The sequence below is a fragment of the Amia ocellicauda genome, chromosome 9 (genome assembly GCF_036373705.1).
Source record: "Amia ocellicauda isolate fAmiCal2 chromosome 9, fAmiCal2.hap1, whole genome shotgun sequence".
NCBI classification, from domain to species: domain Eukaryota; kingdom Metazoa; phylum Chordata; class Actinopteri; order Amiiformes; family Amiidae; genus Amia; species Amia ocellicauda.
The window spans coordinates 11,132,222-11,276,400 of record NC_089858.1 but is presented as its reverse complement, the minus strand read 5'-3'; the positions used below and the strand labels follow the sequence as shown (position 1 = coordinate 11,276,400).

Below are 144,179 nucleotides of genomic sequence, written 5' to 3'. Positions count from 1 at the left end.
AGCATATTGTTCAGTTTTCAAATGAGAGCCATAAATAAAATATTAACAAAAACCTACACAGAGGGAAGTATATGGGCAATTTAAAATGTTGCTTGAATTACATAATAGTAAGATGTACACCAGCATAAATGACCTATAAAAATGGCATTGATATGATAGCCAGATTAACTTGCAGGTCAGGTACTACCAGGTTAATGACACTCTGTTAATATACTTCAGGTAATAAATAATTCATAAATTCGAATGCCCTGGAAGCTTACTTAAAAATAAATAAAACATAAATTAGGCACATTAATCATCAGTTTATATCATGATGATCTTTCAATTACTAAAAAAAAAAAGCTAATGAAAAGCATCACAGCAAGCCACTAAGGAAGTAAATGAGAGTATCAAAATTAAATGTGCCTGGGATAGTGGTGATGAAGGAATGGGTTTATAAATTGTTTAACCTTGCCAGTGAAAGAGTAAGCAATTAGTCGGTATAGGTAAAGTATGAAAGTGATCAAAGTTTCTAAGCGTACAGATCGAAATGCTGTAAATAATGGTGACAGACCAAAAGCAGTCTGCTGAAGAGATACAAAAAAACCAAAAACGCAAGCACAATAACATCTGCACCCATCTAATCCATGGTTTTCTCCTCTCCGGCTATAATTTAATTAACGGCGTGCTGATTGATATATGGCGGCATTTAAATGAAAACAATACACATGCAATTTAGTTATTGCTATCCCTTTCATTATGGAGATGCAATTACAACTTGTAAGTACCTGCAGCGGAAGGCAAATAAACCCGTCGGTGCGTCTCAATCGTTTTTCTCTCTTCCTGGCTTCTGCTTTTGATTTCTCAGTCGCATTGCCAGGAAATCTTGTTATTGCTCCTATCAGTTGCTAAGAGAGATATTTATAAGAATACACCAGACTTCCACACCTCATTTATTTTTCATACTTTTCAACAATATGTTTCCTGTGCCAAGACAGGTGTCACCGTTGATGTCTTCATTCCAGATTGCTACAACAACAACAACAATAGTAAAGAAAAAAAAAACAGTTGAGTATATATGATGCATATTTGATTTTCGAGGTAAATGATTTATCTTGGGAGCGAGGTAGGAGAGAGGTTGCATGAAATCTCTTCTAAGACAGGCACAGTGACAGGAATTCTGTAGCCACATTTGTGTTGGATTTTAAGAGCTTCGAGCTGCATGCCAAAATGTATTCAAGCACTACGCATTGGGGATGCTTCCACATTGCATTTCCTGCTAACCTCACGACCTCTGGTGTATGTTCTGCCGTGGGTTCCCTTGGCAACCAAATATTTAAACCTGTGTTGGAAAAAGCTATTTGCTGCCCACTGGAGCGCCGTTTTATGAGTTTGGACGAGTTTGGAGTCAAACAAAGACACAAATCTGTGGTGTCTTTAAAGGAGAACTCCCTGTCTGTAATGTAAGAAGGTGTGCTTAGACAGATAACAGATTTAATAACGACCGGAGAGATTGACAGCCAGCACTGAGGATTACCGAAGTGCAAGGCCTTAGAAAAATTATTTTAAATCTTTGCAGTGTGTTGACATGACTGATAAGTGAGCATTATAACCTCCTCAAATATAAAGGCAAAATAAATTAAAATCTGTCCCAGACTTGCCTAAAACGTAGGTGCATACTCACACATAGGCAGCATGTCTTTATGTCCCTTGTGCCTCATATAAATTATCCAAATTATTATTTATTCTTTCTTTTCATTGATAAGGCACCATTAGGTAGTAAACAGATTATTAATTTACATGTTTCCGAACCCTCCAGAAGCAATGCCTTTGAAATTAATATTGTATTTTTTGGACAGGGATCAAGGTGGACCGTCTGTCAAGAATGATTGGTAAAGGATGTAGGACCCCAAGACCAGGTCTGTACTCCGCCAGTCGTTCAGTGAGGAGACATGAAAGTTCTCTCTTTGGTGAATTGAGAAGTCCCACTGCTTACGCTCCTGTACTGTCAGTAGCATCTCTGCCTTTAAAGATCAAAATTTAAGATCAGTATCAGGCTGTTACAGATATAAAGGAACAGCATGTCAAGGCACGGCTCTATCTTAAGCAGACACATAATGGATTATGAAGTAAGGGTTTGTATGCAAACACGTTGTGTGTTCAGAGTTACCCCCACGTCAGTAGCATAGCTCCAAGCACAGGTGAGTAGTTTAAAAGGGCTTATATTCTATGATTTCGATGATGGGGGGCAGCCTCATCTGGAGATTTATTGATGACTCTGAAACCCTGAGGGCTACCTTTAATTATGAGACATGATGAAAGGAAACTGAGCTCTATTTCCTTAGTCATATTTTCCGCTGTGCTACAAACTCAGGTCAAGACAGCTATTAAAAGTCCCTTATTTCTTAACAGGATTCACAAAGAAGAACATTTTCGAAGGAAAAATACATTATAACAGGACTGATTTGTATGAATCAGTACTTTCTGGTATGTGTTGTACAGTGGTAAATATAATCTAATACAGTAAATAATACATTTTAACATGGTACAAAGAAAGATTTCACTTTTTTTCCGCGTCATTTGATATTACTTTCCTTGCTTTCAGAAAACTTTGTTTGGGAAGTATCCTGTGTTTATATATTTCAGTCATTAAGTATTTGCTAAGTAGGTGACTCTTCCCCTGGAAGAAAACCACTCAATTATAACACATTTTAAAAGACCACAAATGCAAGGCTTGGAGAACAGGTGTACACCTGAAATGTTGACTCCTCTTTGTTTACTTAGCTTGGTGAATCGAGAGAGAAGTGTTGGGTGAGTGTGTGAACATGGATGTGTGTGTGTGTGTGTGTGTGTGTTTGTGTATTTTCTTTTGTGTGTCTTGGGGGTGGCGGTGGTGATGGGGGGGCTATTCTTCATACTGCAAATATTCAGATGATAAAAATAACAATATTGATACTACATTTTATAATAAAGAAGGAAATTATTTATGAAACCATGTTGTGATCGTTCTTCTCCCCAAAAAAGAGAGGTACAAAGTTATTTATTTGGAAAAATTGCCATCTGGCATGACAGATTGCTACATGCCTGCACTGCGGCCCATATACCTGCACTGAATTCTAAACAGCAGACAAACTGAGCCAAATCCAACAGTGATAACGATCTGTAGAATACAATCTTTTCTGGGTTGCTGTGTTATCAGATGCTACAGTCCACATCATTTAAAAAATATGTATCTTTGAGTTTATGCTTATTGTTATAAAGGATTAGAGACACCAGTGCTACCTCTTCTGGCGTAGGTATTTCAGTTTTACCTCATCACCAGGTGTAACAGACTCAGAATTGCTCATCGTAGGGTTTTTATTGTTGTATTTCAAAGATCACTTCTGAATGTAAAAATTCTGTCAAAGCTCACTTTGTTTCTGTCTGTCAGGAGGACTTCTGAGATGACTTTCAAACAAACATATTTGTTTACGTGTCACCTCTTGATAGCATCCTGGGAAAAAATAACCAAGCTGAGTGAAGTCATATGTGATGGAGGTTACAACAGGATATTAAGGGAACTTGTGAACCCAGGCTTGGAGACTGGTCAGAAAACCGTGCTGTTACTTTGACCCGTGTCTCAGAATGCGGATTGTTGTCCATTGTTCTCACCTGGACAATAATTCTACATTATGCACAATGCACAAATGCCCTTACCCTCATCAAGAAAACCTCAGAATAATAATCAGACAGCCTTAATCAACTCTACAATTATACTTACTTATTACAGATAAATTATGTATACAGATAGTGATAGTCGTTTGAAGGATAACAAGAGTGTCTATGTTTCAAAACTTGTCTTAACCTTCACACTGCAGCTTTATTCTGTTCCTCGCTGAAATGCATTAAATGTCCGTACCACTTTCCTCCCCCATCTTTCCTGAGCAGCTTCGGTATTGTCAGTAACAGTAGTTGCAGCTTATGCAGTTAATATTAGTCAGTGCTACACAGTGCAGTGTTTGCCATTCAGTTGATTTCAACTAGGCGATAAAAAATAAGACTTTCTGGTACGACGTGTAAACCTGGACCCAACCTGACCACCAACTGCAAATTCCAGATCTAATACTTGATGACTGCAATGCACAGAAAAGATGCCCAAAGCCTCTGGCACACAGAAAGAGCCCATCAAGTGATGCGTTTGGAATTTCCTATTGGCAGGTGGGCTGCAGCTTCGATTTAATCTGGGCTCTGGTCTACTGCCAGTTTATACAATTGTTGAACTCTTCCTGCGTTCTTGCATTCTCCATCAGAAAGCACTGATGCCTACCCCCCCCCCCCCCACACACACACACACACACACACACACATACACACATTCCCACACATACATAAACGCACATACTCTTCGAGACAGGAGCACAATTCAAAAGTGAGAAAACTCCCCTCTGTGACAAGATGAAACCCCACCAACTGGAGCTGCAGAGCGCACTGGGAGCAGCAGGCATTGGATTATGGATCCGTCACTCATGGTTAGAGGTGTCGACATGAGCCCACCATGAAGTATAATAACAGATGGTTTGCTTTTTCCTTTGAAATAAAAGGAAGGCCCTCTGATTACACACAGTTAGCAAGAGAGATGCTTTTGCGTGGGTCTGCTGACAATCACACATTGATAAGACAATTTGCAACCGAAGAAAGCAGATCTGTTTTTGGAAGACAGTGAAAATAATATATTTTATTTAATATATGAAATACTAAATATATGGGATGATTAAAATGCAATGTGTCTACTAGTGTTTAAACTTATTTCAGAAATGAAAGATTTAACATATGGTAGATGTTAATTTGCCTTGAATGTAACCACAGCTTTCAACCTAGCTCCACTAATGTTAGTTAACAGGAAGAAGATCTCAATTTATACCAAACACAAAAATGGAACCCATAGGCAGTTCTTTTCAGATGCACAGCAAATGCAAATTTGAAGATTTTGCAGGCAAAATATGTTGTAAGATCCAATGAGAGATCCCTTAGTGAGGGCACAGAAAAATAGCAACAATTATTGTACTCTTTTAGAAACATGTAAGGATGTAAATGTGTAATATCCAGCAAGATTTCTGCAAATATTATGCAGGATTTAAACCTATATATTTCTGTAGCTTACCATGATTAATTCGACTGTCTGCTAAACTATAATGATATTGCCCAAGCACAGAGTATAATTACAGATCAAACACAGATGCTGACTGCACACTTTCCTAATTAGCCAAAAGCTGTCTGTACACATGTCAGACCGGGAAAATTGTGACCTCTTTTTCTTTGACGACAAAAAAGATTTGCTATTGATCACAGCACCGATGGCCGTGTGTGTGTTGGTGCGCTGTGCTCTATTGAACTGTGAATGGAAAAGCCACTTCCCTTTCCACAGCTGAGATCAAGCTGCCAATTCTCATGTTGGACAGGACACGATTTTCTGCTCTGACCTGGCCTGTATTGAGGATGTGTCTGAATTTGAGGCTGTGACCTTCAGAGACGCCGGTTTGGCACTGTGCTTTTGTGTGACCACCTTTGCATTGAGCTCTAGGCTTCCCGACAAGCCTATGGAGGAGGATACTTGACAATGACTGGCTCCCCACCCAAAACCAAAGCCACCTTCTCCAGTCAATGATTTGGCTCGGATTGCTCTTCTACTGAAGGTCTATTTTAGGCTTGGATCATGACCCTTCTGTACTAGAGCAGCTGAGGGGAGTTAAACCTGTGCTCTAGACAATATCTGTCTCAGTGTTCACCAGGACCTCCTTTACAGATTCCTTTAGAGTCGGCATACAGGTCTTACTGAAGGGATGGGATCTCTCGGCATGCACTGCTAAAAAAAAAAAGGTACTTTTTCCTTGTCTTTTTTTTGTCTTAACACATTGCGAACTCTTGTGCTGCCTGATTGCTCTGAAACTCAATCCAGACCAATTCTTCAAAGATCTACTTATACTTGATTTATCTTGCTGCTTTTAATAGATATTATAGTCATGTTGCCAAGGTTTTGTATTGTAAAACAGTAGGGCAGATTTCTCTACAGGAAAATGTAGTGAGCAAAGAGTTTTCCATAAAACTCTGTTGTCTAAGAATTTGATTTGTGCTTTCTGGTAGTCGCTCTGTAAACCATAATGAAATCTGTGAGTGAAGAAAAGGGTACTGGCAGAATAGTTTATTTACGGTCTGCATGGTTGTATTTCTTATTTTATCTGTGCTGTTTCACTAGGCTCTGTATTTATTTTTTCATTAGCTTTATAGGAGGGAGGAAATGTCCAATTGTAAATTATGGAATAAAAAAACTAAGTGAAGCAATTAATGCTTTCACTGAACTGAAGGTTTTATGATTTACCCAGATTAGAATAATAATAAATAGATTTTATTCTGCATTGAGTCTGTCTCTTTATGAAGTTGTAGGGATCTACACTGAATCCAAACAGCAGAATTGGTTAGACTGTTTTCCCCAGGGGATGTATTGATCCAACACCAATATTATGGTTTACGTGCAGTAAGGCAGTATACAGCTAGGAAGAGCTCATACCCGTGAATATGCTATTCAGTAAATCGAAAGTCAATAACTCAGAGGCACTGACATGAAATCACAGAGTTTTAGATTTTCCATTTACTCACAGCACGGTTATAATCGCAAGTGAATTAATGTTCGTTACAGGCTACGTGACCGCCGGTTCATGGAGAGTTTAGTGCCGGGATTATTTATGTTGTCGATTCAGACTCTTTGTTAATCTGTCTGGCAATCAGACTTGAACGATTTTACAGAAAAATCAGTTAAAGCGTGAGCCTCGTTTGGAGTAATGGTGTATGGATCGTGCGGTGCTCACTCGTAATGGGCGATGACACGGTGGCATGCTGAGATATCTGCAGAGCGCGGCTGAATGGCATGTCGGAAAATGGAAACTTCACATTACAGAAAACGGTATAAGCCTCACATGAGCCCCTCATAAAGATTCAAGGCACACAGAGCTATAATATTGAATCTCGTATGAACATGTCGGGAAAATAAAGATCTATGGCAAAAAGAGGGGCTGAAAGCCAGTGTTCTTATCAATTTGATTTAATCAGGTCCATTTCAGCATCCTGTGAGTGAACAGAGACCTGAAGCAGATTCCCAAGTATTCAACTGAGAAGCAGTTTATTTTTTATGAGAATAATACTGACTTGCTATACGGATATATATCTATATATTTCCTAGGGAACACATTTCCACTTAACGTTAATATTGGAAAGACAGTACAGTGTTTAAATAAGTAATCTCATCTGTTTTTTTGTTATTTTTACTTATAGAGATTGACTTAACTTGTTTGTTGGGAATTGCTTTTCTCTGTGTTATGCTATTTGGGTAATAAAATAAAACATATTTAACCATCCTTATCAGGGAGTTTCTCATCTAGATGTCTTAGAAAGGAAAGGGAAGAAGAGAGGAATGAGCAGCACGCTTATTTTGGGCCCTGGTGAATTGTAAGTGGACACAGTTGCTCCACCTGATCTTGTTCTGACTGACGTCGGGGTTGGGGTTAAGGGGAACAAATTCCATGCTAACAGGTGGGACCTCAGGGCCGTTATCCAGCACTCTTGGGAACAGAAAGAGGCCTGTGACCTCTTGCTTGGTGGCCAGTCAAAGGATGATCAGGGGCACCACCCAGGGGGGCATCCTCATTGTCTTCACCTCCCTGTATGACAACTGCATCCTGCAGGAGGAAAATAGAGCTTCCTGCTGCAGGTCAGGTACCCAGCTGCCCCTCAGATCCTCGTCTTCCCAGTAATTCCAATGAAAGTATTTTTGATTCAAAACTACTGAGTTTGAAAGTCTGCAGTAAAATAGGAAAAAAAAAACAAATTCGCAAGCATTCCAACTCATGCCTAGATTTGTAGATATGAACCTTGATGTATAAGTGATTGTTCTTACATAAGCCAAGGTCTCCAGCCCTCGAGGGCCACAAGTTCTCATGGTGCCCATTTTTTGCTCAGTTAGTCAAGACTATCTTTAGATCACCTTCAAAAGAGTCTGGGCTCTCAAGAGACAACACAGTCCTCAAAGTCTATACAGTTACACAGCTTTGTCTTGAAAAGATCCTTATCTTATTTAACAGACCTAATTAAATTGTGTAGGAGGTTCTTGAAAACAAATTCCTGCAGTCTTACTGAATGAAAACAATTGTATAAAATCAGACTTGGAATGATATGAAGATGTAGTGTCTAAAGCACTGGGCGCAAAATGATGCGTTGATGATGGCAAAAGCATGGTAAAGTAGGATCCATGTCAGGCATGGAATTACTTGATATTTCCATTCTTTATACATATTGAATGGAAGCCGTGTAGATCCTTAGCCATACAACTGCTAAACCAATCAAAAGCATTAAAAAGTATTAACCTATCCCAAAGAAATGACATTGAGAAAATATAGCCCTGCAACGATTTTACAGCCTCTTTGCTGAACTGTCTGACCCGGTTACGGGAATGTTAACCCCAATAGCCATCTGCCGTCTGCCTGGCAGATCTTCAGAAGACAGAGCTGCCTTCACTATTACCATATTGAGGAGCTGTAAAATATGATGCATATCTTGACGATTGAATACAACACGTCTTTATCTCTCACTCATGGCTAATTAACTTTAAAATTAGGCAATTCCACATTTCTAAAATGGGATATTAGTGGAAGGAAAGTCAATGAGAGAGAGAGACTGTTTATTAATGCAGTCATTTGAATCACTAGCGACCTGTTGGATGCCACAGCCCTGATATATATAAAGTTGACCTTATAAAGTTATACATTATAGCATTTAACATGGATTTGCTGTTGGTTTTACACAAGTTTTAATGCGGTTTCAGCATGTCTTCCCTGTGATTTATTATTATTATTATTATTATTATTATTATTATTATTATTATTATTAATTGTATTATTTTTATTTATTAGCAGATGCCCTTGTCCAGGGCGACTTACAAAATATTACACAGGTCTATGAGTAGACCTATTGTCCAGTAGTAAAGCATAATGGAAGTGTGTTAAACTCAGACAAACCCATGGTATTGTATGGTAAAACAGAGCTCCATGTAGTGTGCTTGAAGGTTGCGATGGATCCCTCCCTGTCTGTGGTGGAAAGAACATCATCAGATCCCTTCATGGGAAAAACAGCTTCCTTCTGGAGATATGAATGTCTGTTGTATAAGCCATTTGTGAATCACTCAGCGAGGGGGATGACCACAGGAAAAATATAAATGTATGGGACATAAGTCAACAGAGGAAAACTCTTCAAAACACGATGCAGCTTGTGATATATATACTGTTTAACATGGAAGAGTCATAGGGTCAAACTGTCTCAAGGATTTCAGACTAAATAGGATAACAGAGTGAATTAAGTTTTTCACTACAGAAATCGTCATCCTGTGTTTGACAGGACATTAGAAATGAATTAAAAACTGCAGCTGGAACATGTTTTTGAAAATCTGCTTTAAGCCTTTTCTTTTCTCTTATTTTTTTTAGTCTGATTTGTCATTTTAATGTTTTGTTTTGCCTTCCCACGATTACGATGAAGAAATTCACCGGCATGTTTCTTTTTTAGTGCATGTTTAAACACAGGAGAGCAGTTAACACAGTATGTTTGGTCTTTTCTTTGTATGTTTCTGGACGACCAAGGCTTAGGGAACATGTACCGAATATGAGAAAAGGGATCCAGAAAACAATATGAGGGGTTTCCCAAAATCCTGGGTCATTTTCCCATGCATTAGAGAGGCTTCCTACATAAGCAATTAACTAAAAAGATGAGCTAAAGCGTGTTGCGGAAATAGCAGGAATTCATGAATATATACCTAATGGTTTGTTGTATGTATTCATTCCTCCAAATATTGATTTGGGGCTGCCCTTTTCCTTTCTCGAATTCTTACAATACAGCAAAAGTTGGCTGTTCTGCCGCCCTTAGAGAGATGCTGCTTTTGCCTGGTTAGCTTTCGTTTTCAGCCATCAAAGGTCATTGTTAAAGGCTTCTATTAGACCTCTGTGCACAGAATGTACACTATTGCATTTCTGTATTTAAACAGACAAGCATCTGAACAGCTGGTTTTCCATCAAGCAGCCTGAGTTCAGAAATGCATGAAGAAGGGGTCATTTTAAATTAGTTTCTAGTTTAATAACCCCCCCAGAATGGTAACAGTTTAGAATTCAGGATCACATGGCATTGTCTCTCCATGGAAATCCACCACACACGTTTATTACTGAGCACTCAGTAGCCATGGAGACTGTAACTCCTGTGAAACCCCACAGAGTACTGAGGCACCAACTGAATACTGAAGCCTTCAAATGAATCTGAAACTCCAGGACCCTTAATAATCGGCTTTTGACCCTCGTTAGTTCAAGTTACTGTAACCTTTGACCGTTTCTATCTCGTCTAGAACCATTTTTTGGTTTTTCTCCTATTATTTTCTTAGGGATGCAAAGAGCAAATGTGATTGCTTTTTATTTCAGGTCAAGTTATTCTGTGACTAATCATAACTGCGATTTGAATGCAGCTGATTGTCCAGTAGGCATAACTCAGAAACATCTCTGTGTGTGATCAAAATAAATACATCATATGGTTTTAAACAACAGTGCAAACTTCGATAAAACCAATTGAGAAAGAATAAAATAGCTGTAAAGTTTCAGACAGCATTGTGACATTCCATGGCCTACATGTTGCCTTAAATAACTATGTGAGAATGTTTGGTTCTTTTATTCTTTTATTCTTCTAGTCCATAAATGCTAAGTTGCTCAGCAAAGAGCAAAAATGAGTAAGTGTTTAAAGAATGTACCGCAGACCGCCTATTTAAATATCTGAGGGAAATGGTATAGTTGCCATAGAAACTTTAATTGTTTTTGGTTGGTTTTGGTTAGTGATTGTAATAGAAGTGTTTCAGCAAATTGTCAGGAAAGGCTTTGTTGAAACCTTTATAAATGTATTCATGATACTTTAATGTGTGAGACATTTAATCTAAGGCCATATTTTCCTCAAATATGAATAAGTTGTAAGATCATAAGAGAAAATAACAGCATGAACAAAAATAATAATAACTGAAATTCTGTAAGCAAGCAAACAAACATGCTTCAAAAGAATTATCACTGTCTCTTATTACAAAAATGGCCCTCTAATTAATCATATATGAATAAAGCCATTATTCTGATGACAAAACATGGCTGGTTAAAGGTTAATTATCATTTCATTTTTCTGGACACAGCAGATTTAATAACCTTGTCCAGATGATTATTTCTTACAGTCAAGTTTTGGCAATTCCTCTCCAGTTCCCTTTACACTCATCCCTTCTTGGTGAAGGAGATTAATCCGGTACGATAGATGAGGGTGCATCCACAGTGCATGGTGCTGTTTGAAAACAGGGTAAGAGATGATTCAGGGGAGAAACTGCAGATGACATAATGGAGGAAATCTGTTAGCGTGAAGTAGACAGACATTCAAGCATCATTACTGTCAAACCAGAAGTAAGGGGCAAATGGAGGAGGTCATCTTTCTCTTGCAGCCCCAGCAACCAGATTTCGTGAAGATTTAGGGTTTCTTTTAATTTGTAATGAGCTGCACATGAATATCCAAGGATGAGGCTGGTTGGAATGCACCAAGAAAGCTTTGAAATACTTCCAGCCCAAGACAACATGGCGAACAATGTGTCTCTGAGTGCTCCTGGGGGGAGGCATTCTCTCAGGGGAGCGTCTTTACAGGACTGTGATGGCAGAGTTACACTGTAACGCCTGTGGGCTACACTGCGCAGACAGAGATGGGGGGGGAGAGCTTATCAGGGTTTGACTCTCAGTGTGGTGTCATGAGTGGAGCGGAGTGGCCTGTCTGGGAGCACAATATCCAACAAAAAAATAGCATTCGATTGTGTTTATGTGATTGTTTTTAGTAATTTATTAATGGATGTGTATGGGAATGTTTATGTCTGCGTCATTGCCTACGTTTGAAAGATATACCCTTATTATGACTTTCACAGTTGCACAATTTTAAAACTGATTTGCTTTAAATGAAAGGTAAAATAAAGGAAAATGGCACTGTGGGTAAGATCCCTTGCCAGGTCTACCTTAACTAGCTTAATTTCTTAAAGAGCTTGTTTACCTAATCCTGTTAGTGTTTGAAGACACATTATGGTAAGAGCAGAAATTATGACTTGTCTTTTATATATTTAATTATTCTTTTTTTATACTGACATAATTCTTTAGAAGTCAGTTTGATCACAGTGTTACAGAAACTCAGCAGCATAGACTTGAAATCCCCCAGTCACATTGGCTCTGTGATAGCACCTGAAAATGACAAAATGCCATAGAATAGGACCCGACCATCGATGTGTCAACTGACTAGTCTTGTAATATGAAGCCAAATTTGGACTGCCTGAATACAATGATCTTCATCAGTATATATATTTAACAGCAGACACATATGTTATCAAGGGATGTCAGTTACATATGTGTTTGTTTTGTAAAGGCACTGTGAGTCAAATCACTGTGCTTATGTTTTTTTTAAGTGCAAACTACAATACCAGTTTATATATATATATATATATTTCTAAAAGCAGACTGATCCATTAAAATGCTGTGGTAGAACATTGAAAGAAGAATTGCCTCCATTATAAATGTGACCTTTTTCAAGAACAGGTGAAAAGAGAATGAAAAAATAATGTTTCCATGGAAATCAGTGAAGGAAAGATTTAATAGCGTGTGGTAGACCAGAAAAGTATAGACTGAATAAGGCTTCAGTAATAATGAACATCCATTAAGTTGTTAAAACCACAGAAGGTTAATGTAGCATTCTTTCTTGTCAAGTCAAGTCTGACTCTGGTGGAAGACTGGGTGCTTGTATTTAAAATTGTCTCAAAATCCAACAGTAAGAAAGAAAATCACAGTAGAACATTTCTGTTAATTTATTAATCAATGTCAGAAAAAAAACTACTGGGAAGAAAAATGATCTCATTTAGAACATGCTTCACCATCATCGGAAATTGTTTGTCTTCCTGCATGACAACTGATTTTCGTTGACTGTTTCTGAAAACATTTTGGCTTGTTCTGAAGGTGGTCAGCAATTTTCTTGTCACTTGCTATGCACATTCCATGCAAATGGGGCCATCTTTTACTTTAGCTATGTGTTTATTGATTCAATCTGGGAATGTGCATTGTGTTTGTGAAAATGTTGTCTGGAAAACTACTAGCATGTGAAGTCCTTTGTCTCACCACAGAAGAGATACAGAGTGGGCCACCGCAGTCAGTAGTGCCTGCAAGTCTCAGAATTACCCTGAAGCCGAAAACCAGTTAGGATATGTGAACAGTGTAATTGCATCTCCATGACCACAATGGCTTGGCACATTTTCTTGATAACCCAAAGGCTGAGATTAACAAAAAAAAAGCACTTTCTCGGAGTATATGGCAATGCACTATAAGGTTGCCTCAATACCTTTTAGAATTACCTTATTGATATTAGAGAACACTTAATGAGGATAATAAGGTAAATCATTTCATCCATGTAATGACTTGGTCTACCCGTACCTAGAGTGTGCAGGCTGATTTTCTACAGATCAGAATGAGACTTACTATTGGTGGTTCCTTTTAAACTAAAAGCTTAAAATTAGACCTAAAGATAGGAAATGAGAGAATCACTGGAGAGAGGAAAATCTTTTCAAAATTCTATTCATTAGCTTGCTGTTGGTTGGGTGTTTTGGACCTCGGTATGGAGTTAGAGTTAGGGTTAGAACATTCAAAAAGTTTATTGACTGACTTGTTGGAGCATTCGGACAGAAAGATGTCTGTGTTTTATTGAAGAAAGACAAACGCCTGGTCTTTTTTTGCCTGCCATGTAAATGTCTATCTTGTGTAATCTTACACTAATGGACAGACCCAATCCTGGTGTCAAGGGATCAATGGTTGCGGAAAGAGAAAGATTGAGAGAACACATTTGCTGACTGAATACCATAGCGCAAAACTTCACAGCTCCCCCACCCATCCAAAAAAAGAAAAGCATGGTTAAATGGTTCTGTTCCGCTCGTCTGTCCCTAGAGGTCACAGGTTAGCATTTGAGCTGGAGAAAAACAGTCAAGCCTACTGATTGAAGAGGTCAAGGTCAAGAATCAGTGACTCCAAATGCCATAAACCCAGTCCTGAATAAACCCATAGGTTATACATTAGCACATCTTTCCAAACTATATTTACAATGGACAAGAGAGATAAATGAGTCCTCTTTCTCATTTGGCTTTGGCCTTAACAGGATAATACATTCCTCAGTGCGGCCAGTTAAACTAAACTGCCGCTCCTTCAACAAGATTAACTAGACTGTTTTGCTTCACTCACCCAACCCAGCACATTCACCAAAAAATAAAAAGTTAAATTATACTTCTGTATACAACACATATAAGTAAGCCTTTCTTATCCTGTCATTTTCTAGTTATTTGAGACTTATAAACAGTTTAACAATATATATGATTTTAAAAATACAGGGTATTGTCGACCCTTATCTGTTCAATTTAAAATTGTATAACGTGGACCAATTGGATGGTTTTACACGTATGTTTATTGATAGTGCATTGGAAACATAACTGAATGTATATATTTTAAACCACACTATCTAACTCCAATCATATTTAAGGTTTATTTTATTGTTTCTGCTTTGGGAAGAGTAATAGAAAAAGGCATTCTGTATCTAAAAAATGCCTCTTTTGCTGTCGTTTTTACAAATCTCAAAGGGAGTTGCATGTCTTGTTTTCCCTTTGCCAGCTTGTTTGTGGACAAGGGGCATCAAAAAACAACCACTTGTTATGTTCAACACTGAGATTGTGTTCGTGCCAGGGTGTTTAAATCTGCCCTCTGGAAGATGTGAGGGTGTGTTTGCACTTTTTAAATGGTTTCCATTGAGTTTTCAGGGGGGCAGGAAAGTCTTATTTCAAAGGGGTGGAAGTCCGTCAGGAGGAGAGCAGGATCTTTGACTGCAGTGTGAAGACTTGACATTGATATGTCCAGATGGAAAAGCGTTTAATCGGAAACACACTTGAGGTGCATCAAATCGGATAGTCCTTGGTGGCATCCTAGTGAAAAGCTGGCCTCAGACCTTTACTGAGCTGTGTGTGGGTGAAGGAGCACGCATATGGGACTCAAAGAAATTCAAAGTGCAACAAGCAGAAGTAAGTTGTGTTGAAGATGATGCCTGCCTCTTTGCTGCAAAATGTGTTTCCCATCTTTGTAAACTTTGTTCAGAGGCTTGCTTGTTGGCACGTTGACCTATAGCTGACCAGATTTAGGCTGGATCCATCAGTGCAAAACTCTGGCAGTTTTCAGTAATATGTAAGCCTCTGTTTTTCCTTGTAGCTTCTGGTTTTATTTATTTAGGTTTAATTATAAAATTCCCTCAAAACATATTATAAAAATAAACAAGAAATAAAGTGCAACCTTTAAATCAGTCTTATCGTTTTCATTTTACATTACATCACATCGCATTATATCACTTACAGAAAACAATGCATTGGTATCAGGGTGTGTATATTTATTTATTTATGTATTTTCTCTTATTGACTCATGCTGTCTATGCTCAGGCACATTAGTAGATGTTTTTTCTAGTTTGTTGAACAGGCAAGTCAGGCACTTCCCAAGGTAAACCTTCTCATCTTATTGGTGAATGCGTTTGAAATGAGAAAACTTTACATTTGTTTTTGTCTATTTTGTTTTTTAAATACCTAGTTAAGCTATATGCAAATTGTTTATAAGAACACAGTTTTAGAATATTCTAATTAAATCAGTTGTTTAAGACTTTCTTATGACATGTAAACAAACAAAACTGTTGTGGGTGTATATGAAAACACTATGTGGGTACACGAGTCTTACAATTTACCACATGTACTGCTCTGTCTGAGCTACTGGGAATCCAATGTAAAAGTAAACACAAATGAATTGCTTGTTTATGATCATTCTTAGCAAAAAATGTTTATTCACTGTGAGCACACAGCAATGAATGTGAAACCTGAACTCTTTTCAAAACCCTTGTTATGAAATCAAGTGAAAAGATGTACTTTGAATTTAAGGGCTCCACTTTGATTAAATTGGTCTGAATTGTTTTTGTTATGCAGAGAACTTTGTGTGTGCTTATAGAGATTTAGACCTGTAAGCACTTGTATAGATGGATGGTAAAAACAGATTGGTTGCTTCCCTGAAATGTACAATATGTTCCTTTGAAAGATGAATCTACCTTGGCTTGCCCTTTCAATTGTGTAATTTCTGATGTTAACCTCTTTCGACTTAAGGAGGGAAAGAGAGTGAAAAGGCAAAACAAAGGAGTGTAACTACAGTATTTGTATGGCAATAATACATCTTTACTGGTTGCTCTGAATACTAATTTGCTCAATACCCAATAACTGCCAATGTTGCATTCATGTCTGTTTTCCCACTATGAGCTGGCAGTGGCTTAACCCCCTTGGCAGAGAATTCCTCTAGACTGAACAAAATACCCTCTCATAGAAAAGGCCCCAAATGGCAACAGTCAAGACCTCTTGGCAGAGTAATAATGGGGAGAGAGAAAAAAAACACCTTGCGCAGCATTTTCCTGTAACGCTGGTTCCCCATGTACAATTAGAGAACTGTATTATAGCTAACAGCTACAAGCTTTACGAACACTCAATTAATCTCCATTTTTAATCATCTGATATCTTTATGATCTCTGGGCTGCTTTCTTTCCCCTTCCTCTGTGTTTCAGTATACTAAGAAAATTATCGGAGACTTTCACAGGAACACTGTGCCACTGGGTTTGCTGTGTGTGCGTCTGTGCATGTGTGTGTGTGAGAGAGATAGAGAGAGAGTGTGTCTGTGTGAGAGAGAGAGTGTGTGTCTGTGTGTAATAGTGTCAGCTTCTTTTCAACCTGCGGAACGAATGTCACTATTCAGGGCTACTATTAAGCTCAAGAAAGATGCTCTCGACCAGGCATATAGCTCAACACAAAATGCAAATGATTTCAGTGTAATTCATTAGAAAGCACTGGGATTTCTATGGAATTTATTCATTTCAGTTTTGAACGATTGTTTTATGTAATCTTGGTTCCTTTGTTCTTTTATATGCTGTGCTTTCAATACTACCATTTTAAGAAGCATATTTTCTTGCTGCCTTCTTTTTCTTGTATTCAACTTTTGCTTATTTCCATGCTCACAGTCTCTGTGACCATCTGCCTTTTGTCCTCTGTATGTTGTGTAAAATATTGTTCCACAATGAGGGAAATGGGAAGGATTTGGACCTTGTCTTAGCATTATGAAACAGAGACCGTACCGTGTTTGCTTCTTATATTGTCCAAATTTGATAACTTGCAGGTGGCAAAGTACGCACAGAATTTATTTCATTTTTTGTTGTTTTCTCTCGTTGTAAAGTGTCAAGGATTGCAGCTACTGCCACAATTATGGGACCAAGGCCTGGAATTATAGCACTTTCAGGAAGTGTTAATTGGTATTGATTGGCCTGTACAACATGCATAAAAAGCAGAGCCAGTGTGTTAAAGAAGTATTTTGTTTAAAGTGATAGCAGGACTAGTTTCAGCATGCATACTGGTTACTGCACTAGAGGTGCACCAGCAGACCAGATGTCCCGGGTTTAGGTCCCTTTTACAATATAAAATCTTGATTTGGATGTTTCGTAAGTCAAAGCGTCGATGTGGACACATGTTTTGGCTTTAGAAATGTTGTTATCCCTAAAAATGCCTCTTTAGAAATCAAAAACAGGGGCATTACTCTCACAATGGAATCATCTATGCATTGGAACAATGAAAATGCCTTGGCAAATGCTTTGAAATATAATCATGAAGTTAATTCCGGTTTCAAAGCGAAACAGGAATTTAATTCTAATTATGTAGAAAACTGCAGCTTCCCCAGGATAGTTTTGGCTAAACGAACTGGTGAAATCACCTTGGAAGTATTTTGTTTTGAGTAGGTTATTCTGTACACCATGGCACTGACCAGAGTAGCACAGCTGAGTCTACAGTCAGTAAATCTCTTCTTGAGCCTCTTTGGGAAGATTCAAATCCTTAAACTGTACTGTCAATGTGGAAAAAAAGGTGTCTATTCTAAATACAATCAGACAGTCTCTTTGAATAGTAAATCATTTTTTAAATTATAAGTTTGAAATGTGGAATGTCTTACAGTTACAACAGAGTTTATACTTGGTTTCAGTGATGGAAAAAAGATATGTCCTCTGTTCTTTATGGCACACCCCACTTTTTCATTTTAATGCTACTTGTCAAATGAAGTATTTGACAGTGTTCAAATTGAAAGCAATTTAGGCATGCAATAGCGAATCTGTTTGTGGCAAAGAGAAGAAAAACCCTTCAGGGTGTCCCGGACGACACACATTGAATACCTTTCTGGAGGTGTTTTGCAGTAAATTAGGAGTTTTGTTTCAGATTTAGTATAGCTGACTTAATCCTGATATGCTTATAGGTTTTCACTTAAGGTAGACTAGTCAAAATGTGAGAGAATGGATACATTTTCTTTTAAGGAAGTGCTGTTACTTGCCAGCTGTTCGTCGTAGTCAAGGTTTCAAAACACAGGAAAAAATATACTGGGGAACACCAACTTTGCTTGTTGTTGGAAAAACAATCTCAATTAAATATTTACACTCGACACATCATTTTCTTTACTCAGAGGAACGTGTGATAGATGTTTACGTCATTGCTTTTCAATAAATCTTCATTGGTATGTGTATAAAACTGAAGTGTAATAATGTGGTTACTAATGTGAAAAGGTCATATATATTCAATTTTTCTTCAAACTTGTCATTCTTGTCTTCTTAATCAGAAGAGTTACGTAATGGTGACTTCTCTCAAGATGCTTTCTTGGGTCGGTTAATTGTTTAATTTGCTATGAAGTGCTGCCCTCGTGTTGCTTTATCAAACTCGAGCAAGTGTGTTCTTATTCTGCATATTTTGTCATGTTTTGTGTTATGTTTTTAAAGAACAAAAGTATTCAGAAACAGCATTAAGGTTTATGCAGATTAAGGTTGTTGTTTTTTTTCCAAATCTTTATTTGACAATGATTTACTTACAGCTTTATTACAAGTTTAGATATGTCTAATGTACAGCTCCTGACATATATTCTATATTTTGATATTCAGCACAATTATGAAATAGACTTTGTTTATACGGTGTTAGAAGGATTTCCCTTTTGTAAATTCTGACTTACATCACTGAATATAAATGTATCCGCTGCATAAACATTGCTACAATGTGGGTTACTTAGGAACATACACTCACCTAAAGGATTATTAGGAACACCATACTAATACTGTGTTTGACCCCCTTTCACCTTCAGAACTGCCTTAATTCTACGTGGCATTGATTCAACAAGGTGCTGAAAGCATTCTTTAGAAATGTTGGCCCATATTGATAGGATAGCATCTTGCAGTTGATGGAGATTTGTGGGATGCACATCCAGGGCATGAAGCTCCCGTTCCACCACATCCCAAAGATGCTCTATTGGGTTGAGATCTGGTGACTGTGGGGGCCAGTTTAGTACAGTGAACTCATTGTCATGTTCAAGAAACCAATTTGAAATGATTCGACCTTTGTGACATGGTGCATTATCCTGCTGGAAGTAGCCATCAGAGGATGGGTACATGGTGGTCATAAAGGGATGGACATGGTCAGAAACAATGCTCAGGTAGGCCGTGGCATTTAAACGATGCCCAATTGGCACTAAGGGGCCTAAAGTGTGCCAAGAAAACATCCCCCACACCATTACACCACCACCACCAGCCTGCACAGTGGTAACAAGGCATGATGGATCCATGTTCTCATTCTGTTTACGCCAAATTCTGACTCTACCATCTGAATGTCTCAACAGAAATCGAGACTCATCAAACCAGGCAACATTTTTCCAGTCTTCAACTGTCCAATTTTGGTGAGCTTGTGCAAATTGTAGCCTCTTTTTCCTATTTGTAGTGGAGATGAGTGGTACCCGGTGGGGTCTTCTGCTGTTGTAGCCCATCCGCCTCAAGGTTGTACGTGTTGTGGCTTCACAAATGCTTTGCTGCATACCTCGGTTGTAACGAGTGGTTATTTCAGTCAAAGTTGCTCTTCTATCAGCTTGAATCAGTCGGCCCATTCTCCTCTGACCTCTAGCATCAACAAGGCATTTTCGCCCACAGGACTGCCGCATACTGGATGTTTTTCCCTTTTCACACCATTCTTTGTAAACCCTAGAAATGGTTGTGCGTGAAAATCCCAGTAACTGAGCAGATTGTGAAATACTCAGACCGGCCCGTCTGGCACCAACAACCATGCCACGCTCAAAATTGCTTAAATCACCTTTCTTTCCCATTCAGACATTCAGTTTGGAGTTCAGGAGATTGTCTTGACCAGGACCACACCCCTAAATGCATTGAAGCAACTGCCATGTGATTGGTTGGTTAGATAAAGCATTAATGAGAAATTGAACAGGTGTTCCTAATAATCCTTTAGGTGAGTGTAATGTCAAATGTTAAATGCTATAACACTGTGGAATTAGCCATTTCCATATTATAAAGCATGTATATATTGCCTTAACTGTATGCAACTACTGTAAATGTTCCAGTTGTGACTTTGAACTTTAAAAGTGACAAGTCATGCAGTTTTGTTTGTACCATATCAACACACTGTAATATGGCTGAGATTATGTGACCGTACTATGTTACTTGTTTGTTTCATATTTTGTGGATTTCAGTAAGCTTATTCCCCATGGGTGGTGCGTGATTGGCCCATGTAAAACAATGTCAGTATGCATTATCAATCTAACAGTGTTACTATGAAAATACTGAAAAAGCAGATGGTGTTTGTTTTCACTTAATGCATTTCACTGCTCAGCGGTATGTATAAAGTGGAGTGATATTTTGTGAACTGTTTTAAGAATGCCTAACTATAAAAGACCAGATTTATTTTGCGTTATAAGCATACATACTCATTGTAGAATCTTTTTCGGACATTTTTAACAGCAGCTAAAGGGAAAACAAATTATATCTTGAAGCTTTATGGATGCGAATTGCTGTAAAAACATTTCAAATGGTGTTTTTAGAGTACCTGGAGGAAGTAGAAACACTGTTTAAGGATTCCAGTGTGACAGAAAGAAGATCTTGAAGAAATGTGATGCCACCACTGTGTCCCTGCCCTTCCTGTAGCATTTTGTTGTCATTAGCCTAATTTTAATTTAGCCAAAAATACTACAGAGTTCCTGTAAATATGCTGCAGATATGAGAATTCAGCTTCGGGAATTCCATAGTGAAGATTCTGCAGGATGCCTTTCACAGGAATAATACAGGATTCCCGAAGGACTCCTATAGTAAACTGTGCAGGAATGCGTGAAAGATGTTGGGCACAAAGTACTTGTAGCATTCATGTCTGTCTTCCCGAGCAGTGTGTTGATGTGTATAGCACCAGACTTTTGTTGTGTGGGCTGAAAAATAAGTAAAAAAATATGAATCACCCAGAAAATGTTCAACTCAAGCATTTATAATGGCTTATCTGGGATGAAGAATAAAGTACAACAATAAGATGGAAGCATGATGAATTGTAGGAAAAGGTCATTATTGTTACATTTGTTTAATTTGTTTCAGTCCTCTTTTTTTCCACACAGAGATTAGGCCACCATTATTGCATCACATTTCACCCATGTGATTGTTTTCAGTGTTGGAAGGTTTGAGGGCATAGATTAAAATGATTGTGTTTTTTAGGTTTGGTTTTGTTTTGTATTTGTCAAACACAGATGCCTGCAATGGAGGTGCAACAGAGACCTTTAAATATCCCCCATCTTTAAATATTTAAGCTGCCAGACCACTGTGATAATTACAATCGACTACATAAACTGCCAGGAGCTGTTCAATATGCTAAGGTTGCAGTGTTTATGGTAAGAATAAGCTGTAACTCTGTCTTTATTTAATGGTAAGCCTCAAGGAGGTATTTAGTCATGCATCTCTTCTGGACACTAAATGCCATTGTCAGAAGCGGCAATTAAGAAACAGGCCGACATCGATTTACATTTTTTCCTCATTTTTGGGAGTTATTGTGCCATATGAATTTAATGTATTTTATTACATAGCATCAGGTGAAAGACCTTCTGCGATTTATCTATGTGTTTTATCCGAGCACCTTTGAACTGGACACATCTGCAAAGTCAGAGGAATCCGCAATGGAATAAAAATGAAAACCAGTTCCATTTACACCCCCGGCTACTGCTTTAATAATGACCGTGGACTAATGGCACCATCTGTTCCGAGAGAGGGGTACTTATTAAAAAATGTACCGTATTACTAGGTATTAGGGCTTAATTATCTAAATCTATCTGAATGTTGAAAGTACTGCTAATATTAAATTGTGTGCTAGTCCCAGTAGTGTTTTTTTTTCTTCTCCTTTTTTGCCTGTAGGTAATTGTTTGTTCCTGTACAAAAGTGCATACAGGGTTGTGTAACAGCTGTGCAGTAAGTGTAAAAGGTATATGTAATTGTACCTTCATTTAGACCTAGGTGGGCATGGTTTATATTGTGACCTTCTACCCAGTAATGCAGAGATCAGTGAAAAAAACACTTTTAATTTTTTTTTTGTCCATTAATAAGGTGGGCTTCTGCAATGATAAAATGGAAGTCTGTGGAATGTCCATCGAGCTGTAATGATTATGTAGAGTTTCAGAGATCAAGTGATTTCCCCCTGACTTTAACAAGGAGGTTTTTTGTTCTTCTTTGGTAATTGCAATTATTGTCTTTTACACTTTTTTTGTACATACAAACTTGTTCTTAATCAACCAGGCTCAGCCCTCATACCCCAGTTATGGCTCAGTAATGACATAGCCTAGATTCCAACCTACAATCTTTGGTCTGTGTTTCAAAGCAGAGGCTTTCTGTAATTATGCCAATTGGGATTCCCCCTCAAGACGGGCTTTATAACCTGCAGGTGGGGCCCAGAGAGGAGTGGTGTGGTTATTTTTGGAAATGGGAACACAACAAAACAAAACACACAGGAAACCACTGTCCTAAATTAACTACAGTAAAATACCATGGTCATGGATCAAGCTGCACACAAGACAGGTGTGCTTAGATTGAACAGTAACTTTGCAGTTGCACTACAAGACTCCTCCTGCAGCCCCCCCACCCCTATACACACACCCATCCATGACTCAGACCAGGTAGTCATGATGTAGATAGTGTATTGTATAGTGTATCGTTTATGCAAGCCAGTCCAATTTTATAAACAGAGCGTTTGTAAGACAGGGATAGTTCAAAACTAGGGTATCACAGGAAAAGGCCACGGAATGAAAGAAGTCAGTCTTGATTCTGGCAATGGAAGAAACCTCTCAGTTCCAGGATCTCTCTCACCCTCGCCTAAACTCTTGGTGTTTTCCATCAACACATCTGAAAATGATACCACCTCGTTCTGTTGCCATGCTGGCTGTACTTGATCTGTCACTGCGCCAGTGAAAACACAATGCAGCCGTTTAACTGCAACCGGTGTAGCAGAGTGATGAATCTGATGATACAAACTGAAGTACAGTTCCTGTTAGCAGCACACTTCAGTGTCATGATGTAAGGGATTGAATTAATCATTGAGTCCATGTCCTGTGAGATCTTTAAAAACAAAATAAGTCCCAAACAAAAGTGGAAAAGAAGTATAACAAACAGCCTAATTGTGTCCCTAAGAGGATAATGCCTTTGACTGAGGAGCAATTCCTTAATTATGAGAAATACCTTTTCATATCCATTATGCAAAAAAAAAAAAAAAAAAAAATAATAAAAAAAAAAAAAAAATATATATATATATATATATATATATATATATATATATATATATATATATATATATATATATATATATATATATAAATACCATCAGTTCTGCAAAGACATGGTTGTCCAGAATTTTACACTGCATACAGATGGTAAGGTACCTTTCTTGAAAACAAACCAGTAAGTACTATAGTGTATATGTGAGTCTATATATATACACTCTCTATATATATATTTATATATACAAAAGATTCCAAGTTTATTTGATTTCCGTTGGAAAAATTGTTGCACAGTTTGCTACTGATTTACAGCTATAGCCAGAGGCAAGCAATAATCCAGTGTATTCACAGTGGTGCATATTACAAGCAGGGAGTATATTGCAGCCATATGTTCAACTCAAGGAGCTTAAAACATAAATATGTTTCAGGTGGAGTGAGGTCGGGAGGGGCGGGTCTGGGGGGGATTACAAGCTTTCACTCCATTCACTTTTCTTGTCCGTTTTATAAACGGTGGATAAACAGTAAAGGGGGGTGGAATACGATATTTTAAATTTGGGATTTACTCCAGTTTGCTGCCTCATTATACAAATAGGTAATTGGCCCTGGTGATTATTTGACACAGGACGCCGAAAGACATCCTCTACATTAGTGGTCATCTAAGACTAGGATGAACCTCGGCACATCGTTTCTTCCATGACTCCAGAGTTTCTAAATCAAGACTCATTTCCATACATGGGATACAGTTCCTCGTGGCAGTTTGTAGCTCTTACACCACAATAGAAACCTGCTGTTTTGGAGTTGGTTCAGGAACCTAGTTTTGAATTTCAAGAGAAATTCCTTCCATTGAGTATAATAGTAGGAGCACTTTTTTTTTTTGTTCTTTCAGGTTATTCAAATTATGTTTTTTTTGTAGCAGGTTAGAATGACACTGACCACAGTGATTCAAATTTTAAAACTGCTGCAAAATATGTATAAGTTACCAATGCAGAACTCCTTTTTAATTAAAGAATAGATTGCACTTCACTGCATACTTCACACTGCATACATCTAAATTAGAGCAAAAGCTAAGGTGCTAAAGGTTCAGGGCTCATGTATGTTTGTGCTTGTGTTTTGTGCTTCTAGCTGTGGACACTGAGCCCTTTGTGCTGCTCCAACGGGGTGGTATAGCGTGGAAGCAGGACGGCGGAAATTAAAACAAGAAGACCACCGTCCCCATTCATTCGTACAGGATACCCTCTCTGCATTTCAATGTAAACCTTTTCAGGAGGTTTTATTTCCCTTTCCTAATTAGCTTTGCAGACGTCTTAAGTTCCCTCAGTCTGCTGGGGGGCTGCGTGGTGGTCGCAGGGCCTGCACAGTCCTGGAAAGTTTGAGTCAGAGGAGCTGTTTTCTGACCAGATCTTTCCAGCTGTTCACACATTTACGTATGGATAAAATGCTGACATTCTTTAAAATAAAAGCCATAAACTACTAATAACCGAGGTTTCCACAGTCATAACATGACTTAGTGTGTATCTTATGTTATGCTACAGTTGGTTCAGATCTGATGACTGTGTGTTTGAAGTGATGGAAAGATTACAGTGGTAAATGAGTAGGACCGTTTCATACAGTTGCTGTGCTTTTCCGGTACATTTATGGTTCTACTGTACTTCTGCAGTGCATTACTACACTCAATTGCAATACCATGACTAAAATGTTTTGGGATAAATCATGGTATAATTGAAGTCTAGTATAGTAGATGATGGTAAAAGAATGATGCAGGCATGTTTAAAGTGCAGAATATTACATAGGGATTTAACATGCTAAACGTTTATAAATTAAGAACTTGGGCTAATCGTGAATTGATCTGAATTTAGTTTTGTTTTAAATGTAGCCGGAAAGCTTTGGGCGTAGCTGGTAGTCTCATCCTCTCGCTCTCTGGCAGGCTTTTGGTAAAGCAAAGATTGCTGGCTTCCTCTCAGTGCCTTGGGACTGCAAAAAGAGGGAACTCATATTTCTTAAATACAAAAGAGATCATTTTAAAAGTGATTGATTGGCATGCTCGCAACAAGAAGAAAAGAAAAAAAGAAGTGTGTGTCAAACCCAGCCCTTGGGCTCTTGCCAGGCTGACAAGATTGCCGATTTTACACATAGCTTTGGGGTAGTGACAGCTGTAATGCTTCTATACTGCTGTGTTGAGAATTCACATCAGCACTGATTTCGGTGCCATAAATCGTCTTCTCCAATATTGCAACCACTGTTATCAACCCCAGAAGGCTTTGTGCAATATTCAGGATTTGTTGCGGCTGTAATGTTGGAACGTGGGCATCCTTCTGTTCGTCTCAGGCTTGCTCTTCATTCTCTAGTGTCATGTGTTTTTTTTATTGCTTCATTCATTATTTTTACAATGTGTATATTGCAATGTTCATAGATGTACTTCATGCTCATTCTACTATGAAAATAAACTACATTTTAGTGTTAAAAAGAGTCTGGTTTGTTTTAGGTTTTTATTGTTTGCTTAGACTAGCGTTTCATTTATTACTTTTTTGACATTGGAGAATTTCCATTTGCTCTGTGTTCAATGTAATTTATTTTCTGGGTAGATACATATTCGACCAATTTAGAGATTACTGACACATACATTTTGGATATAACTACTGTTTGCTCTTAGTGGCACTGCCAGTTTGATAACGTATGACCCAATGGCACACAATTTGATTATTAACAAATTGTTTACTTCCTAGAGATGCTGTTTCTCTGATTTCCAAGTTTTCCTTTTTTTCTCATCCCAATGTACAATATTAAAAAGTTATCTATAAACCATTTGGCTTGTGCTATTACACAATACTTAAGTTACAGTACAAAACAGCCTGAACAATCATTTACTATTTTCATCTCTCCATTACCATTCAACTAGTAACTACAACAAAATAACTACATTAGATCCAGAAAAACCTTCTGTGATAGCATCATTCCTGCCTTGCAACTACATGCTTAGTGTGATGTGAAATGATACAGTCTTTGCTGACATTACTCAACCATGTAGAAAGCGGCAGATTTTGAAACAGACCTTTGTGTTGTGTGTTTGTTTAATTGGTTTTGGCTTTAGTGAAAAGATTCACACTGCTTTTATAGTTTTGTAACTGCTCGGCTGAGAAGAGCGAGGCCTGCGCTGCATGGAGGGGGCTGGCTTTAATGGGTTTGGCATCAAGAGGAAGCACATAGGAGGGGATTGCTCTTTAGATCCTGGGATTTCTTGGTCACTCCAGTGAGTTTTCCATCCATTTGACTGATGGCTATAATTTGCTGAGCTCTGTTAATACAGGCCAGTTGCTTTAGTTTTTTGATCGTCAGCCATTTATTGTGTGGGAAAACGTCTTGGTATTGTGCAGCCCACTAAACAACTAGGTTAGGCTCACTGAAGACCTCCACATGCTGTGTGATGTTGTGTTTATTTTTTAATCCTCAAAACCTGTAAATCCCAACTATAGTTGAAATGCTGTGGTAAGATAAACAGGGGATGTCAGAAACACATTTGTAGTTAAACATTGAAAGTAGTAATTGTATTTTGATAGGCAAAAGTTTCGAGAAGTCCATAAACCACATACCGTTATATGTATTTACCATCACCATCAGCCCATATCTTTCCTCTGCTGGGTGAATGTTTCCACTTGCTTCCCTTTTTCACATCATTCCTGTAAAGTTTATGATTTCATCTTCCCATCTTGAGTGTTATTGTCTTCTAGTGTCAAGCCCATTGCCATTTTAACATTTTCACTTGGATCCATTAATTTATTTGTGTGTCTGTGTGGTCTGTGCGTATGTTTTTTAGTGTGATTGTTTCACAACTGTTGCTTGTACATTTGTAGATTCTGCAGTTTCATCACACTTCTATCCTGTCAAAGAAAGCAAGGGAAGGCAAACATACACAGAAGAAAGAAAGCACCTCTGAGTTAAGGAACAAATGACTAAATACATTCAAAGATTACGGTAATGTAAAACATTTTTTTTTTTTTTACTGCAACCAATCAATCTAATCCTGATTATGTTCACACTGGAAATCCTACTAGACCTAAACTCCTGTGTATCGTTTCAGTGAGATTATGTGGTTTGCAGTGGGTTTGGGCGCAAACTAGATGGCGGTGTTCGGGTTTGCACAAGATATTTAGTGAAGTGTGCCTGACTCATGAAAAAGAAACATAAAGTTAGAGAGCTAAATGATGAAGCTCTGTTTTCACATTAACAAGAAGCATATTTAACACAATTGTAATTTCCTGGTTATTTTTCTTGAGTTTTTTTGTACAAAATATGACACTTTGTCCTCTTAGTTTTTGTCTTGGTGAATTGGTTCCTGGATGTATCCCTTATTTGCCTTCTCTATTTGTAAGAAATTCACAATTAACTGGTTATTGTTATTCCAACACTCTTGATGTCTCATGGAAATCTTGGCTGACAACTAGTAGAAACCAGATGAACCAATAGATGTTTAATTCCTACCCATGGTTCTCTAGTTTGGACTAAAGGCTTGAAAAATGTACACATGTTTTGCACACTAGTTTCATTACAGTTTTCGACAAACAATTAACAAATGTTACAAGCTTGGCTAAGCTTGAGAAGAAGAAATTGGCATGGCAGGGCCAGGTTCTCTGTGGCTCACTTTCCAGCTCCAGACAGTGTTTATTGTTGATGCTGCTCTGCTCCTTTAATTACCTGGCAGACTTTAATCCGAACTCTTGACGGCCTGTCAAGGTCTCTGCCTCCTTTGACGAGAACTGAGAAGTCTGCAGCCACAAGAGGGGCATGTAGCAGTGTCAATGTGCACCGGACTGATTGCACTAAGCTGCCCAGTGACTCCTTGATCCCAGTCCTCTTCTAGGAGGGACTGACTGCTGCTTCAAAGACTTGTGGTCTTAAACTTTAACTGGCCCTTCACTGTTGTTATATGACAATAAAGAAACACCGTGAGGCCTTTGCTAGGAGTTTGTTCTCCTTTTAAGTATTATATTGACTGCATGGACATTTCGTCCATAACCTGGAGCTGAATTTACAGATGTAAGGAGGGTAGGGGAAGGGAGGTTCCTCTGTTGGGGGAAATACCATCATTCCCAGCACACATCTTATCATTGTTAATCTGAAGGTCACTAATTTTGTACAATTATATAGCATTGGTCATTGTTTTTTTATTTTTGTATTTTGCTTCAGTGGATAAGTAAGGTCTAACATGATTTGCAATCTCTAATTTACCTAGATTTTGAAGAGCCTCCACAAAGCAGCACCATAAAACTATACGCCGTTATTTACAAGCCAGACTGGTTGATCTGTGAGGAAACGCCTTGCAGAGACTAAATTGGTGCGTGCTAGCGGTGTCACACATGATGTGTTTGTGCTGCCATGGAAACTGTGTGTGTCCCATACAGGAAACCAGAAGCCTTTATCTGAATTAAATGTCTGAGTTATGCTGTAAATCAAGTTGAGCCATTGCTCTACTATGCAAGACATTCAAAGGGATTTGTTTATTTGAGTAAGGCTATTACTTATTTTGATTTAGTTTTGAGTCTTGAAGATATCTATTTTGTCCCTGAATGACTCTCTTATAGGGATTAAAAGAAAAAAGAAAAGGAAAAAAAAACGTTGTACTGACAGTAATTGTGTGTCAATACATACAATTTAGACAAATATTTTTCTAAGAAAGTTTCCATCTATCTTGGTTTATAATAGCTATAATTTCCCATTACTGGTATGTCAGCACAATGCATCTGAAACTAGTTTGAACTGTTTGGAATGTTTACATGGCTTTACCCTACTTGAAAACTTATCAACACAACTGAAATATATCAAATATACTTTTCATTAATTTGCTTCTGCATGGACTTATATGGGAATATGGCTCTACATTTATGGGAAAGAGTTGCACATAAAGCAGGCTGAACTAACACACGGGCTGAATTTCAAAGAGCAAAAAAGCTAGAGATATAAAACTATACTTTATCTAGGTCACCAGAAGGAAGACAGGATGGAATATTATATCGACAAGCCAGAAGCACTGAAACAAAGATATAAATTAGAGTTATTTACAAGGAGGAAAGGGATGTGTGGGTTCAAGATGAATGAACAGGCTGGTGGAATGAAAAAGGATACAAAGTTCACTGAGGCCGTCAGAGATTAATGTAGTGAAGAGTGTGAGTGGTGTACACACAAAAGTAAGAAACAAACATGGCTGCCTGTAACACACTGAGCAAAGGTGGCTCATTGTGTTGATCTCTTCACTAGTTCTGATATTCTGCCAACCGATATGAGAGTTGTAGGTGATGGTGTATTTACTGTAGATCTCAGTTCATCACAGTTATTGTATGCTGGGGTGGAGCAGTGACACTGAGATGACCATTTATTGCTAGGGATTAGTCTGCACGCTGTGTCAGGGTGGGAGTGACCAAGAGAGAGTATTAAACTGTCTTTGATATTTCAGTTTCTGTGCCTGTTGTGTGTTGATGTGTTGAAAATGATAAAGGAAAGAGCTTCCAACAACTGCAGGGCAATACAACATTTCGTTAGGGGATGACAGTGTTATTAATTTTATACGGAGAATTGTATTTTTTTCTAAGTCTAGCGCTTCTTCACTGGTAATTGACCCTGCATGTAACAAAAAACTGAAATAGCAGAATAAAAGAGGTTTTCTTTTCATTATCCTGTCTGATCCTGTTGTCATTTTATTGGCCCGATATAAGCTCATTTTAAAATCTTTGTCAGTGTTCTGGTCCTACTGTAATTGTTCAGCAGAGGTTCTTAGCTATGGCCGTACAGTATTTCATCAGATAGGCCGTCTGCAATATATATATAAAAAAAAAAAAGTTATAGTAGGATTGAATTGAGGATGAATGTCATAAACACCCATGAGGGGATTATATATTGCTGCATAACTGAACACAGATACCAGCTCCTGAAGCTTTTGAAATAAGCTAGTCAACTGACAAATATGCTGTCATGTTGCCGTTTTTCCTGGGCCACAAAGAAAGTTTCTCATTTAATCCTCAGGGGAGTAAAGACAGTAATTATGTCGATTCATAACCTCCCTAAAAATCCCTCTCCCATGCCTGGTTGAGACTGGTGAAAAGCTCATCCCCATGACAATCGATCACAGGGGGATGCACAGCAACAACAAAAAAAACAACTAACAACCAAGAAAACAACTGGCAGGCCTAATCTCACCCTCACTTCGGGAAGACAAGGGATAAATTGTCATTTGACCTTCGTGGGTAAACAGCATTCTCTGAGATCAGCTTGTTCTATAAATATCAGGGACTGTTTCTGTGTTGTATGGCCATATTGTATCCATAACAATAGTAGCAACATACATTTTTTTGCCTTCATACTGATTTATGAATATTTAGACATAAAACATATTGTAGATGGTTCTTCCATTAGGGCACAGCTTAGTATGATGTTTTTTTTTAATACATGTGTGATCCTCATTTGTTATATTTTCTGAGTGATGTTGAATTGTATTATATATTTTGTTAAACCCATTTTTCTGTACGGAAGGTCTACTTTATGTCAACTACTGATTTGTAATCATTTGACTAAGATGGCTATAAACCTCTGATTCTGTTTAATGTACTAATAACATTAATTGATAACAAGGATTTCTTCAGCCACACTTCCCAGATATGCTTTCCTTAGTGAAATCCTACTGAACGTAGGTCTAAAGGTGTTTTGTCATCTTTATTCAGTTGATCATGGAAACTGTACTTCCATGTTTTTAATGACTTAAAACTAAAGGGAGTTTAATCCTTAGGGCTCTCTAACCATCAAGGAAGCTGTTGGATTTGACCAGTATGAATGAAGTCCCTGAGCTGGGGCCCACTGGGGATTCTGGCACAAGTGGGAATAAGTCTTGTTCTAAAATCCCCAGTTGGTTCTGTGACTGATGGCAGACTTAATTGTTGCAGGAGGTAGCTATATATTAACTGGTGGACGGACTTTGGTGGCCATAAATTGTCCATTTCCCAGGCAGGATTATAACCTCTTTCCACCTTCAATGGCCTTCAGGGGATTGGGCCACATGCTGCTGATGTGTTTGTGTTGCGTGTCCGGAGTCTGAAGGCTATTATAGGGTGTGTGCTCTGAAATATTTAAGAGCTGGAGAAACACTAAACTTCTGTATCAACATGGGATCTCAAACACACCAGGACGGTTTTGGCATCATTCATTAAACCCTGCTAGAGCTCTTAAAGTGACCCACCCCCAGACTGAAGGACCTATTCTTTATGAGTTCAGCACTCTGATGCCTTTGCACAATTGTGTTTACATACTTATTTTTCTAAAGAAGTATTTTTAAATTTTGTATTAACGGCTTTCAGTATGTGAAATAAAAAACTACTCAGTTAATTACAGGATTTGTATGTATTTATTTGTCACTCAGCAGCACGTGCAATTCACAACTTTGCTGCTTCCTTTCTGAGAGCACACACTTAAAAACGCCAGTTCTCAAGAAACACCAAGAAACCCTTTATCCCCTGAGAGTACATTTAGAAAAATGGCAACTCCATTCATGAGGGAAACCTGACAGTTCAAATCAAAGCATAAGTGCCTTTTTATGCAAGAAAATGTGGCCAGTGAACTCTGTGCAAAAAGCCCTAGGGTTTTCTGGGAGGTATGTTTATAGTCCATGCTTATCCAGAGCAATGCATAGACTCAAGGCCAGGACTTAAAGCTGGTTCTTTAATCAGAGGGCCCAGTCTAAGGGATGAACTTTTATGTGTTAAGGGACAAGACACTGAACACAAAGTTTAGGAAATGGTTCAGACACTGACTGTCATCCATATGGGAAGGGCATATATTTTCAATGCGATTTCTGTAATTTTTTTCGGTGCCTTTTATTCAAAGAATAGATGTCGTGTGAAAATAACTGAGAGGAAGACCATTTTTCTTCGCCTATTGTAAATTCACGGATATTCCCCCCACGGACTAGATATAGATGGCAGAATGGGTGGAGAGGCCGGGCAAGGTCTTCATTTTCAGTGATCTGCTCAGACAGAAATAAATACACAGAAATACATCTCCAGAAGTAATAGAGAAAATAAAGAAGGAGAACACAGAAGACAGATTAAGAGCAAAAAGGAAACGGAAGCAGAGAAAGCCGAGTTGGACACAATCCATTTTTTTTTGTAAGTTTTTTTTCTAAGACTTTATTTGCGGGACATAAAAGATCAATAAACAATTGAAGTGTGTATTCAATTATTTCTCTTCACGAAAAGACGGCAATTATAAACCTTCCTCGTATCCCATCTTTTACAGTTGTACTAGACAGTACAGTTTATCCTTTGTTAGTGTATAATTGAAAAAGCATCTTAAAGAGGCAACTAGGAACGTCTGATGATTTATCTTCTTTCCTTTCTGTTTTGTAATTAAATGTTGCTTAGGGGGTAGATAATATATACTGATTTTAATTAGTGGCTCGTTTGATTTGCTAATGACCTCCTTGGTGAGTTGCATGCTCTCTATATTTTTTCATTAGGACAAATGTCTGATTTCTTGTGGAAAAAACACACAGAAAAACAAAAAACACATAAAATAGATTGTTTTCTGCCATATATGTTTAACTGCTGCAGCCCTTAAACCCAGAGAAGATTACAACTTTTAAGAATACAACTGGATTGTCACCATTGATTAACTCCAAATATGAAACGCCAATACGGGATTGCAAAACAGCAGGTTAAATAAAGTCTACAAGAGAGATAAATTAGCTAACATAACCAATTCAAAATATTTCTGGTACCTCGTAATTACTTTGCAATCAAATATCTTTTGTTGTCTTTCCTTTTCTTCTCTGACCTGCTAAGCCCTTTTAACAGATATTGTATTACATCTGCCATGTGAGCACTTAGGGTTTCTGTGATTTAAAATACAAGTAGACTATTGCTTAGCCGGACGCTTTTGTTTTCTCCTAAAGCAGATGTTGCTTTTGCAGATGTAATGCAGCTGCAAAAGGCTTTAGTGGCACACGGCGTTGGAAAATTTAATTTCTTTGTTAAAAAAAAAACATTCTAAGAAAATCTTTGTATTTCCATGCAGTGGTTTTCTATCAGCCAACCATACTGGGAGGGTGGCATAGTCATCAAAATTCCCTACCTTTCAATGCCTGGAGTCCTGCCTGGGAACATTGCACAAGGATCCGCAGTGAAAGAGCCGCTGAGTGTCGGTTAGCTCAGAGTGTAGAACTGCCCACATCCACAACCAGCCATGAATTGGAACAGGTTTCCTTTGGCAGAGAACCAGGTGTGTGTGGCAGAGGATTTTGGGTCAGGATTTAAAATGACACATTAACAGTAGAAGTGGTGAAGTGGGAGGGAAGCTGTGTTTCTCCTGTCGAATGCATAACAATGTCATTTTGCCTTGCTTTATATACACTGGCACAAGCTCTGATGCAGGGCCAGGCTACCTCAAGTCTTCAGTTGCGATCTGTTACATTGTAAGTCTGTCTTCCAACTAATCCTTAATTATACATAACAATCCTCAATAACGAGACATTTTGGTCAACAGTTTAAGTGCGCTCCACTGCCACGTGCTTCTGTTTACATTCCTACACTTTTTGATGAAAAATCAGTATGAATTTGTCACGGCGCACACACTCATACGATACATATATGTGTAAATTCATTTGTTTGTTTGTATCACCATAAGATCCATTTTAATAGTAAGTAGTAGAGCTAAGAATTAAGAAAGTGGAACTTGTGATTTGATCTTCCATATTGGGTGCTGTGGAGTTTACTGGTGATTAAAAGCTCTGTCTAATTTCACCACCCAGTTCTGCAGCTATAGATAAGATGGAGGAGTAGCCCCTTCTCCCAGTATAACTCTGTTATTTTATTTACTACAGCTTTACTGTTACCTATGTAAAAAAACAAACAACAACACAAAAATAACACCCCTCCTAATGTATTAGTCTATTTAAAAATACACACATAGTATGGCACTTAGTGTCCCCTCACAGAAATGAACCATTTAGTGAAAGCGTTTATGCTTTATCGATGACAGGCAGGAACTCAATATAATGCACATGTGCGCTGTGTGAAGGATTATGAAAATATTGAAAACACAGGGCAAAGGGAACACAGAAAGCCTATTACTTTAATAGATAAAATACTGAAATATTCCGGAAAGAACTGTCTGGGAAGTAATTTGTTTCCTCAATTTGGTACAGGCTGTCGCTTCTAGTGAGTGCCCCGAGAATGTATTTACATGTAATGATTGGTTGATTTCATCCTTTTTTAATCTGGAGTCTGGAAAATTTAAACGGGTCCTTCTGAGTCGAGCATTCAGGATGTAAATCAGTGATTACAGAACAGAGGGTATAAACCTGTTTTTTCATGTTTTTGTTCATTTTGGCTTCCTTTGGGTCTTTCCGGCATTACTTCATAAAGGCTTGTTTGAAATGACTGAGGTAATATATGATGTGAAGAACAACAATAACTACCACATTTAAAGATGTAAGTGCTACTTTGATTTCACTCTCATATATCAAAATAAAGGCTGTTCAACCCATTCATAATATTTGAAAGACATTTTATATTTCACAATAAACTAAATCATAAACATACTAAACCAATTAGGCTAAATTATAATTGCATATATAGTATATGTTATATAGTATAGGTATGTGTTAATGCATCTACTGGACAATCCATTCAAGCTATACAGTATGTGGTTGAGTTAAATAATTGATCATAGTGTGCTGGCAATACTGTTTAATATGCTCACTTAGTATACATTTCATGGATCAAAGTGGATACTTCAAAAACTTCATTTTCTGCTATGGAGAAGGGATTCCCTCTCAAATTATCTAACATCTCTCCGTTTTCCATACATGGTGCCAGAAAATAGTCATGTTTGGAAGATTGCAAAGATATACAAGAATTAAAATGTCAAGAAACCTAATAATCACCTAAATATTTACTGCAGGAGCTCCACATTACCCAGCTGTTATGTCTGGATAGCACTAGTGTCTTGCTGTCAGAGATATCAAGAAATGAAGGAAAACCTATCAAGACAAATTGCAGTAATGTGGTTACCATTATAGCCTATTTAGCCCTTATGTAATAAAAACAAACAAACCAAATAACTTTAAACAATTACAAAAGCTGTACTTTTATAATTATCAATAACTGTCTATTTATCCTTAACAGTAGTACAATATACTTATCTTTAAAGTTGTATATTGTACACAGTAATTTTTAAATGGTGGTCAGACACAGTCCAAACAGGAGTAGCTGTGACTCATGTAAAGATTAGACCTATATATTTTCATTATTAATATTGGCCATTACATCAAATGTGCTGATCTGTACACTTGCTGAGAAGTGCCAAAGCAAGACTTTATTTAATCTACCAAAAAAATAATAACAAAATAACATGTCTCCGATAGGGAACTGTATTTTACTGTACTGTCGGGAACACAGTTTAACTGATCTCTTATGGCAGTAGCCACATGTTATGTGTGTGTTATCCTATGTGTATCTGGGAACCAAATAAAATCAAAATAAAATATAACACATTTATTTTATCAATGGGCATATGTGTATTTTATATTTATCATCTATATGAATCTTACATATACAGCTCTAAATCTCTGTACTGAGATTGTAATTGGATTCATTACTGAAACTACTGAAAGCTCTGAACGCTGGAAATGACTCAGCCCATGTACTTAAAGCACTGTATTGTCTATCGTCTGTTATAGATTTAAAATTTCCGTCACTTTTGTAGTGCTTGGCCAGTGAGTCTTGGTGAGGAATTGCTGAGTTATATTTGAATGTAATAATATATTCGTATTTGTAATTAATGACCACTTAGAAGGGATTGTAACCAAGCGGAGTGCTGTATTCGTTGCTGACCTCGGCACAAAGTAATTTTTTCCAGTTACAAACCAGAATCTTCAGATCTGAAAAAACGCAGGCCAATTTTAAAGGCTTCCATATGGGGGGCTTTTTTTTCAAGTGTTTGCTTTCCAGATTTATTTACTTAAAACTCCTTTGCATATTTTTTCATGGGCAGTTTTTGTCTGTACATTTCAAGATAAAATATGCACAGCATAGATTCAAAATATATTTTTTTAATACATGGTTTATGTAAAAAGAATGACACAATGCTTCCTGAGACAGACAAGACCTCTTTAAAGCTTGAAGCAGGCCTCTGCTGAAAACAAAACTTCAATAGCCTTTTATTTTAAGGAAAGGTGCAGGTATGGTTCTGTTATTCTTGGAAGTAGTTTGACTTTCCTTTTAGTGAAGCCAGGAGTTTAGCTAAACCTTACAGGAACTAAAACTAGCTGACAAGCAGTCTGTGGAGAGCAGGGTGATAAAAATAAAATAAAGGATGAGCCCATCTGAAACCCAAACCCACGAGACACCAACGGGATTTATGAATACGCTAACTGGAATTCCTCTGCTGCTCATCCAATTGGCCAGTGCATTTTGAGAGGGTTGAGAATGGATTCAGTACTTAGTATCTGTTGACAAAATCCATTTACCAAACACACGTTTTTTTTTTTTTTCATCTTAGAAAGGTAGACCAATTGATAAGGATATCACATCCAAGCACAGAAAATATAAACTGAAAGCAGAATTCGATAAGGGAGGTTTATAATCTTCATTGATGTCACAAACTAGCCTTTATGTTTATGAATCGCTCCCCCAATATAAATCAGTTCTGATGCTGCAAAGACCGTTCTTTTCATATCACAATTGCTCATAAACATATGGTTGATCTAAAGTGCTTTTATCTGATGTCATGTTTTAAATGAGATTTTCTGGGTCAGGGTGCCGTCTTTTTCTCTTTTTTTTTCTTTGTGGTTGTTTCTGCCTGTAGGGGGGAGAACCAATCGCAAAGCAATCAACAACTGGAATGGCACCAATCTGAGGATACAGACAGCATGGTAACAGTGCGGTGCCTGAGGTCAGAGTGTCCATATGGACAGAATCAGGTCTTCACTATGGAGGCTTTTACTCCAAAGCCAAGGGATCCAGATCCTTGTTACTCAAGAGAACTGGAATGCATTACCAAAAGAAGATCAGAAAATTGTGTTTGTGAGGAATTTGGCCACTGCTTACTCAGTTGTCAGGAGTCTGTGTTGTATCATTGAAAAGAACCATGCTACTCTGAGACCGCAGACAGCGGAGATAGAATCTTTTTCATCTTTTATTTTCATGTATTTATAAGTAGATGCTTTGATTTATTTTTTAGTATTGAGTTTAGAAACCTGATTTGTGGGCATTGAAGGTTTTGAATACAAATAATAATACAAAAAGGTTTACTCCTAATGTTTGATCTGGTTTCCCTGGGGCACATAACCTCTGGCTTCCACACTACATTTATTTGGGGGAGAACGGTATATGAAAAAATAAATTAAATTATGGGGGTTGCCTAGTTTTTGTTCTACATAAAGCAGAGGTTTGCCGCTTTTTGGTGGGACCTGCCGCCACCTGACCTTTGACATGCGTGCCTCACACCACTTCTTTATGATTGATGTGCCAACTCATATCATAGACAGTGAGGTGATTTATTGGAGCCCATGGCTGCTGTTAAATGGTGAATGCTAAACATTTTTTACTCAAATTCCTCCTTTATGCTGTTTCAGACTTTATTGGCTTCTGCCACCTTTAACTCCAGGGGCCATGTACAGTACAAGCAACAGGGTCTCTCACCCATCACAGCAGGGTGTGGAGAGGTACACTATCAGAGTATTGATTGGCCGTGGTGCAGAGTCTTTTGCCTTTATGCTTGAACTTAGAAGAGAACTTGGCTAATGATGTGCTTTGAGGAGTGGGGCAAGTAGGCATGGGTAAATGGTGGTGTCAATTCCATACTAACAGGACAGCTAGCCTAGGGTAAAGAAGACTGATAGGCTGCTATTAGAAGGAATAAGCAACCAAAAGCTCCTGTCATCCTTGCAAAATTTGTAAGAGGCAGCTTATAAATGTCACTGACAGACCATTAATTATTTTATTTTTTTTCATGTATGAGTTTTGTACTTGAAATGTTATTTTCCACTAGTAGAGAAGGTGAAAGCTGTAATCATAAAGATATGAGGGAAGCATGAGGAATTGAGAAGGTTAGGATGTTGGGGTTGAGAGCCACCAAGATTTGGTGAGCTATATCCATGGATGGGGTAAGTGTGTGTGCGTGAGAGTGCTTAGTGAAAAGGCAGTTTCACATACCTCATATCAGCTTTGTTGAAAATCGCAGCAATGAAGAAAGGGAATAGTGTTGTGGGCCATGGCGCTTTGCCTCATGCTGCTGTTGTTGTTGAGGTTAGAGTGCCGACCTGGTCTGGAATTTCTCATGACAGTCCTACATAAAGGAGACAGCTGGCCTGCAGATAAGGTGATCCATTACACACAGATCCCCAGAGGTCCTTCCCCCCAAAATCAATTTCCGATCAATAGGGGGGTCTTCTTTCACCTCTCGTCTGTTGCCGCATCCAGGTAGCTCCTATGACATAAGGAAGGCATGATGGGCTGTGTGGCCAGTTGTTCAGCCCAGCTCTGTTCTTCTCCTTAAGTTACTTTGTTTTGATGGAAATGACTGTGACTGTAAATCTCCTTTGTAAAGTGAATTGTGATTGCTTTCCCATTGTGTGTTAAAAAAACGAAATCAAAATCCCCAATACACCGATATACTGTGTCCTGGCATCCCCATCTGGATAAAACCAGGAATATAGAGTGGTTTTGTTTCAGCCATTTGACTGAAACCTGCTGGCTGAAAACAGCTTGCTCCTGTTTGGATTCCCTTTTATATAAAGTGCTCTGGGATGCTGAGCGTAAAGGACACTCCATTAGTGTTAAATTGTTTTGTGTTGCGTTGTACTCGGGTTGTGCTGCCAATCTCTAAATGGTCTTCCTTGTAGCAAATCGACGGGATCATTTAGTCAGGCTGAGGTAAGGAGAAGTGAGGAATGAAAGCTGTTTAGATGTGGTAAGAGCTGGTAGCCTTGCATTTCTGCTGAAGGTGTATCTACATTGCCAAGTGCAGTCTCACTCTTCAGGATTGCAGTGGACCACTCAAGTAGCCCCTTGCGAAACTTGCAAAAAAAAGAAATGAAGTGGCAGCTGCACTAACCCCAGCTCATGATTCAGGCTTTCCTGAATTGCATCTAATGAATCATCCTTCCAGAGTAGGAGAGAATCCCAGTTCACCCACATGTGAGTGAAAGTGATTTGCCCTATATCTGAAACATGGCCAGTTTATACAGTGCAATAATTTTTACATGTTTTATTTTTTATTTTTTAATGATTCTATTTTTAAATCTCATTCTAAACCATGTGTTTGTGTGTTAATTATCGAAAGTTACATTTGAATTCATATTAAAAAATTGAAGCATTGCTTTAGTTTAGTATTTAGATTCATAATCTGAATTTGTGACAGAATGTATACTATATATTTTGGACTTTTATGTTTTTCCCTTTATTTACGTCCTTTTTTTATAATACCTACCAGCATTCCTTGCCAATTATGATGATGAATGGGCTGCAAATAAATTAGCATCTTAATAGGATGTGAATTTTTGAGGTAGACAGACTGCACTGAAGTCAAGTTGAAGTTCCAATATTACCACTGAGAGAAAACCTATAGAAAATGCCCATTAAAGCACTTGCGCTTTCATTTCTATCGCTCAGCCGCATAATAATTCTAGCGCTGCTACTAGTAATGCTAGTAATAATAATAGAAATCACAATAATTATAATAATTGCCACACATGTTTGCCTCATTCTAGGTCTTAAATGTGGTAATGTATCTTCATCCCAGCAACAGTGGAGACTGCATCCAATTATTTCAAACGCACAGTTTAATCCAATTAAAGCTGAATTATAAATGTGCTGCTTTTCCCACTTTAAAGATTAAGCGGCGTGCTGGAGAATTGCTTCCAGAGTCGCTGTTTGATTTTTCCATAATGAATGCGGAGGGGAGACCTTGTTTGGGGCTATTTTGGATCTCAATTAAGCAAAGCTTAGCAGTCTGATTTCCTCTGACTGGGGTCAGGGCTCAGTGTAGGCTTTCTCTTCTATAGCAGGTGGTCCATTCCAGCTCTGAGAGCTTATTAAAAGCGTCTCAAGACCTATTTGCATGAATCCTTGGCAAGTTCCTCAGATTGTACTCTAGACCAATTATCTCCATCATTATTTTTCGGCTCCCTGCACTGCTGCTTTTTCAATGTACATACAAATAAAGGTGAACGAATGTAGTCTTGATGACGTATACCTGGATTTAAGGGGGGGGTGAGGGATGAAGGCAGACAGTCCTTAAGATATTGCTAGAATACAACCAAATACCATACAATCATTCACTCCTTTCAGTTGTGTCCCAAACAATCACTTAAAACAAAACCCCACCCAATCCTGAAGAATTTGCACCAGCTTCAGCTCCCTCCTATTTTGCCCAAGAGAAATGCAACCCTGACCCTTACGAAAGTCTACATGTAATGGGAATGCTAACCCTAAACCTAACCATACCAAAAAATTCATATAAAAATTCTTCCAAATATGACTCAGATATAACCTAAATATAATTGTTTGCTGTGAGGTAAGGGAAAGGTATTTGTTCACAATATTCAGTGTGCTAAATCTGCACAAATTCCTACATGACGTACACTTAAAACACTTAGTATGTTGAATACTACAGTAAGGTTTAGCAAGTTAGTATGTTTAATACACACACCATACTATAAATTGATATATCAATTCATACTCTACACATTTAGCCCTGTGTGCTTTTCGTCCTGTAGTATACGGTCCTGTTTGTTAAAATAATGCCCTCAAGGTCTGTCATTCCTGTTGAGTTTCATAACATCAGCCGCCCTCTGTCTCTCTCTTTCAGCCTTGTAAAGGGCAGCACACTGGTATTCACAGGTATTCATTTTTGAACATTGCTGCCGATCGCAATCCCATATTTGTACATGTTTGTGTTCTGAATGACAGAGTGCTCTGTGCAATGTCTGCTTCCCAGCATCCCCAGCGCAGAGGCATGCATGAGCCATTACTTACCATTGCTTATATTCCTCCAAGGATGTTGATTTCTTTTTGTCCGTTTTTTAGTTTACATACCATTCCTCACGGTGCGTATTCTTCCTAGCTCTTTTTCTCTTTCTACCCTCCTGGAAGCAGAGTTCTTCTGGCTAACACTGTCAACTCTCTCATCTTCCCTCTTCCTATCCTTTTGGTCACCAGAGGGTCACCAAAGTTGAGTGAAGTCAAATATATTCCACATAACGCAGTTGTTGTTGACAAAGAGCCGGTACGATGGCTTAGGTAATATTTTAAACAATTATTTGAATAACTGGTAGAACCTTTATTAAGGCTAAGCAAGTGGAGGTTTACACTTGACAATGAACCCATTTGTTGTGTATAGGTTGCATAATATGTTGCTGTGGCACGTGTTAGATGAAAATGTGCACGTTTTTGTAAAATTTAAATAGATAAAAACGTTCCGAGATTAAATAGTCACTGTCATCAAGGTGCATTTACTTTTGTAGGCTATCAGATTTTTTTTTCTTTCTTTAAGTGGGTGGGTTCTTTTTTAACTGGCATTGATTCTAGTTAACTTTACAACCGCAATACCACAGCTCTGAAGCCTGTTATCAAGGTACTTTTAATACGTCTTGATAGGTCTTTCCTTAAAGCAAGGTCACGGCTCAAACTGCTTTTTAATTAGCTCAGTATGCTACCTCTGCCTCTGACAGCCAGAAGAGATTACCACGATCTGGAGTGATGTGTCAGGTACAGTGCTGTAGCTTCGCAAAGGGAGGCTGGACTGTTATTTGCATGTGTAAAGATGCACTGTGAGTGTTGGCATTAAGGCATGGAAAACGAAGGCGGGGGTAATGTCTCCCTTTTGGGAAGAGGAGCTGACAGAGTGTCTGGCAGGCCTCTCAAACCTGTGCAATCCGCCATCCTCCGCAGCGAGCGTGGCGGATTACTGATGCAGCCGCTGTGGAATTATGGATGAAAGGCAAACATGATAAGAGAGCACGGTATAAATGATAAGGCGGTCTGCTTGGGAGGAAATGACAGCGTTTCAGGGAGTAATAAATGAAAATTAAGCTATAAAAAGTATTACAAAATAAATATAAAGTTGGTCGATCCAAGTAGTACTATAAAGGATTTCAATCTTTTAAAAGGTGAGGGGCTGTCTCAGTTCTCTGATTATAACCTGTCTGGGTTTCAAACTGCAGGATTCTTCCGGGTTTCAGCACTACAGCCGGCACTGCTTGAGGACCGTTGATTGCTGCTTGGGTTTGAACAGTACCTTTTGGTTTTGACTTGCTCTGTGCCACCATTCCCTGGACTTCAGTATAGATGTGCTGCCTTTGCGTTGAAAGTGGAATATGTTCTGACTTTCTATGCACATGTGAAAAAAGCCAAGCATAATACACACTTTCATGATTAAAGGTTAAATTCCAGTTCAAGTGTTTTTCCTGCATTTATTGACCAAATACTTATATTGATATTATTATAAAAACATACAAAAAATTGCTGGTGTCAAACTACACTTTTGTTTTTTATGATGATTTAAAGGTAGACGGAATGTGAGACGTAATTGTGTTGCAAATCTACTGATTTATGGCGTTACGGAGACTCGGCATCAAAGCTATGGATAACTTTCCCTAGAGTCATGCTGTGTTCACCTTTGACACCATGCCTTCATCAACAAGGCTGTGCTACACCTAGCTATGAATGCGGGGGTGTGTTGCGGGTGTAGGTAAGTCACCGGGGGAAACTCAGGAATGAATACTTCTGCTGTCCTAATTTGTATTATTATCATTTTTTTACACGCCGCATTTCCTATTCAATACCAGTTTCCAAACTAAAGCCAGATTGCTTCTGAATGGACCCCTGATCTCTCTTTTGTTCTCGCACTGCTCTTTCATTGATCCCCTCCCATCCTCCAAGACTCTTCTGAAGAATAGAGCAGAACAAAGACTAAGAGAGAAGGAGCCAGGCTCAGCCTCAAACACTTCGGATGCACTGGGAGGGGGTGAGCGTAAAGTCGAAAAGCTGTTTTCTTAACATTTCTTTGTAAGATATCCCTGGATTTGCAGCCCATTCCTGTCCCTGACATGCATTCTAAGCCACTGAATGTGATTCATTATCAGAATATTCCTCTGTAATCTTTATTTCGTTTATTTTTGCAACCACCCTTCTACAATTGAGCAAAATAGGGTTTAATTTATGTATTTATTCTTTCTTCACATTGCACGAAATTGATGACAAACCATCGAGTATCCTGAACAGAGACTTTTGAATTTCTCTTCACAGCTGTCATCAGTTGCTTAGGTACTTTCCTAATTCAATTGGTCTTCATGTTTATGACTATGGGAGCTAGGCCATTAACAATTAACCAGTTGCATTTTCAAATTAAACAATTGCTATGACTTTGCAACATAAAAGACAGCTTTAAAACAAAAACAAAACCAAAACAATCAAAGCTAAAGCTCAGTTATGAAGCACCTATGATTTGTTTAGCCTTTTCTCTATTTCATCTGAGATGACTGATTGATCAGCTACAGAAAAACACATTCCTCAAATTATCCTTCCCATCAATCAGTCTGTCACACACAAGCCATTGCACAATACAGGGGGCTGAGCACTCCTACTAAAACTGCTCTATTGAACAAAGGTACATGGAATATATCTACATTTGTTACATAATTTAACATGGATATTTGATAAACATCTTATTTGAACACTGTGAGTAAAGATAAAGTGAAAAAATCAACATGGTCTACATTTATTTACATATTGCATATTTTTTCAAACAAAAAATAAACTATGAAAATAACTTTTTGTCCTTTAACATTCGGTCTTGGACTCTGTTATATCACATTTTCAGATTTACTTTACTACTAGATTTGTAAAACCTTTGCTTAGAGGATATCATAAGATAGGGAGTTGTCTCCCCCTTATTGGTTCAAACTCACCCTGTCCAGGATATCGCAGTATGTATATAACATCATGTAAGCTCTATGATTTTAGGGAAGTAAGGCCAGAGACCTGCGTGTCTGTGCATTACTTTTCTCCAAGCAGCTTGAATAAAGACTCTGTTTGATTCAATCTACTCTATAGTCTGATTTCTGAAAGCAGTTAAAAAGGGGATTCTTCACATATTAAAATAGATTTTTTAAATAGTGTATATTAAGATGCATGAAAAGCACTAATTCAAAGCACTTCCAAAAATGGCTTATTGGTTTATTGGACTATTTGTCCTCTATTGTGTGTGTTTGATGTTCTTTCTTTGTGCTTTCCAGGCTCTCTGTAAAATAGCTCAGATGTATTTGTACATTAGCGGAGGAAATGACTGTGCAATGACACTACTGAACTGTGTTTCACACCCTGACACTACTCCTCTTTTCAGTTTCATGAATGGCATTGTGTTGAACCTCGTATGTAGCTTATTTAACATTTTAGGTATGCAGGAAAACTCCAGATGCATTTAAAATGCACACAAATAAAACCTGCATAGTACTCCTTCGCTCTACCTGTGCCAGATAAATAAATCATAGGTCTGGCCATAAAAGAGCTGTATGGCTAATAACCTTGCCCCAAATGTGTCTCAACAGAGATTAAAGTCGGGGGAAAGCAAAATCTTAATGAGCTATATCTGCCAGTCACACTAAGACCAGCATGTAAATGCTTTTAATGTTTAAATTTTTAATTTTATTATGAATCTCTAACAATATGCTGTTCGTTTAAATTCACTTAAAATAACATTAAAAGTTGAAGGAGGCTTTTCTTTTACTAGTTAACAACACTCAGGAGCCCTGGTTTATGTAGATTTTTGAATCCCTCAGTATGACTACAGTGCAATGCAATTCATTCCTGAGGATTATTGTAGGTTACAGTTATGCATTGACACTCTTGTTCATTTAGTTATTTTAGATAATTTTGTTTTTTACACTCCTGTTGCTGTTTTTCTATTATTGTAATGCTGTAGTCAAAGCAATCCTACCATGGTCTGACCAGATTGTTTTTGTTTAGTTTTTTTACTAAATTTAAACAAGTGAAACATACTACAGCGAGGACTCTGAGCAGTAGTTGCAACATTAATCTCCCCTTCCCTGGTGTGTGGATGAACACAACACTTATTTTCTTGGATCGGAACGATTTGGCAGCCCTGAAGACTTGAGCTTGCTTCTGCTTAAATTACACACTCCTCCGCTTTCCCTCAAAAACAGATTACTTGAATGCAGGGTCCCAATGCATTCTAGCTATCCTGTGGTATAAACACACGGGGTGACATCATTGGCTCTGACTTGGAGCAGCCATGAGAGAATCCAGAATGGAATTGTCTGAGCTCCGTAAGTCTCTGTCTCCGATGGCTGAGCAGCCGTTGTCATAGTGGTGTGGTAATGGTGGCTATAATTCTTCCTAACATTCTTTAATATTGGTGTAATCTTAGAGCAAGGCTGATAAACCACAGGTCTCAACTGATGTGTCATAAAGTTGTTTTGTGAAACCTGTTAACTATCTGATATATGTGATTGCTTCACTGTTTTTTGCTTTTTTCTTGTCCTCATAAGAGATGTGACAGTGTGGTTTTCAGATGGAATGACACCGCTTAATGTTGAAAAAAATGGTACATTGAAACAAATTGCTGTCTTGCTCTACAATGTACACAATTTATAAAGCATTAGGAGCCAGCGTAACTGGAATAGGATCCTTCTTGCATAATAGATTCTATCTGTTTTAAATTGTTTGAAATTGTCATGGGAAATACATACATCCAGAGAGCAGGTTCATAGAAAGCATGCAACTTTATCCTGTCTATGAAGCTTTTAATTAAAGGTCTGTAGTATAGTGGGAAACGCATTTAATTAGAGTCTGCCTGCTTAGCTTTCTTGTTCTAATTAACACATTTCAGCAGCTTTCCTATAAAATATAAATGAGAACCAATTGAATTTCAACACCTCTCAAGAATCCACACTCGTTACCACGTCACAGTACAAAAATACAGGTACATTAGGCAACGGCCAGAAAACAGTTTGCTTTGAAGGTAATCTGATTTGCAGAGGATGGGATGGTATCTATAGTACAGGACAGCTCTCTGAGACACAGTGCTGGCAGTAGAGATCATAACCGAACCACATGCAGTGTGATTCATTGTAGTCATGTATGCAACAGTTGGGGGTTTGTCTCCATACATCTGAACAACCTGGTTTAGTTCTGACACTTTTGGCATGGTGACTAAGTTCTCCACAGTCAATGGCATTTTTAGGATAAGCGATGTTACAGGGTGGGTCTTTCTTCCTTTGGCGCAAACCTCCTTGGTATCCTTTCCACACACGATTCTGCGGTTCTGAGATACAGAGAGCTGTACAGTTACTCCCTTCTTTGTGACTCTTATTGAATCAAGTAATACATTAAGGATGACAATTTCAGTCCCTCACTTCATACTCCTGCTGCAGTGGACCATTCCCAGCTCAGGAGGGGTCACTTGCTCTGACTGAGCTATGTAACCCCAGTTAATTGAAACTACCCTTATCTACCAGAATAGCAATTGCTCTGGAGACGGAGCTCCCCAGATGTATCTCACAAGACACTGGTTTAGTATGCTATGACACTGAACAAGACTGGTTTAACTTGAATAGCTGTGTCTGTTCTCTGATTCAGTAAAAATAAATAATATAAAACTATGAAGAGAAGAGAGACATGTTTTTCAGGTTGTGGTTGAAGAGCTGAATCCTGTGAGGTACATTGATAATCCATCACATGGATGAACCATCTCCTTGATGCTCGTGTTGTTTCTCTGTTTGTGTGTGTATGTGTCTAAGAAAGAGAGAGAAAGATCAAATAAACTATCCACTTTCTCCTGAATCTGGTAAAAAAGGAAAAAAAAACATATATCGTCAATCTTCAGGTTTTATTAGTGGAATGATCCATCACTGAAATAAAGTTTCTTATGCCATCCTCCTCTTAACTTGTCTAACCTTTTCTGTCCACATGCCCAGATAATAAATACTAACATATTGCTCTTTTAGAATGCCTTTCTCCCCCACACATATATTATGTTGTTTTCGTAAAATTACGGATTGCTAGAGGGATTCTATGTCCGAAAAAAATTATCTCCGTCATAAAACAATAAAAAAATAAAACCAAAGTAAATTATAAATAAGGGCCAGCCCATTTTGGAGTTTGACAAGAAATAGCTTTCCGATTTGCTAATTTGTTGAATCCTCTGCTTGGACACAAAGTTTGTACAATGCTAATACAAATGTTGGCTGATAATGAATGTTTTTCCTCTCTCATCCATTATCAGACCGAGGTGTTCTAGGCATATTTAGGCAGCTTGTTTAAGTCTACTGTATGTTTCTCTTGCTTCAGCTTTCCTGTCGTACTTTATCATTTTATTCTTGGTTTGGCACTGTGATCTTTTAATCGCTGCAGGAATTCATCACACTGTCTTAGACATTGGTAAATACGTATTAGAACAAGAATGCAACTTTTATTAATCATAAATAGATATTTTGTAACAGGGATGAAAGCTTGTTTTAGAATAAGATAATTACGCAAGACATTGTATGACAGACTGAACAATAATCAATTGCAAATCTGTAAAAGTACTGTTATGGCTGAACACAGGGGACTTTCAGCCAGCGCTCTGTTTATAATAGACAAATGTTTGCCCCAGAAAAAATTACCAGAAGCTGTAAAACATCAGAGGGAAGGCACTAATATTTAAATGGTGGCTTTAGTTTTCCAGTGGGGGAATGTGGTATAGGAAATACAATGACGTACTCCTGTTTTTTAGTTGTTGTTTTTTTTAAGTAAGCTGTATGGGTGCAAGGCCCATAGTAAACCTGCAAGTGAAATCTGTGGTTTATAATGGTTTTCACATACTACTAATACCACATATGACTGAACGAAATCACTGTTTTTAAAAAGTGGTCAACCATGCATCTACTACTCTGTGCTATTCCTTGGTCTACATTACCCCTTACACTACTACTGCATATTCTCCTCCATGAAAATGTATTTATTAATATACCAGATGTTAAAATCTTTGAGTGGGGGGATATGCCAATGATGGGAACTTCCTAATTATATTATTCCAGGGTAGCATAGTCTGTGCAGCTTTCAATAGTATTTCCCACACAAAATCCACTGCTTGTAGACCAAGGCTGAAAAACACACAAAATCAGATTTTCATACAAAGGTGGCGCCATTTATTTCTGCACGAATCTACCCAAGACTGCCGAATTTGTTGGCTCAGTGCTCTATTGTCTCTTCAGCCAAGATTAAAAGCTTCAAGAGCCCTTTCATTTCTTCAGCAGATAGCCAAGACCACACCCAGGGTAAAGATAAATGCTTTGCTTTGTCTGGAAAATTAGAAGGGCCCTACTTGAAAGAGCCACCCGTCAAAACACCTGTATTTCTTAAGGAGACCCAAGGCTTTACAACAGGCTTGGCTGGGATTTTATTTTAGTTTGTTTTTTCTTTTCTTTTTTTTTTCCACAGTTGCCATCTGTTTGGCAGATTGCACCAACAAATTGCACACCCTCTTTCTTCTTTAGCTCAAATCATTACTCTCACTACTTCTAAGCACACATGTGTGTTCACCTACACGCCCCTACCACACTCTTGTTTTTGTTTGTTGATTTATAATTACTGATACAGAACGCATTGGATATGTATTTGGCTCAATCAGTTTACTATTCACAGTTAGGCTGAGGTCTACAACCACCCCCTTTTCTGTGGAACATTATAATAAAATATTGTAAAAATGCAGCCAGCTGAAGCTAAGATTAATGGTTGGGAATTACCCTACTATAAAAGAGTGGTAGATGAATGGGAAAAGCAAAAGGGATACTGAAGTGGTATATGGTTGCAAAACTGTATTATGGAAAGTTAAAAAGTGTCGCTTTTAATTTTTTCAAAACAGCCCATTTAGTCAGGGCATTTAGTCAGTTTGTTTAGTCTCAGCTGGCAGGAAATGTCACCCCAGGATCTATGTTTTATTGTAATTTTTCTGGGTCCATATCCAGTAGCCTTGGATACATAGCAAACAGAGCCATGCTGAGTGTGATTATTAATTGGAAGGCATTTTAAGGTTATTATTTTGTAAATCATTATTATTTTGTATAATGTTGTTCAGCATTCACTATAAAAAAAATTGTGAATTTGCTTCTCAAAAAAAGAGCTTACAACGGGATCCCCACTTTTGGTTCTGAAACTTATTTAAGTTTTGAGAGCTTTAGATTTTATACATTGGACTACATCTATCCAGGCTTTTGGGCCATCTCTATGACCCGCCAGTTATCCCTGGCTTCGGTTTGCAGCCCAGTTGGCAAGAACGTATTTTCATCAATAAATCACCAGAATTTGTGGAAATCACTGGGTACTGAGAGTAGACAGGCACTAAAGAAGCACATAAAACAGGAAGTAAATAAAAACCTGTGAAGCCAGCTGCTTATTGAAGTGCAAGAGAACATACCAATGGCATGTCTGAGCCCCAGAGCTTCCTAAGTCTTTTCTTTCATGTGACAGAGACACACCTATCCCATTGAACACTTTCTCATTTGCCAGTGGAATATCTCACCGCAACAGCCAGGTAACTCAATGATGTCACCCCATGTTCCCCAGCGGTTAAAGGAAACTCGTGTGGCTCTGTGCCCGTGTGCAGGGAGCCCGATCCAGTCCGACTGGCCTCTTTGAAAGCTTTGAATCAACGTGATTATTTCAACAGCCGGTTCACTGGAAAGACCCCCTTGAACCACAGTGGATGTTGTGACTCAAGAAGAAATCATTTATTTGACTTTGTATGTTTCATTAAGCACTGTTTGTTTATGGTCAGCAGTTGACATGCATACAGGATACAAAACACAGCATAAATATTTATGCAGTCATGTTTGAAATACTGGTTTAGTGCAACATGATGTAACGGTAAAGGAGAGATATCCTTTCGTGGCTATCTCACATATAAGCAAAGGAGATCTTTTGGCCTTGTGTAATTGGAATATATAGCAACAGAAAACAACAACTTCTCGTCTTGTTATTGGTTACTTAAAACAATACTTCTAGTCATATTGTGGTCGGCTACTGTGACAGCTTTTCAAGCAATTTGTTTTGGCTTCAGAAATCGCTACAGTTGGGCTCTTTTTATTCAAACTCATTCAAATCACATGTCCTAGTAGTCCAAAATATGGTGTAGACATCTTATTAGAAATGGATGAGGTAATTTGCAAAGGCTTTTGGTCAGGTGGTTTTATTGCCCTTAGAAAAAAAAGTACAAACAAAAAATTCAGCTGTGCTTAATTTTTGTATTAGTCAGCCGGAATCCACATTTGGTGGTAATTTGTAGCACACAAAGATCAAAGACAGGACTTAAGGTTTATGTATTTTTTATTTTTTAAACTCAAAACTTAACATCTGAATCATAATTTATTTTACAGTAGGTGATGTAGGTGTGTGATTAACCTCTCTCTGACAGACAAGGTCAATGAAGTGTACTGGATTAGGAGGAAACTGAAAACAATGAAGATTTTATTTAGCATTTTGTATACATATTTCCTTTCTTTCTTTCTCTTTCATTTCTAGCCTGCCCAGCACGAAATAAACTTGAAACTTTTAAAACATCACCTGGTTGATATGCCTATATCGCATAGAGTGTAGGAGAATGGTGTACACTGATGGACTGATTTGTCTTTTCTCCAAGTAAAACATTTGCGATGGTCTTCAGTTAAATATCTCCAACAGCCCTGGCGTGGAAGCACAAGCAGCAGCAAAGAGATTGCAGTAGTGAGAACTCGGCACATGTGGCCTTTCCCTGGAATTTCACCGTAAAAATGGCAAGTGCCGTCTTTGTGTTGGTGAACCACAGGCTTTCTCACGTCATCTGCTCTGAACAAAATGCACTGAATGTGTGTGTGGTCTGGGGTGCTCTCTTCTTGGACACAAGCCATCCTTGTATTCACCTCAACTTTGCAGGTTCTGATCTACAGCACCAGTCGATTTTGTTTATAGTAGGCAAAAGTTGCTTATTTTTAAAACACCTTATAAAAAGCAATTTATAACTCACTGATGGGCTGTGTGCATACAAAACAAATAAAGAAGGGACCATGACACAGATTGAATTTTTTATGTGGCTTATGGCATCATGAAAGCAAGTGTACTCTATTTTTTAATTAACAAATTTCTCATTTATTGGAATTCATTTTTGTTTTTCATTCTAAACTGTTCACAGATGTCTTATGGCTAATGAATATTTCTATATATTTCCAATTTTATTTTCACAGTATTACCTTTTCTCCCTTAATGGGCTACTTAAAGCATCTTTACCTACAGTTTACAGTACAGCCAATCTTTGATCTCAGCAGGGCTTTATACATTACAAAGCCTCACAATGAGTAATACTGAGGTGTTCAAAGAAGTGTTCAGCACTGCAAAAGACATGCTGTCAAAAAGTGTGCATCTACTCAATGTGATTCTTTGAACTTGTATTTATTCACTGTAGCCTAACGTTACTGAATCACATTTGCATATTAATGAAGTGCAGAGACCAGGATTTTAATAGGTACAGTTTGTATGTTTATGAATATTTAATTGATAAGATTACAGTAGATAAGGTCTAAGGTCTGTACTGATTGAACTTTCTTGGAATTTATTAAATAATTTTAAAAAGCATTCAAAGTAACATAATAGACATGTTGAGCCAGTTCTGTAAGTTGATTTTGAATGCTGTGATGGGTTATGATTGGTGAGTTATATCTGCTGAAACAATCTCAGAATCCTTTCTGGCAAATGCAGTTTAAGTGTAGGTGTTTCAAAGCTTTGTGGCTTCCGGTCATCTCTGTAAAAGTCCTCCTTGTAACTGATCAGCCAAGACTAGTTATAAAAAATTATAATAAATAAATAAATAAATAAAACAATCATTGCATTCTTATCAGATGAACTGAGTATGTGTTGTAGAATTAGATTGTTTTCAGTTATAACGTTATGGAAAATGTTATGAAGTTATTTCTCTCCGGGTGTGGTAGAAAAGGGAGGTGGAGAATACAAAAGAGTTTATGTGAGCTGATGTAAAAAAAAAAAAAAAGGGATATCTGACAGGAGAAAATTCTGTGGTGCAGGTGATGCCTGTCTCTACTTGAGAAGACAAACTCAGTCGTTAAGTCTTCATCTCTCCCGGCCTCACCCTGCCCAGCCCATGCCTTTGTCATCCTCAGTTCAGACGCTTGCTGCTCAACACTGTTTGGCAGTTCTGAGGAGTGTCGCGATTTGGGCTTTCCGATGGAGAGCAGCTCCTTTATTTGTTTTAAATGCAAAAGAAATGAAACCAAATACAAATACAAAAAGGTCCTGTGTTAAAGGCTTCTTCAGGTAACAGGGTTCGTCCTGTATTTTTGACTGGAAGGATACTTATCCGTTGTGCCACATATGTATTCAGCAGTAGCAGCTTTCAGAAGGCAAGTATGTTAGGTCTATTAGAATATGATATGAATTACTCTACGTGCTCGGCAGGATACTCTCATTTTTTGATTGGGGGGGGAGATGTGCATAAAACATGCAGGTTTTTGGACGCCCAACTGTTAACTGCTTTCTCATGCATATCCTGACAGAACCCTTCCCCTGCTCATAACTATAACCACACTGAGCAGATTTGTTTTACATGCACTGTGAGGTAGTTTTAATAGACAGTAATTTTCTTTTCTTTTTTCATAGATTGCTGCTATAGGCAAATTGGCAATGGCACACTTTGTCTGCAAACTGAGGCATAATTAACCCACCCTACCCCCCCCCCCCCAACCCACATCCCCTTTTTAACTTTCTATCAAATTGTTAATTTCTCAATTCATTAATCGGAGCCATGACTGGGGGGCATGCTGCGCTGAGCCGAGAGTGAGGGAGACCGAGAGGAAGACGGGGGGGCTGGGCACCTTGCTCTTGCCCTGCAGTGGTTATTATCTCAGCCCGGAACGCTCTCCTCTCAGCTGCTCCACATCGCTGGCTGCTCGATCCACGTTCTCTTCCAGATGAAGTCTCCGTTGCAACGGGGCTTTCTCCTGCATAATGCATGGTGGGGTGCACAAATCTGTGGCAGAGAGCAAAGCCTGCCGTTATTACCTGTTCATTTATTTTTAATGAGGTAAACACACTTTAAGGTCACTTTCTTCCTCCCTGCCTGTCAGAGGCCTTTCTCCCAGGCTCCTGTTGTGTCTGTTTTGGGGGAGAAGTTTGCTGCCGGGCCCTCGCACAGTTAATTACCTAGCTCTCTGTCACTGAGAGTCGAGGCTGAGCTAGTGTGACTAGTCTCTCTCTCTGTCTCTCTCTTATTCTCTGCCTTCCTCTATGGCTTTTTCTCTCACTCTGCCTTCAGTTATTGTTTTTTCTTTGTGTGTCTCTGTTTTAACTCCCTTTACCTCTCTCTCTCTCTCTCTCTCTCTCTCTCTCTCTCTCTCTCTGCCTCACATCTCTGACTGTGCTGTAATTGTGTTGCTTTAATTACAAAGCCCATCGAGTCATGCAGATGAAAAAGTCCGATAAAATATTTCCGAACAGCTCCGTCGCCACAACCTCAAGTATCTGAGCACGGTAACCAAATGTTGACATTTATTATTTCCTTACAAATACCACTGGCACCAGCTTCATTTTTAGATAACAGATGCAAACCACTCCTGTAATTGCTTTGTGGTTGTTGCACAGTCCAAGAATGAGCAACTGAAAATATTAACTGATTGATTATGTTAATGAATACTAATAAGCAAATGAAACCATGATCACGATGTAGATTCAGCCCATCTGTGTCGTATTAGCCTCTTCTCCAGTTACTGGATGTTTTACTGATGTGTAAAAAGGATGGATTACCAATGTCTTTTTCGGTTTCTTTTTCATTTCTTTTACCTGAGAGTCTTGGAACTGAATGCATTATTTTCTAATTTAACAAGCTATATAATTAGCAGAAAATAACCTGAAAATACAGAGAGCACTGTCTTGGGTATGTTTAATTTGATAACCATTCTTCTTCCCTCCATTATCCCTCAAAAGGTTGCAACAGTTTTCCTTCGTGGCACTGGAATTAGCTGTCACTCAATATGGCTCAGTGTTGTAGATCCTATAATGGGAAGGTTCCTCTGAGAGCGTTTTGCTCCAGTGGTATGAAATCACGGGCGAGACTGGGAAGGATGTGCAAGCTGCTGTAAGTAGAGAAATCAAACCCGCTCAAGGCATTATTCTTGAATTTGCGGGCCTGTCAAGTGACAAAACTCGGAGGGATAAGTCAAAACTAATATCCAGCAAGCTCATTTCCCAAGAAGCTCGTTGGTAGTTGGAGCTAGGGCTTGAATTGGTGGAGAAAAAGGAAGGGATATCAGAACACAGGAGGAATTCACTGGATTAGATGAATCACCAGGAAAGCGGTGTTATTACATGTCGTCTAAAGGCATTCTGTTCTTCTATTTGTACGAATGTCATTAAGGAGTCCCATGCGTGTTTGGACGTAGGTATCCATATATTTTAAATGTTTTTACAATCCACGGTGCTATCGGATTTCATCAGGTGCGAAAAAAAAAAAACAGAACAAAACAAACAAACAAGAAACGATCAGCTCCTTGAATGTGAACTCACACAGTGGAAAATGTTAATTCAATTCCTCCCCCTCACAGCTGAAGTGGTTCTCACAAGTTTTTTTCTTTTTTTTTCTTGACATCAATGGAAGTCTCTGATTGCTTCCAGGAAATAAAAAGTAGATAGGGCAAAGCATGTACCAGAGCACACAGTATTCAAAATGGTATTGAAACTGCCTGCCATTTAGAAGCCATACGATACAACCATGTGTCAAATCTACCCCCCTTCATTTTAGCCTTAATGCTATTCCTGTTATTTTAGTTTGAAGATTTTTTCCCCCCTCCAGGATGTACCTATAATCATTCATCTTATTTGCAGAAGTATAATGTAATAGATCAGCAAAATGACTCCATTAAATATAGCCATGATGCGCGTTCATATGGGTTTTTAAGACACTGCCTAGTGATTCACTCCACAAACCAATCTATCTTTGCTGCTTGACTGGTCTTTGTCTTAAAAACATTGAAGGAATCATTTTTTTCCATCTAGACAGCTCCACTCAGACTGGCACAGTGTCCCCACATGCTCCATATATCAACTGTGATTGTTTATTAAACTAGGTTAACGCAAGACTAATGTGATTCGTGCTCGGTTCCCACACGCCATCTGAAGCATGTTTTTCATTTCGGAAGGAACTCTTGGAATTCTTGTGTGACAGAGATGGTCCCTTGGTCCTCACTGTATGCAACAGAAATGTGGTTTTATTTACATTTACATCTACTTTTGCTTTGTTGAGGTGACAGAACTGATGGTCATTCGCAGTGGCAACTGTCTTATGCTTTTGAAGTGAAAAATCTCTCAAAAACAAACAATTTTGGGGGGAAATCTGCAATCTCTCTGCTCCATGAATTTAAAATCTACCAGATCCCAGACCCCAAGGATAGCAGACTCTTCTTAAACAACATACATGGGGTATACATTTGTGTTGGTTCAATGTAGAAGCAAAACATCCATTCTATTGCCATTGTAACGCGTTTCACAAAATAAGCATTCTAGTAAAACTATCTATAGTGGAAAGAAAGGCAGACTACTTTGATTTGCATAAAGACAATTAACACAGAGATGCTTTTTTTTTTTTTTTTTTTTTTTTTAATACCTCCAGGCAGTATTTCATGAATGTTATTAAAGACAGAAAATTAACAGAGTAAATCTGATTGTCTGGCTGATCTCAGGGTTAAATGCCGGAACAACCAGTCAATGATGTTTAAATAAGTGAATCAGGTTTCAGCTGTTGGACCCTTGGACTTTTGAGAGGGGAGGGGGGAGAGCGAGAGAGAGAGCGAGAGAGAGGTGGGGGTGGAAAAGGTAAAGGCAGTGATAGTGACAAAATATAATAATGTAGGCTGATGGACACATTTCATCAAGTATTACAACTGGTTCAGGAAATGTGATTTTTAAAGCATGATATGGGAAATGGTTTGTGTAAAATATTTTGCATATGAATTAAAAGATTACCTAATTGAAGCTTTTCACATAATGTTGCCACCTCGGTCTTAATTTGTCGCATTCAAAACATTGTGCAATGTGTGTCTGTATAGGCAAATCAAAACAAAACTCAAACAGGTAGAAGCAGGAGAAAGGAAAAATTGAGGGGGTCTCCTCTGTTTCCTCCAGGCCAGATCACATCTTCCACTACACTCTGCTATTCATCCTCAGCCTTAAATGGTATGTCAATGCTTTTCTTTTTTTTTTTAATTCTTCTCTTCCTCCTCTCAAAGTCGGCTCCACCGAGTGGCTGCTGGATTCATACACCAGTGAATTGTGAGCTACTCAGCCCAAAGGCATCCCATTTCAAGGAGCCAGCCAAACTACAGCACACAGTCAGGAGGGCTCTATATAAAAGCAGTAGGTAGGAGTGGGGTTTGACCACAGTGTGTCTTCTGTCAAAGAGAAGGGAATTCTCACTCTCTCCCTCTCTCTCTCTCTCTCTCTCTCTCTCTCCTTCCCACCTCCTCTCCTCTCCAGCGTTTGCAGCAGCATCACAATCCCTTGCCTGCCTGCCAGCCTGTCTGGGTTGGATGGAATAGGAAGATCAAGAAAAAAATATTTATATCAAAAGAACAGAATATAAAAATCTATAACTCTATAAAGCAGTGAGACAAAAGTCAGAACAATCAGAACGGTTTACTTTTTTTTTCTCTAATTCTTTTTTTAAACCATAAAAGCTGCTTGTTTCAACTTGCAACTGAAGGATTCGTCAATTAAGAAAACTTCAGATTCCTACTTCATAAGGTAAGTTTAAGTGGAAAAATTACTTTACCTGCTTCATAAGTCCTAGTACTATATATATATATATATATATATATATATATATATATATATATATATATAATTTTCCTGTTGTAAATTAAATTAATCCAATTGTACATTGCTAATTTTTTGTGTGCCTGTTTTGTGAATTTTCAGGTGTTTTCATTTTTTGGTTTCTTTTAAACATCAACTTTGTGTGTGCTTTTTTTCAATCTTATCCTTAAGCAAAGTGTAAAAAAATCCTGCCATGGCTGGGGGCTTTCAAAAAGTGAGGGTGCATTTAATTATCACCAGAAAATAAGGTTTTGAATGGAATTCACTGAAAACACTTTTCATATTTTATTGATTTATCTATTATTTTATGTAGTAATAGTTGCTATAGTGTAATTAAATATATATAGTTTGCAAACCATAATATAATTGATAACATGTTTCCAATGATTTGCTTTACTGATTGAATCAGGAGACTTGGGTATATTAGTCTATATATTCCCAGGAATGACTTTCTTTGTTCTTGCATCTGTTGTGTTTATGAGATCTATGTCTCAGACTTGCATATAGAATTTGCAGGGGTTGCTACAGGGTACCTATTATAGTTTACAAAGGAAGTTGTTAACATATTTTTTCGTGTGCTTGCAAAGATTTGGGTTCCAGGAGAATGTAGGTTGAGTGAGTTTTAACAGTTGCCTAGGAGAAAACAAAATGCTGTGTAATTACGAGCTGTGTTGATTTTTTCAAACAAACCCATTCCCTTGGAGGTGCAGATAAGCACTTTGCACACCTGGGAAGTTACACCAGTATTTGAAACACGCCACAGAATTCCTGGCTGCTCTCAATCAGGGGTCTACTACCCGCGGCCATGTACGCTTTACAGCTGTTCCACGTTACAGCCACACGATCACTTCTCTCCAGTTCTCTTTGCTCACGTTGAGCTGCCAGTTATAGTGTCTCGATGTGTGAAGTGCTGTTCTTCAAATCTCTTCCAGCATGTGTGTGGAACGCTGGGTCTCCCTCCCGCGGAACGGGGCTGTAAGGAAAACTGGAGCTTATTTTAGACTGTTATAGATAGCATCAGACAAAGAAACTACACCCACACATGAAAGGGAGAGAGAGAGAGGGAGATAGTGCAAGAGAGAGAGAGATGCAGGGATGTGTGTGAGTACGGAAGGGTTTGACCTCACTGTTGGATGTGTGGTCATGAAGAGGGCTGCAGACAAATGCAATTAGGGCTTTTCTTTCCTCCCATATTGAAAAAATAAAATGTAAAACACAGGAGGCACAGAACAAGTTTTGGCTTTGATGCTTTATTGCCTCCAGTTCCGTATCAAATTAAGATTGTTTTCTTCCTCTCAGGACTCACTAAAGCCGTTCATTCCAAATGTACATACTCGCAAAAATATTATTTGAATTGATTTTGTTCCTTTTTTTTTAATCCAAGTGTCTTTTGTGTGAAATGAATCTGAACTGGGACATATCCTAGCTATCAATTAGATACCTTCAAGACAGACAGGGGGAATTAAACATACATGGTGGCAGTGAACCATATGTCCAATTAATTGAAAATTGGACATAGTTTCCTTTCCCACCCCCAATTAGAGTAACCTCTGTACATCCTTATTAAGAGCTAGTACAAATGGGTCTGGGGTCTCTTTTTTCCCTCAATGATCTACTCATACAAATGAATAGGATTATTATACACTGTGTATATTCACTGTGAATTTACCACGTAGACTTTGCACAGCGTTTCTTTTTCTTATATGCTGGCTTTGCTCGTGCTTATTGTGGCTTTCATCTTAATTTTATTGCTTTACAGACCACTGCTTTTTCATGTGTAGCTCAGTGGAAAGAGGAGTAGGAAGTTGGGCTCTGTTTGGACAGCTGTTTTTTCCATCATCTTTAGGTTTCATGGTGACAATGCACTTGCATGGAAATACCCCCCACCCCCCCATTTATAATCCTTCTGGTAAAAGCTCAGAAAAATACAGAAATCCTTGCAATGTGTGTGTCAGAAAGGAGAAAGAAAGTTCAGAACTCTTTAACAGACATGCTGTTAATGATGCTGGGAAATGAGATGAACTCAGACATTAGTGAAGAGTGTTTTATCTCCACGGTACAGCCTCCAGCACAATCTTGCAACAGCAGCGCTCTGCTTATGGCTTATGGCTTTCCAGGAGGTCTGTGCAGAGCAGTTCAGTTCGAAAGGTCTACATGTTGACACGACATTGATTACAGTTCTAATTATCAAGTTCACTCTCCAGTGCTTTGGTAACAGCAATTGGTATTGAACTTCTTGCCTCATGTTGGCAGTTGCAGCTATTGACTCTGTACAGCACTTCTCTGTGTGAAGGTGAGCTGGCTCTGTGTGTGGACGAGACTGGAGTGATGCTGTAGTGGCATCGTGCTAGGAGACATGAAGGTAGCTGTGAAGCTTAGTGTTTGCAGGTATAAACTGTTCATAAGATATCATACATTAGCAGATGGTTAAGCGTATTATCTGAATAAGTTCCATGCATACCAATACAAATCGGGTCTTATTATTTTGGAAAGAGATTTTAAAGTAGAATTTCTGTCTTATTAGGTTATACACACATATAGCCAGTATCCAGATTTGGACTAATCATTTTAAAGGTTTAAAATAAACCTTGGGTTTTGCAAGTGTAATTTTTTCCACGTCATACTGGAAGGCAAATGCAGATCGCTCGCAAAGGAATTCCATCAGGTTTTGATCATGCTTACAAGCGCAGTGCCAATACAGGAGTGATGAAAAGTGATGAAAAGCTTCCAACTTCCTGCAATATTTATCTGTGTAGAAAAAATCCTGAAAGACACGACTCTGTCTCAAAGTAAGCGCTCTAATACTTGCATCCTCATTACTGACAATTGTACAAGGATGTGGCATTAACTTGTCACACTGTGATTAATGATCTGATCCTCCTGTTTTAAATGGTGAGAGTTAAAGGAAAAAGACTTTTACAGACTTAAAAGAGATGATAAACACAGCTATGAACATTCTGCCAGAGGCTTTGTGTATCCAACTGACATAGCTGAAAAGAGGGCTGATTTGGGAGAAGCACTATTTTATTCTGGTTATGTACAAACAAAGAAGGAACAAGCAGGGACACTCCCAGGGCCCTGCTGAAAATCCAAGGTGATTAATCGCTACCCCACTATTCTGCATCACTGCGGCAGCCAGATGCTTGCATTTAAATAATCTGATCATGTTACCCATTAATGTAAAATAAGTAAACACACACATAAGCAACACACAGCCAACCCATGTCTCTCCTATGGAATAATCAAAAATGACATATTGCTGTTCCCAAGTGCATAATTTGTATTTACCATATGGAACCCATTCATCTGTTGTATACGCCATACATCCCTCTTAGATGTGTCAACTGGCAGTACATGTTTAAATCCTCTTATCATAGTATAACTTCAGTAGGTTTGAACTGAGCCACTGATGTTTAATCTTAATTATCTGATATGCAGTAGGATATTCAGCTGACACTGCGTATGATGCTGATGAACAACCCAAGTGAGACTGTCAAGTATCAGCCAGGTGACCTTCATTAGATCAGGGTTTACCATCCTAGACCCCAGGAACCCAGTGTCTTCTGGCTTTTGTCTAAAATGATCTCTCAGTTGCTTAAGGGGACCCTTAAAATGCCTTTAACTAGACCTTTTAAATACTTGTATCTTACAATAAACCCGGAGATGTGAACTCTGAGTATTTAAGAGGCCAGTTAACTGTTCTAGAGGTCGATTACAAATGTTCAATTTACTAACTTACTAGTTTGGTTAATAGATCAATTATATGACAGAGAGCTCTGCCAGTTAACAGACCAGAAGACTCAGGGGATCAGAAGGTTAAGAATTGTGAAGCTTTGACCTAATGGTTGGTGGTATTGCATTATGGGTTTGAAGATGCAATTTTATAGTTTAATGAATTCCTTTCTGCTGTCCAACAAGGTTTTTGTTGTACCCTACATAGAATTGTTTTTTAAGGGCAGGGATGATGCAAAAATGACCCAAAAACCCAGCATGTATATTTCCCTAGCAGCTCAGGAAGTCATAAAGCCGCTCCAAAATGCAGCTGATTTTAAATTGGAAGAAGGAAGCAGTTTCCACAAAAGTTTCTTTTCATGTGTTTAGAAATGGCTTTTCTATGTTAATGAGGAGGAGACATGAATTTTCCAAGTGCTGTGTTAGGGAGAGCGGGGTCTTTGTGAGCTGCTGTCGTTATTGGTAGTGATCCCAGCTGAGTGGATGCAGCAGACACTGCAGTGACATTCTCAACAGATGACCCCAAATGGAGGATATTAAAGTGCTATAATACAGTGAGGAAAAGAAAGCCCTCTTAGGGCTGCAGACAATGTAAATGCACAATTAGAGCTATAAAGATCTGTCTCTTGTGTAGGGTAATTTAGCTCACACAAATGTCGAAATGGAGGACTTTCCAATGTGGATGCATGACACAGTGAGCTTTAAATACGGACTAGGTTAACAGATGTACAGACACTGGGGCCAATATTCCTTGTCCTGCCTCCAGAGCAGTCCTTGTCCTTTTCTACCTCTCTTTCGGGTTTGCATGTGGGAAAATTTCCCGGCCTCCTGCCAGGAAGAAAGATGGAAATTAATATTGTTCTGGAGAACTACTCTGAGATATTTTTGTTATTAAGTACAGTCCGTTGCTGAACTGTCATCAAATACGGATTAATTATATGCCGGTATTGTGAAAAGATATCTTTTTACTCTGATTTTGTTTGTATTGCCCGTACTACTCCAACCTTGACCGTGCGTCTTTAATCTCAGACGTTCTTTCACTGACTGACATTGACATACAATAACAAATCAGTGCAAAGATTCTTCTGGCAGCTACAATAAAACCGCCTGGCATCGTTCTGTTATACTCATCTCGGGCTCCTGCCCAACAGCAGCATTTGAGCGTACAGTGTTTGTTGTTTTGGGGTTTCCTTTCCTCCCTGGTGTTCAGTTTCTCCTGCATTCCTGCGTTCTGCCATTCACGGCAGCGTAGCTTGAAAGAGCAGAATTAGGACCAAGGACAGAGAAATTCCTTCAGTTCCTGGACGTACTCCCACAGTGCAAGACACAGCCAGGGATCAGCCAGCGAGAACAACTCCCTAGACTGCCGGCACGCTCTCCTGCAGAGTGCAGTTGTCCCCCCAGCTCTAACAGCAGCTTGTCCGTGCTGTGAGAAGGAGATGACAGTTAGAAAACTGCAAAGCAGGCAAGATACTCATCAGAGCAATTCATTTAGCGTATTCCTGCTCCCACAGCCGAGCTCCCCCATGCTGTTAGAAAGTATGCGTTTCCCCACGAAGACAAAACACTACAATTTTAAGGCGGATCAGGCTTGCACTTTGCGTTGTGACAAATGATAGTTTGAATAACAGAAATTCCCATTCTATTTGACAGTAGGGGAAGCAGGTATGAGCTGAATTTTCTTCGCTTCCTGTTCCAGGGGAATTTCTAAGGCCAGGGTAAGACTTCCGATGACTAGGGATGGGGAGGGATCCGGCTGGCATATTTGATACAAAAAAATGCAAAATCAGCAGTGCAAAACCCATCCCTGAGTGTCCTCACATGTCCAGTTTGGAGACCAGTGGACTGTGGTCAGTGAGACATCAGGAAGTCATTTATAGCTAGTTCTGTGAGTTACCCTTCCTGCAGCCCCTCTGACTGCTTTGAGTGACTGTTTGTGCTTTCTCAACACACATGTGGAAAATCTGTCACAGAGAAGCCGCTTTTATTTTATTGCAACAGAGCCTGCACTTTTAGGCGAAGGAAGTAGAAACAAAGAACAAGAGGAGAGATGGAGGGGAGCTGATGGTGGTGGTGGATGAGAGAGAGAGAGAGGGAGAGGGGGTGGGGTGGTAGGGGGGGGTTAAGAGTACATTTAATGGAAGCCCAGGAGGGCATTTTTCAAGCATGGAATGACAGCATAGGGAGAGACAAAGGTTAAACTAATAGAATAGGAGGTCACCAGAATAGCTGTGATAATGTGGATCTGATGCCTGCCGATGTATAATGAGCAACAAATGTGGCTCCCTTCCTGCATTTATGTTTTTAATTTGCAATTGGGGTCTTGACAGCTAGAGGTAAATAAATACAATTGCCTGTTAAGAATATTTATTGAAGCTTTTGTGTTTTAGCCCGACTTTTGCATCTTAATAAAGACCACCCCTCTCTCTCTCCCTCTCTGTCAGTGCTGTGCAAAATAGGTTCTGATTTTGTGAAAACCCTCTCTCTTCTCCCCAATCTCCTCTGGTTTTTCCACTGAGAAGGTTTCCATACTCAGGCCCTGCACTCCCTCAGAGCTTCGACAAACCCGATACCATTCACCTTTGCCAATGACAGTGTGTAGGAGTGCATATAAATATCATATATCCACGTATATCAATAACCATTTGCACTCAGGCCATGTTATCGGGCAGGCACACACAAGCCTGTCATAGACACAAGATCCCCAGATTCATTAAATGCTATTAAGATAGTTTTATATTCATCAAAATTGGCTTGTTAGAGCAGTGGAAAAAATGCTTAATGCAAGGATTGACATCCATCCTTTCGGGTTATGCATTACAGTGTGCCGGGCCCCTGTAGCTATAAATCCCATTCCAGATTCTGAAACTCTACCCCAGTGATGAAAAATCTGAATATTTTAAATCATTACGTCTTTTCTGTCTGTCCCTGTTTTCCTGCAATAGGATATCCCATTCTTAAAATTCTTGAAATTTGATTTTCAATTTTCAATTTGTGCCTCTTTCTTGGTTTTCCCTCTGTCTTGCTTTTGGTTATGAACTTGAATCCCCAAGAGAACCAAGGGACATTAATTAAAAAAATGTAAATGCCCTGTATTCTGAGATCCTGGGTTCCACTTCCCCGACACACAAACACATTTATTATTACTGGAGAAAAGGATGTTGGAGACAGGTCACTGAGCCCAGGCCCAGCCACACACCACTGCTTGGAAGTGTGCTTACCCAGACGAGAATGGGAAAGAGGAAGGCCACTGACACCAGAACACAGTGGGGACTTGAGTACAGCCAGCGGACTGTGTACGGACATGTGCCACTTCGTTTGCAGGCAGGATATTAAATCATCTATCCCGCTGTGTCTTTGTGTGTAAGGTTTGATGGTACAATTAACCATGTGCTGTTTCTTGGACTCTTGACAGAAAGAGACTTGAACTAGCGGTTGATTGATACATTTTCACTATTTAATTATTAGTCAATTTTAATGATTGTACCATTTTATTGTAATATTATCAGAGACTGTGAAGCAAAGTCTGAAGGACAAAGGAGCTAGGAGATGCTGGATTTCATGGAAAACATGCCACAGAATTGCCCGACCATGTGCCGAGCATACCGTGAGCATTCCCAGAACCAAGTACGGCAGTACAAAGTGTTTCTGCGCCGAGTGGAGATGTGTGTTACCGCCACCGCATGAACATTAGAACCATGTAGCAATAACTTACAAAATCCATTTCTGCGCACGATCATTTGAACAGGTCCAGAGCTTGCTGTGAATCGATTCCATATCATGCAGGCAACCAGCTCATAAGGCAGCCGGGAAATACATTTCTGTGTTTCATGATTATAAAGCATAGTGCTAGCCTCAGCAGGTCTTCACAGCTCAGATTCTGACCTTGGTGATGTGCAGATCAATAGGAAACAGCATGGAACTGGAGGAAATTAGAAGATACCTCCTTGCCTGACTGGTGGTTGATGGTGATTTATATATATATAAATGTGTATCTATATATACATTTCTATACCATACGTTGTAATTTGCACCACAGCGGGGGGTTTTAAATGCCTAAGGTTCACCTTGATGGATGTCACAGCAGGAGTAAAGGCTATTTTTTCCGTTATCGTTTTTTTTTTCTTTTCGTTTTTTTTGCAGACACAGGAAAATGTTTTAATTGAGCCCATTCTTTTTAACTTCAAATCTCAGAAATGGTAGTTCTGCTCCTCCTATACTCCTACCCAGACAATACAGAAATGCATATGTTTAGAACCCTCTAAGGTGACAGTGTCCCCAGACGTTTCTATTCTGCACTCAAGGGCGACCCAGATTTCATAGTATGGCACAGTGGCAACCACTTTTTCAGGAGTGACCTACAAAACTAGGCAAGCTTGATAATTCCTGTGAAGAGAGAGACAGTGCTATCGTCGTGCCTTTTAACATCCAAGCCAGGGTGACATGTTTTTGTCACTGGAGATTTTCTGCAGTTACTCATCTCACAGAGTAGTATGCATTCTCAGGTATGTTTTTCTTACCCTTCCTCTCTCTCTCTCTCTCTCTCTCACACATATCCTTCAGAACTCCCTGCTTTCCCCTTCTACTCTATTTCGATAAAGATATTGATGGTAATTCCAAGCAAAAGAAAACCCTCATTTAAGAAAAACAAAACAACAGCAGAAAAGCTTGAACTCTCTGGCTCTTGACTCCTCACTCCTTCTGAGTTTTGTGCTACCAAAAGGTTGTCATTCACTGTACAACGCTCATTTATCAGCAGTCACAAGCAATTTCTTCCTGCACATTTTCTGTTAATGGCTAGTATTAAAGGTAATCAGTTACACACTGAAGGACAGACCACAAAAGAACAGACCCCCTTTTTTAGGTCGATATATTTTATATATTAGTTCATTTACTGGGGCTGCAGTAAACCGTGGAGATGCGAATAATGGATCACACACAACTCGGGTTCAAGATTAATAAGGCCCCTGTTTTGATGGCAGCCTATTTTTCTCTTTCTGCTTTCCTGTGCTTTGTGAGGGCCCCGGCGGTCTGCGCCCCCTGCCCCAGTGCCGCTGCTCTTACCGAGGTTCACTGCTGTGGCTTCTCCCAGCACAGTGCCTTTCATATACCGCCACGTCTGGGGTTCGCACATAAATATGAACTACACTGAAAGAAGAAAAAAAAAGGCTAGTCATCAATCATGCAGGGACCCTGTAGATGCAATTAAAAATAAACTTCTGTGCACAATATGGGTCGTACAGAATCGCAAGTCTGCAAAAGCCATTGTGGTGCACAGGGCTATAATTCTGCTGTGACCAATGAAATTGTAGATTTTGATTTGAAGCCATATTGCAGAGCCAGGAGGTTCTGAACTGGGCCGCACTCACTGTGGGCTGATAATGCCGTATATTGTTTATTATACAGTTACTCCTTTCTTATTTACATTCCTGCTCATACGTTGTAGGATAAGCCATTCCCCTGCACAGATTAGAGAGTGTGCTCCTCAGAAATTGGCAGCGGTATACTAAACTTTACACAGTCCAGTGCATTAAGAGTTTACATAGTTTAAGATAACAAGGGGAGGCTGCTTGGCCTGACCTCAGAATATAAACACTAAAATCTTTTATCTCCGTTTCACCATCCATTATTGACAGAAATATTAAGCAGATTTCAGTGGGGGTTTTTTAACACCTGTTTTTATTTTAATAATTGTGGTCTTCTGTCTATTGATCTGTGGTTCTTTGTTCATTTGGGCTGGCATACCTAAACAACTTCCTTTCCCCCTAATTAAGTATTAAGGCAAGAGAGCCTCAGCTTGTTCTTTGCCTAATTAGGTCTGGCAAAGCTATTGGATTGGGCTCTTTGTCAAGTCATCGTCAGTGCTAGAGTCCCATTGTGACACTACACATAGACATTTCAAACAGTGAACTTGTGCATTTGTGTGTCCTGTGGTTTCTGTGTACTCTCCTGCTCCCTGTGTGAATGTGAAATTCAATATACTTTCAAATGTAGTGGAATACAATACAATTAAGTTTGTAAGTATTCAAAGCACCTTTCTAAATACCGCCCATGCTTAGAAGTAAAAGCAATTGAACAGCTGTAGTGGGAGCTGTAGCTGAAGGAGAGCATGGGCGTGTGATGATTTTACTGTGGACTAATTTTAGTATTTAGAGAGAATGAAATATTAGTAGCTTATGTGCCTGGATTTGCAAACAAAGACATTGCAGTGGAAAATATAATATATGTGTATGAGCAAGTGTCTGATTCATAGGAAAAAGATGTAATTAGTGGTAATCTCCGGCTATATTAGTAGGTACTGTCATATACCATGAAAATAAATGGCTGGGTTGATCCATGTCTTACAAGAAGTGCCTCTAATGAGGTAAACAGTAAAGGAGCTTTGGAACTGGAGAACTCATCATTAAAAGTTAATTGTCATTCAATATGTGCTGCAAACTATTGGGTACCAATTGGTAGGATCCAATTAAGACTGAGTAAACCTGTTTTATAGCCCAGGAAAGACTTTTGAGTGACCTCACAGCAGCACACTCCCAGTCAACTCAATACGACACACACGGCTGGATTCAGAGTGAATTAGCGCTTCACAATCATAAAAGAGTCACCTCACATATCAAAGGCATGTCATGTTTTTCATTTTCTGTCACATCCCACATAACTGAAATTAGAAAACAAAAACAGATGAGCAGCTCCAGCCAGTACTAACTCAACTCAGCAGTGATTTTAATAACGCAATTTATAATGATTATGAAATATTATTTTTGTGTGTGCTTATGAATATGTACTTAATCTTAGTATTAATAACAAAAGTGGTATCAGGCAATGCTCCTGAAAAACATTTGAACCAGTATCTTAGTATTTTTCTAAATTATTTCTTGAATATGAATATGAATATGGTTTAGTACTACATATAATACTAAGAAACAGATTGGGTTTACTAGTAAAAAATCTGCATTATATTGCGTATCTTTTTTGCAGTACCGTAATTCAATTTACATTTAATATGCAGCAATTTTCACATTTAAATAAGATATATTTTATTGTAGCACACCATAGTGATAACACAGTGAAGCATAGTAGAGTACAATGAAATCATGGTGAAGTATGATGTGGTAGGGTTGATTAAATTACGTTTCTAACAATAAGCATTTGAAGAGCTGGGTCTTTTTTCAGAATTTCCCTGACTTCTACAGAATAAAGGTTCTTTTAAGCTGAGATGTCTAAAAAGAGCCCGGTTGCTCTCATTATAGCCAAGGCACACTTTCTTTTGCCTTTTGTGATTAAGTAGGGACATTTCATGGAAAAAAAAACTGAGAGGAAGAGAGAGCCTTCTGTTTTACAGTAAGTGTATCTAGTGTGTTAAGTATAGGGAAGCATCCAGCTTCTGAAAAGTGCAGCTTGGAAAGAGAAAGGCTGCCCATTGCCTTCACTTCCTGGGGCATACTAAGGCTTTTAGATTATCCTAATTAGAACATGGCGGAAAGGGAATATTTATTACTCGGATGCACAGCCCAGTCCAATGCATCTCGCAGTGTGATGGTCGGAAGCTCGGGAGATTGAGGACACTACAGCTTGTTTAGTCTTTGTTGCCTCCTTCCTGTAACTCACCAGCCCCATGCCTGTGACACGCAGTCCTGAGAGAGGGCGAAAATAAAAGCAGAAATCTGTGTACTCAGAGTCAGTGATGTCACTCTTTTGTAGCAGTACAAAAAAACACCTTTAAGGATTGCATTTTTTTTTTGTAGTGGCACAACGAGTCCCTACAGTCTCAGATTTACTATTACGAGAAACTTTTGCTTCTGTCTTTCTCTTTTTAAAGTTGATGTTGTTTGTCGTGAAAACAAGCTGTTGTCAGATGTTAAACTTACGATAAAAGTAATAATAATACAAATAGTAATAATAGTATTAATCTTATACTATTGTCTGTGATAGTGATGACTGTCACACACCATTCCCTGTGTGGCTTTTGGTGACAGCAGTGGATTTATTGAACAATAAACTGGCAAACATTAGGTTTTATTTAGAGTTTACCCAAACCTCAGGGTCTGTTTGTTTTTGTGGGTAGAGGGAAGGCTTATGAGAAAATTGTTTACCACTCTACAATGGGCTTTAAGGCCCCAAGGAGGGTAAAGTAAGCTCTTATAGAATATTCAGGAAATAATTTAATCTGGAGAAGAAACAAAAAAACATCCTGTCATGTTTTCTGTGAGAAGAATTTGCAAAATAAAAATGGTAATAACTGGTTTTAATGGTGAAAGCTAAAGAGGGAGTGATGGAGACCTGGTCAGAGCCAGTGCAGACAGGACAGTGGATGCCTCCATGTCAAGCAGGGAAGGAGCGTTTTCTTCTCATTTGACAGTCGTGTGCCAAACTCTCTTTGTTGTGGGCTCTGAAACTGGCGTTTGGGGGAAAAGAAGAAGAAGGAAAAAAATGCTTTAAAAAAGCAATCCGTCTAATTCAAATTCGGTCTGGTATCTTCCTGGGACAGACGGCATTAGCATTTTATCCTGGCTTCAGAAGCGCATTTATTGAATTCATTTGGAGGAAAAAATAAATGTGTTTTTCCCACGCCGAAGATAAAGTCCCCATTTTAACAAAGTACCTTTAATTGATGGTTGTTTTTTTATGGGTCAAGCACTTTCTGTTCTCTTCCTCCTGTTCTCTTCAGTATTAATATACTGTGCGTTTATATCTCTGTGTAGTTAATCTACATAACTTGTCTGCACAGGCCCGTGTGAGAATTGATATGCATGAGTGTTTATTAGATATGGTTTCCTCTTATTGTATTTGTACCCCTAGACTGCCCGTGTCATACTGTGCCCTTTCTATGACTGCCTGAAGCACAGAGGGGGGAAAGAAATCCACACAAAGAATGCCCTGGCTGCTTCATAGTGTATCTTTTGAGTTTCTGATGGAGAAAAGCCAGCCATAAATGAAATATCCGCTCACCCATCCAGAACTAAATCAGAGCAGCACTGCCAAGCAATTTTCCAGCTATTTTGTGGATTTAATTCCTTGGCTTACAAGCGTCTGACACGAGGGGAAGGCTGAGGTGATTTTGCTCTGCACACCCTGGGGCTAGGACCCCAGCTCTTCCATCAGCAACTGCTTTGTCGGTCTGGGCCGCGTCCCTCATGGATGGATACCTTAATGCCCCCTCTTAGCTGAGCTGCTGACTGTAGGCTACAGATTCTTTTCACCGATACTTGTGCCTGATAAGAACACTTGTCATCCCCTTAATAATGCTTGAGCTCAGGGTCAGAGGACTGAGACACTTTTTGGAAAATTACCTGCTAACAATCATCCCACAATACTCTCAGTCTTCTCTGGCCTGGCACACGGCCTTCTGCTTGCAAGACTGACAGATTTTTTTTCTTCCCAGTTCCTTGTTCTTCTGGGACCCGTCTGTCATTGCCCCAGCCTTTGGGTTTACAAGACAATACCCAGAGGAGGCTTTCCCCTCAGGCGATATGTGTTCAGGAGAAAGCAGTATTCATTACCTTAATAGCTGGATGAAGAAATGTGATGAAACCCTCTTGGAGAACTCTGTGATATTTTAGCATGCTCTAAAGCAAGAACCCGCAGCAAGAAATGCTCTTTTCCCCCCTCTGTACAGTTCATCATGTGACGTTATTTTCGATGCCATTGTGAGAAATACAAGGCTATTGTGTTAAATGTTTTCTTAGGTAATTAGAACATGTTATAATAGGTCAACCAGATTGTACCATAGCTGATCAAAGAATGATGACAATTCAGTTATTTAACTCTGGGATGCTTTTTTAATTTTGTGATTTATTTTTGCTTAGCTCTGTTGCTTTTGTAAATCTGCACAGAATACAAACCAAATGGCTTGTGCTTTCTTCCAGTTTCAACAGGGAGCTGTACAAATTAGTGACTTTGAACTGTGTTGGGTTGTGACAGGGTGGGAATCCAGGTGCGGAGATCACCCTTGTGCTGACAGATGACACACAAACGCACACAGAATAAGATAGGCACCCGCAGTGCATGGTGACAATGTGTTGAAAAGGCACTGGAAAGTCTGACAGCTCGGATCTAATTTGATGTTCAAAGCAGTAGACTTTTTTAATATATTTTTTTAATGGCTGCTCTTTCCAAGGACAGAACGAACAATCTGGCAGATACATGAGCATACTCTTTTAGAAATCCTAACTATCCTTCTGAAATCAGATTTAACACAATTCAATTTAATATATTCTGTACAAACAGCAGGATAAACACTTATTTAATCGTGGGTGGAAATTGTATGGGTAGTGACCACATTTAAACTTGAACAACATTCATTTCCAAACTATTGTTATAACCCAAGCCACCTTGTTGACATTTTGGGGAGATAAAAATGTGTTTATCATCAAGATCAAAGATATACCATTATGTTTTACAGTTGTTTCCATATCCAGATTTTTGTTTTGTTTTATAACAACAAGCAGTACTCTCCTAGGCAGCATCAGTAACAAGCTCGAGGGAAACAAAACAAGATAAGTACCCATATGGAATCCAGAAGCAATATCTGTGTTAATGAAGACAGATCCGCATCTGTTTAAAGTTCAAAGCATGCCCTTACACACTCTTTAATTGGAAAATAAGTTTGACATTTCCTAAATAGCACAGTCCAGCAGGAGCCCTGCAGATGTCAGTCACTGGTCTGGAATTAAACTGTCAATTTGGAGACCTTGGGTGTGTAAGTGGGAGGTGCTCCCTCAGTGCAGGTGTTGCAGGCTGTCTGCAAATGGTCATTAACAACCCCTGTAGACAATAACTCAAATACAAGGTAAGCATTCCTTCCCATGGCTTAATTGAATAATCTTCCCTCTGAAAAGACATTTTCACATGTCTCTTTTTTTGGTAAACACTACCTGCAGGTAGGTTTTATAGGATAATATATGCCTTTTAAGTAAAAAAGGAATGCATGTGGAAGTCTATTACTTGAACTCTCCATTGGAGTAGAATTACTTTTGTATTTAACGGCTTCAGATTTTGACTTTTATTCAACAAAATAAATACAAATCTACACGTAAACAACTTCCACTGTTACCTGCCATGAAAAAAAAAAAAAAAAAAAAAAAAAATGGAGTTGGAACTGAATTGCCAGCAATGAAGTCCCAGTTAAAGCAGTGGTCTTACCATTCTAGTGTTACCTGCCTCCGAAACCCAATCCACTTTGAGACCGGATGTATTTTAATCCTCTCTTTTCAGGTGGCTACAATGCATCTTGAGACAGGTCTGCAGCTTCCTTTCTCACTCAGTTCTTGTTTCCATACCTTACAGGACACAAACTCCCCCCCCCCCCCCCCCGCCCCCCCACACTTGTATCCAGCTGACGACTGCGATTCCTGCACCCACTGTGTCGGACAGCACACAACACTTAAGACACAGGCACATCCACTGACTGAAAGCCATGGGGCTCCGAGGCCTAATCCTAGCCTGTTTGGCTGCAGCTGCTCTGCTTAAGTTTGCTGATGCAGGGCTGATTAAGAAGGTGATCCGGCACAGAAGAGAGACCTTGATTCCAGCTGCTGTCGAGAACGTCACCCTGCCAAGCCCAGACCAACCCGTTGTGTTCAACCATGTCTACAACATCAACGTGCCTATGGGGTCCATGTGCTCGGTGGATCTCGACGCCCCCGACGGCATGGGGGTCAAGCCCAAAACCCCTTCGGACGCCCATGACACAGAGCACACTATGGATGGAGACAACCAGATAGTCTTCACCCATCGCATCAACATCCCTCGACAGGCCTGTGGCTGTAACAATGCTGAAGACCTGAAAGACCTCCTCAACCGGCTGGAGCTCCTTGAGGGACAGGTGTCCGCCCTGCGAGAGCAGTGTGGTAGTGGATCCGGCTGCTGTGGTGCCAATGTTATAGGTAGGAGCAAAAACAACATATAGAACAAAATACACTTTACTCTGGTCTGGCTTGAAAAGAGTAGAACTGATTATTTTTCTAGTGTTTCAAAGATATAACATGGCATTCTGTTACAGCCCTTTCTCAACACAAGGATATTATATGACAGCAGTTACCACTTCTGTTTTTTTGTCAAAGGCAATCTTTGAAATTTAACATACTAATAATTATATATGCAAAAATGTAGGTCAGGTAACTTGAAAGCTCATATAGTTAATCTTGGAAGGAGATTAAGGCACTTCCTTGCAATCAAATAACCTTTCTTTTGACTGTTGTCTGCAGGGGTTGTGGAGGTTAAGCCATACTGCAACGGTCACGGCAACTACAGCACGGAGACCTGCAGCTGTGTGTGTGAGCCGGGCTGGAAGGGCCCCAACTGCACTGAGCCTGAGTGCCCGAATGACTGCCAAGACCAGGGTCGCTGTGTGGATGGAGTGTGCGTCTGCTTCGAGGGCTTCACGGGCGAGGACTGCGGGGTGGAGATGTGCCCGGTGGACTGCGGGGAAAATGGACAGTGCATTGATGGCATGTGCATCTGTGCGGAGGGCTTCACTGGGGAGGACTGCTCCCAGACACGCTGCCTCAACAACTGCCTGGGCCGCGGGCGCTGCGTGGACGACGAGTGCGTGTGCGATGAGGGCTATACGGGATTCGACTGCTCGGAGCTCATCTGCCCCAACGACTGCTATGACAGGGGCCGTTGCATCAACGGCACCTGCTACTGTGACGAGGGCTTCTCCGGGGAGGACTGCGGCGAGCTCACCTGCCCTGGCAACTGCAACAACCGTGGGCTCTGCGTGGACGGGCAGTGCGTGTGCAGCGCAGGTTACACCGGCGAAGACTGCAGCGAGCTCACCTGCCCCAACGACTGCAACGAGCGCGGCCAGTGCGTCAACGGGATGTGCGTCTGTGACCCCGGCTTCGTGGGCGAGGACTGCGGCGAGCTGGCCTGCCCAAACAACTGCCACAACTGTGGCCGCTGCGTCAATGGCCAGTGCGTCTGCGACCAGGGCTTCATGGGTGAGGACTGCTCCGAGCTCTCCTGCCCCAACAACTGCCAGAACCGAGGGCGGTGCGTCAACGGGCAGTGCGTGTGTGATGAGGGCTTCGCCGGGGAAGACTGCAGTCTGAAGACGTGTCCGAACGACTGCTTCGGCAGGGGCGACTGCGTGGATGGCAAATGCGTGTGCTTCGCTGGCTTCACGGGAGAGGACTGCAGTGTGCTCACCTGCTCCAACGACTGCCAGGGCCGTGGACGCTGCATGGACGGCCAGTGCGTCTGTGATGAGGGCTTCACCGGCGAAGACTGCAGTGAGAAGGCCTGCCCCGACAACTGCAACAGCAGGGGATACTGTGTGGACGGGAAGTGTGTCTGCTTGGAGGGCTATGCTGGAGACGACTGCTCCGAGCTCACCTGCCCTTCAAACTGCAACAACAGGGGGCGCTGCATCAACGGAGTATGCATCTGTGACGAGGGCTTCGTCGGCGAAAACTGCGCACAGCTGGGTTGCCCCGACAACTGCAATGACAGGGGCCGCTGTGTTGATGGTTTGTGCGTCTGTGATGGGGGCTTCATAGGAGAAGACTGCTCAGGAGGTAAGCTCTGCATGTTTCCGCACACCTACCCAAATCCCAGCCATGCTTTACAAAGTTATCGACACGGCTAAATCAATGCCTGCCTAGGAAACAAAATAAAATATTTTCCAAGTTAAAGAATGTTTGTTTTTCTCATATAGTCTCAGGAATGGACTGATTTTCAGTGATCAAGGCCAGGAAGACAGTTGTTGAGGGATAAAATTATAATAGACCGCTTTGGGGCTTTTGTATAAATGTAAGTTAGTTTTACTTTTAAATTTTACATTTTAAAGCAGTGAAACAACATTTTATTTGTATTTTTAAAGTGGCTTAAAATGACAACAAAACAATGAAGACATCAAACTAACATAATTAGTTTTTTCAAATTTGATAAATTCTTGAAAGCTAATTTGTCTTGAGCTAAGAGTCAAATTCACCGTTGACTGCCCACAGAGGTCTGCATGTATGTGTCTGTTTTCCAAAAAGGGCCATTACATACTGTCAGTCACTTCAGACAGCCGCTAGGTAGCTTTATTATTCTGCAACACAAGTCACAGGAAGAATGTTTTAGCAGCAGTGGCAATTAGTTATGCTACATTAGCTTCAGAATTGTAATGAAGTGTTCCTGCTGCTGGAATGATATTGCCAAAGCCCTACCTTTCAACCCAGAGAACCGATTTCCTTTTATCTCCTTCATTTATTCACTTTCTAAAGAAACCTTTTAACAATTCCAATTAGAAATATAGTATACCATTGGGTTAACAGACGATTTACACACTGTAATTTTCCTGCCATCATTTTTAGGAAATAAAAAAGTAATTTACACACTTATACACTTATTTTAAAGGTATCTTCTCTTGGACAATTTTGTTTGCCAGACATTAGCATGGATGGGTGGTGGCTGGCATCACAGCAGCATCTAAATTTCTATTTGGCTTTTCATTTACCGTATATTGTTTCAGTGTGTTTAATTAATCAAGGCCTAACTGCTTGTCATGGATACAGTAGCTTGCCATTAGATGCATTTCACTACATCTATGAAAGAAATCTTCCTGGTGGGTCTGTGTGAGTCAGCATATTTAGCCGGGACTAATCAAACGACTGTGCTGTTACTATGACTTTTGTAAAGATGTCAGATCTCACAGAAAGGGGAGACAGATATCTAAATGACTTCCTTAGCATGAAAGTATATCATGTTCACATAAACAAATAATGAATGTAAATCATAAAAAAATGTACTAGAAGCTTTCCAAGCAGACCTAGTTGGGTGCCAGAATGACCATCTATCTCATTTTTGACTGCTGTAGGGGTGCTTTTTATCTAAAGGAGAAAGAGCCCTGAGGTCAAGGTTGTTCTCAGAAATGTTTATGGTGAAACTGGGATGTTTGGGCACCAGAGCTTTTAAAGAGGCAGTACCTATCCTTTCAATGTACCAGAGAGCCTGTCAAACCTGAAAACATGGGTAGCATTTCAGGAGAACACATTTATAAGATTAAATTATACTGCTGAATTCCAAACTTTGCTTACAACTACAAAGACCCAAATAAAATGGCATTTAAACAATGGCATTTAAACAATCTTTGTTCTGTTGTTTGCCATTTGTTTTCTGCAGCGACATGCTTTTCTATTCCCACGTATCTTCATGCTGCCCAGTATTTTGTTTGACACAAAGAGATTAAACCAGAAAGGTTTGAAAGGAAGTTCGGAAACTCCTAATTACTAACAGAAGCATACCATATGAAAAATATATTAAACATATTTAGCTCCTCTGTGGAGTGCAGTCGTGTTTTTTCTTTTAAATGAGTCCAGATGGAGATTAAATACAAAACAAAATGAAAATGATAAAGAGCACATTAGGGGCCTCCATCCTAAACCTAAGATCTTTGTTAACATCAGTATGGTTCTCTTGACAGTGGCCCCACCAAAGGATCTGATGGTGACAGAGGTTACTACTGAGGCGGTGAACTTGACCTGGGTCAACGAGATGCTGGTAACTGAGTACTTAATCACCTACGTGCCCACGGCACCTGGGGGCCTGGAGCTGGACTTCCGAGTGCCAGGGGACAAGCGCGCCGCCACTGTCAGAGAGCTTGAACCTGGTGTAGAGTACCTGGTCAACGTCTACGCCATCCTCAACAACAAAAAGAGCGTGCCCGTCAGTGCCCGCGTTGCCACACGTACGTGATCCTGCATTGCGATCATAAAACGAAACAGCGTCCATAACCCAGACACAGGCCACAACAGTTACAGTTTACAGTGATCATATGTATGCAAGGCTGTGCCCCAAGGAATGTGACTGTGGATCTGCACCTTCATGTTGGTTTTAGTTGCACCATCATAGATTATTTATATGTTAGATTATCTTTTGGCCTACCATCCTTATAAACCTGCTATCATAGTCAAGTGCCTCGCCTTTGTTTCTCTCAACAGACCTCCCAGAGCCTGAGGGATTGAGGTTTAAGTCCGTGCGAGAGACATCTGTGGAGGTGCAGTGGGATCCCCTGGACATTGCTTTCGACGGCTGGAACCTCATCTTCAGAAACACTGTGAGTCTGTCTCGCCTTTATATTTAATCATTTCATAATATGTATTTGTACAGTATATTAATTACTTTGATTACTTGCCATTACATTGATCAATCTGTGGTGGGGGAATAAAAAAGATACCTAAATGGCAATGCAGAGGACAAAGTGTTCAAAAAGTGACTGTGAAGTCTGGGTTTCATTCAACTACTGAGAGGCTGCTGGCGATGGTCCTAGTGTCCATAAAATATGTGACCTTCTTTATAGTTTCAGCAGGGATTTCATTAAGGACTTAGGGAACACGGAAATAAACCTTGAAATGATGCGAGAGCTAACCCTTAACAGCTTTTATTGGTTTTAGACTTTATGGTGTGTCCCCCTCCTTTCACTCCAGCTTCATCACCCTTGCATACATTTTAAAGAGCTGCACTTTTCACAGTCAAATTAATAAAGTCAATATTTCTACACTTCACTGACTCTGCCCAAGACAAACTGTTCTGTTTCTCAATACAGGAAATTGGAGGTGACTTGGAGTTTTGATTGCCGTTTGACTTATAGTACTGTACATCTAATGCCGACAAGTGCAATGAGCATCATAACATTTTGATACTTCTCATTTGTTTGTTTGTCTTCACTCCAAAACCTTTAAACAAAACTGTTGCTCCAGTCAAAATCGGGAATGGTAAATTACTTTCAGTGGATTTTCCTGTAACTGCCTTTATATTGTTCCTTTGATTTCCAGTGCTCACAGCACAGCAATCAAAAATCCCAAACATAAATAAAACTTTGTCCACATGTTACTTTAATTTCTAAATTTAATTAGAACTATTTTGATATTGTGGGCTCATCATGTCAAAGTGCTGAAATCATTGCTTTTTCCCTGAAACACAGCACTTTGTTTAGTTGAGTTTGTTTGTCCTGCAATTTTATTGAATTGTTCATGATTATTGAATTCAAAAGAAAAACACATTAAAAGTCATGTTGAAAACATCACTTTCCATCCACAGTGAGGAACTCTGGGCCGGCAAATAGAAATCCCATCTTGTCGTGATGGTGATGAATGACTAAACTTATATGTATTTATTTATTTTGATGTTTGAATTAATGTCAGTGATATACCTTTTGTTACATTTTTAGAACATATTTAATTTGTCCATCATTACATTTTCAGAAAGAAGAAAATGGAGGCATTGTCAACACTCTTCGAAGGCCTGAGACCACCTACGAGCAGTCAGGGCTGGGGCCTGGCCAGGAATACGAGGTCACACTTCAGGTTGTCAAGAACAAAACCCATGGCCCCGCTGTCACCAAGAATGTCATCACAAGTAAGAATTACTCCTCTGAGGCTTGAGTGAGCATGAGCATGCAAACAGATCTGAGTTTGTTTACCCAAATGGAAATCAACAGACAAACAGAAGATGTGTTTATATATTTGATTTTGGTGCTGAATTAGGTGGCATTGGAATATCTAAGCTTTCTTGTTTTGTGAAATATTGGCAAATCATTTGGAGTTCTTCCATTCTCAATAGTTTGGTATGGATTTTCTTTGGCCCACAGAATAGCTAAAATCACAGACTCCATAGTGGTAAGTAAGGTTGAGAGCCAAAGGTCTCTCCCATGCACAGTAATAGACTACTGCTGCCTTCTGTGGAAAATATACAGTGCCTTCCCTGGAATTCAAACCTCATGGGAGGAAATACCGTTGAGGTTTAATAAATAGTCTGAAGTGTCAGAAAGGCAGAATTATTTGATGCAAAGGACAGGTTTAACTGTTTCCATTGCACACTTCAACTTTACATCCTTCAAGTACAGTGCATTGGACTGCTTTGTCCTCTGATATATACATATATATATATATATATATATATATATATATATATATATATATATATATATATATATATATATATATAGTTTAACAAGGAATGCTTTAATTGGGTTTAGCTGTATGCATTTCACAAGGTTTCCCATAACATTTTATTGCCTCTCATGATGCATTACTTGCCTAGTTGTATGTTTCTTTATGGGGAAAAAAATGGCAGGGCTTTTGCCAATGTAAACAAAGCCATGCAAAAGCCTTGATTTATATTTCTCCTGCCACTGCCGTCGTTATTTACCTACTTGTTTAAAACATTACGGCATTGGTTTACATAGGGGCAACACCAGACCTGTGTAAAAGGAATGCTGGAATATAGGAAAGTCTTCTGAGGTTTGTGAAAAGTGAAACACCTAACCACTGTTGTGTTTCAATGTTTAGATTGAATTAGTCATAACAGACAAAAATAGCAGCTCCACAAGGACAACAGGAAGGTATCCCTTTGCATATATAAATGTAGCCTGAACTTTCAAAAATGCATTTATTTCAGCTTTTTTTTTAACCCAATTAAGAAGCCTTCCATCCATACCACACAGATTACTATGAAGGGCTAATTACACAGAGCAGATGTTAGCTGCTTGAAAGGGGTGGTGGACTATGTGACAACTGTTTACACCCGTAAAACACTTACAGTATGTCAGATAAATAAAACTCAAATGCTTTTTTTTTTTTCCTTTTTTTTTTTTCTGCATCATCCTGTCTCTCAAAGAGGCTGCATTTTGTGACAGCTGCTGCCTGCTGCGTTTCCATTAGATGTCTATAGATGCACTTTCAGTTAGGACTTCCAGTGTTTCGGGGGATACGACTACCAGCTTAACATGACTGCATGCAATTTCATGTTTTTATGTCCGTATTTGCTAGTAGAGATTAAAGGGAAGTCCACCATTTTGAAGGTGCCCAGGTCAGCTCTGCCCCTCTCACCTCCCCGATTTCACTTCACAGGGATCGACGCCCCGAGCCAGGTCGAGGTGCGTGATGTGACGGACTCCACAGCCTTCATCACTTGGTTCAAACCCGTGGCCCAAGTGGACAGTGTGAGTCTGTCCTATGGCCCCGTCTCGCAGCCCACTGACAGGACCGTTGTGGAGCTCTCTCCGTCCGACTCCCAGTACAACGTGGGTAACCTGAAGCCCGACACGGACTACGAAGTGTCACTGGTGTCCCGGCGTGGCAAGATGATTAGCGAGCCAGTCTCTGAGACCTTCACCACCGGTGAGAGAAGCACACTGCTCTGAGCACAGTTATGACCACAACACCCCCTTAGAATACCTCACCCTGGTACATTTGTGGGCTGATATCTTTCCATTTTTAACAATAGTTTCCCACTCACAATCATAACTTGTCCTATGGGTACAAGCCTCAATTGTTTTTTCCTGTGCTAGACTATTATCCAAACCATACTTGACCACAGTGGAGTTTACAAGGGCTGTGAAACACTGCTCTTGTCATTATTATTATTATTTATTTATTTATTTATGGGCAGATGCCCTTATCCAGTGCCTCATCCTTTTTTGTGGAAATGTCTAGTATCATAATCTGTTGTAGCAAATGTACATTGTGTGTATATCCCATAGGAAACTGCAATGAAAACAGGGCATATCCATGCATATATGGAGATTAAACCATGTTAAAATTGGAATGTGCAAATTGACCATGTTTCAGTTATATAATTGACTCTTTGCTTTCATACAAACACAGAGATTCCCAGTGTTATTTAAATAAATTATACAACCGCTAAGCCTTCAGTAATCAGTCTTATAATAACATCAAACATTTATAAACGTGTTTGTATATATTTGGTTCATTACAAGAGTATCATTGGAACAAAGTGAGCTGATTACCAAAGAGATAAGTGATCCAGCTATAATCAATTATTTATTCACACACAATACAGTAATGCTCTTAACATTTTAACAATTAATCAGGATTGTATTATTGTACATTATATCTGTTTTCTTATTCAATTATCATTAAGACTAGAAATGCAAAGTGCTATCATGATATTGTGCATGAATATATTTGGGTTGTAGCCCCTGCCTAATTTTAGTAAGGACATCAATGTGTCCAAGGAGCATTTAAGCGAAGTAGTGTAAAATATAGAATTAATACTCTCTCAAGATAATGAAGACACATTTTCTGTAATGTGTTGATAAAACTGAAGTGCTTCTTATGTTAAAGTTTCGATCCTATAGCTAGTTAGAATGGCGTGTGAAATGGGCCTGTGTCAAGATTAAGGTTTTTCTGTGCTATTTCTTAGCATCTTGACTAACTACTAGGATCAAAAAACATGATCATACTCCTTAGAGATTCAAGAGAACCTCTTTTGTTTACCATTCCAGATCTGGATGCTCCCAAGAACCTGCAGACTCTGTCGCAGACCGAAAATAGCATCACTCTGGAGTGGAAGAACAGCCAGGCTGACGTGACAAGCTACCGGATCAAATATGCCCCTATCTCCGGGGGTGAACATGCAGAGATCACCGTGCCAAGAGGCCGGCAAGCTACCACCAAAACCACGGTCACTGGTAAGGAGCTTATAAAAGGAAACCTAGAACAACTGTTCGTGCAGGAACAGAAGACAACCTCCGTATTCATTTTTATTTTCTTTATGGTGCTTGGCCAGTGAGAGTGCACCATCTTTCATATTTATTCTATTTCATGTTGTTCTAATTAAGTTTAGATTTCACTAACTCTTGTCAAAAATGCTCCACTTTTGAATCTCTTTAATTATCTCCACCTTTTCTGCAATTCATGTTTTTTTAATGTTATTTTTTTTAATTAATGTTTGCAAATAAGCGTTATGTACCACTGAATTGTGGAGGGAACACTTGATCAGAACAATATTGTGTACAGAATAACTTTGGGTCTGTGTTTTCCTTGATTTCCTTGACATTATTGAAAATGACATGTTATAAATAGGGATTTGTGCTCAAATAGTTCAAATCACTAACAGTTGTAATCACATATTTTGACTTTGACTTTTTGCATTGTAGCAGTTACTGATTCCCTTCAGATTTTTGTGTTTTTAAATTATTCTCTGACCGCAACATTTTTTGGTATATGGGGAAGCTTTTAAGATGTTTAATTCAAGCTGTTTGCTCGTCTCCGGCTGGTTTCAATCAAACCCTTTGTTTGCTTTAGAAAGTGATCTTTAGCAAAACAATTTAAACATTTTCATCACAGAACCCTTTGATAGCAATGCTTTTTGCCAGACTAATTTTATAATACATGCACTATTACATGTAGAGAGTAATGCACCTAAGGAATATAATTTTAGTTTTAGTTTTTTTGTCTGGTTCTCTTCTTTGTTCTGAGGACTGCTCTCCTTTAGAGCTCAGATAATAACTCTAAAAGCTTGCTACACACCTCACGTTCCTACCCCCCCACCACCCAGTTATTATCTCTAATTACTGTCACGCTGGTGATTTTATTGATAATGACTTTGCTTTGCATTAGGTATAATTTCATGCCGTGAGGCTCCTACACAATCACCCTTGTATAAGTTAATAAATGAAATAAGTACAGTAAATTGCAGGACTTGGACAGAAAGCCTAATTACAGGGAGCGGGTGGATTCTCCAAACCCTTCATGTGGTAGTAAAATGTATTCAGCCAAAACGACATATCAGCAAGATATTTGTACATGGTTCGAAAGCAGATGGATTTTTTACTTAACAGTAGACAAATTTAATGTGACGATATCTCTCTTCAAATGTGATCACCCTATAAATCCACAGTAGTGCCATGAGAAAAAAAAGGACATTTCTTGCAAAACTAGTCCCAGTTCCTTTCCCATCCCCAATCTCCCCTTATTTAATTTTTTTAATATGTGTTTAATTCAGTAACATTATATATATATATATATATATATATATATATATATAGCTATGATTTACAAATAAACATCAGTCAATTTACCCCCTTCTGCTCCTTATTGCAAAGGTCTGAGGCCAGGCACTGAGTACGGAATGGGGGTTACTGCCATGAAGGACGACAAAGAGAGCATGCCAGCCACCATCAATGCAGCCACTGGTAAGCATGTACAGAAAATCCTAGGCGCCAGCTAGAAGCATTTACTGCATCTCGACTTTTTCCATGATTTGCTGAATTTGATCCACCTACCTCCTCAGACCTGGATGCTCCCAGCGACCTGAAGGTAAGCGGGGCGACGGAGAGGACCCTTTCCCTGCACTGGAGGAGGCCCCTGGCCAAGATTGACATCTACCGCCTCGTCTACACGTCCGCAGATGGGAAGAGGCAGGAGGTGGAGGTCCCTGCTGATGAGACCTCTAACACGCTCAGTGGCCTGGATCCCGGCATGCAGTACACCATCACCCTGGTTGCAGAGAGGGGTCGGCAAAAGAGCAAACCCGCCACCATCACTGCTTCAACGGGTAAGTGCATGACTTAGACGGTGATCGGGGAGGGGGTCAGAGGCAATGCTTGGCCCCCAGCAAAGCTTGGATGTATTTTGTCTGCCTTCACTTTAGTTTCAGACACACGGGACACCCCAGGTGCCTCATGTTCGGCTGAGATTCAATGAAAGTCCGGTTCATGCAGAGTAAGGTGCTCTGGGATAGAAGCTGTGCCATAAAATGCATCCATGGTTGTTGATGTTGTGTGGCAAAGTCTTCAATCAGGATCTGAAATCAAAAAGAGAAACAAAAAATAGAAACAAACCGCTTTACATTTTGAAATCGCTGCAGATTTCAGCTCGGATCAGACTGCTGCTCTATTTTCTATGGTCGTTTACTTTTTTCTCAGTCCTTATCAGTGCAGTCCATAAATGGCATGAAAGCCAAGCATGGATAGAAGATTATACTTCTTGTTCTTGTTCTTCCAGCCATTGGCGTTCCATCCACATATTCGACAAACCTTTAGTTTAGTATATGGATTTTTTTTCCCTTTCATAGAAAAAAGGGGCAAAAGATAAACAAAACCTTCTGGATTTTATGTTCGTTGCCAGATTTTAGGCACAGTGCGGCAGGCATAACCAAGGCCAAATAAAACAACCCCCCCCCCACACACACACTCCCTGAATTGTGTATGACACACAGATTCAGTTATGAAATGATAGCTGGAAAGCACTCTACAGCAAAATTAATATGACATGAGGGAAAGACAGAGGCATGGTTCAGAATAAATACCCTTTATTGAAATTTTCCCCCATAGCCAAAACATATAGAATAGAGCTGTTCTCTGCCGCACACAAAGCTCATTCATGTGCTAATTGCTGCAGTGTGCCTATCCCCCGTTTCTGTTTGATTTGACCGCGATGAACTATTATACGGTTAAATAAATTGGTTCCATACCTTATCCAGTTAACATCAGCGACTCTCATAATCCTTGTTGTTTATTTTTCCTATTCCTGGTATTACTGTTAAACAATATGCACCACACAGGCATCCAAGCTTTTAAGAATGCAAATAGATTGTGTCTGTGCCCTCCAGGTTCTTGCCTTACTGCTCCTTAATTGCGGCGAGTTTTGAAATGTTTTTGCCGTTACGGTTATAGAAAAAAAAAACATCTACTAAATTTCCCTTCTGTGTATTTTCGTTTCAGAATATTATTTAGTTTAAATGATTGCATATAGCATAATGTTTATGTATTTAAATTCATATAGTTATAGCTAACTCAAGGAAAGGGTAAAATAAAGTATAGCACCCTTATAAAGATGAGAAATGTACAATGATGTTTTCTTCACATAAATGTTGAACTGTAACTGTGTGCTTTTTTCCTTATCTTTTTATACACTGGAGCATTTTTCATAGGCAATGTACCTTGCTTGCACTGGGTCACTTTCCAGGTCCAGGCTATTGTTGAAGGATTAAGGGAATTTAAAACATTTCTATTTGAAAATCTGGGTAAAGAAAAAGTCAGTCTCACCTACTAGTGGTTGATTTTTTTAGTATATGAACAAGCCAGTGAACCATTAATTAGTACCAAGGCTAAAACATTATTGATGTTCATCAGTAATTTAAGGAATTATAATTATGCATTTCAGTAATTTGAGTAAACAAAACAAAACAAACAAACAAATCATACATCATAAATTTGACCTTGATGGCACCCTTTCCCCTAAACTGGACCTCCAAATCACAAAGTTTCTCCTTCATTTTAATTCTTGTGTTTTGTTGTGTGTTTTCTTGTAGCTTCATTCACATTCTATTTAGCTGACTATATCCCTGAACTCACAACTCCAAAAGTGTCAGAGGAAAATCTTATTAGCTTTATGTCTCTAGACGCCACAGATCCCCAAATCTCAGGGATGGGGCGAGAGGATGATATTGGGGCCCTGACAGTTGTGGGCGCTACATCAGATGGATTTCATCTCTCTTGGAATATGGAGGCATTTGATAGTTACACTGTAGAATGTAGAGACACAATGGGATTATGGGATAAAATGGAGACCCATCTCCCTGGAGATGCAACAGGCACTAGAATCCGTGGCTTGAGGGCGGCCACAGCATATCAAATAAGGCTTTATGGAATAATCAATAACCAAAGATCAACGCCACTTGAAGCAGTTGCTGTTACAGGTATATACTATTTAGGCTGCAAGACAGCCAGCATTGTCTTCTGCTCTCTGTCCTGAGCCTTTTTCTTTGTTTTAATTTATAAGTAGATTACCATTAGGCAGGACAAAATATATTATCACAATTTACAAATGTCAGATGGTTCAATAATTTTAAACAATTATATGAAAGGACTGTAAAAGCAGTACAAGTGGTTGCATGACAATTTAAAGAAAGAGCAATATGTACTATTTCTCGATTGCTCCACTGCATATTGGAGCAAAAGCATGGCATGCCCAGAAGAGGTCCTTGGTATGCATGTCATGAGTGGCCATATGGCTTCACCTCATCCCATCTCCATCTGCATGCTGGGAAGGCCAGGCCTGAGAAGCAGAGCAAGTTGCTAAATTGTGGTATAAAATGGGAGATATTTGCACATGCTACCACGCTGAGCAGGGTTCAGCTCAGTCATGTAATTGGGAGTTTGTAAAATCAGGTCCAGGTGACATTGACGCTGGAGTGACTGGAGTTATACTGCTTTCCTACACCACAAGAGTATAACTGTGCAGGTGCTAAACTAATTCCAGTTTTCTGAAGTTCAGTAGATTGACAACATTCAGTCCTGTTTACAAAAGAGAGGGTTACATCAGAGCAGGACAATATGTAGAGAACATTGAAAATGGAGTCCAACAGGCTAATCTAGCCATGCTTCATTTTCACTTCTCCAACATACAATTGTTCAGCAAATTAAATGGATATCTGTCTGATGATATGCTTTGTAAGACAGCTATTGTTTCAATTAATTTTGATGGGTATTAATCCAAACTAAGCTATTATGTGTCCTTATGAGAGGTTTAATTTAAAAAATGGCTTTAGAATCTATTGTGGTTACATATAATGATGCGGTCATCTGATGTAAGAACGTATTTTCAGTATCTTTATCGTCTCCCATTTTAGCTTTTATAAGCAACTATTAGCTCTGCAGGCCAGAGCCAACATATATCATTTGTTTCATCTTCATTGTTTGCCATTCCATTTACATACCATTTAGCACTTGAATGTGCCCTGGAAGAGGATAATGGTAGCGTATTTGTACATCTTCAGCTACCTGCCTCTCACTGGAATGTGGACACGACCTGGTTGTCCAATTGAAGGTTGCATCGCATTGCATGGCTTCTTCATGATTTTGAAGTGTACTGTGTACTTCTGCTCAGGCAGGCTATATGGGACCTTCAAAAATTAATGGCTTGTTCAGGGCCATTAATACCAGCATATGAATGAGCATATGAATTAGCAGCATGCAAGCATTGATCCACCCTCAGAATGGGTGGGAGGGTTTGACAATGCAATGAAAACATGTTGATCTTAGTGACCGATTTCTTTGCTGAAGACAGACAACAACAAGAAATATTTTAAGATGTTTTAAGATTTCAAATCATGGTGAAATGACTATTGTTTTCTTCCATTCTGAACAGCACATTGTGACATAATACATATAATGGTGAATGTTTCATACACAAAAATCCTTTGTCTGAAAGCAATCAAGTTTTTCGTTTTGCTTTTATTAAATGTATCTTGAAATTGTTATTCATTCCACTGTGAAGTAAGCCAAGTATCTTTTCTCTTCCCGCGCTGGCTTAAAATTATACCTGTTAACGCAGCAGCTCTCTGCAGGTTAACGTTTCTCTTTGTCTTCTCCCCGCAGAAGTTATTCATTAACGCTTGAATGTACTTTTGTTTAGCACCTACGTCTACTACAGCCTCTGTGGATGTAGTCTCCTTGAATGTCAAAAGTGCTCCAACGTTAGCTTCCAACATGCAGCACCATCCAACAGTTGCTCCACACATGTCCCTAAAAACAGAAGTGCCATCTACGGTGGCTGTGTCACAGCCCCCTGGCACAGAGCCTGTGAGCTCAAGCCTGGAGCCCCTTGGAGATCTCAACGTCACAAAGGTTACCCAGAATAGCCTGGGCCTGGCCTGGGCCATTCCTGGTGGACCATATGATAGTTTCCTGGTAGAACTGAAAGATTTAAAACAGTCCAACAAGGTTTATGAGGTTACAGTGCCAGGAGATGCCCGACACACTGACCTAGATGGCTTGTCCTCTGGCATACTTTATGAGGTTTCACTGTATGGGATTGCCCAGGGAGAGAGGTCACTGTCTCTCAAGGCTATTGCCAACACAGGTATTTCATCCATGGTCCCATGTTATCATTCCACCTCCACCACCCCCACCACCCCCACTGTAATGTCTGTCTCTGTTTTCCTTCCATCTTCTTGAAGGTTATTCTCCAAACTCACAAGCGCCAGTTACTTTCTATTACAAATAAGCTGTCTGATATTTAATGAATGGGAAAGTTTTTTACTACGCATGCCCAAAAGTGCTCTGCCTGAATCCACTTCAGCAAGGTCTCATTTTGTTTGTAAAATGAACTATAAGGAATGCTGTGTACCAGTGCATGGTATGAGAAAACTAAATTTTGGTTCCAAAACTATAATGAATGCACGCTTTTTTTTTAAACAAAGTTTTGTCTTTTATTAAAAAATCTTCCAATCAAACACTCTGTCAATTGCTCGTTTACAGGCTGATTATTGTACTACATGATAATTAGTAACTGGTGTTGCTTGGATTAAGGTATGTTCTAGAGCAATGTTAAAAATGTATTGAAAGACATGCATGAATCAAAGTAAAGCATGATGATACTGATGACTGGATCTCTGTATACTAGTGACTTGCTGGAATACAATTGTTTGGAGTGGATTTAACTCACTTACTTTGAATGAGCTATGAAATGTATATAGGGTCTGCTGAATGTGAAAGTAGAATCTGGTTGTTTTCAAAGCACAAACATTTAAAAAAACCTTTTTACGCAATCCAGTAGGATTGTCAAGGGATTCAGTCAAGAGACTGAATGTCTTGTCTCAAGTTTCACTTATACATCATTCTTGTTAAATAATATTTTTTATTTTTACAGATTCCATTGCTTTTCCATTTCACATATTATGTGTTACACATCATACATTTTTCCTCCCTATCATGTTTATAAAAAAAATACTTTTCTTTCTGGTGTTTTTCACTCCCATTCCTCCATCTCATTTCTATGTTTGTATAATTTTCAGTGTTTTGTTTTATTGTAAGCATATTTTATTGACAGCACAAAATGTAATGTCACTATTGTTTCAACAATGCAGGGAGAGGGGTTTGCAAGAAGCTTTGTCTGAAAGCATTTTTGTTTTAAAAATTAATCCCCATCATAAATTTAAAAAAAGCAGAGAAGCTTTTATTTCTAGAACATTTAAAGCTAATAATTATACTTAAATAATATGATTGAATATTGCAGATTAATAGCATACATTTTAATTTCACATTTCCTCATGGTGATATTCCTCACTATAAAGAGTGAATAGGAGGCAGCTGCTTTTTAAAAATAACATGTTCAGCGCTTTGAAAAATATCCCTAAAAAAAGCACTTGCATGCTCCCTTCCTCTATCTATTGTTTTGTGTTACTTGTTTTTGTCTGTGTGTTTGTGTTTAATGTGTTTGGTTTTCAATGTGTTTTGTTATCCAGAAGAGGAGCCCACGCTTGGCATGCTAGTGGTCTCAGATGTTTCTGGGGACAGCTTCAATTTGTCGTGGGGCGCGGCCGACGGGGCCTTTGAAAGCTTTCTCATTGAAGTTACTGATGCTGAGGGCGGGCCTGACTCGCAGAACCACATCGTGTCTGGTGATGTCAGGAACCTGGGCATCACCATGTTGAAGCCCAGCTACTTGTATAAGATCACCCTGCACGGTCTGGTGCGCGGGTCCCGCACTCAGCCTGTCTTTGCAGAAGCCCGAACAGGTATTCCCTCGGGGGTTGGGATTCCTGCAGCTTGCGCCTTTTCTTTCTTTCCTTTTTTCTTATTTCAGATTAACCTGTGGTGTCAAGCAGCAGTTCGGTCACATGAGCCAACCCTCCATCTCCATCCCCCCCATCTTTCCTTTTTCTTTTTATCTAGAAATAAAACTTTTTCATATCATTTCACCTGACAGCCACTGTGTCGCTCCTATCCCAGAGCGTGGTCTCATATCCAATTGCTGCAAACAAGTGAGCAACCAGCCAGCCATCGCCATCTTGCTGCATCCCTCTTTCACATCATTCACGAGTGCATGAAGCCTCTCATTCCCATACAGTGCATTTTGGTGAGTCCTCGTTTCCTGCAGTGGTTGCAAAAACACCCTCACCCACCACAAACCCATTCATTCATTTCATGTTCAGCCTAGGAACAGCTTGTGTATGTAGGGTCCAAACGCCTAACACTACAGATAGTCCATCTGCCTGTTTAAGACATGTCTTAACTAAAGCGGTCCTTACTGGACCACTTCACTGTCAATGTCAAATGTGTCATCATCATCTGCTGGACTGACACCTCGAATGTGTGCAACTCAAACTGGTATCTGCATCCTGGGCCCTCATGATCATTCAGCAGTACTCTTCGTACCTTAACACTCCTCTTGTAGACATTTCCTAAGACTATGACAATGACCAGGTGGTGGACAGCTCTTCAGCTTTGAAGTCTAGATCTTGTGAAACCCCAAAATGCAATGGTTGCAACATTATATGGCTGATTGCTATCATTTTTTTTCATAAGCATTGGTAGTTTGTAAATGTCAGACGCCTTTTTCTGGATTGGACCTTGTCTGGTTCTTGACATACACACAAATGTCCTTTGACAATTAAAATACCATTTAGTGATATTTTTTCCTTGTTTTCATTAGTGTTAAGTGGTCTAGATCTGCTCTTCTAGAGTATCTTTCAGTTGGATTTATGTAAAACCTTTTTTTTTTTTTTTCCAGTTTCTGTGTGTGTATATATGAATATATGTATATACATGTGTGCTTGTGTATATATATTACAATATACAGTAGCCATTATTACTCCCTGGGGATTTTCTATGCTGATCCATTAGGCTAGTATAAATGTCAAGGGGGGGGAAATCTGAGATCTTCTCCACCTGGTGTTCTAGCCTTGTTTGTCTGATTGTTCATTGGCTGGCTTTCATCTGCTTCGGAGAATGTTCTGGGGCTTCTGAGAAACTACAGCTACTTCGTGCATGAAAACTCCATTCTCCTCTCTACCATCACTCAGGAAACTGTTTAAATCTCAGGACATACTGTTATGACTGCAGGGTCATATTTTCCAATAACCCATCCTTTTGAGTGGTTTGCTTTGACACTACAGTGTACTCTCTAACCACCTCTCTTTGTTTCTTAAGTCACTCTTAAAAGCTACTACTAATTACAGGCCAGAGACCTGCTGCTGTCACCAGCAGCTCCCTTCTCCTCCCTCTCCTGCTCTTTAATGTCCTTTGATGTCTTATTTGAATTAGTTTTTTTTATATATAATTAAAGCTTTTCTTTGTTTCTTTTTGTTTGTTCTGTTTGTTCTCTTGTGAAGTTTGGCCAAGTAACAATAAAAGGGTGTTTTGAGCAATAGGGACATGGATTGAGATGTTTAAAGAACACATAAACTATTTTAACAACTGGCTCATAACAAGTCAGTGCATAATTCCTTTAACGGGGTCTCAGCACTGTTAGATAAGGCACCTTCAGTTTCCCTGCCCCTCAAAAGCACACCATCAAATCAGATTCTCCCATAGAGGCAGTTTTTGTTTTGTTTGTCCTCTTGATGCTCAAAAGAATTAAGTGAAACCTATTTTGTGGTAGCATTCTGTGTCAAAGAGTCCACTTTAACTTAACTTGCCCAATAGAAGGAAGTTTCCATTTGCACATAAAATGCTTTGCTAAGATTGTTTAATTCTGCCAAAGGAAGCTTTGCCAGAACGTGAAGTAAAAAAAACAAAACAATAAAGCACTCCAGTTCTGAATATCTACAACAGAACTGTCTTTTTTTAATGTATGTTGAGTGCAAGACAGTTATCTAGCACATTGCACTGTGTGCTCCATTCCAATATTTTTAGAACTCCACAGTCTGTGTCTGGATTTTTTTTTAAATAATTAAATAGGGTACACCTACAAGGACAGAGTGAGTAGAATAAGAGAAGGTCTCCTTTGAAAGCATAGGCACAGAAATAAACAAAAGGCTTACATTTATTTGAAAGAGCAAATTCCACCCCGTACATTATATAATTAATGGCAGCTGAATTTGATCTTGTATGTGGCTTTTACACTTAGTTATAATAATATTGTTAATAAAGTCTTGCATGTCATTCAAATGCCTGTTCAAATGGTAGATAAACACTGAGCAATGTTGAAACCTATGAGTGATGGCTGGATCGTTTAGTCAGGAGTAATAGAGTCTCATTATAAGACCTTAGAAAGTTTTATTAACTGTAAAAGGAGTGAAGGATCTCCTTCAAATACATCATTAGCTTTTGGAAATTCATAATATATAAATAAAGTTTGTCATCTACTGTAATGTGGTAGTGTATCAACATCCCATAGTCTTAAGCTCCATAGGTTTTTAAAACTGAGACATGCTAAACTTTGTAATGGCTTACGCAGTATATCTTGATGAACATGTTTTAAAAGACAATAATTGTTTCTCTCTCTAGTGGCAGAACCGACAGTTGGCAGTCTGTTTGTGTCTAACATTACCTCAGAAAGCTTCCGAATTTCCTGGAATGGCACGGAAGGGGATTTTGAGGGTTTTGTCCTGGAGATCATAGATTCCAACAGGCTGATGGAGCCCATGGAATTTAACATAACCAGCCATTCACTGTTCGCTGATATCTCAGGGCTGAGCCCCAGCACTGACTATATAGCCTACCTCTATGGGGTTGTCCGGGGTGTCAGAAGTCATGCTGTCAGTACTGTTGCTTCCACAGGTATTGCAATTGCTTTCATTTCACAACAGGGTGTTAGTCCTAGGAAGTCTGTGTTGATTTTATTACAGTTTGAGGTGGGGGTAACATATCCATTGATTTTAATACTGTTGTCCAATTTCTAAAGCCATAAATTAGCTTTTTAGTGTTCATTTCCAAAATTTGGTGTTTGTTTAGTCAGTTTCAGAGGTCCTTACATTGACAAATCATATTATTATTATCTTGAGATTACCAGTATGAACTCAATCTTCCTTAACAGCTCTCTTCACTACAAAGACTTGTTTATATTTAGCAATCTTCACATGTGAGATATATTTATATAAAGTGTAAATTCTCAACTCCTAAGCAGCTGCAAGTATTGCATATGTTTCAGAATAAGACGTCTTACATGTATTTTTTGCATTTGTAGATTAACAATTTTCCATCTGGAGTTTATTAAATCTTTTTTTTTTTTAATGCAAGTCTCCACTTTTACATCTGTTTTTGTTGTGCTAAATGTGTTACTTTTGTAGACCCAGGAGCTTCCAAAAGGTTGTGACACTAAACTGCGATACCAGCAGTAAAATACAAGTGCATAGTTTGTATTTTTGAAATGGAAAAATAAAGTGGTTTTATTTGGTAGGTGTTGGGGAGAGGTGGTAGTAGGGAGGCCAGCAAACAATGGGAAAGGGTCTGGAGGAAGGGCAGGGTTGGGGGTGTAAAGAAGAAGGCGGACAGGGGGGTGGTGGTGATTGGGGGTTGGTAGCTCTGGGTTAGGAAAATGGGTTGGCAGCTCGGATACATTGTTTTTTTACAAATCAATGCTGACTCTTTTCTCCTCTGTAGCTGCAGAACCTGACTTGGGCAAACTAGTTGTTTCTAAAATTACCTCAGAAAGCCTGTCGCTCTCTTGGACGACGAGAGAAAGGGCTTTTGATAACTTTGTTGTTGAGATCAGAGAGTCTGCTTTGCCCTCGCAGGCAATGGGGCGAACTCTGTCCAGTGGGGCGCGCTCCACAGTAATTTCCGGGCTGAAGGGCAGCACACAGTATGACATCAAATTATATGGCAGCTCTGGCAGCCAGAATACACTGCCCTTAACAACCATAGCTACCACAGGTATTGTATCTCTCTCATTGCTCATTTTATTTTCACTTATTCTGTCCTTTTCTTGTTTTAATCCTCCCTGTGTTTGAGTAACTTTATTTAAGTCCTGAAATCTCATCCCATATGTAGTTTACTAAATTCTCCAGCTATCTTTCCATTGATGATATAATGAGAATTGTGTTTATATTCATTCAAATACAACAGGTTCTGTGACTGTTGAGCAATAGTCATTTCTGTGCCAATTAAAAAAAAAAAAAAAAAAAACTGCATTCACTTGATAGAAGTATATTACCCCTTTCCATGCCTCACACACCAGGAAAAGTGATTGTTAACATGAGGGCTGAGATTCAACAAAAGGAAGTGACCTTGCAAAGTGCAAAGGAAACATAAAAATGGGTTTCAATATGTCCACACCTGGGAATATTTATGCAGCTGACCCAAAGGCCAGAGTCACAACAACTATAAATTACAAGTTGTGGAGCACATAAAGACATAAGTATATATATATATATATATATATATATATATATAGACCCTGACTTTAATGGTTCTTATTGAGGGTCCCATCATACGTTTCCAATTTGCCATCTGTTGTTCATGTGTAATTTGTATCTCAGAATTGAAGTTCCAGCACTAAAGACCTGAGCTTTCACATGTAAAGCCACTAAGGCTTGAGCTGAAACTATGCCGAGACATTTAGATACAGTAAACCTTTTTTTATATATACATTTTACATTGCTTTTACATAACAGTGGCATGTTTAAGTAACATATTGCATGCATGTTCTGTAGTTTATTTACTATAATAAGTTAAAAGCCACCACTACCATCCCCCTTTGAAAACAAACAAGCATCAATTCTCTTTTATTCAGAGCCAGATCCAAGACTGGGCACTCTAGCTGTGTCAGATATCACCCCAGACTCCTTCACCCTGATTTGGAGCACGGTGGCTGGCACGTTTGACGGCTTTGTCATCCAGGTCAGAGATTCTGACATGCTGTATAACCCCCTGGACCTCACAATGCCTGAAGGTGCCCGAAATGCCAGTATCAAGGGCCTGGCAGATGCCACGGGCTATAACATTACATTGTACGGCCTGTCCCTGGGACGCCGCACGCCCCCTCTCTCGACTTTTGCCATTACAGGTACTGCGTAATTTATCCATATCTCAACTGTTTTACACAATCATCTAGTGTAGTGCTGCTGTTAAAGGAACTGTGATGTGAAAGATATCTGATAATGAGCCAAGAGATTGAATTGTAAAGGACTGTGTGACTGCATGTCAATTGTATGGTTAGGCTACACTATCACCTTCTTGCCTTGATCTATATCTAAAAGCTACAGGCCCTCAATCAAACTAACAGAACTGCAGGTTCGTTAGATTTCTGGGGGAAAGTTTACTGCAAAGCAAAGGTTTTCCCCTCAACTTTCCTCGAACTTTGGGCTGCTTTTAGTGAGGGTTCTCAGTATGCACTCGCAGCCTCTGTCACTCTGCTGAAGGCTTCTTTTCATTCTCTTGCTTTGCATTCACCAGGTTTCCAGCAGTTTGTCTGTGAACGCAGTCTGAAGCAGCAATAGAAACTGAAGAAACTAGGGCTGTATGCGCTATGCACACTCATTGCTATGCTTGCATGCTAATGCTTAAAAAGAAAGCTATTTTGATAGTAAATTAATCTGTAAGCACAAACTAGTTACCTCTGTTGTTGGCAAAAAAAACGCAGTCCTACATGTGGTAGTGTAATCCTGCCTTTGAGAGGACCTTGTGAGTAGACTCCAGTAGTGTTATTAATGATGAGACCACTAGGCGGCAGTGGTTTTAACTGTGGTTGATAGCTGTATTGTCTAGAGAGGATGGTGTTGAAGAAAGGAAGACAAATTAAGCCATAACAATAGAGCAGCACCCTTTAAAGGAATTGCCTGCAAGGAGAGATGCTAAAAGGTTGTGCAGTTGTTAAAACTGACTTATTTATGATAAGGATATCTATCTGTCTGGATATTTATGTTAGGCATTTATTTGTCACAATAAAATAGTTTATCTCTGCCCCTAATAACTTCTGCTCCAGCAGTGCCTGTAGGTCAGTCTGAGGAAGGGGATTTACAGCTGCTTTATGTTAGCACTCAGAGAGAATCTGCTGTTTCTCTTTGACAAAGTGGGAAAGCCAAAGACTTCCTAATGAAAAGTGACAGTACAGGGGGATTTGCCAGCTCTGGATTTCATTTCCCCCAGTTCTGGTGGCAGTAATGCCTTATGTGGTTTGCGTTATTTAAGTTTAAAAAAAAAAAAAAAAAAAAAGCTAAATTGATCCGGGAGGTCTGTAACAGCAAAGCCTCTTTCATAGTCTGTCTTTTGGGAGTTGTTTAAGAGTAACAAGTGGGCTTTGTTGAAGAAACATTTACCCTCAAGCACTTTTTTTCTCTCCTTGTATTTTTTGTTCAGGAAGCTCAGTCACGGGCAACAGAGCGCGTTCTCTCACTAACTGGCCACAGACCACAGCTGATTTCCTGTCGCTTCAGCACATTCCATATAGTGTCTTGCACTAGGCCAGTGTTGCCCAGATTCCAGTCCCAGGGATGAACCAGGTTTTTGGGCCTAATCAGCGCATTATCAGATATGGTACATTCTTCACTCACTGACAACACCCTCAGGTTCTGGTAGCCAAAAATGGCAGTGAATTGTGCATAACTTAGTCTAAAATATGTCTTTCCAAAAACATGGGGGAAAAAAATGAAAATGTGGGCTGTTTTGTGGGTCCCTGGGAATAGGATTGGGAAATGCTGATTCATCATCATGCATCATCTCCAGCTTTGAGGCATGACATCCATGATAGTGTTAGCAGGACCTGTCTGGGAGGAGGCGTGTAGCAGGGCTGAAGTCTTTCGCCACTTTCTTTCCGACTTGACACAAACCTCATTTTCATTCTTTCATGCTGGGCTTCTTTCCATTGAGTGAAAGCTGATGATGGATGTTGATTATGTTGGTAGATACTGTATACCAGTGTGCATTATTTCTAATGTCTTTATGTTGCATATTTTAGATGTTATAACTTTTATTTTTGTGTACGGTTTATAACAGATTTTTTGTAATGTTGTAATAAAAAACAAAAAACACTAATTATCAGGAGCTGGATATAGATCAAGCAAAGGCAAAAGCACTGCCCTCCCCAAGTAAGCACACCCAGGACTTCTTACCTTGCCTAGCTTACAGGATTAGGACTGCACTAGTCACTGTCCTTCATTGCATCAAGGGGTAGAAGTCTTGAAAAATTAAACATCTTTCTTGACCTGAAGAGCTGACCTTTTTACCTAGAGTGTTGCACTCGTATCTGTTACTGAACCACGTGCTCTTCCTAAAATTAAGTATGGTGGCAGTCACCCTTGTGGTGGTATTCTGTGTTTTTACATAGTAGGTTTGTATTAGCATGACTTTATACACATTGGTACCACAGTGTGCTTTATGAACTCTAATCAGTTTTATAAGATTTCTCTTTATCTGCATCTAGCGATGCATAAACTTTATGTCTTGCATTGTATTATTTCAGTATTACATGTATGCACACTAAATTAAGAACATATAAAAGCATATGCTCTCTGAGTGTATTTGACAGTGCAGCATTTATACAGCAAGTATCCCAGCACACAAGCCTTACAACACCACACAAGAGTTTTGCAATCACTGCACACCTCAACCCGTGTTCTCACCTGCAACTGTTTCTTCCCCTTACCTAAAAAAAAACAACAACAACAACAAAAAAAACTGCCATTCTCTTTAGCGGCATTGCCCAAAGTGGAAAACCTTAATGTTACGGATATTAACCCATATGGGTTCCGGCTGTCCTGGACGGCGAGGGACGGGGGCCAGCACGATGGGTTTGACCACTTTCTCATAGTGGTCACTGACTCAGGGTGGCTGCTGGAACCCCAGGAGTTCACGGTGCCAGGAAGCCAGCGCTCCCTGGACGTGTCCGGGCTGATCACTGGCATAGGCTATGAGATCAACCTGTCTGGCGTGGCCAAGACCGGGCTCCGTTCCAAGTCATTGACAACAGTGGCTGTGACAGGTACTTTCACTGCACTGCACCACAGCACCCCCACATGCACACAGGGCTCTCCACCAACGCTAAGCCATGCCAGAGAAACGGAACTGGTTTACCGCTGATACACAGCATGAGACGAAGCATTGCAACATACGTGGTGTGGATCTGATTTCTCAAGCTCTCTTGGAATATTTGATCACACCACATTTTGATTAAAAAATGTTGACTGTCTTGTTGACATCTAATTGGTGCTGACTATTATGCCTGATAGTTCAACCCAGTTGGTGGAGAACTCTGAGCACCCACGAACTACCTCCTCTTCTCTATTCCAGCAGCTGCTGCTTCTTCCGTGAAAAGATGCATAATTTTGTTTTACCAGATCTTTCTTGCTTGTGCTTTTATCTTGCGGTTTCTTTACAGTCCTAAAGAAAAGTATTCTCTCTCTCTCTCTCTCTCCCTCCAAATATGGACAAGCAGCTGTTTGTTTGACATATTTTGCTGTGTTTTCCTTCAGAACTGCATTGGGATATGCAAGCACTCAACACAGTCTATAACTGTGTTATAACTACAACGATAACTATGTCCTCTTGCCTTTTCACAGTGCGGTGCAACAGTCGGGGGTTGTATCAAAGTAGTTGCTTGTCTACACAAAAAGCACTATTACTTTGATCTATCCATTGCTACCTGCTTTTAGGATTGCAAAGAGGGAAACAGTACTATTCCACTGTACATTTTTAGCATGAAATGTCTTACACTTTAAATGTTTCTGTTTGTATTTTTTAGCTTTCTTATATATACAATATGGAAACAGCACAGCTTGCAGTGGACACTGATTTTTAGCAAAAAATGTTATATGTTTAATGTAACAGAAATCGGGCCATAATTTTAACTCCAGCCTTAATTCAGCTATCAGTGTCAGTGTCGAAACATTTAGATCCAAAATAGAATAATGTTAAATCCCAGAAAATAATAATGGTAATAATCAACTGATGCTTACCAATGTATTTATTTCTTAAAGCGGGGACATACTAAATGTAGTATTCACTGTCCCTTGCTGTAAAGAATATTACAGCAATACCAGATTCACTGTGAACCGCACTCATACCCGCTAAGGGTGCTAACTACTGAAAAGCATTGTGTTGAAGTTGCAGGCTGTACTGAAGCTAGCATTAACCTTCTTTGTTCCTTGTGCTAACCATGGCCAGTTTTCCTTCGGAAGCTGGTCAGTAACTGATATAACCAATGATTATCGACATCATCATGATCATTCTTCATTACCACCTTCATCGCTAACATCTCGCGGGGGAATGGGCTAGAGAGCTCCTTGAAAGAAACAGAAAAACACAAAAACACATCAACGCTCTTCCTTTGTCATCCAGAAGCCGAGCCCGAAGTGGACCACCTCCTCGTCTCGGACGTGACCGCTACGAGTTTCCGTCTGTCCTGGACCGCGGAAGATGACGTCTTCGATAGATTCGTTATTAAGATTAGGGATGCCAAAAAAGTGGCTCACCCACAGGAGCTGAGCGCTTCCGGGAGTGAGAGAACCAAAGACATTACGGGTCTCTCAGGGGGCACTGAGTACGAAATCGAGCTGTACGGCGTGGCAATGGGGCGGCGATCGCAACCCATTAACGGTGTAGCCAGAACAGGTATTTCACCAGCTCACCAGCGCTCCCCCCTTCCCCCTTCCTCCTCTGCTGGTGACCGGAAACAAACAGTTTCCCGCTTTTTAGGTTCTTTCTCTATCTCTACCTCGCTTTACTGTGTGATTTATGTATTTGGTTGTGTGTTCCCCCTAAAAAAATGATACCATGCTATTAATGATGTCTTGGCTTGAGTCTGAAGGAGCATGAGAATGACCGTATTTATGTGAAAGTATTTTTATTGTTGTGTTTCGGTCATCGGCCGTGGTTTCATCACTTTCTATCCTTTACATGTTTTCTATTACATCATCAGATCTTTGAATGCTTTTTACTGGTATGCAATGCTGAATTCCTCGCTACTTTGTATGGTAGGGGAAATAGTGCTTTATATTGGGCAGAATCAATGATGTGCAAACAGGTTTTTAACTTTCTCAGATACACCGGGAATAAGAGCAATGAAATAAGTGGGTTGTATTCTCTTAAGTGTCTGAGGGAATACTAGATCCACAGGCCTTAGGTGCCCCAGAGTACATGTTAATAAACATGCGTTTAACCTTTGCAGGAGTGAAGCATAGGCCTTCATCTACAGTGTCCATACTCAAAGAGAGCACAGAACAGGTTTAGGTTTACCTCAGATGTTCTCTGCCTGGAGAACTGGCACAGCTCTCTTGTGCCAGTGATGTGTCTCCACTAGGCTGATCTCAGCATTGTGAGACTGGACTACAGAGACACCGGAGCACACCTTAAAAAAAGCAGAGTACAGGGATAAGCCAGTCTGGCCTGCATGCAGCTGGACATGCTCAACGAACATGTTGGGAAGAGCTCAGGGAGTTGAATTGTCAGACGCTATTTGAAAAATAATTCCTTTCCGCCCCAAAGTCTTAAACACCACTTACTATCTTATCATGTTTTTCCATCATTCTCCCCGTCTGTCTCTTCGTGGCTACTGCTGCTAGGACTCCCAACGCAGTCAGCAGTGGTCATGTTACTGCCGCCACACCTTCTCTCTGTATGATGTGTATGTCAGCCTGGCTTCTGTAAGCTCATATGTACTGTGCAGCCTAATAGAAAGCAGCTGTTGGTGAAAGAGCTCTGAAATAACCAATTACCCTGCGTTCGCTATTTCAAAGAGATGAGCGTGCAGGCTTCTTTCTGTCTGTATTTTCCCTTGCTCTTGGCTGGTCACCCATGCTTTTAGAACAAGCCTTCATCTACCTCTCCAATGAAAAGCTTGCCTGTGAGTTGTGTGCCCCTCTGACCCTTATTGTCCTACCTAACTTAGGGGTCTGTTTTCTTTTGAAGTGATGCTGGCATGTTTTATCACTCCCCACAGGAAACGGATACTGGTTTGTCTTTCCGTCTTCTGCCTGGTCAAACTGTGGCCGAACATTTCAGCAAGCCAAATGTCTTTTTATTGTTTCTGTCTTTATTTTCATGAGCCTGGGTTATGCACTGGGTTTCTTAGTTCCAAGTGTTTTTTTGGGAGGGGAGTGGGGTTCATGAAAGTTTGCCAAGAAGAATCTAAAATAACTTGCACTGAAAATCATGCCAAGCAAAAAATTGGCCACTGAACCTGTCATACTCGCAATCTTTTGAGGACGTGGCGCATGGCTGTTATTTCATATTGTCACAAGGGATCGGAGACACAGAACACAGTCATACATATAATTGTCCTTCCACCAGTAATATGAGATCCTGCTTTAATATGTATTTATGGATTGTGTCCCTATCAGGGGTCTTGACGTGAAGGGGTTCCACTTTGGCTAGAGGAGTGATGCCCACATTTATTAATGTATTATTTTCTTGTCTGTTCGTTTGTTTGTTTGTTTGTTTTAACACACGCTCAGGATTGGGAGCTCCTAAAGGCTTACGTTTCTCTGATGTCACCGACACCACCGCCACTGTACACTGGACCATCCCCCGAGCCAGAGTGGACAGCTACCGGGTCACCTATGTGCCGATACTGGGAGGTCAGTGCCTCTAAATGTTCTCTGAAGGGAGACAGGGAGGTGAGGGTTTGGGATGTAATACTGCAGCATATCACATAATTATAAGCTTTGGTTCGGGTTTTTATTTTTTATCATGACGATATCTTGTGCATTAATGTCATGTGTGCCCTATGAATGATTATTTTCCTTAATAACTTTCCCTTTGACTTTATGGGAATTTAAAAGTCTTAAGAGATCAATGGAATAAATCCTACTACTGTCCTTCATAATGGAAATATCAGTCAACCTCTCGTGACTCTAATCAGCAAAATGCACAGCTGTAAACTAAGCAGCCAAGGATCATTACAGTTCACTACAGACAGTATCTGTTTTTTGTCTAAACCGTTTTTATTATCCAGGAGTTTTTGATTATTATTCAAAGGGAGAGAATAATTATAATGCTATGTTTTAAAAGTCTTAAAATCTATGTATGGCTCTACAGTTCACTTCTTAAAGAGTTATACAGTAGTTTACAGTATTTTGAGAGCTTTGACAAGGGTGCCCTCTAGTGACATTTATAAAGAATGTGTACTTGATTAACCTTTTTTGGGCAGTCAAATTAACTTAAATACTATTTTGCATTTCCTTTTAAAAACTTTGTATAATTAGGTTAATTCAATAATTAGAGTATATACATTGTGTATACTACACACACAGAGAACGACAAAATGTACAAATGTTAATATTGGAATGAAGTGTGCACATATACATAAAGTGTAGGTGTAACAAGTGTGTCTGAAGGTACTATTGTGAATCTTTGTCCCTCATTCCCTCACAGGAACTCCGGTGACAGTGACCGTGGATGGCTCCCGCTCCAAAACAGTCTTGGCCAACCTCATGCCTGGAGTGACCTACGAAGTCAGCATCATCTCAGTGAAGGGTCTGGAGGAGAGTGACCCTGCGTCCGACAGCGTCACTACAGGTGAGATATGTTGCGCACCAGGTTGGGACTAAAACTGAGCAGATCCTGGAAGGTTTCGGTCTCTTACCAGTTGCAGCATCTACATTTTAATGGTCAACTCATGGTGTTTGCACAATTGTTGTAAATAAAGGGTTGATGGTAGGGTTAGCCATTTATACAATCTGCCAGTAGGGGGAGCTATCTGATATCCCAGGCTTCCTTTCCCTATTCGGCCTGAGTTCCTCTCTCTAATGTAACTAGCCAAGTCTCACATCTCCACCATATCTACGGTGTAGTTAAGCTGCTGGCACCAGGTACCTGAAACCCACCACCCCAGAAGGTGGTAGACAACGGTGAATTAAGTGCTATCTATCAAGTGCTTGAATATTATTTATGGTGGAAGGTGCACTATCAATACAAGTTCTGATTACTGTCATTTTAATTCTAATTATTACTCTGTCTTTCTTCCCTGACAGCTCTGGACAAACCCCGTGGCCTGACAGCTGTCAACATCACAGATTCAGAGGCCTTGCTTCTGTGGCAGCCTGCCATCGCCACCGTGGAAGGATACGTGATCACATACAGCGCCGACTCCGGTACTGTACTTCAGCCATCAGCATGCCCCCCCACCACATACATGTCTGTCTCTGTCACATGACTAAGCATGTAGAATTACAGCAACCTATGACTAAGAGGAAAAAAAATTGCTAATCTTTGATGATTTTGGTGCTTCTCTTTCATCTCTGCAGTTGCCCCAGTGGTTGAACGAGTGTCCGGGAACACGGTGGAGTTTGATATGAGTTCCCTGCGCCCTGCCACACTCTACACGGTCAGGGTTTACGCTGTGAGAGGCAACCAGCAGAGTGCTGCCACCACCACTGAATTTACCACAGGTGAGGCTGCTCATCTTTCCCAAAAAAACATTTAGGACAAAATCAGACCAATAAAGTGTCAATTTTACAAGTGATTGTTGAATCACAATGGGTATTTAAAAATACATCCGTTCTTTCCACCAGGCGGCTGCTTTGCACTGTTGGGCAGGAAATTAAGCACATTTAGGGACATTGAAAGAGTACCAAATAAGACTCATATTATAAGAGGACGTTTCTCACTTCCACACCATACCTGGTTGCAAAGATCTTAACTCGCTGGTTGTTGAAAAATTTATGGGATGCAAGAAAATCTCTCTTTGTATGTGTGTTTTGCATACACCCATTGCTCTTTTTTCTCTGTATTTAAAGAATATTTGCTTTTCTTTGATCCCGAGTCTGCCTCCCTCTTCAATTTCTTACAAGGTTTTCTAAGTCTACACATTGAGGGCCACTTTACTGTAGCTCTGCATATCCATATTAGATCACATCTGTAGAAACCATCTATTTAGACTTGTAACAACCAATTGCCATTTCTCTACTCTGCCAGTGTCTCAACCATGTTCTCTCTGCTCCTCAGCCGTGGATGCCCCTCGTGACCTGTTGGCCAGCAATGTTCAGACAGAAAGTGCCATGCTGACGTGGAAGGCACCCAAAGCCATCGTCACTGGATACATTCTGAGCTTCGAGTCGGCCGATGGCGAGATCAGGGTACGCACTGCCCTCTGTGACTTAATGGGTCTCCCATCCCATGTTTTTTTCTTGTATACGCTGACACACCAGCAGTGGCATAAAACTCCACAAGTGTTGAATTGATCACATTCCTGTCACACCAGAAGAATGTGCACAAGAGTTTGTAGCCTGGAAAGGATGTAGTTGTGTGCTATGGGAGACATGTTGGTGTCTATGAACTAAGAGGACAGTGATCAGTCGGGTTAATTTATTCTATTCTTCTTTTGCCACCTTCCATCTCTTTCTATAGGAAGTTGTTCTGAGTCCCACAGCCACCTCCTACAGCATGTCCCAGCTGAGCCCTTCCACACAGTATACAGTGAGACTGCAGGCCATCGCGGGCCCGGAGAGGAGCCGCCACATCCACACCATCTTCACCACAAGTGAGAATTCGCCACACACTCCCCACTGTCCTTCGCACTGCAGGCACCTCTCACCTCTGGGTCCTTATTGTCCACTGTGGGAAAACTACCTACCCCACAAAGACTGTACAGTCCCTTCAGGCATTTAGACCCTTCACCCATGTATCAGTCACATGAATCCTGATTTATGCTAGACCTGATACCTCTGTTTTTAATAATGCAACAACCCCTTACAGTATATGCTACTCAGCAATGATTTATTGTGTATTTAATCTGTTTATGAGCAAATAAATTCCTTCTGCCAATAATTGGGCTGGGTTTCCAGTCTGTACAGCATAGGAGGTCAACTGGCCCACGGTAGGGAGAAAAAAAAAAAAGTGTCTTCAGGAGCTACTGATTGCAGCATTGAGCATTGCTTTAAGAAGCAGAGCCACTTCAGTGTCATTCTGATCTCTCTCCCTGTGTGTCTGTGTTTGCAGTTGGTGTGTTGTACAAACATCCTAAAGACTGCTCTCAGGCCCTCCTCAACGGGGACACCACCTCTGGGCTCTACACCATTTACCTGGGCGGAGATGAGAGCCAGCCTGTGCAGGTGTACTGTGATATGACAACTGATGGCGGTGGATGGATTGTGAGTGGGGGGTGCAGGGGTGGGGGGACTGAGATCTCGTGCACTTTCGTACACAGATAACAGAATAAAGAAATACAATACAAATACAATGTCTATTGTATGTTAAAAATACAAGTCAATTAATATAATCAAACTAGCACTTTGAGATATACAGCTCGGGAAAAAATTCAGAAGTTCAGAAATCCAAGATCAGAAATCAATGTTAAGTGGTTTCTTACCAGAGCTGTATATAGAATAGTCAACATGAGAGTGCCCATTATGATTATCCAGCACAATAAAAGGAATGACAAAATCCAAAATATAATTTTACTTTTTTTTTGTTTTCCTCACCCAGGTGTTTGTCAGACGCCAGAGTGGCAATCTGGAGTTCTTCAGGAACTGGAGGAACTACACAGCTGGGTTTGGAGACCTGAACGATGAGTTCTGGCTTGGTACGGTTTGCTATCTTCCCATTAATACAGGAAACCACAAAAAAAGACAGAAAATAAATAAAAGTTGTACCACAAAACAAAACACAGAGCATGACATGCCATTATAGTGAATATTTTTGCAGTGGTTATGGAGAATTTACAATTGAGCAAATAGGATGGTAATGGTGTTGAAAAGCTTGACAGGAATGCGTTCTGCCCCTCAGGCCTGAGCAGCCTTCACAAGATCACATCCTCGGGTCAGTACGAGCTACGTGTGGACATGAGAGACCAGGGCGAGACCGCCTACGCTCAGTATGACAAGTTCAGTGTCTCCGAGCCTCGCAGCCGCTACAAGGTCTACGTTGGAGCCTACAGTGGCACAGCAGGTAGGTAGATCTCTTCACCCCCAGAAAAAACTCAGATCGCACACTTGACTTTGAATTAGCATTGCTCTTCATGTACAATGCCAAGATTCAGTTATGAATAGTATAACTACAATACCCTGGCAGGGGCATTGGTAATAAGATGTCCATCAAGTAATTCATATTAATAATAATAATAATGTCCACTCTCTAACCCCCTCCCCTCCCTCCCAGGTGACTCCATGACTTATCACCATGGCCGCCCCTTCTCCACCTATGATAACGACAATGACATCGCTGTCACCAACTGCGCTCTGTCCTACAAGGGTGCCTTCTGGTACAAGAACTGCCACCGCGTCAACCTCATGGGCAGATACAACGACAACAGCCACAGCAAGGTAAGAGAGCTCTACAGGGACAGCAGTTGATAGTTAGTTTTTTTTCAAAATGACACTTGTGTAACAGGTTATAATATGTCCAAAGTCAGAATTATCAATATAGATTATTGAGCTGGTCTCTCACACTTCCCATGTGATGTGATCTATCTTTGTGATGTCATTAGTGAGCTCACCTTTAGTTTCCCTCGTCTTCCTTTCTCCTCCAAGGGTGTCAACTGGTTCCATTGGAAGGGTCACGAGCATTCCATTGAGTTCGCTGAGATGAAAATCAGACCGTCCAACTTCAGAAACCTTGAAGGAAGGAGGAAAAGATCATAAAGATGAACCCAACTAGCCCCCCCCCCCATCCCTTCTCCTCTGTCCCTCCATTCCAGTCCGGTCTTGTCCCAACCAAGTCCTGCAGCTACCAAAGCCACTGCCAACAGCCCAGCACTCACTATCTGTCCCATCCCCCCTATCTGCCCCTGTCCTGGCACCGCAGACCTTTTTGTGCAGAATGTATGTTGACAATGCTAAAGCACTGCAGTTACCCTTAATTATGAAGAGTTAACATCTAGAAGCCCCTACCCCACCAGACACACACACCAAAGATAACATTTTCTGCTTGAAAAGTGTTTAAAAAACAAAAACAAAAAATCAACAAAAGATTTATCTGTAACTTAAATTCATAGGAAAGTTCTAGTTGGGGGGATACATATGTGTTTGACTTTTTTATATAATTTTTTATTTGTTTGAATTGTTTTTCCTTTGCATTTTCTTTTCCTTTCGGTGTCATCTCCAGTCACAGTAGTTTACTTATTTTTTTATATTGTTTACTGATTGTATGTTGTTTTACTCCCTGTTTGCAAAGCTTGAACTCATGCTGCAGTTTAGCTTTTATTTTGATTTTTCTAAATACCCCGTTTAAATCTTAAAATAAGATTTGATATGCAAAATCTCCTTATAGGGCATCGGCTACTGAGACTTAAGAAAACGGTTCTGGTTTCTAATAGTTAAATAACAACTGTATGTGTGTGAAGGTTTATTTTAAAAAATATGTTTGGGATAACTCATGAGTTAAATCTTAGGGACTAGGGCTATATGTGTGTTGTTGTTGTTGATTGTTTGTTTGTTTTCTGCTCATCCTCACCCACACCATCCCTCCCCGACCCCTGTATCATTCTTCTCTCCACCTCACTTCATCAGGGGAATTAAGTAAAATAATGTCAAGAGGGAAAGTGTAAATTTTTAACCACTGCAGCCGATAAGCTGTCCAAATATTTCCAAGCACGGTATATTTAAACAAGTCAGGCAAATTCAATATGACACAAAAGCCGTTCAGTCACATGACATCACGCTACGGTGCTAGAATTATTCCTAGGATGGTCATTCGTCACGAACCCTGTTATAGGCCCTGGGAAATAGACAGCTGCGTTTTTTTGTTTTAAGATTTATTTCTACTATGAAGCTAAGGCAGGACCTGTTATTCAGTATATTATAAAGTCAGTGATTACTTTTTTGGAAAACATGAAAAAAAAAAAAACTAATAATCTAATGAACAAATAGAAGATGGAAAGAAAGATTACTTTGAAGTACGGTACATACAAGAAACGCACCCTGTAAAATGTTTTTGATGCTAATGTATCACCCTGTATGTTTTTAAAAAAGGGGAATTTTGTTTTGCCCATTAAAAAAAAAGATAAAAACAGAGCACACCTCTTTCTCTGAGTTTTCCAGTAGTTGTTGTTGTAATGAAAAAAGAAACAGTATGCATAGCTCTGTGAACTGTTAAAACGAGAAAAGTATCACTAAAAGAGGGCTTGCGATACCACTGTTGAAATTGAATACCTGTGTAAATTGTACTTTTTTTTAACTGAACAAAAACAGACGTTTCTCTGTAACCCTTATTACAATAAAACAAACTTTGTTAAAAAAAAGTTTCAGTCTCTTCAATTCAATCTTTCATTATAACATCATTGTGTATTTGGCAATCAGAACTTATCATCCGCTTTGATGGTACAATTTGAAATGTACACTAATGTCAGAGAGATTTTACCAATTTAGAAATACAAGGTCTATATACTATATAGCTAAATATAAAGCTATATGCTGAAAAAAAATATATATAGCAATTTACTCTCAAGAACACGGGTGGGGGAGCCACCGGATACTTTAGAAACCACGTCCGCCACACTCACACCTGTCTCAGATCTCTGAATAATCTGCCCTCCCCCCACAAACACACAACAAAGGATCCCAAATCACTACAATAAATCAAGATCTTGCAAGAGAACAAACCCGTAGATTAACAATACTACTACTTACATATACTTATACTAACTTACACTATTACAAACACCTGCAATTATTACTACTACTAACAGCTATTAACCTACTTAATTTTAAATACTGAGTATTACACTGATGCATATACACATAACCTTAATTCTACTGCTACTTCAATTACAATACTATAACTGATATGAAACTGTATACTTCCATAAAAATAATGCATATACAATAATATATCATGCAGAAAGTAGTCATATTCAAACTATCTTCAGACAGTTTAAATCCCAGTTAATTAATATACACCGATCAGCCATAACATTATGACCACCTGCCTAATATTGTGTCCAGACCCGTCGAGGCATGGACTCCACTAGACCTCTGAAGGTGTGCTGTGGTATCTGGCACCAAGACGTTAGCAGCAGATCCTTTAAGTCCTGTAAGTTTCAAGGTGGGGCCCTCCATGGATCGGACTTGTTTGTCCAGCGCATCCCACAGATGCTCGATTGGATTGAGATCTGGGGAATTTGGAGGCCAAGTCAACACCTTGAACTCGTGATTCATCAGACCAGGCCACCTTCTTCCATTGCTCCGTGGTCCAGTTCTGATGCTCACGTGCCCATTGTAGGCGCTTTCGGCAGTGGACAGGGGTCAGCATGGGCACCCTGACTGGTCTGCGGCTACGCAGCCCCATACGCAACAAACTGCGACGCACTGTGTGTTCTGACACCTTTCTATCAGAACCAGCATTCACTTTTTCAGCAATTTGAGCTACAGTAGCTCGTCTGTTGGATCAGACCACACAGGCCAGCCTTCGCTCCCCACCTGCATCAATGAGCCTTGGCCGCCCATGACCCTGTCGCCGGTTCACCGCTTTTCCTTCCTTGGACCACTTTTGATAGGTACTGACCACTGCAGACCGGGAACACCCCACAAGAGCTGCAGTTTTGGAGATGCTCTGACCCAGTCGTCTAGCCATCACAATTTGGCCCTTGTCAGAGTCGCTCAGATCCTTACGCTGCCCATTTTTCCTGCTTCTAACACATCAACTTTGAGGACAAAATGTTCACTTGCTGCCTAATATATCCCACCCACTGACAGGTGCCATGATAACGAGATTATCCGTGTGATTCACTTCACCTGTCAGGGCTCATAATGTTACGGCTGATCGGTGTGTGTATATAATGTTGTGTGAAATGGGTTTTAATACAGTGAATATTCCTGCACTGAGCGCTTGTGGCCACCGGGGGCGCTGGAGAGCCGTGTGCGCGTCCCCTTGGTTACTGCGAGGTCAACTTTAGCGGAACGAACAGCGACTTCACAGCCGAGCAGAGGAGACCCTGCAACTCAGTCAACACTGAACATCTGCGGTGAATGCGTGGTGTGCGACCTCTCTCTTTTAAAACCCAGGACTGAGGATACTCTGTCTCAAATCAAAGATAAAGATCATATGTTTTGGGGCTGGCAGCCTGCTCTTGTGTATTATAATTTATACCCTGGGCTCATGTTCACTAATGAATTCAGTGCTAGCCTGTAAGATTAATAACTTATTAGAAAGTCTAGACGATGAGGTCACAAGATGATATCAAACGGGATGACTGAAGTATCGGGATGAGTTTTCGGTGCTTTTAGTTCCTGCTGGATCCTCTAAAGGCCGATTAATTATACAAACAAGAACAACAACAACATCGTCAGTTTACCCACCGGCACCGGGGGAGATGGACACCCCTCCATCTGCGGAAGAAACCCCCGACGACTCCCACGATCACGGGCAGGTACACGTGGGTTTGATCTGCTGTGCAATCAGGATTTAAATTAATAATAATAATCATAATCTTTCTAGGCAGACGCCCTTATTCAGGTATGGTTTGTAGAAGTACAAATATAATTCGTTAATAGTGCATCTGTGCATGCCGTGCATTAAGTGCAAACGTTACAGAAGACCTCAAATGCAAATGCTGTTCTGGCTCTACTCCACATTACATATTAAAAACTACAATTTACTTTGAAAATAATAATAATAAATGTGTGTGTGACTTCGGGGCATGCTAAACTCATCCTCCCCAGGCCAGGGCGGAGACGTTGTTCCCCACGGCCGTGTCGGAGGAGCAGCTGAGCAGGGCTCGGGAGAGGTCGGTCATCTTCGGATCCTGCGGCATCTTTGAGCCGGAGGAGGGGCGCAGGGAGCTGCCAGAGCTGCGCGGCGGCTCCATCATCCAGCGCCAAGCCGCCCAGCAGTGAGTTCAGGGGGTTTGCACAGGCATCGCCTCTACATCCCCAGCTACATGTGCAGTGTTGGTTAGTTGTGAGCTGAGATTAGAGTTCGCTCTGTAATATTGAAATATCCTGGGTACATATTGGTGTTGAGGATGAGTGTTATGCAACCCTGCTCTTAATTCATGCCCTGCAGAACTGTACACTTTCCTCTGGCAGGTGACCATCATCTGAAGCAGGGATGAAAAAAGTAAATGGTAACAAAAGAACTAGAAAAAGGTGGAGATAAGACTGGGTACCTGGGCTAGGAACCAAAAGGAGCACTTGAAAGTGGAGTCTCTAACTGGTGACAATCCTTAAAAATCACTTACGCCTCTCTCTGCTCTTTCCCCGTTTCCTCTTGCGCAGCTATGAGAAGGGCTTGGAGGCCATGTCCCAGGCACAGTGGGGCCGGGCCGTCACCTGCTTCACCAAAGCCATCAATCTGCAGCCAGACCAGGTGCGTCCAGAGAATACAGGGCTGCAAAAACTATAAGAAATAAACAGCATTGTCTTACATAACATGTGGAATATAATGCTGAATGATTAATCGTCCATTACTGCCATGCTTATTTTCCATTAATGTGGTGAGCTAGGAAGGAGTACAATGAACGTGTGTGTGAACCTCAGAGCGGGTGAGTTTGGAGATGTGCTCCACACCTGATGTCGCTGCTGTCCCTCCGCAGACACGGCTGTTTGTGTGCAGGGCTGAGGCCTTCCTGCAGCTTTGCGATTTCCAGTCTGCTGCCCTCAATTACAGGAAGGCCTGCTCTCTGGAACCACAGTCTGCGGCCTTCAGCACCCGTCTGGTCTTCATCTTCTACCTGCAGGTAAGATAGGGTTCCTGGGGACAAGAGTCTGCCCACTCTGCAGTAATACCATCCCCATCTATAAAACATAACATCAGAGGAAGCCTGAAATTCTGTCTGATGGACACTGACAACCTCCCTATATTTTCCTTTTCTCTGCAGGGCCAGTGCCTGTTTGACCAGGGACTCTATCTGGATGCCCTGGAGTCTTTCGCCAAGGCTTCTGAGCTGTTCCCAAATAATAGGTCCTACCACATGAGGAGGTTGGTGACACTCGATGCAAACACATCCTGGATAAAGCGATCTACGTCACCTCTTAATTTACTCATGCTCTGTCACCCAGGCAGGTTATGGAGTTTCTGTTCCTTGGCCCTGTCACCAAGCTTGAGGTCTGATGCTTAAAATAACGTCCTGACTAATCTAAGCATTAAACACAGAAATGTATTCACTTCAGTTTGGTTCGGTACTTTACGCAACACCATTAAACTCTAGGAACTCTGGAGGGGAAATCAAAGGGGAAATTGTGTATGTTATGCAAACTGGCCACAACTCCTTGCCTTGCAGTTTGGCCTGCCTGGCCGCACTGGGTCAACATGGAGACTGTCTGCGTCTGATTAACGGCTGGCTGGAGACGGACACCCAAAACCCTGACTTATTCATCCTGAGGGCCAGACTACATAAACACTTCAACCAGGTCAGTGTTGGCCAAAATCCAGCCCAACCCAAAGGTTGGCCAGATGCTTTTCTGAGTTGTGTCTCTGTCTGTTCTGGTCTTTTTGCGGCATCACAGATGACGCTATGTTACCATGATGTGAAGGCGGCCCTGGCGCTCTCTCCGGGCTCTCGGGAGGCTCAGTGCCTGCTGGCGGAGCTGCAGGAGGGGGCAGATCAGGCCCAGATGCAGGCAGTAAGACAGGCAGTGGCAGGGGAGCTCCAGAAAGCTCTGCAGAAGATCAACACAGCCCTAGAGCACAACCCCGAGCACAGCCAATATTTCCTCTTCAGGTAGGAAGTCCATACTTGACAGGAGGTGAAGAAGATGAAGATAAATTAAGTCATTAACTAATGTTGAAAAAAAACTTGGATGTGGACTTATGGAGCCACTTCAATTTTGCCAGAATATCAAATGCAGTGATGACATTTTGAAATCTCTTGTAGACATTGGGGGGGTGTTTGCCTTACAGGGGCACTCTGTGTAGGAGGTTGAAGGACTTCAATGGCGCCATTGACGACTTGATCCAGGCGCTGGGGCAGGGTGGTGGAGCGGGGACGGAGGGGGGTGCAGAGGCACGCAGACAGCTGGTACTGACCTACAACGACTTTGCGGTGCACTGCTTCTCCCGCGGCTTCTACCAGGAGGCCGTCACGCTGCTCAACAAAGCCATCAAGGATGAGAAACAGGAGAAGGGTCTCTATATCAACAGAGGAGGTAAAATGAAGTTAAAAAAAAAAAAAAAAAAGCTATACAGGAAACCTTTGAGACTCCCTCCAAAATAGAACATCTATTATTTAGCCACCTTTATAAAGAGTAACATACAATCTTTCACAAATGCACAACATCACTATTAAAATAATACAAAATACACAATACAATTATATTGCATATACATTAATTCGTTCCCTTATCTATAGTTATGGTTCAATCTAAAATATTGCTAGTTTTCAATGCCAATTCCCAATTCAAAGCAGGTTTGAATTTAGCTGATCAATCTGATTTTTAAATATATTATTAAATACATGGTGATTGGTTTAATAAGTTTATTATACTCATTTTATTTTTATAGTCTATATTTATATCAACAGCAGGAGTTTGCTGAATACCAGTCTATAGGATTGATTCCATTGCACGATGTTGGCACAATCGATTGCAAACTAATCTAAAATTTTAAAAATAAAGCAGCTGGAGGTTCCAAAAAAGCCCAGATATTTAACTATCCCTGGTCTATAAAGATTATATATTTCAAATCCACAATTTGATTTTTAGAAAATGTCTTTAATGCTATTTTTAAACAGACACAATATAACTATTATTCTCTTGTGAGTCTGTATAAAAATGTAACCAAACCTTCTCAACCACAAACAAAATACTGCATGAAAACCAAGTCTGAGTAAAATAACAGTGGAATTTTAGTCCTTGATGTTTGAAATGCAAATTGAGAAATTTGACTGAACATTTTCTTACTAGTTGTTTAAGAGCATAATGCAGGCTATAGAATTCACAGTGAACAACGTGGGAGTTAATTTGTACAAAATGCCTCAATATAATATTCTTTCCTCTGAAGAAACAATGCCAACTGTTTCCAATATAGATATTGGCAAACCTGGACTATAATTGACCATGAATGGCCCTTGGTTTTAAGATTTAATATACAGCAGCTGTGCAAAAAAAAAGCTTCGACACTCAGAGTATAGGCTGGCATATACAGTGAGGGAAAAAAGTATTTGATCCCCTGCTGATTTTGTACGTTTGCCCACTGACAAAGAAATGATCGGTCTATAATTTTAATGGTAGGTGTATTTTAACAGTGAGAGACAGAATAACAACAAAAAAATCCAGAAAAACGCATTTCAAAAAAGTTATAAATTGATTTGCATGTTAATGAGGGAAATAAGTATTTGATCCCCTATCAATCAGCAAGATTTCTGGCTCCCAGGTGTCTTTTATACAGGTAATGAGCTGAGATTAGGAGCACTCTCTTAAAGGGACTGCTCCTAATCTCAGCTCGTTACCTGTATAAAAGACACCTGTCCACAGAAGCAATCAATCAATCAATCAGATTCCAAACTCTCCACCATGGCCAAGACCAAAGAGCTGTCCAAGGATGTCAGGGACAAGATTGTAGACCTACACAAGGCTGGAATGGGCTACAAGACCATCGCCAAGCAGCTTGGTGAGAAGGTGACAACGGTGCGATTATTCGCAAATGGAAGAAACACAAAATAACTGTCAGTCTCCCTCGGTCTGGGGCTCCATGCAAGATCTCACCTCGTAGAGTTTCAATGATCATGAGAACGGTGAGGAATCAGCCCAGAACTACACGGGAGGATCTTGTTAATGATCTCAAGGCAGCTGGGACCATAGTCACCAAGAAAACAATTGGTAACACACTACGCTGTGACGGACTGAAATCCTGCAGTGCCCGCAAGGTCCCCCTGCTCAAGAAAGCACATGTACAGGCCCATGCCAATCTGAATGATTCAGAGGAGAACTGGGTGAAAGTGTTGTGGTCAGATGAGACCAAAATCGAGCGCTTTGGCATCAACTCAACTCGCCGTGTTTGGAGGAGGAGGAATGACCCCAAGAACACCATCCCCACCGTCAAACATGGAGGTGGAAACATTATGCTTTGGGGGTGTTTTTCTGCTAAGGGGACAGGACAACTGCACCACATCAAAGGGACGATGGACAGGGCCATGTACGGTCAAATCTTGGGTGAGAACCTCCTTCCCTCAGCCAGGGCATTGAAAATGGGTCGTGGATGGGTATTCCAGCATGACAATGACCCAAAACACACAGCCAAGGCAACAAAGGAGTGGCTCAAGAAGAAGCACATTAAGGTCCTGGAGTGGCCTAGCCAGTCTCCAGACCTTAATCCCATAGAAAATCTGTGGAGGGAGCTGAAGGTTCAAGTTGCCAAACGTCAGCCTCGAAACCTTAATGACTTGGAGAGGATCTGCAAAGAGGAGTGGGACAAAATCCCTCCTGAGATGTGTGCAAACCTGGTGGCCAACTACAAGAAACGTCTGACCTCTGTGATTGCCAACAAAGGTTTTGCCACCAAGTACTAAGTCGAAGGGGTCAAATACTTATTTCCCTCATTAACATGCAAATCAATTTATAACTTTTTTGAAATGCGTTTTTCTGGATTTTTTTGTTGTTATTCTATCTCTCACTGTTAAAATACACCTACCATTAAAATTATAGACTGATCATTTCTTTGTCAGTGGGCAAACGTACAAAATCAGCAGGGGATCAAATACTTTTTTCCTTCACTGTATGTCTGCTGTTGAAAGTGTCACTGATTGCTTAATATCTGTTCCCTACCAAGAGAATTATAATACAGGCCACATCCTTTAAGCATTTCCTGTCACACAATGTTAAAACGGGCAATACACAATTGGGGGGTTAGAAAATCATGTCAGAAACTATTGTAATAAGATCTGTATTCCAGCGGTTCAATAATTAGTTGAAAGACATTATAGTGAAGTGTTCAATGTCTGAATATGGCCCTTGCTATGATCGTCTCCTCCGCACTGCAGATTGTTTCTTCAAGCTCGGGGAGATGGAGTTTGCCGTGGCGGACTACCAGCAGGCTGAAGAGTTGGACCCAGAGGACTGGACTATCTGGACTCGGCTTGCTGTGGTCCACAACACACTGGGCCTCTGTGATCACGAAGCAAGGCAAGCATTCTCCCTGAACTCTGCGTCCCAGATCCCTGCACTTGTTCTCCGACAATTGGAAGGGATGCTGCAAGAAGGCAGTTCAGCGCCAGCCACCCTTTCCTTAAAGAAGGCCAATTGCGCCCTCTAGTGGCGAGTCCACCACTACTACAATTACACTTTCTGCCTTGCTTATTGTACCTTTCACATGACTATTTAAAAAGTAAATATAGTTATCTTTCACCCCCATATCGTCTCAGGAAATACCAGGAGGCAGCCGACAAATTCTCTGTTGCGATCAAGTACAATCCCTGTGTCTCTCAGTACTACGAGAACCGGGGGAAGACGCGGCTGAAAATGTCAGACGAACGGGGCGCGAGGGAGGACGCCATAATATCTCATCTTCTGGACCCCAGCGACGAGCAGGCAAGTCTACTGCACAGATGAAACCACAGTTCTCATTCTAGAAGCGCACATCTCGGCCAGGTGATCATGCAGCAAACCTAAATACACACATCCACAGATTCAGATGTGTGGGCTTGTTCATCATTCTACAAAAATAAAAAGCACCAGCCAGCTTTAGGCTTCCTCTGGATGCTTGTCTGGAACCTCAGTGCGTTTGGAAACACGTTTTATTCCTACATTTCTCAAACTGTTCAGAACTCTCTGGAAAAATGCTTTGAATATCACAGAAAGACGGAGTAGAAGGGCTACATGTTACGCTTTCCACCTTGTTTACACCAGTGTCTTTTTAGTAGGCTGTTTATTTTTTTCCTCTCTATGTGTGCACAATACCTATGTATGTCAGCAGGTGGCAGTAGTGGGACGAGGAGGTGATTACCAGCAGTTTGTTTGGTGTTGTCCAGGTCTTGGCCTTACTCTTGAGCCTTTTCCCTGGTTGCTCCATGGCTGACATCCTGTCCAGCGAACCTGCGGCCATCGCCAAAATACGTCTGGACCGCAGCACGCAACCCAGCAGACAAACGGGAGTCGAAACCTCCGCCCCACGGTCAGCCTCCTACCGAGCATACGTCTGCATTGTCCATACACGTAGGCCAGGTGTGAGCAGAGCAGAGGGACTGCAGTCATGTCATCATTGGATCCATTCACACAGTAGTGAAATCCACTCTGTGAAACCCTGCATTGAGTTACTCAGAGAACATTTTTCAATCCACAGCAAAGACACAGCATGAGCTCTACAGAGGCCTGTGAAAGCTGTAAACATTTACATGACTACAACAAACACATTCATACTTTACACTGCTTAATCTACAACTAGGAAGGTAGATCGAATTAGAAATGCCGACCTTCACACTGTCACTTCCAAATACGATTATGCTCTTTAAAAAAATGTTTCCATAATTTACAACAATTTAAATGCACATGCTTTGCTCCTCTTACTTGCCTGCAGCTTTGAAGGGAACGCCACGAAGCACAAGACTGAGCAGGAGGCTCATATGGACACAGTCCGGCCCTGTGTGGCACAGAGTGACGTCTACCAGGAAACTGTCAGCAGCAAGAAGAAGGTAGGAGGGGTAGGAGTCTGAGAATAAAGTTTAGATGGAGAATTAGGGATTTAACGACACAGAGATACACTATTGTAGGCTATATATGAAGACTGAACAGACTGCAGTCTGAATTAATTTGATCAGACGGGTTACGTTTTGATAAATATTGATTCGGAAGAGGCTTGGTACTCTCCTGACCAATTCACATACTTCACGATCAGTTGTTTTTTCCAGGGTTCAGATAAAATACCCTAAAAAAAACTTCAGCATGGCAAAACACATAAGACTACATAGGGAATGTAATCAAAATTTTGTGAACGCTCACTCTGTTGTGGGTGTCGCACAGGTGAACAAAGCGCTGAAAGAGGCCCTGCACCAGCGAGGGTCCCTGCGCCACACCGGCCCGCGGTTGGCCGCTGTGATGCCCGCACAGTCCGGGGGTCCTATGCCAGGGGACAAGGAGCGGCCCTATCACTGGAGGAAGTTCTGTGAAGGAGTGGGCAGGCCCTGAAGCCAGCCAGCACACCACTGCCCAGAGAGCTGATCAACGTCAGTACAGTAGGGTCTGCCTTGACCGGTAATGTAGTGTGCTGGGAAACCAACCAGCACCACACAAACAGCCTTTACAATTCATAATAAATTAAATTCAAACAGTGTCCCTTTGCATACACATTATTTGTCATTTCAATTGAGTAGTTAAGTACAATATACTTCGAGAGGTCGGGAAATAACTTCAAGACAAAGATAAAAGGCCTGGATTAAGAGGTCAATGCACAGAACATTCTTGAATTCTTACATTTATACATATGAATACAGCAGAATATAAGAACATCCCATAGATTACAACAGCTTAGTCTTTTAGTCTCGACTTTTCTTCCCAAAGCATACTATATCAGTTTGATTAAACCTCCTCTGCCCCACTGAGACTTCAAAGGGGACTTGAGAATTTAAATGAGGCCGATAAAACTGACAACCTAGAACAGCTCTTAATGATATCGCAGAACCGAGAAACACTGTGGAGATGCATACCTGTCAAGTCGCATTCCCAAAATGATCATACATAAGAGGAGACATAAAATGGTAAAGAATAACCCGTTAATAAGACAATTTTGCTCGGTTTCATGGTTATTTATAGTGTTATTTATTGACTCCCAGGTGCCATATTGCTTCTGAGCAGGATTTACAGCCAATGTTTATGATGAAACTCAAAACACACAGATAAATGGCGTCATGTAGTGTCTGTGGCCACTGTATCCTCTGCCTTGGTAATTTCTGCTTCCCAGACCAGCCTACCAGCAACCCCAGTGGAAAATCTAGGTCCTGGACGTACAGTAAGATCCAAATACAAATACTTGAAATCACTACTGAAAACGCTGCACCCAATTTCCTTCTAGAAGCGTAGGAACATTATATATTCTTGCAAGAATGGGTACTTCACAGCTGTAGAAAATAAAGAATGATACTAGGTTTTATCCATCCAAAAAATTCAAAATAGAATTTGGGTAATGTTGTTCATGTAGTTTTATTGACATTTCCATTACATAGAATGTCTTTGCCATGCTGCTTGAGTCTAAATATTAGCCATGAGGATTTTCATCCAGTCGTTAATGCTAAGCAAGCGTTCGTCAGCAGTTCAATATGCATCGTAATTCTCTCTTCACTATTTTAAACCACTTCACCATTCAGTTATCCACAAAAGAACACAATGTTCTTCTTTTTAAGGGCCAAGGACTTTAGATTGATCCAATTCATTTTAATCAAATCAGTTATTTTGTATCAGACTAAGTGTTCTATTTATTATCAAAATTATTAATTCATCATGACCCATTTTAAAAAGACATTTTATGGGCTGAACAATAAGGGAACCAAAACAATAACGTGGTATGAAAGTGAAGTATTTGATGGGGGTGAAAAGGCATTCAAAAGGCAGGCCTTCCAAACAATGGCTGACGAGAGAAATTAAGGTACGCGAAATGCAAAGTATTCAGAACATGTCACGGGGAGACCGGATTTGGCCATCACCGTCTATAGATTGATTCATGGTCTGAAATGTGCCTGTTCCAGAAGGAAGAAACAAAGCACAGTGCTGCATTGTACACACAGCTGGGAGAATAGATTCTGGGAGCTTTAGAACCCAAGGCAAGGATACAGTAGCCTTAACCGTGAAAGGCCATATCTATTTCACTACCAGTGCTACTAACTCCTTTACCACTTAAAGATATTTGTATTTACACACACTTTCTTTCTTGCTGCTTCTGTTATTCCTGAGTACCAAAAAAGAACAATAGTGCAATAAAAGATTGTTATCTAGCATTTTGTAAAAGGGGGCTGCCCTGACCAGACGTTTCAGGCTGTTATTATTATGACTACTTTTAAGCAACTTCAGGCAATTTCTCCTCCCCTATGAAGATAAAGCAAGCATGGCCAAAAAAAAAAACCCCAATAAAACCTTCACCCTTCACACACACAGTTTAACATTCTGAAATAGGATACATTTATAAAATATTAAATACATTAATAAATAATCAATTTGGATCTTTAAAATTGTCTTACAACACGAATGCATTTGTATTACTTTTTTTTATAATATAGCACATGAGGATGAGAGCAACCAAAAGAAAAAGAAGCAAATTCTGTAGTAGAAATTACAGTGTATGGATATTCTTTTAAAGGGGGCAGAGTTGGCTGTTAGGATAAAACTGGGATTTTCAATCTCCCGAAGCCAAACAAGTTTTTGTCCCAAGGGTTTGTTGACCGAACAAATAATATATATGCAATTGCCCGATTTACGAAGTTGCACTAAAAATGTCACCTTGAAACAGCCTTCAGTTGCACTGTTTGTCCAGGGAGGAGGCACACACCCTGGGTTGTACAGGGCTGCCATCTGTATTGAATCATTCAAACTGCTCTCATTGACTCGACTTGCTTATTCTGGGATCTTTAAAGGATCTTTTATTTTTCCTTAATACCGATTCCCTTTTAAAACTTCATGAACAGCACTGCTGTGCGTCTCCCCTCATGGCCACTTTTACTTCACAGGCCTTCAAGACAACCCCCTCTCCCTTTCCATTCTTCATTTTCACACAGAAAAAAACAAATATACCAATCAAGAACAGCTTACTTGAAAACAGCTAACACACAAACAAAACATTTAAAATAACTTGCTTAAAAATCTATTTAAAAATAAAATCATCCTCCAACAGTGCCCAAGAATTTTCCGTGACGTTTCATAGTGAAGTCAGTCTGCCCGGTGGATCAGCAGCAGGAGAGCGTATGTACATTCACACTTTTCTGACAACAAAACATGGACAGACCTTGCCTCTTTAGCGAGAACCACCTTGTTGCCATAAGCAAAAAAACGTGTCGGTCCCGAAAGATGCATCTATTCTGCTACACAAAAGGATATTCATGATTGAAGTCAATGAGAATGAAAGCTGCCATGTGCATAATTAGTGGATTTCATGTTTCATGCTGCTTGTTGCGACTGCCTTGCTGTCAAACAACAAGTGTTAACAACATAACTCCTGTCACCGAACAAGCTGAACCAGCACGTAAAGCTAGCTATAAATTTTACGTTCAAAGTTCAGTCTGGGGTGCAAACTAAGATGCAATGCAAGAAGGGCAAATTTGCACAAGTGGCCGATTACATGAACCCTGAGCCTACACTGGCACAACAGTCTGGTATTATCATTGGCAACAAATCAATCATTAATCCATAACAACATATTACAGAGGGGGAGGGGGGCAATCAGAAACAGAACTCCACACAGAGGAGGAAAGACAAGAACCCATTCAACATTTAAAATCAACAATAATTCATCAGCAAAAGCAGTGTGCCTCTAGTACTCTTCACTCGCCTGATTGCAGAAAAGCTCTTATGAATCACCAGGGATGCTAGACGTTTAATTTGAGGAAGCTGGGGGGGGGTTCGTATTTATATATGAATAAAAGCTGCAACCCTGTGAGTGAGGAATCAGATGATCACAATGAGATTTGGCTGGTGTTCATCAGCAGTTATAGGAAGCAATCCGTAACCCCTTTGGCATTTTCTACCCCCATCACTCCACTTAAAAATAAATAAATATCCCATACAAAAGAATGCTCAGGAAATACTGAAAGAACATAAAAGGGGGGGGGGGTTTGGGGGAGACAAAAAGGAAAATGCTATGAGGACGGCTCCTTGCATTGGTTTAACCCAATTTATAGACAGAAACTGGCAGTTCCCTCCCCTACCCCCAATTTATTTGCAGTTTTGGTAATGTAGCAGATGGATAATGTTGCCAATATACTGCAAGGATCATCTTTTAAAGATTTAAAGGATGGTTCAGGTACAGAGCATGATGGCGAGGAAGAGCCAGGAATTCTGGGATATCCAAGGACGAACACAGGGTGACAACATCCTGTGCCAAAGCTTCCCAAGTCAGTCATAGTCATAGCTCTGGTGAGTCTGGTAGCAAAGGGGCTCTTGCATTCATACAGGCTAAAAACAATACATTTATTGAATTGTCCCTCCTTTTTTCCTTAGACTACATGGCACACAAATCTGTGAGCAGGGGGGTACACAATCTTTGGATGCCCTCTTGGGTTCTCAGTAAAGAGGCTGGGTATCTTACATTTATAGCACCAAGATTTTGTCTTTTTTTTTTTTAAACAATCACACGTGGAATTTGGTCCTTGCCTTTCAGCTTCAGACTTCAACATAAACACAAACAAACACAATATAAAAAAAATAACCCAAGATGATTTTGGTGATGTTTTCTTCACAGATCCAAGCATTGAGATTAACCCTTTCACCCTTATATGCAAAGGACAGTTTTGCTGTCAAATGTGGCCAGCTGTCACTGATTTGAAGCTGTCCGTCAAATTTTTGCAGATTTAACTGAATATCAGCACAATAGTAGGCCGTCTCTATTGGCCCCAGCAATAGGATCAAATTGCAAAGTTTCACCGGTTTATCGAATACTTGCATTAAACACATTTAACACGTTCATAGTTTAAGGAGAATACCTACTTTTTATATAATCTTCCTGATTTTGTAATTATACATATATATTTTTTAGCAGTGCTTAAACAGGTATATTGATCATACATTTGTTATATGACGTTACCAACTCTGATCGAAACAAAGGCTTTGGTTATTTTTAAATGAACCCTCAAGGCAGAGTTTATATATGGACACTCATAATATCACATCAACTTCATGAGGCTCACTGAGAGGAATTCAGAGGAAGAATACAAGGGTTGCACACACCTGAGGGTTTCATGCTTCACCACTGTGCTTTATTACTTTGTGCAACCCTAAATGCCTTCCCCTGGACACTTCCTGACATTTACCTGCGAGATGTTTTAGAATTTGTTTTGGTTTTTTTTCCCCAAACGCTGCAGATAAACTGAATATGCACTGCTAAAGCAACACTACAAAACATTTGTAAACAGCAAATAAGTCCTACTGACTTAAAGTTAGCAGCTATATATTCCATCAAAGACTTTAAAGTTCAGTGACAGGAATACAACTGGGAAATAAGAGGTTTGCATTTCATAAGGGGGATTGGAAATAATGTGTCCTCCTTAAATCTATTTAAAATAAATAAACATAAGTTATAACATTTTAAAAAATAAATATAATATTTATTTTGGCATACGTTTAAATATAGTGCAAAAGTAAGTATTTAAATATTTACCAATGTGTTTCAATTTAAAGTTTCAAAAATATTGCATTTGGCTGAAAAGTAAAGCACTGAATATACCGATTGGAGATATACTATATATCCCAGATATATTACACTAACGAATTGTGAATTTTGACATGCAAAGACTGACTCTAGCTGCATACTTAACCTGAAATTGGGATTTGAAGCATGGAGCTGCATGCCAAACTGCAGGTCCAAAAGGTATTCTGACTGGTAACCATATCCCGATACCACTGTAGCTCACACCCGTCACTGCATCTCTCCTACAGTATACAGCACGGTTTGGCAAGCAGCTTCAACTGCAGCTAATGACTGGGCACACTGGCAAGCCTGCCAGAGCAGACTGCTACCTTGCAGATAAGGGAGAAGGGGTTTTCAATAGAAACTGGCCAGTGGAATAAAGATTTCTTGTGTGTTTTTGCTTTCTGAAAACCAGAACTGCAAATCCTGCCCTTTTGATCCTCTTCGTGCATCCATTTCTGCCCCAAATCTATGTCCCTCTTTCCTTAAAATGGCATGAGTTTAATTATTTTATCTGTAACCCTGTCCGCCACAGAAACCCTTCATCAAGCCTGTTTCACAGCTCCAGGCTCGGAGGTAACGGGGAAAATCGGCAATGGACGTCACAGTTTCTGCTTCAATGATAGGATACCCCGGTGCAGGTCCTCGTCCAATCGGATGTATTTCCCTTTGCTGGGGTCCAGGAAGTACAGTCTGTCAGAAACCACATTGGGGTCAAATCCCTCCCGCCTCATGTCTGTTTTCTGGAATTTGTAGGTTCCTACAAGGAAGGAGAAATATGGAATTGAACATTACAGCTGAATAATACAATTCATATAGCGGGTACCGAGAGTACTTCACATTACAATAAACACATAGATTACATTATCGCTGCCATGTGTGTTACCAAGTTTATTAAAAGAGATGCTTACCTGCCTGTCTGAGTAAGAATGCAGAGATGGATTTTTTTATTTATTTTTTGTCCCCATTTGTCAAGAAAATCTGCTCTAGAGCTGTGAATGAATAAAAAGTTGTAACCCTTGACCCACCTGTCTTGTTGACCTCCGGCAAGAATCTGAGGAATACGGGCCGGGCATAGGGGGGCAGCGCCTTCTCGACATCTTTGCTGAACTTCTCCAGGTCTGTTCTGTTGGTCGGGTCAGCAATGGCCGCCATGCCAGCCTTCCCTTCTGCTCCTGAGAGACAGAAACAAGAACAATGTGAAGAAATCGCTCACGGAGAAAAACATTTATGAAACAGCCTTATTCCATCTTGCTACATCATCAGGTTCTCTCATACACCACCAAGGAAAAGAGTCTCAGCATGGGCATGCCATTGACAGTATAAGCAAACTGCCAGAAGAACCAGTATGGTAGAAATGGAGGAGTTACCTGGCACCTCGACCCCATACACCACCACATCGGTCATATCCAGGATGCGGCTGAGAGTCCCCTCCACCTCAGTCGTCGACACATTCTCTCCCTTCCAGCGGAACGTATCTCCAGTTCTGTCCTTAAAGTACATGTAGCCATACTGGTCCATGATGAGCACATCGCCTAAGGACAGACAGACAGACACTCAGTATGGGTAAAATTCCTGTCCCCAGGCAAGCTAGCCATCTTTACTCCATTTCTACCTTGACATCCGCAGCAGGATCCTGCTATGAATGTGTGATGAAGTAGAAGCTTTCAAATAACATACATCTGCTGTGGTCTATGTTGAACATTGAACTGAAAGTTCAAAGGGACACATGGAGCCAGACGCGTATTGTTCCTGAAAGCTCGGCAGTACCCAACACGTCCTTATACGCCACGTCCACAGGGAGCTCCATCGGTTACTTGCCTGAAAGGTACGCGCTGTCCCCTTTCTTGAAGACGTCTTGTGCAATCTTCTTGTTGGTGGCCGACTGGTTGACGTAGCCATCGAACCTGCGCAGGGGGTCGTTCTGAATGATTCTGCCCACGAGCTGCCCTGGCTCCCCTGAGGAGAGATGCACACGTATGGTTTTGAGAATCACGCTTCAGCACACAGACACCACCTCCAAAAACAGGCAGTTAGAAAATGGAAATAAATACATCAATAAGAAGTGCTGCAGTCGTAGTACCTGGCTTGCAAGGGATACAGACTCCATCAGGTCCACGAATCAGTTCCATGGTCTCCTCGTCCACTCGCACTAGCCTGATGGGATAGATAAAGGGCAGGATGCGACTGTTGAAGCCGCAGGCACCCACCTGCCAACACACAGGAGAGATGCACGTGTTATGATCACATAGCTGACTGCTATACACCACTGGATTATCACTTGTCCTTCTTACTATTAGAGCAGAAAAGAAAAAGAAATAAACCTGTTCAGGAAGCCAAGATGTATCCAGGTTACACACCACTCCTCATTTCAAACCAATCGGGTTTGCAAAGGCTTTGCAGCAGCCATTTAGGATAGAATGTCTGGTAGCTTTGGCAAGAGCACAGCAACAGAAACACCCTCATTATATAACACCAGCACCCTACCTCACTGACACAAGCAGCCCTGATTAATGCTGGTGCAACATAACCAGAAAGGGGGCACAGACATCTGTAACTGGTAGCCTCTATATCATGTAGGGCCTTTAACACAGAAAACAGCAATCTAAGCTGCAGCCAGGGCTTCATCAGTTCCACAGGCCCACAGCCTCATTGCCAGCCCCAGAGCTGCTTACCTTGTTGTCGAAGTTGCCAAGGCTACAGTTGCACTCGGTGGCCCCGTAGAACTCGGCCACCTGGGGGACGTTAAAGCGGGACGTGAACTCCTCCCAGATGGAGTGGCGCAGCCCGTTGCCCAGGGCCATGCGCACCTTGTGCTGCTTCTCAGTCTCCCGCACTGGCTGGTTGAGCAGGTAGCGGCAGATCTCTCCGATGTACTGCACAATCTGAATCACAACAACAGAACCGTTCACCTCCACTCACAAACACAACCGAGTTACAAAATCTGAATTGAATAAATATATACATCTTAGACACTACATAACACTGCAACTCCTCTCCCCACAGTAGGAGCCCTACTAATTATTTAACCCAAGTGGTCAAAATTAGCACTTTCCGGGTCTTTAGGGCAGCGTTGGTATTTCAAGACAGTATACGGACACTCCTGCCCTTGGACATTATGCTTTGTGGACACTCACAGTGCAATTGTACTTCACACAGTCATCCCAGAAGCGCGAGGCAGAGAACTTCCTCTTAATGACCACAGTCATCCCATGGATGAGACACTGTCCTACCCCAACAATGTTCCCTGGAAAGAGAGAGAGAGTGAGACAAGTGAACTATAAATCATTTTTAATAAAGTTTGAATGGATCGTTGAGTTACTAGTAGAAGTTTCAATGGGCAAATTGCTTCTGAAAATAGTTGAAAAAGTGACACAGTGGAAAAAAAGACTGAAGTTTATGCATCCCAAGCTCTGTAAATCTGTGTACATTACCTGCAGAGTGGTAGAGAGGCAAGCAGTCATACAGGATATCATCAGAGGTCATCCCGAACCCATAGTAGACCAACGCTGCCATTCGATAGTACCTGGCACAGAGAGAGAGAGAGAGAGACAGCAGGGTGAGATTTCCGTAAATCTGAAAGCGATTTGCTAGCAAAAAGTAACAATAAAAAATGACCACATGCAGTATTTATTGTGTGCTGTGAAGTCAGTAAATGAAGTCTCTCTTATTTACATTTCTATAATTCTAACGATTTCACACTCCAACCAGGGGTAAATCTAGATAAAGCAATTGTTATTTTTCTTTCTGCTGTGAATGGGTGTAGAATATCACCAACATATTATTGCTACATTTACCTGGATATTTTCTGTTAAATAAATTTATTAAGATGCTTCAACAGAAACATCTCACAATATCTATACTGGCAGAGGTGAGAGGCTGACACAGCAAAGAGAGGACAGAAGAAAAAAAGGCATGGGGAAACAAAGGGTCTATGTTCAGTGATTTAATCAGCAGACATTTACTAGGACCGCACAGATCCACTGAAAAATAGGCCTTTTTGCTTTCGGACCCAGTTTCAGTTCTCAGTTTTATGCAATAGGGTAGATAATGTGTGTCTGAACAAAAGGAGTATATTCCCCATTGGCAGGTTTTAGATCAGATGACGATATAATGGAGCAATGCAAAACTGGCACCAGTTACAGAGGGAAATACAGAATGGATTGTTAGCGTCTCAAAGGCCAGTGGGTCTTTACCTCCCGTGAACACTCACCTGCTGTGCACCACAATAGCTGCTTTGGGCATCCCTGTAGTTCCAGAGGTGTAAATGTAAAACAAACGATCTGTGGGAGACAGAAAAATAAAAACAATGATTAATCTCACTCCCCTTCAAAGAACATAATTTAATACATTTAACTTTTCATTTATAGCCCACAAAGAGATAATTACATAATACTGTAAGGATCAGAACATTCTTCTAATCTTTTATTAATGGTTTTTATTCTACCCATGTTCTTAAGTACTTAATTACATCAATTACTGACTTATGAGGTCTAAATAACCAGGCCTTTAGCCACATTTAAAATATGGATGCCTGCGGCTTACCAGGACAGAGGTGAATATCATTACTACTACAGTAGCAGTGCAGCAGTTTGTTAACCGCCTTAGAGACAGATGGATTTTACCTGTGAAGCTGCGCTGAGGCGGGCTGGGTTGGTGGGTGGGAACTGCAGTCAGTAGGGGTTCCAGGCACTCCGTCCCCTCAGGCACCTTGTGTGGGTACCAGTCTCCTGAGCAGAACATCTTCACTGTGCGCCCCATGGAGCTGTGGACTTCTCGCATCGCTGCAAAGAGACGAGAGAGGCCGTTTAAGATCAATGGAGCTCAGACTACAGTCACACCTTACAGACTTGGTGAGAGTCCAAACATTTCCCCCACCCGCCAAATCACAAATTGCAAGCCCCCAGCTGGTTTGCCGCAGGTGTTCTTCGGTGGCCAACAAAATCCCATCATCAAATACTGGGGTTTGCAGTCTGCAATTGGCGGGCAATTCAGTTTTCCATTTGAATCCAAGCTTCTGTCTGGATTAATGGACTCTCCTCACCATCAGTCAGCTCACTGCCGAACACCACGGCCTTGGCATTGGAGATGGTGATGCAATGCACCAGGGCATCCAGCCGCAGGTTGAAGTTGATGAGCGCCGCCTCAATGCCGATCTTGGCCATGCCCAGCCACAGCCCGACGTACTGGTTGCGGTTCTCCATGAAGAGCGCCACCACGTCCCCCTCCACGAAACCCCTGGCCAGCAGCAGGTTGGCCACGCGGTTCGAGTACTCATCCAGCTGGCGGAAGCTCCATGACTCGCCGGTGCCCTCGAAGATCAACGCGGTCTTGTCCCCGTGGCGCTTCACCGTCTCCGCAAAGATCTTGGCGATGGTGTTACGCTGCCGCAGGTGTTTCTTCACATTGAACTTCACCTTCAGGAGGACACCAGCCGCGCTAAAGAGGAGAGGGACACGGGACGGTTTTGACTTAGATGACAGTAGAGATGGCACAGCAGGTTTTAACAGGGGGCAGGCCCTTCAATATCTGCCTGTGCCAGTAGCTCCATTTGCAGTACTACCAACAGGATTTTTTTTACCAAGACGTTTTATTTGTCCTACTATTATTCAAGAGATAAATATATTCATTCCATGTCTCTGTCATACCTACATCATCTCTTGCTTGCCTTTCACCTTTGAAACATTTACTTTCCAAAATATGCCTTTAAAATCTGTGTTGAAGTGGTTTAGTGGAAAGGAAACATGATAGCAGTTCTGAAGCCATTATTTTCTCAGCCTCATACATCTATGGGGTGATCTGGGTCGAACAGGAAAAACTGCACTAGACTGTGACTAAGGAAAAAAAAATGTGTTTGAGTAATCTCAGTCAGCCAAGGGTTGAGAAGTGGAATTTCAGAGGCGTGTCCAGGAAACAATGCATTAAGGTTTTGTTCATTTCAAGTTCTACTTAACACTCAAATGACAATGCTGCACAAACTTCAGTGGTTCGAACATTAACCTTGTCCATGACTCTTTGTAAAGGCATCCTGACACCCCCAGTGACACCGTCCCTGTTCTTCAAGCACGTGCAGATGTTCCTGTTTTAGTAAAACCTGCTACACCGAAACCACTGTATAGGAATGTACACCTGCTTAGGAAAATCGGAAGTGTGTGCATTTTACTTTACTCAAATGCCAGCCCAGAAACAGAAGAGGGCTCAATGACTGCAGAGGCTTCACCTTGAAATCTACTTTATAGGGGGGAAACCATGAATTATATTTGAATAAGGGCCTATATAGATTTGTAATTATAAAGTAAATCACAGTTTAGCAGTGACAAAATTACTATGGCAGTTCAACCTGTTCGAAGCCATTCATTCTTAGGTTCAGAAAATGAATTCAAAGAGTTAGCAGCAACTGTATAAGCAAATTATCCCAGCCACTAGATTTAAATGCTTATCCCACTCAGTGCTAAGGTCTAACCCATATTTTTTTTAAATATCCTTGCTGTCTGACCTCTGTGGACAGAATCAGAATGACATGCATTTGTTTCTTTAATGCATGCTTAAGTGACATTCATTAAAACAGATACCAGAAGCTAGGGGATTACACAGGACTCAGTCCAGAATGCCAGTCAGGAATAATGCCATCTGCAATGATGCTTAGATACGAGACCTAGCGGCATGCACGGGAAGATGTAGTGTAGCGTTGCGATACCCTCTCGTGTACCACAGTTGCCCACAGCCCCACCAGAGCAAAAACAAAGCCAGCTGGAACTCACTGTAAGTCTCGTCCCACGGTTTTCAGGAAGACATGAGCAGACTTCCACCCGCCGGATCCTAGGTAGGAGATGAGGAGGCCAGGAATCACCTGACTCCAGGTCAGGCCACAGATTAGTCTCAGCAGGAAGAACAGAGCCATGCAGCTCGCCAGTCTAAACATCGTGACACCTGTGGCCAAGAAAGAGGGGGTTAGCCACTGTACGCACTGCATCACAGAATCCTGACCATCGCAATTAGCACCCCCGCTTGCCCAAACACTAGCATTGTTCAATTATCCCTCAGTAAATATAAATCACTTGCAACAGGCACTGCAGGATGCATAAAACCAAGCTCCCAGGCTCTGGGTCTGTGGATGCTGCCACTGTGTTTTGTGCTTCCTGTTTTGTTGCAGTTTGAATCTCCCTATATCAAAGCAGTTTATTTTAATAGTATTAAGATGTTTTAAAATGACTATATAGATCAGGAAGATGCAGATATGAAAAAGGTAATAACCACAAAACCTGCTGCTTCTTTTTTTAAATACTTATCGACCAAAATGATGAGACAAGACAACTAAACTTTGCAGTGATACTTGTCTGCAGTACAAGCAGATACAAGAAAAAAGGAGCACTGGTAAGCCTCAGATAGTGGTTATAATATCTCTGATAAGGAAATGTGGTGGGAGCGTGTACTGTAACTTTTTCCTCATCAGGCTGGACACGTGCCTCGGTACCTCACAGCGATGAAGAGTGCCATGGTTGTTCCAGTGTAATAAAACCTGCAGTGTCAATACTTTGTAATGATTATTGATTCTAGAGCCTGGTAGAATAGAGCAGCAAAAGAATTCCTCCAATTAATTAACGTGATCACGTTATGTTGCATTATACACTCACCTAAAGGATTATTAGGAACACCTGTTCAATTTCTCATTAATGCAATTATCTAACCAACCAATCACATGGCAGTTGCTTCAATGCATTTAGGGGTGTGGTCCTGGTCAAGACAATCTCCTGAACTCCAAACTGAATGTCTGAATGGGAAAGAAAGGTGATTTAAGCAATTTTGAGCGTGGCATGGTTGTTGGTGCCAGACGGGCCGGTCTGAGTATTTCACAATCTGCTCAGTTACTGGGATTTTCACGCACAACCATTTCTAGGGTTTACAAAGAATGGTGTGAAAAGGGAAAAACATCCAGTATGCGGCAGTCCTGTGGGCCAAAATGCCTTGTTGATGCTAGAGGTCAGAGGAGAATGGGCCGACTGATTCAAGCTGATAGAAGAGCAACTTTGACTGAAATAACCACTCGTTACAACCGAGGTATGCAGCAAAGCATTTGTGAAGCCACAACACGTACAACCTTGAGGCGGATGGGCTACAACAGCAAAAGACCCCACCGGGTACCATTCATCTCCACTACAAATAGGAAAAAGAGGCTACAATTTGCACAAGCTCACCAAAATTGGACAGTTGAAGACTGGAAAAATGTTGCCTGGTCTGATGAGTCTCGATTTCTGTTGAGACATTCAGATGGTAGAGTCAGAATTTGGCGTAAACAGAATGAGAACATGGATCCATCATGCCTTGTTACCACTGTGCAGGCTGCTGGTGGTGGTGTAATGGTGTGGGGGATGTTTTCTTGGCACACTTTAGGCCCCTTAGTGCCAATTGGGCATCGTTTAAATGCCACGGCCTACCTGAGCATTGTTTCTGACCATGTCCATCCCTTTATGACCACCATGTACCCATCCTCTGATGGCTACTTCCAGCAGGATAATGCACCATGTCACAAAGGTCGAATCATTTCAAATTGGTTTCTTGAACATGACAATGAGTTCACTGTACTAAACTGGCCCCCACAGTCACCAGATCTCAACCCAATAGAGCATCTTTGGGATGTGGTGGAACGGGAGCTTCGTGCCCTGGATGTGCATCCCACAAATCTCCATCAACTGCAAGATGCTATCCTATCAATATGGGCCAACATTTCTAAAGAATGCTTTCAGCACCTTGTTGAATCAATGCCACGTAGAATTAAGGCAGTTCTGAAGGCGAAAGGGGGTCAAACACAGTATTAGTATGGTGTTCCTAATAATCCTTTAGGTGAGTGTATATTATTCATTTGGGGGCTATCTACTTATTCCATCCTATAGCGCCCACAAGACTGATTTGAATCATGGGATACATATTATTTATTTCTTTTTTGGAGAACTGCCTTACATCTGGGTCTTACTTCTTAGCCTATGGAAACAGACAGCACAAGCAGTTTTATGGCTGCATTGCTTTATTGTCACTTTGTGATTAGGGGTCCATGTGGATAAATTACAGTTGTTCTTTAATAATTAAAGAGCAGTGGATTGAGTATTCTCTCAGAAGGGCTGATTGTACTGTACCAGGCTTTTAACCTGTAGCAAACTGGAGCTAGGAAATGGGATTTAAAGTGGAGAGTGGATGAGAAATTGATTCACGTTTTTTTGGTTGTTATTGTTGTTGCTGCTGCTGCTGCTTTTTTTTTTGTTAAAAGTATAAAATGTGGATAGTAATATAATAATATGAATACCTGTACACCCCCCCGTTTAAATCTCGCCTAATTGGTAAAGGTTAATGCATCAAATGGAGATCATTGGTCATTTAATTTTTGCAGGTACAGACTTTCTTTTCAGACTTATCCTCCTCAAACTCCGATAGCACATGGTCTGGGAAATTTTACAATTGGCACAGTGGCTTTAAGGACTCAGGCAGTAGCAATCTGAAGGTCTTACAGGGGTCTATGAAATGATTTGCCAAATGTCTTTTCCGATTTGGGATTTTCTGTTAAATTATTATGTTAATATTGAGATCTGCAATTAAGTAATTAAACAGCTTATATATATATATTATAGGCCTAAATCTTGAATCTGAAATGAGCTTCCAGCATCAAATGTAAAGGGAACACTCAATTTAATATACACTATTGTATTACACTGTATAACATAAGGCCAACTCCATTTTAGTGCTAACTGACCAAAACCCCAGCCCTAGCCAACCCCAAATTATCAAACTCCCAATCTGACACTCATCTCGTCTTACTTAAAATGAATTACAAAACTCTACATTTCCTGGTAAATCTAACCCACACTATGACCAAAATGTAACCATAACCCCAATGAACTAAATTCTAGACTTCCTTCATTCCTGCATTGAAAAACTGAAGATTAAGGCTATACATCAGCGCCTGTATATGCCTGTACAGACAATGTGTATCATCTGTTTCTCGAGTGGCGTGGATCGCCTGTACACTGAACTCAAAGAAAGGACTTAATTCGCATCGCATGCAGGTCAGAGCCCGTGTACAGCAGCCTCACGGAGTTTGACAGTCCAGACAGCATGTGGCCAAGGCTGCCGTGGGACTGTACTGTACTGAGCCGCAATGACTGCACCGCATCCAGCAACAGCGCCTGGGCCACGATGCAGGAGCAGCCGTCTAGAAATGTCTCCTGCAGGTCACATACACACGCCAATTACATTTTATTTCATTTCTAAAGCCGGGGATGTCCACCTGCGTATAGCGAAGGCTGGATGACATAAATGTGTGGAGGTTTCAGATACATGTGCTGTAATATTCCCACACACGGGTTTCCGCTTTGTTTTCAACGAGCCGCCATACATTCATTCATAATTGACGCGCTTGTATCAATCGCAAGGACACGGTGCGCATTGCTGTGGCAAAAAAATGTGGAGGTGCCCGGCTGAGCTACATCCCTTTTTTTATCAATGATCCCAAAATGCTCGATGTAAGCTGGCCATCATTTACAAGCAGGCACCGCATTGTCCCCTCGGCGTGCTACTCTAGTCAATCAGCACCGTAAACAGGCACAAATTAATCAATTTTCCGGCTTAGGGAGCTTAAACGCATCATAGAGAGCAATGAAATGGACAAGGTTGTTAAAGGACAGTGGGATCTGAAAGCCTGGGCTATGTATAGAATAGATTATAATAAAGCAATGGAGGACCCGGAAACGGCCGCTTGCAAGGAGAGAGAGAGAGAGAGAGAGAAAGAGGAGAAGAAATCATCCCGCTGGGCTGCGGTGACACATACCTCGTTTTCACAACCCAGGGATCCAGAAACTTTGTGCTGCACCAGATGAGAAAACCAGTCCGCCCAGTACCGACCACCTTGATCCGCTTATACGTTTCCCTGGCAGGTGAGCATACCACCCCCGGATCCTGCAAGAAAAGGAGAGAACTGCGTATTGCACAAACCCCCCTGATGTGGTGTCAGCTCGACTTTGCTCCCATGTTATTTAGCCTCTTGATGTTATCTCCGCATTCATTTTGTGTACCTGTGCAGTGTTTCCCAATGACCTTTTAATTTTCCCTATCTACAGCACCCGCCCCCTCCGCATCGACCGGCGTTCTGCACTGGCAGTGACAGACAGGCCCTCCACCAATCAGGCTTCCTCCAGGGTCCTTCTCGCCGGCGGAGGCGGGACATGGTACTGTATCAGGTTCGCAGGAAAATGCGGCCTCGGAGCTCCGCCTGTTCAAATCATAGCACTGGGATCAAATATGAGCACCGTGGCCGTGCAGGGACCATATGCATGAGCCTGAGACATTTAAATACAGTGATTGTGAGTGATTGTGTCTGCAACGTTTTTTCCCTGATGTTGTTTAGTATGCAAAGCTTGCTTGTTTCTCTCTGGAATATGCTTGATCCATTCATTATGGACACCAGTACAGGAACATTATCATTAACTTGCATTAATTAATACACAGGAAAAAAATAAATAAATCATGAAGTAGTATTCTTTATAATTTCAGTACCAAGACCAAATGGTTAAGAGCTAGAGTACAACTAGTGTACATGGGTAACCTCCTATTAAGTCTTATCAGCTTGTACAATGTGTACAGTAGAAAAGGTGATTACAGTTATAAAATAAGAGACTATAGAATTCAATTTTAAATATATAAAAGTCTGCAAAATTTTATTTTCACAATGAACCCTTTCATGTTGAACAAATAACTCAAAAGTGTTTTACACTGAGTGGTGTTAACACAGGACACAGTAAAATGAGATGTGTCAGACATGTATTCAATCAGGCTATTGAAAATAAACTACATGAAGAAATCAATTGTATTTACAGGTTTCAAAGTATATAAACAAGTAGTTCCAGACCCCCTTCCCATTTCCCAGCTTCCAAAATGAATTGTGGCTCCTTCACACAGCTATGCTTCCCCACCCTTACATACAAAAAAAAAAACACTTTCAATTTGAAACTATTTCACAGAACTGGTTACTTGTTAAGCAGTATCAACACATTTCTTTATTCATCTAGGGCTGTGGAAAGTGTCTGCTCCTTACACACAATAGTGTTCCACCAAAACCCCTGACTCACCAAGGTTAACAGCCATTTCTCCAGGCCCTCAGGCAACATTCACAACCTGCTGCACTGTACCTGTCAAGGCCAGAAACTCACACAGCTTCCCACAGGTCAGGCCACTTTTATTAATCACCTCAGACTCCCAGGAGAATATGTGGCGAAATGCACAGACCTATTCCTTCACAGGACTCTCGGCAGTTTTCATTATCTTGAAGTGTGCGAAAGACCGATTTGTACAAGAGAAGGAAGAGGGGAGGCAAGCCCAGCTCTATTTAAGGACATTTTCAAAAGAAGCTTGGACACTGTTGTACAGTAGAGCTTAATTATTTTGGTTACTCCCTGAAGAAAACAAAACACAAGGGAGGAAAGACGTAATTATAAGGAAAGTCAGTCTTTTGAAATCTCAGAATTTTCTTACAGATGTGACTGAACATTGGCCAAGCAACTATCAATTTGACCTAAAGCCACGTAGTAACAATACCAAATATGTGTCATATATACCAAAAGCTTGATATTCAGTGCAATTAAGCAATAAAGTCACTTTGGTAAGATTGATGGCATTCTCTAAGTTGTGAAACTTAGTAAACTATTTGTTCACCTTTTAAATGGAAGACTTCCTGGAGAGATATTTCAACATTTATCATTTAAAATGAAATTATTCAAATATTAGTATTTTTCCACGCATATACGTACATTTGTCTTTGAAATATCGCAGTCTGTCTTACATGGATGTGTTCTGCCTTCATATTTGTCTTATGCAGACAGCCCTTATATGCTGTAATAGTTTCTTTCATTTATAGTCATAAATCACCACTTCCACATTTCCCCACTATCACTCAGCTAATAAGTCAGCATTGATCATGACCATTGACCAACAACTCATATACATGTGCAGGCAGCACTGATGAAAGTTGCATGGATGGCAGATGATTATGGACACAATAATTTGAATATGCTGAGCACATTTTTGCATTTTTTCCTTAACCAGTCTGTCCCTATGACAATACATGGAACTCTGCGTCCAACTCTGTGTCTCAAGATTGCTCATCGATCGCTAGTGTTTGAGGAAGAGATAACTGCTGCACCTCCAGAGGCTGATGTTGGGAGACAAGCTCAAACAACACGGCAGTATATTAATCAGTGTAATATTATAGCTCCACTTGTAAAGACTCACAGTATCTTCGAGGCCTCAAGAAAGACTGCTCTGTCTTAATTTAATAAGCATATTCTCTGCTAAATATCTGGTAGCAGCAAGATAAATAAATTGACATGTATAAATTGAACAATAAATATGATGAATGTGTTAAAGACTTAGGACTCTTGATTATCAGAGTCATCTGACTTCTACCCAGTGGAAAACGTCCATCTGAGTACTATGATTGTAATGGTGAGTCTTGAATAATAGAGCAGGCCCCCAACGATAACTGTAAATAACCCATGGTGTGTTAAACTAGTCTTTTTGCTTACATGAAGACTATGAAATACTTTTTCTGCTGCCCCACCCTTCAATTCATCTTCAATTAGGCTACCCTATTATGCTCTTTAGTAGGACAATGCGGGATGAGGGAGAAAGGAACGGCATTCCTCTAGAAACATTAGTCCTCCAAATCCATGCTGAAGTCTCGATACACATCCTTTGTTGTCACACCTCGGATTGCTGCTGCAGAAGGAGAAACAGGAGCTGTGAGTTCAACAACCAATCCTGCGGTTCAACAACTTAACCTTGTGGTTTGTCCAGTTATGTGGGTCCTTAAATAACCACGGACTGGGAAAATAATAAAGGATCAGCTGGCATTTGCATCTGAAACCAAATATCCTGAAGAAAAGTATGGTCTTAGTTACCAACACTTCTTGTAACAGCAGGAAGTTGATGTTTCATTACAATGCAAGTCACAGTAACAAGCATTATCTGAAAGCAGGAAGTAGTTCTAGGGGCTCTCACTCACATGCACACACTGACTGAGACACACTTGCCAGGCCAATCGCCTCTTTTCACTCTGCAGTCCAGAATGAACGGAGGACATGGATCATAAAAATCAGCTGAACAGAAATTTATGGAAACAATGATCTATGCAAAAAACTGATATTGTGTTTCTCCAATTGTACTGACAAATAATTACAGAGCAGCAGATGTCTCCATGCCATGGTGCCACAGCAGTGTTATAAAGACTTACCGCCCCTGGTCAGATTATGTCAGAAATAATAAGTTATTCTCTGTGGTGAAATGTAGAAACCGTCACACATTTACTCACATGATTTGCAAGTGTGAGATAAGTCACAAATGTAATAAATGCACGAAAGAAACATTTCTACTTAGATGAAGGATTGAGCTTCTAAAAAGACATGGGGGTCAAAACTATCACAACTAGTTCTGTTAAGTGGGCCTTACCCAGCCTGCCAAGCAGCATTTGTCCAGTGTCTTTAATGTCATTGTATTCATGAAGCAGGCTGATGTGTTGGTCCAGCTCTTCTACACACAACCCTCTGGAAATAAAAACACATAACAAACCTCCCTTTAGTGGCAGACACTGAAACCCTGGCAAGAGTTTGCATGATCATTTCAACAATCCAATTATTTGTTTCCCCTGACTTTAGTGTTCTCACTATCACCATATTGCTGCTTTAATGCTACCCACAGGATCATTGTACCATAACTGGAAACATGTTGGATGCTATGGGGAAATACAGGGTTAATGTTTGTCTGGGTCTCTCACAAAAGTGATTTATTTTTATATAGAAATATGGAAATCTTTAAAAATAGGTATCCATCACTCACTCAGTCTGTAACTGTGTGATTTCCAAGTCCAACTCCCCTTGTCTCTTCTTAAGATCCTCCACCTCCTTTTCAACGCTGGACTGCAACGCTGCAGGAGACTGGGAGGTGTTAGAAGTCTGGAGCTTAACCATCCACATGCACACAAAAACAGAAACACACAAAAAATTGTAAGTGTAATCATGGTAACAATAGAGCACTCATCCAACAACTGGCTAAGACTCAATGTTGTCGGCAAGCACACAAGGCTGATATGCATTTCAGTCATATAATGTAATGCTGCTGTTACTCTAAATCTTTTGGAAACTACTGAACTGTTACAGGTGAGCAAATAACATCTCAAAACCACTTTGTCTAATGTTATATGAATGTGTAAGCTAGCGAGAGTATAATTTAGAAGGGCAAAGGCCTTGAATTTGGATGAAAGTGTGAATAGGTTTGCTAGAAACTATAACAAATCGCAAGATACAGCTGTCGTAAAATGATTGTCTTGTGACGTTGTGTTCTCTGCCTGCCCACTCACTGGATACAGCTCTCATGAAATAATTGTGTTGTGATGTGTGATGCACCTGCTGCAATTATTGAGCTCAAGAGTAGCCAAATGGCTCTTTATTCAGGGGTTTATTAGTTGTATTGGTGGTATCTATAAATCTACAGGGATAAGAAGCAAGTGCTCTGTCACTCAATAACTACATATATGTCTGAGTTGTGTTGTGTTGTGTGTTGGAAACTAAAGAGAAGTGCTTCTTTCCTTGGTAACACTTTTTTGGGTAATATTTTAATTTGAGGGATGAATTGTGTTACTGCCGCTTATATATATATATATATATATATATATATTATATATATTTTGTGAAGCCCGGACTCTCCCGTTACTGTTACCTCTACTTTTGTCCGAAGGGAGGCAGAAAAACCAGGCTGTACTCCACGGGTTCAGGGATTAGTTTATTTACTTGTTTTCTTCACAGTACTATTTTCTTCTCAGGTCTCCTACTGTGACCTGACAGAACCCAACCTTTACTGCGCTCACTCTTCAGGGCGGGTCCCAACAATCCCAGCTCCTAATATCTTACACTTCACAATTTAAAGATCTAATAACCAAAAAAAATGTGGTGCGTGGGCCAACCAAAGTTTTATACTAAATAACTACAACACAAAACACCAGCTGGTCCACTGACTACACAGTTAAAACAAACCAAACCGTCAGCTCAAAACAACTTCCTTGCTACCGGCCCAACACTCTCCTTTTGTCCTCTGCCCCACCCCTATTTATATATGTCAGGTTGCTGGGGTTGATTGACCTTAATTGCTCAATCACCCCAACCACCTGCAGTCCATAAGCAGACAGGGAATGACAATTAACCCCCTCCCTGTCACAATATATATATATATATATATATATATATATATATATATATATATATATATTTGCACATTAATATCCCAAAATACAACATTCAAAGTTGAGTGTAATGCATACATTTTTGTCACTTGCAGTAGATCCTTATAAGGGATACTGTAGTCAACTGTTCAATGTTTTATCTACTCATTTTATACATTACTCATTTGAACTTATGGTTTACTTGCTCATGAAAGGCTGCTCTACTTAGAATTATCTTGGGATAAGAGGAGGAGGTTACGCTACAACTGAGTGTTAAGTGACCTGTGAGCAGTAGATGTCATTTTTCTTACTAACCATTCCATCAGCCATTCCAGATATTTGAGCTTTGACATGAATTGTGTATCTGTTCTGATGATGAACTGAGGGTTTATGGAATAGTAATTAGGAGAAACATTGCGGTGTGCACTGTTTGGATGTAATGTAACATGGAGGGAGGAATTATGGGATTTTCAGTCTTCTCACAGTCTAGAAGGTGAAGTGTACGAAATTATTAGTTCTACGTTGATTTGACTAACTATAGTGAAACCTTGTTCTGCTAATTAAAATGATAAGGCACTCAATGTTTGTCCAAACATGTCATGTCAATAAATGTAACCTAGAATAGGGTGATTAGCTCCCTTTACCAGTTGAACACATTTCATAAGTATTTTTGTTGATAAGTGCCATCCCAAAACAACTACTGACCCATCTGACCACTCCATTTAAAATGTACTGGATACACCACTGCCTGTAATCCAAATTAAAACTTAGCTTTTCAAGTTTTCTAATTTAGGATTTTTAAATAATAATAAACATTGGGATCCTAGTTTAATACATACAGCAATTAATTACCTTAGAACAAAAAAAATAAACATCTTTATTCTATAGAGTGATAGCAATAGGAGAGACCTTGGAGACAACAACACTTTATTAAACCACTAGGTTGCCTGTCCCTAATTCAAATTTGCCATTGTAATTTTTTCAAATTTTAGGTGTGCCACACAATTTTTAATAAGAGAAAGTATTAATAATAATAATAATAATAATAATAATAATAATAATAATAATAATAATATACACCTCTGTGCACCAGGACAAGTTCAGTTCTCAATGAAATAACTAAATTGTTTATTGCGACAGATGGTTCTGTCCAAAACATAAAGAATCGCCTCACACATGCATTCAACATACATCCCACCCAGTGTTTTTACGTCTCCTAGTCTAAAGCATATAACAGCGCCCACTAGCGGTTTACAAAGGACGTCTGGAGGGATAGCGGTCAAGTTCAAATGCAATGGACTGACTGGCTTGACGAGAAGTAAAACTTGACCCCGTTTCACGTTAAGTGTGCCTTTAAAATACAATAATTAAAATGACTTACAGGGGATTTGAACCTGGAGTTCAGTTTCTTTGATGCTGCCAAAGGTGTCCTAATCAAAAGAAACAGACACTGTTTATACTGGTTGTCAAAATAGTTTATTATCGGCGTGTTATTACAGTAGGTAGTCATACGTGGTTGTAGACCTAAGCAACCTACACATATTTTCTACAAAAATATTACCAGTACTACTTAGTTGTATCGAAACGAAAACCACTCTACGTATATTGCTAGCTATATTACATATACAACTGAATGCAATTATTAGCTTATACGTCAAATAAAAATAATGTTTTAAATCGTACTACCTTCTCCCCAGTCCTCTTGCTAAACAACCCCTTGCTTTTCCAGGAGTGCTAGTCCAATCGGCATCCTGGCAATCCAATGTAGCTTTCTCTTCTGAGTCCATAATGATAATATCACCATCTTCTTTATAAAAGGAGGCGATTGTTTCCAGTTTGCCGTGTCGCTCTGGATTTGACGTCAAATACAAATTTCGCGCTGTCGCTTGCTGACGATTTGTCAACGGATGAGCAAAAAGGACAAAAAGGTAAAATGTCTGAAAACGGGTTACAGAATACCGAGTAGTGAGTAGTGTCGAACTCGGCTTTTACACAAAATAGATTGATTTCTATTCACAACTTTGACATTGATTTTATTCCAATGATTAAATATAGACAAAATAATACTCTTATAATATGTTTAAATGATTGCGTTTTGCTTTGCATTGCTGTTTGTATTGTTTACAGTACCTGGCACAAAAAACGAATACAATCAAACAAACATATAACTTAAGCATGCATGTTGACCTATATTAATGTACGTTCGCACACTAGCTTCAATTTAATTTTAATATTATAAATACATACATTATATTAAAAATTAAAATAAATTAACATAAGAACATTTGGCTTTGACTTTACGATTCCAGCAGGTGGCATCAAAGAATCATGTGTGATCTATTTATTCTATTTTATTTTATTTGCATGATTCCTTCTTAGAAAGCTATAATAAGCTATAATATTAGAATAATAATTCAATTATTAAAGGGTGATTACAAAAACAGGACTATGTTCAGGACTATGGTATTATACTGATATTCTGAAGGTCAGTTTAATTTACCCAAATATCCTTTCTGTATATCTATACCAACTGGTTAAACTCCAGCAAAGCATGCAACTGAAATCAGTATACCAATTGTAAATTCAGAACAGCCTTCAGTTTGCCAGAGTGCATCAGATAGAAAGCCACTGTGAAGTCCTGGATTTAAAATTTGCACTTGACAGGTGGGCCAAGGTTGTCATATAACCTGAACCAAAGTTTATGCATATCACACTGACAGGATCACACAGAAGAATACATGAAAGAGTCAGTAAAAATGGACATTTGTTTGAACACTGACCAAGGACAGGAAAATACTTTTAGCACTAAATGTTTCTCATGCAGACTTATTTCAGTGCTGTTCAAATCAGTTCTGTAATAACAGAGCTAAACTTTTGTCACAGGAGGCAGCTATATAAATTCAAATGTCAAGTTATACAAATTGCATTAAATTTGTTTACCTTAGCCTGCATTAATAAAGAATACATCTGAGATATACAGCTTCACCAGGGGAGCATGCATTATCTATTAAATGTCAATCTTGCAAACTTCAGTTTCAATGCAATGTGACTTAATTGTGCAAAGTCACAATGTTCTTTACACTAAGTGGCATGGAATGCTTTATTAATTCAGATACATTTGACAGGAAGTATTTTTAGTTTTCCAGAGTAGCTCAGTCATTTGTGGGGCAAACAGGGATTACAGTAGGTTGTCAGCTAAGTAATACATTATGAAAAAAGGAGGATTTAGAACAGACATTAAAGGGTCAAGATTATGCAGAATATAAGAGAAGATTTATAAGAAGAAAATATTTACCAGCCATAAGGTATGTAGAATGGTAGATCCAGAAAGAAATGTTGAAGTTGGGTCCCAAAATAATTTTAAATTACATTTCAGCACATTATTGTTTGCATAATGAGGGCGCGGGTATGTTTTAATAAAGGGAGCTTTGGAAATTCCCCATGTCCCCCCTTAAGTAATCATTGAAACGGGAAGGGTTTGAATGTGCACAGCTCAGATAAAGATGAAGAGAGAACAAAGTTAAATTATGGAACATCTGGGAATCGTAAAATAAAAAAGCAGCATGGGTATGAAATCAGAGATTGAATTAAGCCCTGGTCCAGGTTGTGCCAGATGGGCAACAGAGGAGCCAATAGACATTGGAAATGCAGTCCAGTGGTGAGTGCTGGTTCATCAATATGTAGTCTTCTACTGCACAGCTGTCTTCTTTTATTGTACACTTTTATTGTGTCTCAGCTAATGCAATACAAATACAATTCAACAAAAACAGAGTGACACTTAGAACAGTTAGCTATGCAGATCAGACACATACAGGTTACATCCTACGGGTCACACATTCAAATCACTTGGTTTCCATAACATATCAACAGACTCAAATTAAGCAGCAAGTGAAATTATCTTTCCTGACAATGACAGCTTTGGGCAGCAGCCAAAGCACTTGCATGTGTTTCCTAGTCTTAAAGATTAATTGATACAGACTTGAAAGCTTCTTGTGCAGAGCTGCATCAAACAAAACAAATAACCACAAGTCTGGAAATTTAACCACAAAGTTGTTAAACTGAATATGATTTATGTTTCCCAGGCTTCATTCATTGTGTGCTCTTTTCATGGTTATCCGCACTCTTTTTGAGGTCATCAGAAGGAGAACATGCATAACCTTTGACACTTGGGCAGCTGACAGATAACATTCATTATCTGACATCAACAAGAGACATCAAAATCTACCACTCCCCACCATCACGGTTTTTCAGTATCACAAATGGCAAAAACACACAGATTACCACAGAAGCAATTAATTAATTACCCCCACACCCCTGCAATCTAGACAAATGTTTCCCAAAGGGCCGTCTGTTGGTACATTTTTTATTTTATATTATTTTTCACATTTTAGGCAGAGGTTTTCTACATATACGGCCTAGCAAAGCAGGGCAAAGTGAAGAAACAGCCGCTCTTTTTTTTACTTTCCATGGTTTGTACAAATGGTTCACTGAAACAATTTCGAACTTCTATCAGACACCAGAGACAGTCTCTTCCAAAGCTCCCATCCAGCCTCACCTCATAGCTCAGCCCTCAGAGTTGTCATGCTGTCAGCATGCCGCACACCGCGCAGTCTCCTCAGGCATGTGTGTGGGCGGCAGCTCCAGAGAGACTCCTCGAGACTGGAGGTGGTGGCAGAAGAGCTGCAAAGTGCTTCACACTTTCGGCAATAAAAGTCTCGCATTTCAGCCCTGGCTCTGAGATGAGAAAAACAGCAGCAGAGGGAACGTCCCTTTTCTGTGGCGAGGCACAGGGCTGCCAGACTCCCTCAGACAAAAACACCTTATTCTTCACGAAAAAAAGCCTGAGGGCCTGGCTGGATATCAAAAAGCTCTTTGTGCACCTGAGATTTTGCGTTAAGTTGGAGACTGTTTTGTCTAAGACCTGCTGCACATGTTTGTGGTCTTTAGCAAGTGTTTGGAACTGGGAATAAGGGGAACCATTATCT

General features: G+C 40.2%; 4 protein-coding genes across 6 annotated transcripts; 2 read left to right on the top strand and 2 right to left on the bottom strand.

Moving 5' to 3' along the window:
• The first annotated feature begins 57,102 nt into the window (after positions 1 to 57,102).
• Positions 57,103 to 107,928, top strand: LOC136758605 (tenascin). 3 transcript variants are annotated; one of them, XM_066713135.1, is made up of 27 exons: positions 57,103 to 57,550; positions 72,641 to 73,239; positions 73,561 to 74,874; positions 76,767 to 77,030; positions 77,284 to 77,399; positions 78,547 to 78,700; positions 80,194 to 80,463; positions 81,591 to 81,776; positions 83,193 to 83,282; positions 83,381 to 83,644; positions 89,339 to 89,611; positions 92,325 to 92,597; positions 93,420 to 93,692; positions 94,552 to 94,824; positions 97,450 to 97,737; positions 99,093 to 99,365; positions 101,207 to 101,329; positions 102,126 to 102,269; positions 102,725 to 102,844; positions 102,998 to 103,141; positions 103,698 to 103,828; positions 104,100 to 104,232; positions 104,691 to 104,842; positions 105,177 to 105,273; positions 105,477 to 105,638; positions 105,849 to 106,012; positions 106,220 to 107,928. In XM_066713135.1, the coding sequence occupies exons 2-27, from the start codon at positions 72,771 to 72,773 to the stop codon at positions 106,328 to 106,330; spliced, it is 6,261 nt and encodes a 2,086-aa protein (XP_066569232.1). In that variant the 5' UTR covers positions 57,103 to 57,550; positions 72,641 to 72,770; the 3' UTR covers positions 106,331 to 107,928. The 3 variants fall into 3 exon arrangements, with proteins under 3 accessions (XP_066569232.1, XP_066569230.1, XP_066569231.1); XM_066713133.1 differs by lacking the exons at positions 92,325 to 92,597; positions 93,420 to 93,692; positions 94,552 to 94,824; positions 97,450 to 97,737 and having other exon boundaries at positions 57,108 to 57,550; XM_066713134.1 differs by lacking the exons at positions 89,339 to 89,611; positions 92,325 to 92,597; positions 93,420 to 93,692; ... (1 more) ...; positions 97,450 to 97,737; positions 99,093 to 99,365 and having other exon boundaries at positions 57,111 to 57,550.
• A 1,644-nt stretch (positions 107,929 to 109,572) lies between these two features.
• Positions 109,573 to 117,992, top strand: LOC136758603 (tetratricopeptide repeat protein 16). The gene is made up of 13 exons (XM_066713131.1): positions 109,573 to 110,055; positions 110,348 to 110,517; positions 110,903 to 110,993; positions 111,220 to 111,363; positions 111,505 to 111,605; positions 111,907 to 112,036; positions 112,133 to 112,347; positions 112,527 to 112,771; positions 115,603 to 115,744; positions 115,984 to 116,149; positions 116,590 to 116,732; positions 117,135 to 117,249; positions 117,578 to 117,992. The coding sequence occupies exons 1-13, from the start codon at positions 109,999 to 110,001 to the stop codon at positions 117,740 to 117,742; spliced, it is 1,884 nt and encodes a 627-aa protein (XP_066569228.1). The 5' UTR covers positions 109,573 to 109,998; the 3' UTR covers positions 117,743 to 117,992.
• A 356-nt stretch (positions 117,993 to 118,348) lies between these two features.
• On the bottom strand, positions 118,349 to 133,883 carry slc27a4 (solute carrier family 27 member 4). Its single transcript, XM_066713130.1, has 13 exons — positions 133,759 to 133,883; positions 129,704 to 129,872; positions 127,987 to 128,381; positions 127,568 to 127,726; positions 127,156 to 127,225; positions 126,377 to 126,468; positions 126,080 to 126,189; positions 125,618 to 125,827; positions 125,026 to 125,152; positions 124,764 to 124,901; positions 124,313 to 124,477; positions 123,971 to 124,117; positions 118,349 to 123,702 (listed from the first exon to the last, which is right to left on the bottom strand). Exons 2-13 carry the CDS (start codon positions 129,862 to 129,864, stop codon positions 123,545 to 123,547), a joined length of 1,932 nt encoding a protein of 643 aa, XP_066569227.1. The 5' UTR covers positions 129,865 to 129,872; positions 133,759 to 133,883; the 3' UTR covers positions 118,349 to 123,544.
• Positions 133,884 to 134,642: 759 nt separating this feature from the next.
• On the bottom strand, positions 134,643 to 141,059 carry swi5 (SWI5 homologous recombination repair protein). The gene is made up of 5 exons (XM_066713132.1): positions 140,881 to 141,059; positions 140,576 to 140,624; positions 137,817 to 137,938; positions 137,430 to 137,524; positions 134,643 to 136,700 (listed from the first exon to the last, which is right to left on the bottom strand). The coding sequence occupies exons 1-5, from the start codon at positions 140,979 to 140,981 to the stop codon at positions 136,636 to 136,638; spliced, it is 432 nt and encodes a 143-aa protein (XP_066569229.1). The 5' UTR covers positions 140,982 to 141,059; the 3' UTR covers positions 134,643 to 136,635.
• Positions 141,060 to 144,179: the final 3,120 nt, after the last annotated feature.

What these genes read in the sequence shown, in the direction of transcription:
- LOC136758605 (XM_066713135.1), top strand. Translation starts at nt 72,771, where the DNA reads ATGGGGCTCCGAGGCCTAATCCTAGCCTGTTTGGCTGCAGCTGCTCTG. An exon ending in CTCGACTTTTGCCATTACAG is followed by an intron (nt 94,825 to 97,449) that starts GTACTGCGTAAT and finishes CATTCTCTTTAG; the next exon opens with CGGCATTGCCCAAAGTGGAA. An exon ending in CTGATGGCGGTGGATGGATT is followed by an intron (nt 104,843 to 105,176) that starts GTGAGTGGGGGG and finishes TTCCTCACCCAG; the next exon opens with GTGTTTGTCAGACGCCAGAG.
- LOC136758603 (XM_066713131.1), top strand. Translation starts at nt 109,999, where the DNA reads ATGGACACCCCTCCATCTGCGGAAGAAACCCCCGACGACTCCCACGAT. An exon ending in AGCCAATATTTCCTCTTCAG is followed by an intron (nt 112,348 to 112,526) that starts GTAGGAAGTCCA and finishes TTTGCCTTACAG; the next exon opens with GGGCACTCTGTGTAGGAGGT. An exon ending in TCTCTATATCAACAGAGGAG is followed by an intron (nt 112,772 to 115,602) that starts GTAAAATGAAGT and finishes TCCGCACTGCAG; the next exon opens with ATTGTTTCTTCAAGCTCGGG.
- slc27a4 (XM_066713130.1), bottom strand. Translation starts at nt 129,864, where the DNA reads ATGTTTAGACTGGCGAGCTGCATGGCTCTGTTCTTCCTGCTGAGACTA. An exon ending in TTGGCAACTTCGACAACAAG is followed by an intron (nt 125,153 to 125,617) that starts GTAAGCAGCTCT and finishes GTGTGTTGGCAG; the next exon opens with GTGGGTGCCTGCGGCTTCAA. An exon ending in GGACAGCGCGTACCTTTCAG is followed by an intron (nt 124,478 to 124,763) that starts GCAAGTAACCGA and finishes GTCTGTCCTTAG; the next exon opens with GCGATGTGCTCATCATGGAC.
- swi5 (XM_066713132.1), bottom strand. Translation starts at nt 140,981, where the DNA reads ATGGACTCAGAAGAGAAAGCTACATTGGATTGCCAGGATGCCGATTGG. An exon ending in GCAAGAGGACTGGGGAGAAG is followed by an intron (nt 140,625 to 140,880) that starts GTAGTACGATTT and finishes TCTTTTGATTAG; the next exon opens with GACACCTTTGGCAGCATCAA. An exon ending in ATCACACAGTTACAGACTGA is followed by an intron (nt 137,525 to 137,816) that starts GTGAGTGATGGA and finishes TTTTATTTCCAG; the next exon opens with AGGGTTGTGTGTAGAAGAGC.